Raw genomic sequence first — 144,179 nt, 5'->3', positions numbered from 1 at the left:
ACACTACAAAGAGTGCAGGGGCCAGGCGTATGTAAGGCACAGAGTGCAAGGGCCATTCGTTCGTAAGACACAAAGTATAGAATTGAAAACTGAAAAGTGTTTGCTTTTCCTAGTCTAAATTGCTATGGTATGTTTGCAGCTGACTGCCATCTCCAACCAAAAACTGAAACACTGCTATCTGCTTTGCTTATGTGTCTTTAATAATTGCTGGTATGTTATTTTTGCTTAACAGTCTGTAGACCTGTCCACATTACAATGCTTTATTATCTCCCTTGTCTTACCCAAAATTATGGCCCGTTTAATTTTAGTGCTCTCTTGCTAGTCTGTTTCTGAAGTAAGAATTTTGCCCTGTTAACCAGCCAAGCTTTATTACCTCCTGATTTCTAATTGAAATCCACCCACACTCCACCCCTATAAGTATAAATATAAGCTTCTTTTGCGGGAAGCATTTGCAGGGGGCACATTTGCAACTGGGGCCCTTTCTCAAAGTGGGGCTATTTCTATAAGTGGGAGCACTTCTGACTCTGCACTTCAGTGAATGCACAAAGCAAATGAACACAAGAAAATACTTTGAAAAACACCAGACAGACATCAGGTGACCTTGTTTACCCCTTCAGCTCTTTACCCTTGTACCATGCACTCTCTACCACTCCTTTTGACCGCTATGTCCTCTATCCTTAAACTATCTCTCCTTCACCCCTCCCCCCCCAGCATATATATCACCCTCACTTCTATCCTCTCCTTATTACTGCACCCACCAACTCCTGCTAATTCTAAATCCACACACACTAAAAATCTCCAAGACCCTCAGCGATGTCACTTCAAATAAATCCCACTCCCATATTACCCCCTTCACTCTCCTGCTTCTCCTAACCTCTGGAGATATATCCCCAAACCTCGGGCCTCCATCACTTAACTGTACCCCATGCACCCATCACCCTGAATCCTCTGGCAACAGCCACAATCAACACAATTTAGTTCCCATTTCTATTCTTCCCAACCAGACTCCCTTTCTCTTGTACCCTTTGGAACTTCCGCTCTGTCTGCAACAAACTCGCCTCTCTCCATGACCTCTTTATTGCCAACTCATTTAATTTACTCACCATTACCGAAACCTGGCTCCATGAATCCAACATTGCGTCTTCTGCTGCCCTACCCCATGGTGGTCTTCTCTGGACTCACTCCCCCAGATCCAGTGGACGTAAGGGAGGAGGTGTTGATATCCTTCTAGACCTACATAGCACCTTTCAGGTACTACACCCACCTCCCTCTCTGTCACTCTCCTCTTTTGAAGCACACTGTATTTGTCTTTTCACTCCAGTTTTTCTAAGGATAGCTGTGATCTACAAGCCCCCTGGACCAGTATCAACCTTTCTTGATAACTTCTCTGCCTGGCTACCCTACTTTCTTTCTTCTGAAATCCCTGCAATCATTCTCAAGACTTCAACATCCCTATTAATACTAACACTCCTAACACTTCCAAACTTCTCAGCCTAACATCCTTCTTTGACCTGAAGCAGTAGATACATGCTCCCACTCACTCCAAAAGCAATACCCTTGACCTCGTTTTCTCTCACCTTTGCACTCCATGCAACCTCTCTAACTATCCATTTCCTCTCTCTGATCACCACTCTGATCTCTGACCACTCTGATCTCCATCTCCAGCCTCCACCCGAACAACTCCTCCCCAGCTGGGCTGACCCTGGGTATTTAAAGAGGCCTGCCCCCTGCCAATCCAAGTTAGGGATTGGTTAGGGCTCCTCAAAATACCCCAGGTAGCTCCTCCTCCCTTTCCACAAGATTCTAGAACATTCTGGAAAGAAGGGGGAGGTCCTGGTGATGCTGCCTGTGAGTCACCCAGCTCTGCCTGAGTCACTCCCAACCCAGATCAAAATAAACAGGCCTGGCTGCCAGCTAGTCCTGCAATTTACCTACACTAAAAAAACAAAAAAAATGACTACCACTTCTAACACAATAGAGGGTGCTACAGTAACATATGGCAAAGTGTGCAGAGCACAGTGGACAGGAATATGTGACACAAAGCATAGTATTCAAAGTATGGTTGACAGGAAAGTATAATCTACACTGTACATTACATATTCCTGACTGCTAAACTTGTATGTAATGCCATATATTCCATACTACTGACTTGGGTTGCACCAATACTAGTATCGGTGCCGATACCGAGTATTTGCACACGTATTGGTACTTATGCAAATGCACCGATACCCGAAACTGATATTTTCAGGCTGGGCTCTTTCAGCTGTGAGTGGGTCTCCCCTGTTGACAGCTAAAGTGTTAGAGAAGTCCGGTAATTGGAGCTGTGAAAAAAAAAAAAAGCAGATGGCAATGTTTGTTAACAACATTGCTCAGCTGCTGAAACACTAAAATAAAAAGAAACATTGTTTCTTTTTTTTGTATCTTTCTATTTCTTGATCTGCAGATCAAAGGGATGATATAATGTTCCTCTGTTTAACCACTTATTAACCCTTAATTTACTCTAATCAGCCTTAATTAACTCCCTATTCTCCTCCATTTAATTATTATTTTCCTGTTTTTTTGTTTTTGTTCACGTCTATTTTATAAACGATAAACAATTAAAACTTTTTTTATTTGCTTTATTAGTGAATATTTTTTCACACATATATTAACATATATTTACACATTTCACATTGAGAAAGCACAAAATTCAAAACAAAAATCAATTTATTTTGTTTGTAAATAACTTTTCAATGCTTTGTACCATTGCTGACAGCTGAAGTGAAAACAAAACAGTTGCGGTAGGTATTGTAATTGGTATTGGCGAGTACAAAAAAATAAAATATCGGTACTCGTTGTAAAAAAAATGGTATCGGTGCATACCTACTACTGACACTTGTACTCTGTCTATCAGACACCCCACAAGTGAAAATTTCTCTCTACCCCACCCCAGATCATATATTTTAACCCCCGGAGAACTATTTTTCAAATAATTATCTTTTCCTTCCTTTCCCCCAGAAGATAAAACCCCCTTAGCAAAAAATCCCCCTCACGCACCTTCCCTCCCCTTAGCAAAAATCTTCCCACTCACTTTTCCCCAGCAAAAACCCCACCTCAAGTAAAATTCTCACCCATAGTAAAAAATATTCCTTCCTATTTCTGCTTCTTCAAGCAAAAATCCACCCTATAAAACAAATTCCCCTGCACACATCTGCCTGCAAAAATGTGACCCCCAGAAAAAAATGCTCAATTACCCAGCCCATCATACCCACAAGCAAAAATTCCATGCTCAGAACACAAATCCATCTTCTAGTACAAATTCCCCCTCCCTGAACTCACCAGACCTCAGGTGCTGTGGTGCCTGCCAGAATGAGGGGAAGTCCTCCTAAATTTCCCTTAGTGTCATATAAAATGTCAGAGCCAAGGAGGAACTTAGGAGTGCTTTTCTCTGGGCTGCACCTCTGACAAGCAGGGGATGGGAAATGAGCTGGCCACTAAAGCCTGGTACCGTATATACTCGAGTATAAGCCGAGATTTTCAGCCTCTTTTTTGAGGCTGAAAGTGCCCCCCTCGGCTTATACTCGAGTCATCGCTGTCTGCCCGCTCGATCAGCGTGTCGAGCAGACAGACAGCGGCCATTCTGATTCAAAAGCCGCGCCTCCGGCTCCCCCTTCGCCTGTGATAGGCGGAACACTGAATTTCCCAGCAGCCTGTGTTCCGCCTATCACGGACTTCGTATCATCCTCGTACTACGGACGAGGATGATACGACGTCTGTGATAGGCGGAACACAGGCTGCTGGGAAATTCAGTGTTCCGCCTATCACAGGCGAAGGCGGCGGCGCAGCTTTTGAATTTTACAATGGCCGCCGACGAACGAAGAGGGCACGGGACGGAGGCAAGGCACAGGACGGCACGGCACGGGACGGGACGGGACGGGACCGGAGGCAAGGCATGGCGGCGAGGCACGGCGGCGAGGCACGGAGGCAAGGAGGCTCGGCACGGGACGGAGGCTCGGGACAAAGGCTCAGGACACAGGTAGGCTGGACACACACACACACACACACACACACACACACACACACACACACACACACACACACACACACACAGGGATGGATGGATGGATGGAGACACACACACACAGGGATGGATGGACGGACACACAGGGATGGACGGACACACAGGGATGGACGGACACACAGGGATGGACGGACACACACACAGGGATGGACAGGCATGTCTTACCCTCGGCTTATACACGAGTCAATAAGTTTGCCAGTTTTTTTGGGGGTAAATTGGGGGCCTCGGCTTATATTCGGGTCGGCCTATACTCGAGTATATACGGTACTCACTAACAGTTTTCTTTCCGTTCAACCCAATGGGAGATGCTGTACTAATTATCCAATGCTAGTACAGCAATCTCCCCCGCTGAGCGATTGTGTTCTGACAGGGGGACTCCCCCACGCCAGAACACACCAATCAGCGCTTTCAGCCATTGGCCAGATGCCGATCGGCAGATCTTTTTGGGTCATGCCCCTCTTTTTTGGCCAGCTTCTGTCGAACCGAAATGTTGACCGCTTTCTATTGAACCCACTGATGGCGCCTGACATTTGGCCCATGTGTATGGCCCTTTAGGAAGTGACTGCAATGAAAAAAAGTGCGGGTTCTCGTGGTATAAGGTGGGTGTCTGGCAAAAAATAATTACACTCTATTTCTGTTTTGATAACAAGTGTAGAATGATCACCAGGATTATCAAGGATAATTCTCCCTATTGGGCAAACTAAAAAAAGTTTGGCTTTAATTACCCTTTAACAAATGATTTCTTAAAGCGGGGTTCCACCCTAAAGTGGAGCTTCCGCTCATTGGAACCCTCCCCCCCTCCGGCGCCACAATTGGCACCTTTCAGGGGGGAGGGGGGTGCAGGTACCTGTACAGTACAGGTATCTGCACCCACTTCCAGCATAGATATCCGCAGAATCTGCGGATATTTACGCCCCTTTCCACAGGTCCCCCGCTGTCTGCTGGGAAACACATGGATCCCAGAGACAGCGGGGACCATGCTTATTGCGCAGCGCGACTCGTGCATGCGCAGTAGGGAACCGTGAAATGAAGCCGCAAGGCTCCACTTCCTGATTCCCATACCCAAGATGGCGGCGGCAGCACCCAAGAGACAATCGAGAGATTGGCTTCAGGTGCCGACATCGCGGGCGCGCTGGGCAGGTAAGTGTCCTTATTTTAAAAGTCAGCAGCTGCGGTATTTGTAGCTGCTGGCTTTTAAAAAAAAAAAAAAACGGTGGAACTCCCGCTTTAACTGTATTTTTTATGAGATAGCATTGTGTTGTTTTTTTTTTTTTTATTATTATTATTACTGCATTTCAATTTAAATAAACATAAAGGTGAACAATTGCATGGATGGATATTATATGTAGTTTGATATTAATATAAATAAGATGAATACTTAGGGATGGAGAAATCATTTAAGGTAGGTAAAGCAGAACTACAGACAAAATTAACAAGATACCGAGACTCAGGACCGCATCGCTGTATGCAGGAGGAGGTTACTTGCCTTCTCCCCTGGATCCAGCGATGTCCCCCCGCTGTACGAGCGGCTCATCCTCCGCTGCATCACCGAGCCGATCTCCGTTCCCTGCAAGCGTTGCGACGCACGGGGACGGAGATCGGCGCCAAATTCAAAAAGTAAAACACACAGTATACAGACACATGGGCGTCCGCAGAACTTTTTTCAGGTGGGGGCATAATTTTAGGGTCACCCATGCGCCGCCCCTTTTCAACAATGTCATTATCACATTATCATGGTCAGAGACTGCAGACATAGTACAGTACCTAGGATAAGTAGTGGATAATGGCCGACAGACCCTCTACCAGACCCAGCGAAACTACGGCAGTGATCCATCCAGCTGGACGATTGCTCACTCTGGGTTCCCCAGGGGCGACTCTGGTCAGTAGTGTAGTATGTCTGTACCCTGACAGTGGCTCAGTCTTTTTCTCTCTGGCGGTGCTGGGCAGTGTGCCTCCCTCTGGTGGCGCTGGAAAGCATGGCTCTCTGGTGGCACGGGGCAGTGTAGCTCTCTCTGGCTTCTGCCCAGCACACTCCTCGTTCTTTGTCCTGTAGCACTCTCTCCCTTACCTTTTTTCCAGGCTGCAGTCTCTCAATCTCTCTCTTGATCGAGCTGTAGCCCCCTCCCTTTAGAAAATGGGGCTGCCAATCTTTGGGACTACATGTCCCATGATGCTCTCCTCTCCTAGTCTCCTTTGATTGGCCCTCAGTTGTGGCCAATAGGGAAGAAACGGATTGGGTAGGAAGCTGGACGGGGAACCTGGTGAGAGCCGTTGTCTCTTCTCCCTGACAGGAGAAAGGGAGGGTGACCGGGGGAAACCTGATAGCCCGCAGCTCACCTTTCTCCTGTCACAGCGCCGCTGAGTTCTCTGCTGGACTGAGCAGGGAAAAGAGCCCGCAGTCACACTACACTGATGGGGGGGATTGACAGAACCTTGATGATATCACCCTAATAGTGATGGAACTGTGCTGAATTTAAGATCTGATCCCTGATTCCAGGGGGGGGCACTTGACCCCCCTTGCCCCTACCTGCGGACGCCCATGTACATACAGTATAATGCAGGGGCGGACTGACCATTGGGCCACTCGGGCACTGCCCGAGGGCCCCATACCACTAGGGGGCCCCATCAGGGTTGCCAGCCTCAGTAAAACCAGGGACAGTATGTAAAAATTTGTGTTTTTTTTACATCTGTCTCTGAAATGTCACTTACCGACATCCTTTTGGTCTAAAAATCCCGAGATTATAGCTGCCCCACCTCTCCAGTACTTTCTCAGCCAATAGAAACATGTCTGTGTATACTGTGTGATTGTATACTGTGTGTGTTTGTGTATATTGTGTGGCCCCATAATCTCTGATTGTCTGGGGGCCCCATAATCTCCTATTGCCCGGGGGCCCCATGAGTTCTCAGTCCGCCCCTGGTATAATGTAATCTTACAGATTACATTACTGTATGTAATTATTTCACATCCCCTTTGTCCCTAGTGGTCTGCCCAGTGCTCTGCATGTAATTTTATATTATAAAAACTGTTCTTTCTGCCTGGAAACTGGAGATTGTCTATAGCAACCAAAACTGTCCCTTTACATCAAAAATGATTTTAGACCAGCTAGAAAACAGCGATAATAAATTGGAATCATTCGCAGAATTGAGGGATAGCGATTTGTGGGGAGATCCGTCATCAAATACTGAAAAGTAATGACAGTGACAATTCTGCAACTGAGCAAATTTCTGTGTTTTTGATTTGATTACATTATTGAATGTTTTTTTTTATTATTATTATATTATTATTTGGTATAATTATTTATAGTTATTTATATTATAATTTATGATTTCATTTTTCAAACTTTATCATACCCGGGATGTCTGCTGGACTCTGGTTGTACTGCTTTCAGCACCTAAAATCCGAAATAATCATACCGCCAGAGAGGTTAATCAATACCAAGCTACGTTAATGTGTGTGTCATGTGATGATGCTTTAATAGTGCTTACATATAATTACTCATGGTAAACCTAAGTAAAACTCTTATAACAAAGCATTTGGGTAACTAGGTGGAATTTTTTCTGATTGGTTGCTCAGTGCTCTGTATTCTACACTAAATAGCTTCGTGAAACAACGTTGGAAGTTTTTTTTTTTTCAGAATTCTTAGCAAAGTGCACTTTAACCAACTTGACTAAGACTCTTTATCAGCAGTGATTTGTAAGATATCTACTTACCCACTTGCTGTATTGATATTTTTAATAATTTAAAGTGATTTTTCATTGTCACACTTCATACATTTTCAATGTTATCACTGGTAGGCAGAGACGGGTCTGACTCACAATATTTACTTCGAAAGGACTGCACTGGTAATACTCTTACATTCGCTTGCAACCTACTTTGTAATTAGTACCTTGTACACGTAAACTTTTGGCTTGTGCCCTTCAGTCTGAGATCAGGAGTCTGTCCCAGCCAATTTGTTCTGTTGAGTAGCCTTACACAAAGCCATCTCTTCCTCAAAGACTGCAGGAAAGGGACAACGTGGACAACTGGTGGGTCTGGAAAAGTGAGAACTGTGGACCAAAAACATGTAGCTTTTGTTGGATGCTGCACAAGCTCTATAGCAGGGGTAGGCAACCTTTTGAGCATGCCGATTTTATAACAAAAAAAGTCAACTCCAGTACTGAGGAATTAACATCCTGCACTTTGACGCTTCGGATCAGCCCCAATTCATGCAACTCGACACCTCAGATCACTGTCCCCCCTGCAAATCTGTTTCACCCCTGTAACATCCTGTACATCTGCCCCACCACCAGGGGCGGACTGACCATTCAGGTACTTGGGCACTGCCCAAGGGCCCCATGCCACTAAGGGGCCCCATCAGGGTTTTCAGCCTCAATAAAACCAAGGACAGTATGTAAAAATCTGTGTTTTTTTTTAAAAATCCCAAGATTATAGCTGCCCCGCCTCTCCATAGTTTCATAGTTAATTAGGTTGAATAAAGACACCAGTCCATCCAGTTCAACCTGAGTGAGTGTCTACAATTGTCCCTTTCCCTGTATGTTGCTACACCCACATTGGTCCCTATCCTCAAGGAGCCCACAATCCAAGGTCCCCATTCATATACTAGGGCCAATTTTGGACAGAAGCCAGAAGCCAATTAACCTACCTGCATGTCTTTGGATTGTGGGAGGAAACCGGAGTACCCGGAGGAAACCCACGCAGGCACAGGGAGAACATGCAAAATCCAGGCAGGTAGTGTCGTGGTTTGAACCAGCAACCTTCTTACTGCTAGGTGAGAGTGCTAACCACTACACCACTGTGCTCTCCAGTACCTTTTCAGTGTGTGTATTTGTATTCTGTGTGTGTGTATATTGTGTGTCTGTGTGTATACTGTATGTGTGTGTGTATACTGTGTGGCCCCATAATCTATTGCCTGGGGGCCCCATAATCTTCTATTGCCTGGGGCCCCATAATCTTCTCCTATTGCCCAGGAGCCCCATAATCTCCAATGCCCAGGGGCCCCATGAGTTTTCAGTCCGCCCATGCCCACCACTGTACTACCCTGCATATCTGCCCCACCACTGTGCCCCCCTGTACATCTGCCCCACCACTGAAACACCTTGCTCATCTGCCCCACCACTGTAACCTCCCTTACATCTGCCCCACCACTGTACCACCCTGCTCATCTGCCCCACCAATGTACCCCCTTTCTCATCTGCACCAGCACTATAACCCCCTGCACATCTGCACCAGCACTATAACCCCCTGCACATCTGTCCCAGCACTGTAACCCCCTGCACATCTTCCCCAGCACATTAACTCCCTGCACATCTGCCCCACCACTGTACCTCCCTGCTCTTCTGCCCCACCACTGTAACCCCCTGCTAATCTGCCCCATTAATGTACCCCCTTTTCTCATCTGCCCCACCACTGTACCTCCCTGCACATTTGCTCCACCGCCGTATCCCCATGCTCTTCTATCTCACTACTGAATCACCTTCTCATATGTCCTAACACTGAACCCATCTGCTCATCTGCCCCACCACTGTAACCCACTTTCTCATCTGCTCCACCAATGTACCTCCTGCATATTTGTCTCACATCTGTTCCCCCCTGCTCTCCTGGCCCACCTCTGTTCCCCCTGCTCTTCTGCTCCACCACTGTAACCCCCTGCTCATCTGTCTCACCAATACACCCCCTTAACATCTGTCCCACTGCTATACCCCCCGCTTCACCTGCCCCAAAATTAAACCTCCTGCTCATCTGGCCCAACACTGAACCCCCCTGCTCATCTGGCCCAACACTGAACCCCCTGCTCATCTGGTCCAACACGAAACCCCCTACTCATCTGGCCCAACACTGAACCCCCCCTGCTCATCTGCCCCAACACTGTACCCCCTGCTCATCTGCCCCAACACTGTACCCCCTGCTCATCTGCCCCAACACTGTACCCCCCTGCTCTTCTGTCCCACTGCTGTACCCTCCTCCCATATCTCCCACTACTGTACCCTCCTGCTCATCTGTCTCACCTCTGAACCCCTCCTGCTCCCCATTCTCTGTGGCACTCGTGCTGTCGGGCCTCCGGAGAAGCATTTCTCTGCCCTCTCTAGGATCCCAGGAGTCATTGGTAACACACACTATGTCATTCGGCTAAGAAATCCAAGCAGGAAGAAGAAAGGGAATGCATGTAGAGATCTTAAAAAAAAAAACATTTTACTGACCAATAGCAGGGGAAAGGATTCCAATGTTGTTATAGTGTTATAGTGTTAAAGCAGGGGAAAGGATTCCAATCACAGCAATTCTACAAATAGGCGGAAGTTCCACTTTAATGTCACTGGTGATGTCAGTGGCAATTAGTCAGTTCTCCCCAGCTTCTGTTAATGTCAGATTGCCAGCCGTTCTATGGCAGTCCCATTATAAGTCGTTGATTGCTACCATTAGTAGAATAAAAAAAATAAACCATAGTTATAACTATAACTGCGCTATAACTTTCACACACACCAATCAATATACACTTATTGGGATTTTGTAGCAGAATACATTTTGGCCAAAATGTATAAAGAAAAACGATTTGTGTAAAATATTTTTATTGGATATGTTTTATAGCAAAGAGTAAATAAATATTGTTTTTTTTAAACATTTTTAGTCCTTTTTCATTTATATATTAAAAAAAAACAAAAAAAAACAGTGCTGATGAAATAGCATTAAAAGAAAACTATTTGTGTTAAAAAAAGATATAAAATTTGTTTGGGTACAGCGTTGCATGACCACGTAATTGCCAGGTAAAATAGTGCAGTGCCGATAGCAAAAAATAGCCTGGTGAAATCATTCAGAGCTGAAGTGGTTAAGAAAGGAAAAAAATAACCCTTTTTTTTTAGGTACAACAGTGATAAAAGGCAAAAACACAATGGGATCACTGAAATGAAACCTATACACACTTATGTTGAGGGGGACTTGGATATAGCAAACCATTTACTATACCATATTACCATTTGCATTCGACACAGTTCCCCATAAACGTTTACTGTACAAAGTAAGATCCATTGGCATGGACCATAGGGTGAGTACATGGATTGAAAACTGGCTACAAGGGCGAGTTCAGGGGGTGGTGATAAATGGCAGTACTTGCAATGGTCAGAGGTGGGTAGTGGGGTCCCCCAGGGTTCTGTGCTGGGACCAATCCTATTTATTTTGTTCATAAATGACCTGGAGAAAAGTTCAATCTCTGTATTTGCGGGCGATACTAAGCTAAGCAGAGCAATAACTTCTCTGCAGGATGTGAAAATTTTGCAAAAAGTTCTGAACAAATGAATGGGGTGGGTAACTACATGGCAAATGAGGTTTAATGTAGAAAAATGTAAAGTAATGCATTTGGGTGCCAAAAATAGGAATGCAATCTATACACTGGGGGGAGAACCTCTGGGGGAATCTGCGATGGAAAAGGACCTGGGGGGTCCTAGTAGATGATAGACTCAGCAATGGCATGCAATGCTAAGCTGCTGCTAACAAAGCAAACAGAATATTGGCATTAAAAAGGGGATAAATTCCAGAGATAAAACGCTAATAATCCCGCTCTACAAGACTCTAGTCCAGCTGCACCTAGAGTATGCTGTTCAGTTCTGGGCACCAGACCTCAGGAAGGATGTACTGGACATGGAGCGAGTACAAAGAAGGGCAACTAAGCTAATAAAGGGTCTGGAGGATATTAATTATGAGGAAAGGTTGCGAGCACTGAACTTATTCTCTCCGGAGAAGAGACGCTTGAGAGGGGATATTATCTCAATTTATAAATACCGTACTGGTGACCCCACAATAGGGATAAAAATTTTTCGCGGAAGGGAGTTTAATAAGACACATGGCCATTCATTAAAATTAGAAGAAAAGAGGTTTAACCTTAAACTACGTAGAGGGTTCTTTACTGTAAAAGCGGCAAGGATGTGGAATTCCCTTCCACAGGCGGGGGGCATTGATAGTTTCAAAAAAATATTAGATAAGCACCTAAACGACCGCAACATACAGGGATATACAATGTAATACTGACATAATCACACACATAGGTTGGACTTGATGGACTTGTGTCTTTTTTCAACCTTACTTCTATGTAACTATGTAACTATTTAAACAATAACTTCTATTCAGTTTTCTCAGAAATAAATTGCAATAACAAGTTGGGGGATCATATTGGTTCTGTTGATGACTGTTCATTTTCAGAATTTAAAGCTTAATAAAGCAATAGGTCTTGATGGTATTCGCCCCAGAGTTCTTAGAGAACTTTGAGGTATAGTTGTTGGGCCATAAGGGATCTTTTTAACCAATCTCTTCAGGGGGAATTTCCCTGTGACTGGCGGACAGCTAATATTGTGTCTACAGTATCCACAAGAAGGGCAACAAGGTAGAAGCTAGCAATTACAGGCCAGCGAGTATAACATCTGTTAACCACTTGGGATCCGCGCTATTGCCGAATGACGGCATTAGCGCGGACCTAGATTGCCGGGACTACGTCTATTGACTGAGGGGCGCGCGCGGCGCGCTCTGTGATCGGCGAGTCGGTGAGACTCGCCTGATCACCGATCCGTGTAAGGGGTCGATCCCGACCCCTTATCACGTGATCAGCTGTCAGCCAATGACAGCTGATCATGTGATAAAACGGAGCCGGTAATCGGCTAGTATTCCTCCTCGCGCTGACAGCGCGAGGAGAAAAAAAAAAAGCCGATCGCCGGCGGCCGTGTTCGGGACATCAGTCCCGATCACGGCCAGCAATTCAAGCGGACACCTGCCCCCTGCCAGTGCCCACCTGCCACCCGCAGTGCCATCCTGAAATAAAGTAAGTGCCCCCCTGTCAGTGCCACCCAGCAGTGCCCATAGTGCCCACAGTGCCACCCAGCAGTGCCCACAGTGCCACCCAGCAGTGCCCACAGTGCCACCCACAGTGCCACCCAGCAGTGCCACCCACAGTGCCACCCAAAATCTGCCTCAAAGGTGCTGCACCCCAGTGCCGCCCATCAGTGCCCAGCAGTGCCGCCCATCAGTGCCCAGCAGTGCCGCCCATCAGTGCCCAGCAGTGCCACCTATCAGAGCCACCTATCAGTGCCACCTATCAGTGCCCATCAGTCCCATCTATCTGTGGTACCTATCAGTGCCCATCCGTGCCACCCATCCGTGCCACTTATCCGTGCCACCCATCCGTGCCATCTTATCTGTGCCCATCTTTGCCCATCAGTGCCGCCTTATCTGTGCCCATCGGTGCCGCCTTATCTGTGCCTATTAGTGCCGCCTTAACTATGCCTATCAGTGCCCACCAGTGCAGCCTATCAGTGCCCACCAATGCAGCCCATCAGTGCCCACCAATGCAGCCCATCAGTGCCCACCAATGCAGCCTATCAGTGCCGCCTAATCAGCGCACTTCAATGAAGGAGAAAAATGACCCGTTTGCAAAATTTTATAACAAACTATTAAAACATGATTTTTTTTTTTTGCATCTTTTTTTGTTTGTTTAGCAAAAAATAAAACTCCGAGCTGTAACTAAATACCACCAAAAGAAAGCTCTATTTGTGGGAAAAAAATGATAAAAATTTCATTTGGGTACAGTGTTGTATGACCGCGTAATTGTCACTCAAAGTGCATCAGCGCTGAAAGCTGAAAATTGGTCTGGGACTGAGGGGGGTTTAAGTGCCCAGTAAGCAAGTGGTTAAACATCTGTTAACATCTGAAGGATCATTGATAACCTAAAAACACAAAATTTGCTGGACCCAAAGCAGCATGGCTTTCCATTAATGTTTTGGACCAGGGTGGTGCTGTGGAGATAGCCTGATTTGATTTCAATAAAGCATTCTATACAGCTCCACATAATGATCTAATCAAAAAGTTGAAGCTAGGACTTAACCCTTGGGTGGTTCTGTAGATATGCTGTTGGCTAAAGGATAGAGTGAGGTTGTAAATGGTTTTCATTCGTAACAGAGACCAGTTACTAGTAAAGTAGTGAACTAGGCTCTGTAATAGGTCTTGTTCTATTTAATCTATATGTAAGTGATAGAATTAAAGATATGGTGGGTAAGGCATGTCTTTTTACTGATGACATAAAGATGTGCAATAGGGTTGATATCTCTGGAGATGTCTAACATGGAACATAATTTGGCATTGCTTGAAGATTCCTCAAATTGGTGGAAACTGCAGTTCAATGTTTGTAAATGTTAAAAATGCACATAGGAAAAAAGAATCCCTCAATAGAGTAGAATATTGGGGACATAGTGTAGGCCAGCAGCACTACAGAGTAAATAGATTTGGGAGTACCTATTCAGAGAATTACAAAATGAGCAGTGTGGCCGTGCAGTGGGAAAAGCAAATAGAATTCTACGCTGCATCACTAGAGGTATCACCAGCAGGAGGAAGGAGGTACCGATTCCTCTATTTATAGATTGTATTGACCCCTAACTTCTACACTGTGCTAGTTTTGTACTCCTTTACACACTCATGTCTCCTGCATACTGTGCATTACACACTCACACCTTCCTGCATTTTGTGCATGACATTCCTGTCCCATGCATTCTGTGCATAGCACTCGTGTCCCCTGCCTTCTGTGCATAACATTCCTGCCCCCTGCATTCTGTGCATTTCACACTACTATCCCCTGTATTCTGTGCATTGCATACTCCTGGACCCTGTTCTCTATGTGTCATGTACTCCTAAACCTGGCACTGATTACAGCACTCTGTGTTTTACCTACTCCTGATCCTTGAACATATTGCATTACAATCCCGGGACCCCTGGACTCTGTGTTTATATATTCCTAAAACAAACACTGACTGCACCGCTCTGTTCATTACATAATCCTGACCCTTTCACTCTGTGAATTGCTCACCCCTGATCCCTGCACTATACCTTACAGACTCCTGTATTATGTACAGTATATTATATTGGACATGACATACTTCTCACCAATGTTTTCATTGTCTGAACAGTTGCTGGCTGCTGGCTATTTTAATGAAGTTCTTCTTTAAGGTAGGCTAAGATAAAGTGTTAGCTCTCTGTCTATAGTCAATGTGTGCAAAACCATATGTAATGGGAGCTGTTTTTGTTAATGATTGTGCTGAGATTAGTTCTTACTGAATTTTATTATTCATGTATATGTGGAGCTAAAAGAAATTTCTAGAACAATGACAATGCTTATGTAGCACTACCCCCTAGGCCTGCAAGATAAAGAATTGGAGTTAAACACAGTTATGCCCTCTGGATAGAGTGGTTTTGGTGTCGTTGTGATGGATCTTCTGCTGGCTATGTTGGGGCCATTTAAGAACATTGTCAAGCAAGGTATTGAGGATTTCCCAATGAATTGGGTGTTGCAGCAATACATCAAGGAGGTTGAGCCTAATGAAAGAGAAGACTCTTTTGATAAAGATGGATACTTAGAAGAGGCAGGCCCAATTGCCAAGATGTGCACAGTGATAATATTTATATGTAATGGTGGGCACAGTTGTAATAGTCAGGTGTAATGATGGGCGCGACTGCAGTAGTTAAACAGAAGCGTGAGCATGTCAGCACTGTGGGGTACAGAACAGACAACAGGATTGTGTTAGGCACTGTCTAAAACAGCATGAGCAATTCACACAGCAGCAGGAAATTTCTTCTTCATTAATCCTCTGATGGTGGTTGGTTAGATGAATGGTTGGGGTACCTCTTTCCTGTAGTTGGCCGATGATAGCAGCAGGATCCTCAGCGGATCGGTTCAATGGATCACAGTAAGCATCTTAGCCCTTGTACACACGGTCAGAGATTCCGAGGGAATGTGTCCGATCGGACCGTTTTGTTGGATATTCCGACTGTGTGTGGTCTACATCGGACCGTTTCCGTCGGAGTATCCGACGGACCCAGTTTTCCAACTTGTTGGTAAAATTTTCCGACAAAATGCTCCGATCGGACATACTCAGATCATGTGTAGAGAATTCCAATTGAACAAAGTGCCACGCATGCTCAGATCAAATTCCTACACCAAAGCTATTGGCTACTAGTGTGAACGTAGTCCCGTCGTAACGAAATAACGTCATTACAGTGGATTTTCCGAAAACTTTGTCCGACTGTGTGTATACAACAGTTTCGGACAAAATCCGTCGGACAAAATCTGACGGATTTGGTTGTCGGAATCTCCGACCGTGTGTACAAGGGCTTAGAGTGAGCCCTGGAATGGCTGATCATGCAGCAAACTCTATCCAGGTCAGCTTCCTGGCTCTTAAGAACAAGTTTCCAGCAAACTCAAAATAGGAACCTCTTGACAAACACAACATAGCGCAGCACTTTTTCCTCTTCCTACTCCGGTTGGTGCACTCCCCAACTGCACCGCTCTTTCCTGGCTTTCCTTTTTATGTGACCCCTCCTGCTTTTAGGTGTACATGGGTATTGTAGTTTCTTCCCAGTGATGGTTGTGGCTCGGATTCTCCTCTAGACTACATCTCCCCGAGCGCTCCAGCATTAAGTCAGTCAGTAGCTAAACAAGGCAAAGCTTTTACTGGAAGGAAAAGAGTTTTTCAGTTAGTAACAATACCCTGTGTTACACTTGCATCATATTTATGTCCTCTTTTTTGCCACTACAACTACACATCTCTTAATATTGTGCCAAAGGTACATTTTGCTCCAGCGGTTCTATTTTTGTTAGTTCCAGTAACTGTTGTAACAGTTTGGCAGATTTTGTATGTTTTGGGGCTTGACTTGGGAGCTGTGCACATAAAGTAGGCATTAGACCAGTGATTCCCAGGTAGGTTAAGAACACAGCACAGGGTGGGGTGGTGACACCGACTTCATAAACCAGGCTAATAAAACCTAACCAGCTTCTGTGTGTCAATCAATTAAAGCCTCTTATGGGTAGATCTGCGATTTATATGAACTCTCTTTCCTCTATCTAGGTAAATAGACGAGAGGAGTGGGTGGGTGGGGGCTGGCCTATTTGTAGAGTGGGAGGGAGAATCATCGTTTGCAGACTTTTAAATTGGTATTTACACATACAGAGCCGTAGAATATAAGCCAGGTCACCGTCCTACGAGACACACACACACACACTATGCCAGCCATGAGATGCTCCATGCAGCTCAGCTTCTATATACTTCTCTCTCTATTCTTCATTTGTCACTCCCATGTAGTGGAATGGACATACCAAGGTAAGACCTATGTGAGAATAACGCAAATAAGTCTGTAACTTTTTGTTGGGTTCTTTCTATATCATTTATAGGGTAACTATGAAAAATCATAACCTTGTTATTCTATAGTGTATTGATGTTTAACATTGTATTTATACTGTCTAATGATAATGAGTAAACCGATATGTTATTATAGTATGGGATTGACAAAAAGCATTAATTCTTAATTGTCAGATCTGTCAAATGGGATTGCATAGAACAGAAAAGAGTAGCATATACTAGGACTCATATACCAAGTTTGTATTAAATTGTTTTCAATATTAATAACACATATTGATCAATTGTCCTTTCTAATTTTTCCATTTATGTTTTACTGCTTTTGCTTTTTAACAGATGTCTTAGCCCCTGTACACATGGTCGGAGATTTCGACAACCAAATCCATCGGATTTTGTCCGTCGGATCTTGTCCGAAACTGTTGCATACACACGGTCGGACTAAGTTGTCGATAAATCCGATCATTCAGAACGTGATGACGTAATTTCGTTACGATGGGACTACGTTCAGGCTAGTAGCCAATAGCTTTGATGTAGGAATTTGATCTGAGCATGCGTGGCACTTGGTCCGATCAAAATTCTCTACACATGATCGGAGTATGTCCGATCGAACCAGTTGGTCGGGAAATATTTCCAACATGTTGGAAAATTGGGTCCGACGGATATTCCGACGGAATCAGTCCGATGCATACCACACACAGTCGGATTATCCAACGATACGGTCCGATAGGACACATTCCGACGGATTCTCCGACCGTGTGTACAAGGGCTTACTGTTATATAGAGGATTTTGAGGTATCTGGCCATACCCTATTAACATTAACCTGCATCTTTGGGTGATCATGCTTTTGTGCCTTTCCAATGAAAAAAAAATAGTTGCCAGCATAAGTTTAAATCTCTGTTTATCTCAGCGGTGAGAAAGCCTGTTCCTGTTGAGTCTCTCTTCGCTTGCTGGATCTAAAACTGATCTCACACACAGATCACACACATTGATTTTATGTCTTATTTGGAGCCAATTAAACTTTTTGGAAATATTAATTTCAGTGAATATACTTTCGATCGTACACTTGTTTGTTAATATCATTACATTCAATCCAGTGAAAATGATTGTCCACAATAAGTGTCTAATTCAATTGAGTTATATTTTTTTAAACCGGGTACATTTTTTGTAGTGCACTAACAAACCAGTGACTAGTATGGTTTAGTCACCTTCCCTCGCTTCTCCTCCTCCCAACCACAAAAAAAATAAAAAAAAATAAAAAAAATACAAAAACTATAACGATATGTAACTTCTCGGAAACATACATTAGCCTTCATTTGTTGTCCATTGATTAGTAAACACGGTATATTATATATATTGACAGGATATGCTCCTATTCCTTTAGCAACTGTCATATAAAAAAATATATATCTGTGAGAGCAGATGTAGCACAACAACAAAGAAGCTATGAAGAGGTCTATCACCCCAACTAGTGCAGACAACCCAAGGGGTGCCAGGAAGTAACAAACAAAAGAGGTCAAGCTATTTTGGGATAGTAGTCTATTAGTAATTAATGAGAGTGGGGTAGACCAGGGACTTTTAGTCAATCCCTCCACAGTTTTTGAAATTTAGCTGGACAACCCCTTTTATGGCAGAATACAATAGCTCATTGGTAGCTATTCCCCCATCCACATCGAAACACTGTCCTGTGTACTGGTGACCACACCATGAGCAGAATCAACACGTCATCCATTAAGCTACGCAGGTACAATTTAGGATCTAGAAGAAATCTGGTGTGAAAAAACATGTTAACCATGCTCAATACATCTGACCAGAAGTGAAAAAAAAGTGTTGGGCATCTCCAGAGATTTTATAGAATTTTTTTTCAAATTCTTTATTTATAAAATTTAACAAAAGTCACAGATGTATCAGTAGAAATTGGCAGATTGTGTATTTTATAAGTATCCACTTACATATTTTTACAGGTCATTGTTATTGCCAAGGCTCTATAGCTAGATATAGGTCAGATTTATCATCACAGGGCATTGTAGTTATATATCATACGTGTAAGGTGTAACCAATATAGAAGGATTGGGGAGGAGAGTGCAAGTCCCGTTTCACACTGGCTGACCGATCAGGTCCGTCTGTCAGTTTTTCAGGCCGACCTGATTGGACCCTCCAGTTTCTTCTGTGGATGTCAGCGGACGAAAATCCTAAAATTTGGGTTGTCCCCAGAAAAGTAATAGAGGGGAAATCTTCCAGTGGGGACACTAATTCTGGTGACCTGGGGGTCCCCAAGGAATTCCCTTCATTTGCAGGGATTTCCTCTGACTTTCTGTTTGGTTATGGGACAGAAAGTGAAGGGAATAGCAAAAAAAAAAAAAAAATCTGACAGGGATTATAATGCTCCCTTATTCTATTCAAAATGGAAAAAAGTTTTGCCTATAGTTCTTCTTTAAGGCAAAGGAACCTAAAAAAGAAAACAACTGCAGCCAACATACCTAAGAATTGTTAAGCTGAAATATGATAAATGTTTGTTTTTGGGTTTAAAGGATAAGTTCACCTTTGTAGAAAAAATAATAAACACAGAGAAAAAAATGTGCATTTATGAACTTTTCCTGAAGAAGTCTGGAAAGCATTGCACCCACAATCAGTAGATCACAGGTGTAATGTGGGCTCTTGTACAGGCTATCTGTTTGAAAGAGGGAGGACATGTCAATGTACTACGAGAGCACTCATCAGCACCCCCCCCCCCCAAAAACCATAGAAACTACAAGTCCATCTGCCATCTGGAATATGGTACTTGTAGTTTATTGATTCACAAGGATCTGTGAATAAATGAATAGTACAACTGTGTGGGCAGAGCCCTGCATGGCCACGCTGTTTTCAAAAAGTGACAGCGGGGGCGTTGAGAAGAACCCCTTTCCATTGTCAAAGGGAGGGGGGATTTGGAGGAAAGGGGGCAGGAGCAGGAACTTGTTAGATGTTTTATAAAACACACCTCCAGTGCTCAGAGTTCTGCCAAAGTCTGAATATGGAACAGACCATAATTGGCAATAGATGGACATTTGTCTGGATGCTGTCTGTGAGTATGCTCAGTTGATCCCTCTCCAGACTTAGAAATCAAGTGGACAACTATAAAGAAAACACACAGGAGGGTGTAAATGCCTAGTGCATTATCAAAGATTTATTGTGTTGAAATGTAAATTATGACAAAATGGATACTCACAAAAGTTGAACGTATAAGAGTCTTACAAACCATAAGACACTATCCAGTGCAGGAATCTCGTGACTTGATAAGCAATACCATGATGCTGACATGTTTTTGCTGAAATGTGGAAATTTCTAAAAATGAACTGAAAGGTTGGAGTAAAATGGCAGGAGTAGTAATCAGTGGGCACTATTACAGTCTACCAGGCAACTAGATAACATGTCAGGCAAGTTAGTAAGACTAAACAGAAGGAAAAAACAATATGGTTCACTAAAGAGGTAAGGAAAAAATAGCATATAGAAAATTCAAGGAAACAGGAGGTGTAGCTGACAGAGAGGAGTATAAAAATAGACAAAAGGAGGCCAAACACATTATCAGTGTTCAAGAGAAAGGGGAAATTGAAGAAAAGGGACTGGAGGGCAACCAACCCCGGGACTTTTTTGACGGCACCAGATATACTTAAACCATAGGTAAAATCATTGAAATTTTTATTTCGTGTACAAAAAACATTTTTTCAAACAGACTAGACAATTACATCCATTTAACATACAAAGTACAAAGTGCAGATATACAGAAGTTGGTATATGAGCCTACAAGACTCCATCAGTTACCACATTCACATATGACTTAGACTGCATTGTTTCTTTCCTACATGTTTCGCTCTTCAGAGCTTCCTCAGGACAATTGCAGCATACAGCAATCAATAAAAAACAGAAATTATACAAAAAAAATTATTTTAATACAAATACACAATTTTTTGTACACACAGAGAACCCCAAAAGGGGCATGAGAGGTGTCCACCTAGGTTGACACATCTGATTCAATCATTCTAGTGGTGGATTCACTCAAGTCCAACAAATTGGTTCAAGAGTAGCGAAACCATCACCCTTAAGGAGTTAAAACATAAGGACATAATTTACGTATCAATGTTGGATAAACAGATAAGTTATTAGAAAGGGAACAATTAAACCATTCTCATGAATGGCATCCCCAGATTCAGTACATAAAGTATATAGTATAATTCTCCTTTATGGAGATTGCAGACAGGGTTGTGAGGAATCAAACTCAAAATAAAAAATAAAAAATAAAATAAAATGAAAAATGAAATAAACTGGACTAAAAAATATACACAATGCTGGGACAAACAAAAAAAAAAAAACATCTTACCCCATATATCTGGTAAATTAATTTGATTATCTGTCGTTGTTTTCACATATTATATATATCAATTGGTGCTTAAATGAGGACAAATAGTCTTCTCCTCTTTTATCATCAGGCAAGCGGACCACGATGAAAGCCCCTTTAGGGATCCCCCCTTCCTACCCCCAAAGGATCTGCAGAGGCACGAGAAACATATATAAGATATATCTAGGCCATTTGAATATACTTACCAAATGGCACAATCAATGTTATAAACGTACCTGGTAATACCAAAACAGTAACTACGTTTACGACGTTTACGTTTATAACATTGATTGTGCCATTTGGTAAGTATATTCAAATGGCCTAGATATATCTTATATATGTTTCTCGTGCCTCTGCAGATCCTTTGGGGGTAGGAAGGGGGGATCCCTAAAGGGGCTTTCATCGTGGTCCGCTTGCCTGATGATAAAAGAGGAGAAGACTATTTGTCCTCATTTAAGCACCAATTGATATATATAATATGTGAAAACAACGACAGATAATCAAATTAATTTACCAGATATATGGGGTAAGATGTTTTTTTTTTTTTTTTGTCTCAGCATTGCGTATATTTTTTAGTCCAGTTTATTTCATTTTTCATTTTATTTTATTTTTTATTTTTTATTTTAAGTTTGATTCCTCACAACCCTGTCTGCAATCTCCATAAAGGAGAATTATACTATATACTTTATGTACTGAATCTGGGGATGCCATTCATGAGAATGGTTTAATTGTTCCCTTTCTAATAACTTATCTGTTTATCCAACATTGATACGTAAATTATGTTCTTATGTTTTAACTCCTTAAGGGTGATGGTTTCGCTACTCTTGAACCAATTTGTTGGACTTGAGTGAATCCACTACTAGAATGATTGAATCAGATATGTCAACCTAGGTGGACACCTCTCATGCCCCTTTTGGGGTTCTCTGTGTGTACAAAAAATTGTGTATTTGTATTAAAATAATTTTTTTTTTATAATTTCAGTTTTTTATTGAGTGCTGTATGCTGCAATTGTCCTGAGGAAGCTCTGAAGAGCGAAACATGTAGGAAAGAAACAATGCAGTCTAAGTCATATGTGAATGTGGTAACTGATGGAGTCTTGTAGGCTCATATACCAACTTCTGTATATCTGCACTTTGTACTTTGTATGTTAAATGGATGTAATTGTCTAGTCTGTTTGAAAAAATGTTTTTTGTACACGAAATAAAAATTTCAATGATTTTACCTATGGTTTAAGTATATCTGGTGCTGTCAAAAAAGTCCCGGGGTTGGTTGCCCTCCAGTCCCTTTTCTTCAATTTCCCCTTTCTCTTGAACACTGATAATGTGTTTGGCCTCCTTTTGTCTATTTTTATACTCCTCTCTGTCAGCTACACCTCCTGTTTCCTTGAATTTTCTATATGCTATTTTTTCCTTACCTCTTTAGTGAACCATATTGTTTTTTCCTTCTGTTTAGTCTTACTAACTTGCCTGACATGTTATCTAGTTGCCTGGTAGACTGTAATAGTGCCCACTGATTACTACTCCTGCCATTTTACTCCAACCTTTCAGTTCATTTTTAGAAATTTCCACATTTCAGCAAAAACATGTCAGCATCATGGTATTGCTTATCAAGTCACGAGATTCCTGCACTGGACTCTTGAATAATCTTTAACTGGGATGTGGCACCTTTTTCAACATATAGATAAATATGACCACTAGCCTTTGTCTATATATATCTTCTGTCTACATTATCAGTGTTGCCAAAGCACAGAAAGAGGAGGGAATTGCTAAGACTATTAAGAAAGGAGATAAAACCTTTTTCAGGTACACTAGTAATAAAAGTAAATAACACAATGGGATCACTAAATTAAAACTAGGTACAACACATATGTTGAGGGATTACTTCTGTTCAGTCTTCTCAGAAATAAATTGTACTAATGATAACAAGTTGGAGAATCATATTGGTTCTAGTAGTGACAATTAATTTCAGGATTTCTGGAGACAGAGGTAGCAGAGGAACTGGCTTGATTAAAGCTAAAAAAAAAGCAATGGGTTCTGATGGTATTCATCCCAGAGTTCTAAGAGAACTTCACAATATAGTTGTTGGACCATCAATGACTCGACTGCCAAACAGCTAATATTGTACCTATCCACAAGAAGGATAGCAAGGTAGAAGCTGGCAATTACAGGCCAGTGAGTTTAACATCAATTGTAGTCAAGTTAATGGAATCACTCCTGAAAAGAAGGATCATTGATCACCTAACATACATAGCTTGCTGTTCCCTAAGCAACATGGCTTTACTGAGGGCAGATCATGTCAGACTTATCTGATTGATTTTTTTTACTATATTACGAGTGTATTGGATTCGGCTGGTACTGCGGACATAGCATTTCTTGATTTCAGCAAGGCATTTGATGCAGTTCCACATAATGATCTAATACAAAAGTTGTACAAACTAGGACTTAACCCTTGGGTGGTTCAGTGGATATGCAGTTGGCTAAAGGATAGATACCAGAGTGTGGTTGTAAATGGCGTTCACTCAGAACAGAGAGCAGTCACTAGTAGTGTACCACAATGCTCCGTATTGGGTCCTGTTCTATTTAACCTATATGTAAGTGATAGAACTAAAGATTTGTTGGGCAAGGTATGTCTTTTTGCTGAAGACACAAATGTGTGTAATAGGGTTGATATGCCCGGAGGTGTCTGTAACATGGAACATGATTTGGCATTGCTGGAAGATTGGTCAAAGCAGTGGAGACTGCAGTTCAATATTTCTAATGTAAAATAACGCACCTAGAGAACTCTCTCTGAGAGAGTATAACAATTGGGGGTACAGTGTTTGCCAGCACTACAGATGATTGTAAAATAAGCAATCAGTATGAACAGGCAGTAGGAAAAGTGAAACGAATACTAGGATGCATCACCAGCAGGAGAAAGAAGGTCCTGATTCACCTGTATAGATCTTTAGTGAGACCTCATTTAGAATACTGTGTCCAGTTCTGGAGACCTCACTTACAGAAAAATATTGATAAGATAGAATGAGTCCAGAGACGGGTAACAAAAATGCTGAAAGTTGTGGGAGAGTGACTTCAGGAACTTAATATGTACAGTCTGTAAGAAAAAGAAGGGAAAGGGGAGACATGACTGAAACCTTCACATACATCAAGGGGGTGAATAAGGTTCAGGAAGGCAGTCTTTTCAATATTTAACCAAAATCAAGAACACACGGACAAGACCTCAAACTAAATGGAAGAAAGTTCAAAACAACTCTTAAGGCCCGTACACACGGTCGGACTTTTTGACAACAAACATGCAAATTAGCTGTTTTGGAGCAACATCCGACTGTGTGTACGCTCCATCGGACAAACTTTTTCTGTTTTCATCGGACTTTTGTTGGCTCTGCGAACGGACAAACTTTTTGACAACAGAAGTCCGATGGAGCAAAGTCCTACCGTGTGTATGCAAAAGCATCGGACTTTTGTACAAGGTACAAACACGCATGCTCAGAACCATTGCAAACGATCAGACTACAATACAGAAGTTGACCAAAGGTGGCGCTGGAGTCATTGAACGTCCTCTTTTGAAGCGGCGTCAGTACGTTGTGACGTCACCACGTTCGTGTTTGTTGTCAAAAAGTCCGACCGTGTGTATGCAATACAAACTTGTGGACAACACACTTTGTACAAAAGTCCACGGAAAAGTTTGTACAAGTCCGACCGTGTGTATGGGGCTTTTGAAAGTATTATTTTATTGAAAGGGTAGTTGCTGATTGGAATAAACTACCAACAGAGGTAATGAAACAATCAACAGTAAATGGCTTCAAACTTGCTTGCGATAAACATAGATCTATAGTCAGAAAACAATGTTAATGAAAAAAACCCCCAAAAAATACCAAAAAAAACCCCAATTAATAAATAAATAAAATGGTCAGACTCAATGGACTACTCAGTCTTTTTCTGCCGTCGCTTTTCTATTTCTTTGTTTTAGAGGTGTACCACCTTCCTCAGAGCTAAGCTGACCAGCACAAACATATGACCATAATATATACTCCACTAATCACTATAGCACCTTCCTGTGGGCACTTACCTCATGGAGGCAGACAGCTTTTACAGTAGAATAGTACAGTAGTTCAGCTATTTATCATAATATAATTTTTTTTTTTTATCCAAAGAAAGGTTTATTGAAGTAAACATATGCATAATCATAATATAATTTAATTTAACATACACAGGTTATGATTCTAATTAACTGTATATTTTATAATCCTTTGACAGAAGGAGAGGTGGATGAAGCAAACTGGCCAAAAAAGTATGTGCTATGTGGAGAAAAACACCAATCTCCCATTGACATCCAAAAAAAGAAAGTTGTGCACAACAGTGAAATGTCCTTATTTGAACTTGAAGGGTATGATGGGCCACTGCATGGAGATTTCCCAATCACCAATAATGGTCATTCAGGTAAGTCAGCAACTAAAGTTCACCAAAGGAACTCAAACAGGATTATCCACTGAGACAACGAGCAGTGTGCAGAGTATAGCAATTATGAGCAGACAATCTCTATATACTGTATATCTATGTAGAACACATTCAATATACAGCCTCCCCAGAGCTATTGCACCTTGTGCTCAACTTTGGTCAAATTCCGAATAGACGGGCACTGCCTTCACCCTGGTGAATTTTTATCTTGGGCACATTCAACATTAGGCACATGCAGCAGCTAATTGATATGATTTTGACCAGAGAACAGAAGCTTCTACTTTGTATAGTGTATATGTCAGGACTCAGTCTTTAACAACCGATATTGCATATTTGTGACAGACACCTGAAACCACACCCTTTCCTTGTCCCTGAAAAATATTGACTAAAATTTCGCATGATGGTGACCCCCCAAATCCTTTGCCAAAGTCATCTGATCCTGCCAAAATTGTAAGCAGCGGACAACAAAACTCTTACTATTTGTTTAAAAGGAACACTATTTGCTTAAAAGGTACAATGATGGCAAAGTACAAGCGGTTTTGTTTTTAACCAGCCAAATATATATTTTAAGGGCTTGCATGATAACGCCACCCAAAGTAAAACATTGACTAAAAGGATTAAGCTGTCAGTGTGATTTTTTTAAAATAGTTCATAAATATAGTATATATGCACTAAATTCAATATCACAGAATACATTCATGTATAGTATTCCTATAAACTTTTTGAAAAAAAAAGTAACAAAAAGGGTGCTTGGCATGCAATTCTGATCCCGTCAATTGTCTACAACGCTTTGGTATAGTGTAGCTAAAAATGTCAGTACATACCCATGTGCAGTGGGCAGGCATGGCTTTGTGGGTATTAGCATGAACTCTAAATACAACATTTAGGTTATATCTGGCTATTAATAGGTAAGTGTTCCAAATGCCCAGGGATGCCACTTCAATGACACATGCTTCTGATGCTTTGTATTCTCTCTATGAGTGTAATCATCACTTGTATTTAGTATTTTAAAAAGACAGCTGTTCAACCTCGATTAAAATAATAGCTGTCAGTAGACATGTGTGAGTGAGTTTTCTACGAATCGAAAATTCATACAGATTTCCATAAATTCGTACATTCGGGAGGATCCGAAATACGAATTTCTATGTTTCCAAATTTTGTACGAAAGACAACATTTCGTTTACAAATTTTGGATCCAAATTCCATTACAACGGAAACGTGACTGGTGTTTTGTTGAACAATCAGGCCGCGTACACACGCGGGGACTGTTCGCCCAACTTTGTCCGTCAAACAGTTTCGGCAAACAGTCCGCTCAAACTTAGCATGGACGGACATGGCCACACACGACGGACGAACAGTTTGCTGAAACCGTGCGCGATGACGTGAACGGCACGTACGACGGGACGAAAAATACGACGTCCTATACACTGCATTATAACTTTCGGCGTGAAAATCCTTTCTGAGCATGCGCGGAACTTTGTTTGACGAACAAGCCTACACACGAGCGGACTGTTCGCTGAAACAAGGTTTCAGCGGACAGTTTTTCGGAAATTCCGAAAAACCTTGTCCGTCAAACTGTCCGCTGAAACTGTCCGCTGAAAGCCCACACACGAGCGGACTGTCCGCCCAAACACTGTTCAGCGGACAAAGTTGGGCGAACAGTCCGCCCGTGTGTACGCGGCCTCAGAGGTTTTCTTCTGCTGCTGAGTGAGGGTTGGGAAAATGACCTTTTTTAATATGGGAGTGGGAGACTGGTACTGGTAGTCGATGGGAGATTCAGAATCAGACAAAATAAGAATGTTTGTTAATTACGATTATTCGTTATGATAAAGTTAAAAAACCCAGGAAGTCAGCACAGCACAGGGATGGTGGAAGCCCTCATAATGATAAATTCATCATAACGAACATTCGTAATTGTCACGAAAAGTTAACATACGAATCCGAATTGAATTTCGGACACAAGTTACGAAATGTGAATTAATTCAAATACAAAATGTAATGAAGCAAAACAAATTTATTGACGGTGCACATGTCTAGCTGTCAGGGGTGGTAATGTGTTCAGAGAGCAAACTTAATGGTGACTCTACATGATTTTAATTTGGAGTGTTCAGTATTCATAGAGACAGGTCTGCTTACATACTTTCTTTACCAGATCAATGACAAGAGTTAATAAATTCTGGCAATACTATTTTTATAACTTTCTGTTAACTGCTGAGTTGACTTTGGTGTTGAACCAGTTTTCTAAAATTATTGTACAAACATGCATGGTCTCAATTCACAAATGTGCCTACTTATGCCTCTGGAGAGAGAATTGCATATTAGCAGAAAATGTTGAAGATGCCTGCTGAGGTTGGGCATCTTCCTTGGTCTAGACATTTACAAATTGCCTAAAGAAATAGAGAAAATTTGTAAATGCCTAGACCAAAGAAGATGCTGAACCTCAGCAGGCATCTTCCTTGGTTTAGGTATTTACACATTTTCTCTATTTCTGTTGGCAACATTTACATGCACCTTTGGCAGCTAAAGGCAACATTGTTTCTCCTGCTCTTTGAGACTTAAAGGGGTTGTAAAGGTTCGATTTTTATTTTCTAAATAGGTTCCTTTAAGCTAGTGCATTGTTGGTTCACTTACCTTTTCCTTCGATTTCCCTTATAAATGTTTTTTTTCTTTGTTTTCTTTGTCTGAATTTCTCACTAAGCTGTTCAGTAAGCTGTTCTGGCTGACTAACCACCAGCTCGGATGATGGTGAGAAGTTTACTGAGGAGAAACAGTAAGTGAGATATTCAGACAAAGAAAAAAAACATTTAGAAGGGAAATCGAAGGAAAAGGTAAGTGAACCAACAATGCACTAGCTTAGAGGAACTAATGTAGAAAATAAAAAACAAACTTTTATAACCCCTTTAAAGCGGGAGTCCACCGTTTTTTTTTTCAAAAGCTAGCATCTACAAATACTGCAGCTGCTGACTTTTAAAATGACACTTACCCGCCCAGCGCGCCCGCGATGTTGGCACCCGAAGCTGATCTCTTGATCGTCTCTCGGGTGCTGCGGCCCCCATCTTGGGTATGGGAATCAGGAAGTGGAGCCTTGCGGCTTCATTTCCCGGTTCCCTACTGCGCATGCGCGAGTCACGCTGCGCAATAAGGATGGTCCCCGCTGTCTCTGGGATCCGTGTGTTTCCCAGCAGGCAGCGGGGGACCTTCGGAAACGGGCGTAGATTCTGCGGAAAGGAGCGTAGCTTCTGCAGAATCTACGCGGGAAGTGGGTGCAGATACCTGTACTGTACAGGTACCTGCACCCCCCTCCCCCCTGAAAGGTGCCAATTGTGGCGCCGGAGGGGGGGAGGGTTCCAATGTGCGGAAGCTCCACTTTATGGTGAGCCTCCGCTTTAAGGGCGTGTGCTTGCCTCTTTATACATGAAATAAATGTTTTTGACACAGGAGTAAGTTTAATGGGGCCTAAAAGGATTTCTTATGCAGCCTTACCCTAAGACACACCTGCCAAGAGAAAAGAAAGGAGGCAATGAAGAGATTTCTCAAGGGTGGCTCCAAATAACAATTTAACAGTTTAACTTTATTGCATACTTTTTTTTAAACTTAATTTGTTGAAAAAAATACACACACAAATTACATCTGTCAAGCCAATACAGAGGCGACGTACTGTCCAACAAACAGCTTATACAAAGAGATTTGACACAGCACTGGAGTATTAAAGCCTGTAAATTCCATACATACGGAATTAACAAATAGGTACAATAATGTATATGCACAATCAGAGAAATCAAACAGGAAGGAAAAAGCTTCCATTAAACAAGTAACATAGGAAAGAAAAGTAAAAAAAAAAAAGAGTAAGCAATTGGATGTAAGAATACCGCACTCAAGTATGTTTTTAGACTGTGTGTGTCCACGCAGGCACCCATCACCACTAATGCCGTGTACACACGATCGGACTATCCGGTGGACTTGGTCCGGTGGACCTGAGTCCACTGGACAATCCAGCCATGTGTGGGCTCCGCCTGACTTTCTCTTCCCAAAAGTCCAGCGGACTTAGAAAGAAGTCTTCACTCAAAATCATCCGCCGAACTCGGCAGTCCAGCGGACAATCCACCCGTCTGTGTGCTAGTCCGGCAGACTTTTACAATGAACAGACTTGCCCACATATGGAGTAAAGTCCGTTCATTTTTAACGTGGCTCCAGGTAGACGGAACTAGCGAAGGAAGTCAATGTCGCTGTCTCCATCGGCGAGATTGACACCTCGCTAGCCCCGTCACCTGGTATGGATTTAAAGGGGAACTCTTAGGCCGCGTACACACGGGCGGACTGTCTGCCCAACTTAGTCCGCCGAAACACATTTCAGCGGACAGTCCGCTCGTGTGTGGGCTTCAGCGGACTTTTTCAGCGGACAGTCTGGCGGACTATGTCTTTCGGAATGTTGGAAAGACTGTCTGTCGGACTCGCATTTCAGCAGACAGTCCGCCCGTGTGTGTGCCAGTCCGCCCTACTTTTGAAATGAGCGGACTTTTCCCACCCGGAGAAAAAGTCCGCTCATTTCGAGCGGGTATCCAGGTAGGCGGGGCCCGCGACGGAGACGTCACTGGCCCCGCCGCCTGGTATGGACTTAAAGGCGAACCCCAACGCCAAAAAAAATCGGCGTGGGGGTCCCCCCAAGTCCACAACAGACCCTTGTCTGAGCACGCTACCCGGCCGGCCAGGAAAGGGGGGTGAGCGAGCACCCCCCCTCCTGAGCCGTACCAGGCCGCGTGCCCTTAACATGGGGGGGTGCCTTGGGGAAGGGGGGGCCGCGCGGCCCCCCCACCCCAAAGCACCTTGTCCCCATGTTGATGAGGACAAGGGCCTCTTCCCGACAACCCTGGCCGTTGGTTGTCGGGGTCTGCGGGCGGGGGGCTTATCGGAATCCGGGAGCCCCCTTTAAAAAGGGGGCCCCCGGATACCGGCCCCCCACCCTATGTGAATGAGTATGGGGTACAATGTACCCCTACCCATTCACCTGTGAAAAAATGTACAAAAAAACACAACACAGGGTTAAAATATTTTATTGCACAGCTCCAGGGGTCTTCCGTCTTCGGGGGTCTTCTCGCCGGACTCCTCCGCTATCTTCTTGTAGCTCTTTTGCTAGCGGAGGAGTCCGGCTTTCTTCCTCGCCGCCGGCCTCTTCTCCCGACTTCGGGGGTCTTGTCCCCCTCTTTGGTTCTTCTGCCGGGCCACCGTGCCTTCTTATAGCTCTTTTACAGGCGGTGGCCCGGTCTTCTGTCGCCGCCGTCGCCGCCGTCGCCTTCCGTTCTTCTTCTTCTTCTTCTTCTTCTTCTCCAGGAGATGTTGCCTCGACGATCTCTCCGGCCGGAATGCCAGAGCCGCGCTGCGCGGCCACTTATATAGTGACAATGGGGCGGTGTCACATGGCTTTATGTCACATGGGTTGGTCACATGGGTTAATGTCACATGGGGACTATGACATCGTAAGGGGCGGGGTCACCATGTGACCAACCCATGTGACATAAAGCCATGTGACACCGCCCCATTGTCACTATATAAGTGGCCGCGCAGCGCGGCTCTGGCATTCCGGCCGGAGAGATCGTCGAGGCAACATCTCCTGGAGAAGAAGAAGAAGAAGAAGAAGAACGGAAGGCGACGGCGGCGACAGAAGACCGGGTAAACCGGTAAAAGAGCTATAAGAAGGCGCGGTGGCCCGGCAGAAGAACCGAAGAGGGGGACAAGACCCTCGAAGTCGGGAGTAGAGGCCGGCGACGCGGAAGAAAGCCGGACTCCTCCGCTAGCAAAAGAGCTACAAGAAGATAGCGGAGGAGTCCGGCGAGAAGACCCCCGAAGACGGAAGACCCCCGGAGCTGTGCAATAAAATATTTTAACCCTGTGTTGTGTTTTTTTTGTACTTTTTTTCACAGGTGAATGGGTAGGGGTACATTGTACCCCATACTCATTCACATAGGGTGGGGGGCCGGTATCCGGGGGCCCCCTTATTAAAGGGGGCTCCCAGATTCCGATAAGCCCCCCGCCCGCAGACCCCGACAACCAACGGCCAGGGTTGTCGGGAAGAGGCCCTTGTCCTCATCAACATGTGGACAAGGTGCTTTGGGGTGGGGGGGGGGCGCGCGGTCCCCCCTTCCCCAAGGCACCCCCCCATGTTGAGGGCACGCGACCTGGTACGGCTCGCCCCCCTTTCCTGGCCGGCCGGGTAGCGTGCTCGGACAAGGGTCTGTTGTGGACTTGGGGGGGACCCCACGCCGATTTTTTTCGGCGTTGGGGTTCCCCTTTAAGTCCATTCCAGGCGGCGGGGCCAGCGACGTCTCCTTCGCGGGCCCCGCCTACCTGGAGACGCGCTCGAAATGAGCGGACTTTCCTCCGCGTGTGTGGGCGAGTCCGTTCATTTCAAAAGTAGGGCGGATTGTATGGCGGACTTAGTCCGCCGTATTAGTCCGCTCAAAAAGTGCCGTGTGTGGGCAAGTCCGTTCATTCGAAAGTATGATGGACTGTCCGTCGGATTGTCTGACGGACTAAGTTGGCCAGACAGTCCGCCACGTGTGTACGCGGCCTTATGCTGAAAAAACGGCGTGGAGGTCCCCCCAAAGTCCATACCAGACCCTTATCCGAGCACGCAGCACGGCTGGTCAAGAAAGGGGGTGGGGACGAGCGAGCACCCCTCCTCCTGAGCCCCCAGATTCCGGTCCCCACCCTATGTGAATGAGTATGGGGTACGATGTACCCCACCCATTCACCTGGGGGAAAAAATTGTTAAACCCACACACGATCGAATTGTCCGGCGGCTTCGTTCCGTCAGACCTAGTCTGTCGAAAAGTCCGGTTGTGTGTACGCGGCATTAGTTTGCATATCTCATACCTGTTGAGCAGCTGGGAAAGCTGATAATCACTGTATTAGTCAGCATTACTACAATGAATTCTACCATGTTTCCCTGAAAATAAGCACCGGTAGAGCTTGCCATGCAATGTGCTGTCTTCCCAGTGGTTGCAAAATGCCGGAATCCCCTCTATGGATCTCATAATGCAAAAGGTTTGTGTTTCTACAATGAAACCCTGCAAATACCTTCTTTCATGGCCTGCCTGAGCTGTCTTCCACCGCTTCAAGCACTGCAGAGGGAGTAGGGGGCGAGATCCCCCTCTGACACCCGGGAGAAGAGGAGGGCTGAGCCCTGCTCGGCGCTTCAATGGCCCGCCTGAGCCATCTTCCACGGCTACGATTAGTGCAGAGGGAGGGGGGTCGACATCCCCTGCTGACACCCAGGAGAAGTGCCCTGCTTGGCACTTCCATGGCCCACCCCGAGCTGTCTTTCCTGCTCTGAGCAATGCAGGGAGGAGGGCCAAGATTCCCCACTGACAGCTGAGAGGAGATCGGCTGAGCGCCAAGCCACGCCGCACAAACATATACTAGTGCAGGAGAGTGGACTGTAGTATTGCACAACCAACTTAAACTAGAGCTTATTTTATTAAAATCCCACTAGGCCTTATTATCAGGGTAGGCCTTTTTTTGTGGAAACACGGTATGATGTTTCTTCTCCTGATGGGGTTCTGTGTAAGTAGCTTTTCCTCTGCACAGTGTCCACAGGTGGTCGCTTGCTTGGCACTGCCACCATTCGCAGAATGCATTGCATCTTTTTCAATGCATACAAGGCATTCTCTGATTGGACAATGTGAAGAGGAAAGGCAATAATTATACAAATATAATTTTGTCCAATCAGAGAATGCCATGTATTCTTAAAAAAAAAATACAAAGCATTTCTATGAAAGATAGCAGTGGCAACCTGGGGACATACTGTGGTCAGTGTGCAGAGGGGAAGCTGCCCGCACAAAGAATGCTGCTATTACTGTGGTAACAGAGACCTCAACAGTGATTGTTATCTTCTCAAGCAGTTCATCAAGTGTGTCAAGCTGGACCAATGTACAAGTGTGCAATAAAGATAATTTCTAAAGTTCAGTTTTAACCCCTTCACTCCGACTGTACGCAAATATTTTGGCTCCACTGGACTGGGCTTTTTTCAATGGTGCTGCATATTTGCGTATCTCCCTTTGTGCTGAGAGTGCGCAGCACGGCAAGCTCCCAGCACAGAGATCATGGTCTCCCCCCGAGAGTCACAGGCCCCGTTCTAACGATCAGGAATCAGATTGTCCATTTCTGGGTTACCTGATTGCTATGATAGTCTCTGATTGGCTATCACAGTGATCAGTCACTGTGAGGCCCGCTTCCGTGTTTTCTGTCTCTGTGAATGGACGAGACAGATACACTGTATCTTTCTCTGTCTTTGCAGAGATAGAAAAAAAAAAAAGTATGTGAAGAATTTTTTTTTTAAATACCTAGGTCAGCCCCAGGGTTAGTGTTTGGGTCAAGGTCAAAGGTCAGTATTTTTGGACAGGATTTATTTATTTTTTTAAATTAGTATCAGTGTCGGTGTGTTTTAGGTACGCAAAATGCACACTATTGTTTCTGGACTGTACTATGGGTACAAACAACAACTAACATACACATATATGGTGTCACTGTCATCGTCAGGAGCAGGAGAATTTATTTGGGGTTATTCTTTGATGGTAGGTTATGGTAGCTTCAGGAAAAAAGAAGATATCATTTTAACATATTACCATTTACCACCAAATAAAAGCCCAGTTTGTTCTAAAAAAAACTAAGTATACTCTACCTGGATGCACAAAGTCGTTATGATGATATATATGGTTTTACTAACACATGTCAAAGTTGCAAAGTTGGGCTTAGGCATTAAGATCTGTTTTACCCTTAGGGAACAAAGGGGTTATCAGCAAAGACTGTACGTGATAAGGTTGTGTTTTTCGTTTCAGTGCAGATACAACTACCATCGTCAATGAAAATTAAGAAAGGGCTCCCCCATGTGTACACTGCAGTACAGATGCACCTACACTGGGGTGGTCTTGACCTGGAAACTAGCGGCTCGGAGCATACTATTGATGGAATGAGGTACATGGCAGAGGTGAGTGCTACATATCATTCTTCATGTATGTCATGCAATTCATGATAATGGATTAACACTAATGCTGCCTCACTTGTCATTGCAGCTGCACATTGTGCACTATAACTCAGAGTTATATAGTACCTTTGATGAGGCCGTAGATAAGCCTAATGGCCTTGCTGTGCTTGCATTTCTCTACGAGGTAAGTTATATTAAAACTGGGGAAAGGAAACTTTTCTACCTAAATTAAAAACCTACCCATAGTGGTCAATCAGATTCCTTATTTTTTTCCAAAGAGTGAAGCATGAAACCTAATTGGTCTTTTCAGGCAAGTTCTGTACAAAAGTTACGTTATTGTTTCTCAGAGTGGTACATTTTTAGTTATCTAAAAAATACACATTGGCTAAAAAAATATTTGTATGCAATTAAAAGATGCAATCAAATAAGTGGATGTGTACTAGCTACATAAAGGGTACAGAATAAAATACATATAAGCAAATATATAACCCATGTTACTACAATCTTTCTATAAACTAAACAGCAAAAAGTGTTGAGAAAATATACAAAAGAAAACAATTTAGAATCTATAAGGGCCGGTTCACACAGCGAGGCGCGGCGAGGCGTCTCCGACTTGCCTCGCCGCGACCTGCGGGGACCTCAGCGGCGACTTGCAGAGGACTTCTGTATAGAAGTCAATGCAAGTCGCCCCCGAAGTCGCCCAGAAGTAGTACAGGAACCTTTTTTCTGAGTCGGAGCGACTCGAGTCGCTCCTCTCAGAACGGTTCCATTGTACAGAACGGGGGCGACTTGCGGGAGCGAGGCGAGGCGAGTCGTGTCGCCTCGCATCGCCTCGCTGTGTGAACCGGCCCTTAGTGCTTTAAAAAATCATTGTTTATTTTAGAAATATTTGCTGTAAGAGTAAAGGAAGGTACTAAATGTCATTTTGTATGGTTACAGGATGTAAATGTAGTAGACACATTTTGGTGATTGGGCCGTATCTGAGTTTTCACTAAAAAACACTACTAAAATCGTTATTTTATAAAGTCATGCAATATTTTAGTAGTGAAAGCTTGTGGTAATTTACTGTCAGCGGTAGCTGGCATCCTTACCACAAGCTGTCACTAGTTTGTTGCTATGCTGCCGGCATCCTTAACCTCTTCAGCCCCGGACCATTTTGCTGGCCAAAGACCAGACCACTATTTGCGATTCGGCACTGCGTTGCTTTAACTGACAATTGCACGGTCATGCGACATGGCTCCTAAACAAAATTGATGTCCTTTTTTTTCCCACAGATAGAGCTTTCTTTAGGTGGTATTAGATCACTCCTGCGGTTTTTATTTTTTGCGCTATAAACAAAAATAGAGCGACAATTTTGAAAAAACTAATTTTTTTTTACTTTTTGTTATAATAAATATCCCCCAAAAATATATAAAAAAAAATTTTTTCCCTCAGTTTAGACGGATACGTATTCTTCTACATATTTTTGGTAAAAAAAATCTCAATAAGCGATTATTGATTGGTTTGTGCAAAAGTTATAGCGTTTACAAAATAGGGGATAGTTTTATGGCATTTTTATTAATCATTTTTTTTTACTAGTAATGGCGGCGATCAGCGATTTTTATTGTGACTGAAACATTATGGCGGACACATCGGATATTTTTGACACATTTTTGGGACCATTGTCATTTATACAGCAATCACTGCTATACAAATGCAGTGATTCCTGTGTAAATGACACTGGCAGTGAAGGGGTTAACCAGTGGGTGGCAGTGTAGGGGTTAAGTGTTCCTAGGGGTGTGTAACTAACTGTTGGGGGCTGGGCTTTCATTTAGTGAACACTGATCTCTGCTCCAATCACATGGAGCAGAGATCAGCATCACTTGTTCAGCTGCCCCGTGAGACGATTGCGGGTATGCTCGCGGCGATCGAGTCCGCGGGACCCGCGACCAGACTCACGGGGTCCCGACCAGTAGCGATGGCAGGGTGGCATTAAAGATTGGACGTACCTGTACGCCAATATGCCTGCCCATGCCATTCTGCTGGCGTACAACGGCGTGCGCTGGTCGGGAACTGGTTAACAACTAGTAACTGTCATGGTTGTTAACCACTTACAGAACGCCCGCCGTCATTATACATCGGCTGTTTGAAGAGGGATGTCATTGTTATGGCAGCAGCTAGCTACCATAACCCTGGTATCCTCTTCTTCAGCAGGCAGGTGGCTTTCAGATAAAAGTTGTCTCTGTGGCACCTTCAAGACAGCCCCCCCCCCCTCCTGCTGCGCTCCGGGAGCGGCGGAGGTGATCGCCTCTGCTCCCGTGTGTGGTATGGAGATGAGTGAGGGGAAGATGGCCCCCACCCGTGTCCAGACCATTACAGGGCAGAAGTGACGACTAAACATTACTAAACGTTACTTCCACCCATAGCTCTTAAAGAGACTTTTTTTTTTTTTGCATTTCAGTCTAAATATGAGATCTGAGGTCTTTTTGACCCCAGATCTCATATTTAAGAGGTCCTGTCATGCTTTGATGTTTACATCCCTTGTAATAGGAAATAAGTGACACAATTTTTTTAAAAGAACAGTGCAAAAATAAAAATTAAAAGGTAAAATTCATTCAAATTTTTTTTTTTCATTTTAAACGTGCGATGTCTCACTGGGCTTGCATGCAGAAGCGAATGCACACCTGAGTAGTGGGCGCATATGAAAACGGTGTTCAAACCACACATGTGAGGTATTGCTGTGATCGGTAGAGCGAGATCAATAATTCTAGCCCTAGACCTCCTCTGAAACTCAAAACATGCAACCTGTAGAATTTTTTAAACGTCGTATATGGAGATTTTTAAGGGTAAAAGTTTGTTGCCATTCCACGAGTGGGTGCAACTTTGACGCGTGACATGTTGGGTATCAATTTACTCAGCGTAACATTATCTTTCACAATATAAAAAGAAATTGGGCTAACTTTACTGTTGTCTTATTTTTTAATTCAAACAAATGTATTTTTTCCCAAAAAAAGTGCGCTTGTAAGACCCCTGTGCAAATGACCGCCATTTTATTCTCTAGTGTGTTAGAAAAAAATATATAATGTTTGGGGGTTCTAAGTAATTTTCTAGCAAAAAAAAAAGATTTTAACTTGTAAACAACAAGTTTAAAAATAGGCCTGGTCTTAAAGTTGTTAAGGAGTGGGTGGCTGCCATATCCATAACAATTGATTAGTCATCAGCTGTCAGCAGAGTTCCCCGCTGAATTACCAGCAATAAAAATTTAAGTGACGCTAAGCCTAAAAACGTTTTTTTATCTTAATGTATTACTTGCATTAAGATAAAAAACGTTTTCAGTTTCCCTGTGCCCCCCCCCCCCCCCCCAGCATATTTTCATACGTCCATGAGCATGAGGCCTTAAGCTCCATACACATGATGAGATTATCAGACAAATGATCGTCCGATTTTTTTTTTTCATACTAGTCTCAAAAGTGAAAGAGGTTACTAACGAAAATTCTCATGAGACGGAATAAAAATTTGGAAGTGATGTAATGTGTTTAAGTGGATTTGTATTGTATTTTCATGTGACAACTGTATTGATTAAATGAAAAATGAAAATCGTACAATCTGGTATGATACGTGAAAAATTGTCGTGCCTGTCCCATTGGATTATTTAACATGCATTGTCATGATTGGCTCTCGAAAGCTGTGTACTAACGATCAGATTATCATACGATCCATTTGAATTTATTTTTAATTCAATCTTATTTTTATTGAGATATAGAAGCAAGATAGGAGGGGGAAAAAAAAAATACAGAATATTCCAACATATTCGTTTTACATTGTTACATAAACATAAAAAAGAAACCACAGAGAAATCCACTGTACTACAGTGGTGTCGAACTGTCACGAGGTTAAAGTGTTTGTTTTGAGCTTCGGTTTAGGTAGTATGGTAAGAGAGCCTGTAGTCCTACCATGATTAGTCTAAGTTAAAGTGGGTGTGTGTGCACCACTATCCTCTCAGCGGGTGTTGCCCACTCATTACAGGTAGACTAAGGCTATTGTGTTCATTCTGACAACGTTCACTCTGGGGGGGGAAGCTCTGTATGTGCCACCATGCTGGTCTAATGAGACTAGAGGTCATAACTTAAGTAATCGGGTATTACTGCAACTTGTATAGGGGAGGGAAGAAAGGGGGAAGAGAGTGAGGAAAGAGGGGTCAGGACAGTAAAGAGCGTAGGGATCAAAAGATATACATTCCACATGATCACACAGGTGTATTGGTAGAGTCCTCTGTGGCCCATGAGATAAACTCTGAGGAATATCGAAACATCGACCATGAGGTCCAGGTCTTAGAGAATTGTTCCTCCCTACCCGTTTCCTGCGACAACATTCTTTCCAAAGTTTTAATTCGGTCCACTTCAATTGCCCAATCCCCCAGGGAAGGCATGCTCGTTGACTTCCAATGTCTGGGCAACACCGTTCTAGCAGCTGCCAAAAAGTGACGCAGAACGTCTTTCTTGACTAACTTAAGCGGTCCCGGGAGCAGAGATAGCAGAGCCATCTCAGGAGAGGGTGCGATGGAGGTCGCCATAAGTTTGCAGTACAAATCAAGGATCTTTTGCCAGAACTTCCTCGCAGGGGGGCATGCCCACCAAATGTGAAGTAAGGTTCCTTTAGATGACAAGCAACGCCAGCAAGTATCCGGAAGTGTCGAGTTGATTCGGTGCAAAGTCGAAGGGCATCTGTACCAGCGGGTCAACAGCTTGAACCCCTTTTCTTGAGAATTGGAGGCTATGGACATTTTGTGGGTCAGTATAAAGCACTTTTGCCAGTCTACAGGCGTTGAATTTATTTTTGTACGATTTTCTGATCATGTGTACAGGGGCATTAGAGTGTTGTATTTTATACAACTTTTACTAATCAGCATTTTTTTTTCTTTCATTTCTAGGATGGCCACTTTGAAAACACATACTATAGTGAAGTCATTTCCAAACTTGCTACAATTCGCTTTGCAGGTACTAATTGCTTTTGTGCAGTTGCTCTTATTTGACGGATAATGCCGCGTACACACAAGCGGAATGTCCGACAGAAAAAGTCTGTCTCATCTGACTTTTTTTTCCAAAAATTTTGATGGACCTAGAAATAGAACATGTTCTAAATATTTCCGACACAACCAATTCCTATCGGGAAAACCGCTTGTCTGTATGCTGTTCCGACGGACCAAAAACGACGTATGCTGTGAAGCAAGTACGAGACAGAAGCTCTTGGCTACTGGCTATTGAACTTCCTTTTTCTAGTCACGTTGTATGTGCTGTACGTTACCGCGTTCTTGGCGATCAGACTTTGGTGTGATCGTGTGTACGCAAGATAGTTTCCACGGAAATTTGTCGGAACTCCGTCGGAAAAACCTTAAGCCCCTGTACACACGGTCGGAGATTTCGACAACCAAATCCGTCGGATTTTGTCCGTCGGATCTTGTCCGAAACTGTTGCATACACACGGTCGGACTAAGTTGGCGAAAAATCCGATCATTCAGAACGTGATGGCGTAATTTCGTTACGATGGGACTACGTTCAGGCTAGTAGCCAATAGCTTTGATGTAGGAATTTGATCTGAGCATGCGTGGCACTTGGTCTGATCAAAATTCTCTACACATGATCGGAGTATGTCCGATCGAACCAGTTGGTCGGGAAATATTTCCAACAAGTTGGAAAATTGGGTCCGACGGATATTCAGACGGAATCAGTCCGATGCATACCACACACAGTCGGATTATCCGAAGACACGGTCCAATAGGACACATTTCGACGGATTCTCCGACCGTGTGTACAAGGGCTAAGGCCGCGTACACACGCGCGGACTGTTTGCCCAACCTTGTTCGTCAAACAGTTTCGGCAAACAGTCCGCTCAAAATTTGCATGAGCGGACTGTTTCAGCGAACTGTTTGCCAAACAGTCCGCTCAACTTTTGAAATGAACGGACTCGCCCACGTAAGGAGGAGGCAAATCCGCCCATTTCGAGCGCGTGTACAGGTAGGCGGGGCCCGCGAGGGAGACGTCGCGGGCTCCGCCGCCTGGAATGGGCTTAAAGGGGAACCCCAACGCCGAAAAAAATCGGCGTGGGGGTTCCCCCAAAGTCCACACCAGACCCTTGTCCGAGCACGCTACCCGGCCGGCCAGGAAAGGGGGGCGAGCGAGCGCGCCCCCCCTCCTGAGCCGTACCAGGCCGCGTGCCCTCAACATGGGGGGTGCCTTGGGGAAGGGGGGCCGCGCGGCCCCCCCACCCCAAAGCACCTTGTCCCCATGTTGATGAGGACAAGGGCCTCTTCCCGACAACCCTGGCCGTTGGTTGTCAGGGTCTGCGGGCGGGGGGCTTATCGGAATCCGGGAGCCCCCTTTCAGAAGGGGGCCCCCGGATACCGGCCCCGGATACCCCTACCCATTCACCTGTGAAATAAAGTACAAAAAAAAAACACAACACAGGGAAAAAATATTTTATTGCACAGCTCCGGGGGTCTTCCGTCTTCGGGGGTCTTCTCGCCGGACTCCTCCGCTATCTGTGTGTAGCTCTTTTGCTAGCGGAGGAGTCCGGCTTTCTTCCTCCCCGCCGCCGGCCTCTTCTCCCGACTTCGGGGGTCTTGTCCCCCTCTTCGGTTCTTCTGCCGGGCCACCGCGCCTTCTTGTAGCTCTTTTACAGGCGGTGGCCCGGTCTTCTGTCGCCGCTGTCGCCGCTGTCGTCGCCGGTTGGGCGAACAGTCCGCCCGTGTGTACGCGGCCTCAGAGTTTATTCTGATGGGAAAACTGGTCGTGTGTACAGGGCTTTAGTGTACATATGCTTTTTGCCTCCTTCCTGCTTCAAATACATACATGCATGCTGTTCCACTTTAACATCATAACAAGCCCACCAAGAATTACATTTTGGATTTTCTTGAAGCAAATTACAACTCCCAAGCAAATACAATAATTTTTTCAAGGATTTTTGCAATGTACAGTATCTCACAAAAGTGTGTACACCCCTCACATTTTTGTAAATATTTTATTATATCTTTTCAAATGACAACACTGAAGAAAATACACTTTGCTACAATGTAAAGTAGTGATTGTATAGCTTGTATAACAGTGTAAATTTGCTGTCCCATCAAAATAACTCAACACACAGCCATTAATGTCTAAACCGCTGGCAACAAAAGTGAGAACACCCCTAAGTGAAAAGGTCAAAATCTGTTCTCTTGGGAGTAAAAAACGCTCATATAGAGCAATTTTTGTACCGAGTCTAGACGAGATTAGGATAGCTTTATGTTTTTTCTGCCGGTGAGCTCCAATCAGGATCATGAATCAAAAGGTTTTTTTTCCTGCCTCTAAACATTAAGCTCAAAGTATGCCTCTAATCGTTCTAATGTGCATGGACACATAGGATAACATAGTTCTACAGGCAGAACACAAAACTCCTGTAGAAGCAATGTCTTTTAAGCCAGTGTGCATGGAGCCTTAAAGAGGAAGTAAACCCTGATGAGTTTACTTCCTCTGATTCCCTGCAAAGGCAAAGCATAATGGACTACTATCCATCGCATAGTAGTCCATTATGTGTCACTTACCTGACACAGGAGCCAGCGAAGTCACCGCTGTCCCCTGTAGTCCGGCGCATCCATCTTCCTGGTGGGGTCTCGCTGCTCCGAAGGCTGTCATACGGTGAAGCCGCAATGACGTCACTCCCGCGTATGCGCATGGGAGCCGACACGCGCGGCATCTTCGCCGTTGACGATGCCGCGCTCAGTGCGCCTGCGCACCGCTGTCTACGGCGCATGCGCCGTACACAGCAGTGCCTGTCTTTCGGCAAATATCTCCTAAACCGTGTAGGTTTAGGAGATATTTCTTGGACCTACAGGTAAGCCTTAATCTAGGCTTACCTGTAGGTCAAAGTGTGTTGTAAGGGTTTACAACCACTTTAAAGTGTATGCTACCCCAACATTTTTATTCCTGCATGCCTGTGTTACCATGTACTTGTATGAAAAAGTATCCTTTCAGTGGTGGTCCATCCATTAGGGGAGCAGGGGCACCGCCCCGCTAATCCATGCGCCCGGCCCCTATTCTACATGCAGGGTGCCAGACACATGGATTCCAATTACATTTTTTTAGAAGCACATGATTACAGCCTGGAGCTTTGATTGGCTTCAAAACGGGTGGGCTCGGGGTGCAGAGCATTGCGCCCCGATCCCACCCAGTTGTGTGACATTAGTGACTGGCCAATCAGGAAGCGGGTCCTGAGACCCGATTGGCCAGGAGTCCTAAGACCCAATTGCCGTTGAGTCCTAACTACTGACTGGCCAGGAGGAGAAGTGACCACTGGTATTCAGGAGGAGATACAGGGGGAGAAGCCTCCACCTGGAAATGGCATTGCTTTCTTTGTGTGAAATACCTGGTGATCCTGCCCCCCCATACAGGTCTATGGGAATAAAAAAGGGTCATCAATTGCAGGTCAATTTCACCTGTTAGGGCTTTTTTTTCACACTGGGCAGTAACCAGCATTTTGCCATTGGACTTAACTGGACAGTATGAACCTTATTGCATTCTGAATGATACAGCTGTTTTGATGCAGTTTTTTTCTTGTGTTCAGGCCAAGTGACCACGGTAAAAACTCTTGATCCCCTGGCAATGCTTCCTGAAAACTTGGAGAACTTCTATCGTTACCAGGGTTCTCTGACGACTCCTCCCTGTACAGAGAATGTGCTGTGGACTGTGTTTGACACAAAAGTGATTCTGTCTCAAAACCAGGTAAAATTCCCACACTGGCAGACTAAATCATCACAGGAACGGGCCAAGAAGAGAATTTGTCTGTGCCCATTTAGGGCAAACTGGCAGGCTTTCTTGAAAGAACAACTCCCCACCTGCTGGTAGTCCTCTCCTGCCACTCCATTGCTCCATCAGAGACTGCTGTAATTACTTAGTGCCCCTAGGTATGTGGTAGCATGTGACATCCATTGCAGTGACACATGAAGAAGGAAAGAAGACTTTAACCCTGTATATAGCAGAAGCTCAGAGTTTTCACAAAGTCGGGACTCCAACGGAGGAATGGAGTGGCAGAAGACCGCAGGAAAAATTTATATTTGTGGGTGAGAGACTGTACCTTGAACCAAAACTTTTCATTTACTCTGAATGGGCAAAATAGCCTCCTTAAATATGCCACTCTTTAGGCCCCATACATTCTCTATTATATCTTAAGGGTAGTTGGATAGTGCCTGCACATCCAACATCCATCTAATGCCTATGCCAGTTTTTCTCAATCTTTTTACTATAGGGAAGCTTTTGAAATAATTTTCAGGTCTAAAAAGTATTATATTAACAGCTCTTGGTGCATCCGTGAAGCCTACCTAATATATTTAATTTGCTCTATTATTTGGGAGGTGTGTGCCTGGGGGACCATTGGAGTGGTTTTGCTTCAGATTCAGGTCTATGTCTCACCGAAAACACACATAATCTGGGAACCTAGGACCTGGATACAGATTGGGGGCCTTTGTGCCCAAATCAGCAGAGTTGGATTTTCCTGCTCATTATTTTGAGTTTCCCCAAAGAAAGACTGAAACCAAATATACAGTGCATATATACAGTATAACATGCATATATATGACATTATTTCTTGTATAGGTAATCTAAGTACAATATATTCTGCAGATCAAGCTGCTGGAAAACACTCTGTTGGATTGGCACAATAAAACCTTACGTAATGATTATCGCCATGCTCAGCCTCTCAATGACCGCGTTGTACAGTCATCCTTCCATGTAAAAATGCCAAAAGGTAAGTACAGCATTAGTAAATAAAGTCCTGGAGTGTAATGCTTCATAAAGACTATAAGACAGTTCAGGTTATTGCGGATGGAATGGATATATCATATTTTATAAATTAGGTGTATGAATCCTGATCCGCTCAGGTAGTTAATTGGGTTGAAGCAATTCTTTGTTATGATATTTCTTTTTACTTTTCTGACCATGATTATTCCTGCACATCTTCAGGTGACGTATGTCAGCGTGAGATCAGCACTAAATTGACGCTGATTGAGACTGAACTTCTAGATGTGAAGAAACGGGTGGCAACTGATCCTCTGAAGGGCCGATCAGGCAAGTGATCATGTAGTGTATGCCTAAAACAAGGACTTGGGGGATTTATAAAATAATAAAAACAATAAATTTAGTTCTCTATTTCTCTATCTATCTATCTATCTATCTATCTATCTATCTATCTATCTATCTATCTATCTGTCTATCTGTCTATCTATTCATCTAGGAATAGCATTTTATTGTCTTTGCCTAACCTCTGCTGCAAGAACCATGAGTGCCATTATAGATTTTTGGATTTGTATGGATATTGTCAGGTCACCTTGAGGCGAGGTGATAGGTGCACACCGTAGGGATCAGGAGTGCACCGCAAGGTTGTGGACCCTACGGCTGACTGCTGCAGACGGGGGACAGATCCCACTGGGGTTAGAGGGTAAGATTCCCTGGGGCGCGGAGTCTAAGAGCCAGCAGGTATTCACCACTGCCTCTGGTGGTGAGGATGGCTGCAACTGGCTCCAGGTCGTGACCCCCAGGGTCCCCTAGCTCACACCCACAGTAGGCAACAGGAGGATAGGGATGGTGAGGGACAAAGCCAAGGTCGGGGCCACGAGCAGACAAGAATAGTCGGGTACACGCCAAAAGGTCAGGATCACAGGCAAACAAGGATAGTCAAGACACGCCAAAGTCAGTAACGGAAAACAGTAGCAGAGCACACGGCAGGAAACAGGAAGCTAACACACAAAGGAATACACAATGGTTGATCAGCCCTGATGGCCTGCAGTGCACAGGTTAATATAGGGCTCCCTGATAGGGCCTGGGGTAGAGCCATGCTTAGAGGAGAGGTTATAAAAACCACCAGGTGGAAGTGTCTGGCCTCTTAGTCTGAAGACATGAGGGGAGGTAAGCAAACACAGGAAGATCACTGCATAACCATGACAGATATCTCCTTACAGGTGAGCACCTGGGCACTTACCTTACAAATAGAGAGTGGAGACCACCATTTGGGCATCTGTATACAAATACAGTAAACATACAAATGCAACTGAAACTAAATTCAACTGTATGAAAACTCCAGTGCCACTACCCAACCTCTTCAGGGTTGATAAAGAAATAACTAACTCTAGCTCTCCATACCTCTCAGGGGATTAATATATACTAAAATACCTGCATTTCCATGTTCTGTGTACTGTAGGAGAGATCTACATACAGATATAGTGAATGCAGGTTCCTGGGTTTAGTAACACTCTAATGCGTACACACAAAATCCAAAGGGAAATGTTCGATGGGAGCTTGTTGTTGGAAATTCCGACTGTGTGTAGGCTCCATCAGACATTTTCCATCAGAATTTCCAACAAACAAAATTTGAGATCTGGTTCTCAAATTTTCCAACAACAAAATCCGTTGTTGGAAATGCCGATCGCATGTACACAATTTCAATTTGTTGTCGGAATGTGCGATCGTGTGTACGTGGCATAAGTGTGTGAGGCACCTACAGACAATGCTGCCTAAGGCTTCTTGCAAGGAAAATCTTGTCCATTGGCTATTGTATTCTAGTGGACGTGTCTGTGGTACGCCTTTCCAAATTTCTACAATGGCTTTGATGAGAAGGTCTTTCTGTTAGGGATGTACTGACAGTCATAAATATCTGCTCAGTGCATCACTGGCTAATGTTTATCTTTTTAAAAAAAAAAATCTCATTCCATTACATCTTGAATTGTCTATTCCTCCTCCAGGTGCTTCTGCTGTTCAGTTTTATCCATCTTTCCACTTTTCCAAGAAGTACCCAGCTTGTTATGTTGAAATCCAGCTATCAAAACCTCTCCAGCTGACCAAATTCACGCTCTGCTCGTGGATAAAAACCAAACCCGAAGCCACGCAAAAAGTATTTTCCTACTCCACTACAAACTCTGAAAACGAGCTTATCCTGAGTGTAGGGTCTGATGTTAGGCTGTGGGTGGGAGGTACACTGGTTGACTTTAATATACACCATACAACTGAAGACTGGGTGCATTACTGTTTGCGCTGGGACTCAGAAACAGGAAGAACAGAGCTCTTTGCAAGTGGCCTCCGAGGCAAGGAGAAGATTGCCCAGAAAGGGTACACAGTGAAGCCAGGAGGGGTGGCTCTTCTAGCAAAGGAACGCTTTGATCTTATGGGAATATATAACAATGGTTTCTACGGAAAGTTAAGTCATCTCCATCTTTGGAGTCATCTACTGAGTGCTGAAGAGATAATGTCTTTAAGCAAGTGTCAAACTTCCAGTCTTAAAGGGGATATCATATCCTGGGGAGAGACTACCATGATCATAGCAGGAGGGGTGATTCTTGAGCCAGATAACAGCTGTTGGTAAACAAGCCTTTTATAACCTAGAAACATTTCCAGAAGCTGATTTTAAGTCCCATCATCTGTACCTGACGGAGCATAAATACTGCTTTCAACCCTGAACCCTTGGTAATCGGGTCTGTCATCTCCCTGTCCCTAATATGCACTTGAGACAGAGAAAGTCTAGGTCCATGACATAGTAGCATGTGAAAAAAATACAGCATATCCATACCATGACTCCTAGCTAGCCTACAGTTGGGACTAAGTAGAATAAAGCCTCTGCATAACTATTAAGGATTTTGCAGGCTGGCCAATTCAAAATGCAATTTTTGCCTTATCAAGCATTATATATTGTGCACAGTTATGTACTTGGCCTGTTTGATGGCCCCAATCTACTTTTAGTGCAGTTTTCTTTTCTAAACAGTCTGTTGTAATGTTGGCCACAGACATGTCTATTTTTTTAGCCAAAGCAAAGAAACCTTTAATATTTTGCCATTCTGCAAACAATCTTGGTCACAGGGAATGCTGTGTTATCTTGCTGACTTAAATGATAAGCCTGTATTCAGTGTTTACTGTTAAATACCTATATGCAACAGACAGGCCTTCATATGAGATTTCCGTGACCATGAAACTATATATTACTACCACACCTAATTTCAATTTGCAAACAGCATGTGAAAACTGATATGTAGTTTTAAAGTACAGTCTTTACTTTCATTAGATCATGACTAGTGTATAACATATGTGACTTCCTCCCCTTTTCCAATCTTTACCACTGCTACGCCCCTTACCTTTTTGATACCCCAGAAACTGAGACCACACCAATCTGGAGTAAAACATGGCCGTAGCAGCCAATTATCTTTATTATAAAATTATTCAAAATAATTAACATAAATAACATAAATTAACAAATCTAAACTCAGGTATTAAGGCACTTCCTCCATTGAACTCCTCCCATTGGTCTGTGCTAGGATAAACCCACCAACCACCATCATAAAAACTTCCGGCACTGCGGTACCCAACTCTAATAGACCTCAAGCTGACAAACTAGCTCAGAGGCCAAACACTGACCGCAGTGCACCTGATACCAACTTCAGCTAAAACCACTGTTAGCTGTATCACCACCAACGGGTACTATACCACCGATAGGTCCCGCACTCATCGATCACTGGGGTAAATCCTTCATCCGCACAGACCAACAACATGCCGCTGCCATGACAACTCAATACTGGAAAATAAAGCAAACACGTTAATAAAAACAACATCCCCCCCAAAGCTAAGGGAGGGAGGGTCGGAAGCTCGCTCTACTCGGCAGACTGAGGAGGGGAGGAGCCGCCCCCCCCTGCACATTACCTCTGCTCCTCCCCTCCCAGTCCGATCACAGCACCGCCCTCTCCTGTGTCCTACATCCCAGTTAACCCTGTCATGCCGCCCTGCGCTCATGCTGTCTGCTTTTTATGCTCCGGGCTTCCTTTTCAAGGATGCTTTAAATTGAGCAACTGAAAAGTATGCACTTTTCACCAGCAGGAAAAGTTTAGTCTGATATATGGTATATGTGGATCCAATGAGACTGTGAGAAGTTTGTGCCAGTAGAATCACAGTAAAGTTTTATTGGCTACATAAATAACAGCCTATAATTATTGCAACCAGTGAACGTTTATTGTGCTAATACCTGCATAATCTTCTGATGCTCTCATTGGATCTATGTACAACCTAACCTAGTGCCCCCCATCCTGTTGGGTAACCCTTCGGGCAGGCACCCATTTTTGGTGAACAAGATTCAGCATGGAGCATTACTCATTATTGCATGTGTGAATTGTCATTTATACTTTTGGTTACTGTCATACGTTGATAACACAAGTACAGTGGGGCAAAAAAGTATTTAGTCAGCTACCAATTGTGCAAGTTCTCCCATTTAAAAAGATGAGAGAGACCTGTAATTGTCATCATAGGTATACCTCAACTATGAGAGACAAAATGTGGAAACAAATCCAGACAATCACATTGTCTGATTTTTGAAAGAATTTATTTGCAAATTATGGTGGAAAATAAGTATTTGGTCAATATCAAAAGTTAATCTCAATACTTTGTTATATATCCTTTGTTGGCAATGACAGGGGTCAAACGTTTTCTGTAATGCCCCGTACACACGAGCGGACTATCTGGCAGACTTGGTTCGGCAGACCAGAGTCCTCCGGACAATCCGCCGGACAATCCGCGGACTTGGAAAGAAGTTTTGACTGTGTTTTTTCGGAGTAGGGTTTCCCCTTTAAGTCCATACCAGGTGACGGGGCCAGCGACGTGTCAATCTCACCACCGAAGGTGGCAACATTCACTTTCTTTGCTAGTCCCGTCTACCTGGAGCCGTGTTCAAAATGAATGGACTTTCCTCTGTGTGTGGGCAAGTCCGTTCATTTCAAAAGTCTGGCCATAGTCCGGCAGTTTGTCCGCCTCACCTAGTCCGTCGGAAAAGTCCGGTGTGTGGGCAGGTCCGCTCGTTCGGAAAGTCTTGCGGACACCAGATAGTCCAATCGCGTGTATGCGTCATAAGTCTTCACAAGGTTGTCACACACTGTTGCTGGTATGTTGGCCCATTCCTCCATGCAGGTCTCCTCTAGAGGAGTGATGTTCTGGGGCTGTCGCTGGGCAACACGAACTTTCAACTCCCTCCTAAGGTTCTCTCTCATCTTTTTAAGTGGGAGAACTTGCACAATTGGTGGCTGACTAAATACTTTTTTTGCCCCACTGTAAATAACAATGAACACTCTGCTCCACATCAAAACGAAAAAAAAAAAAAAGACAAGAAAGGGGAATACGAATGAATGGGATTATGGCTGCTGCAGTTTTCAAAATGTATCTAACGTCCACATTTGTGAACCCTATAAATGTGTATATAGACTGTGCTGCCAAAATATGAATCAAGATTACTAAACAGTTTATTACATATAAAAGTGTAAAAAACTATTTAAAAAAAAATGAACAGCACCAAAAAATAAAATAAATGTCCAATGTATCAATAATTCCCATTCAAATAATAGTTGCTTAAAAAACAAAAGGTGCCCTGTGTTCTGAGGCAGTGTTAATCAGCCAATATATAACATCCCATCCCTGGAACGCAAGCCAGCTTCTGGTTTCGGGGCAGCAGTGCCCATCTTAATAAGTGCTATATGTACCTGGTGCCAATCCCTAGGCACATATACTTTACATGTGAGTGAGGTGTAATTATAAGGTTTTATATGGTTTATTAAAGTTGGCTGCTTTGCGCAATGAACTTTTTTCCCAAACCAAAAAAAGCGCAGTGGGACCTATCAAGCAATAGAAAGTCTATCCATTGTGGTGATTGGACATCCATATGGGGACACCTGGAGCACCTGGAAGTGGTCACTTGTTTATCTGTTACTAGTGATACCAGCATCTATTCATTTACCTTTTTCTTTTTAAGCAACTATTTTTTGAATGGGACTTACTGATACATTGGACTTTAGTTGTATTTTTTTGGTGCTGTTCATTTATTTACTTTTTTGCACTTTTATATGTGGTAAACTGTTTAGTAATCTTGATTCACATTTTTGGCAGCACAGTCTATATACACATTTATAGAGCATACTTAAAATAGACCTATAACCGGACTGGCCAAATTAGAATCAATTCATTATTCCTGTTGAGAAATAACTTTTGGGCACCTTAAGATTTCCATGGGCACACTAGGAACTCACCTTGTATTTGCAAGCTTTACATGTGGTTCCTGGGCTTGCCTTCATTTAATATCATTATTAACAGACATTTAGTTTTGACCTCAATACCCTCTCCACTTCTTTTGTCAGCTGACCTTCTGTAATACTTATAATCTGTCCATTATAATGATTTAGGCCCTTTTCACGTGGATGCCTTTCTCTCCATCAGGACAGAAAAGAAATGGATGTCATATATGTCATATGCATTTCTGTTATATTTTTGTCTCTATCATTTGGTGGAGAAAAAATAGACCCATTCCTATAGAAATTCTTATGGGCAGCCAGATATAAGTGGATGCGCATTTGCATATATCTGCCCACATCTGACCATTAGCAGATCTGCATACAAACTTTTTGCATTTGGTCCAACTAACCTAAACAGACCTGGATGTAAATGGGCACACATCTGCCTACATCTGGCTGCTTATAGGGATACATTTCAGTCATTGTTAATCTGCCTACTGATTGGTCAAAAATGTTCTATTGGAATGCCTGTATTAAAGAGGCCTTAGGCTTAATTTTTCTATTGCAGGTATTTTTTGAGGCTTCTTTAATTGGGCCCTTATTATCCTTTAGGGCCCCTGTGCAGCTGTAGAGGTCGCACAGTCAGTATGTCCACCCCTGCTATTTCGAATACAATTCTCCTATGGTCATGTACACCACTGTTTTCTGATATATCTATTTATTTAAAAAAATTCAATATTTTTTATTGTTTATCAAAAAACACCATAAATATCAATAAATAGGTTAAAGTAGCATTAGGCCCCTTTCACACGGGGCTAATCTGCTCCACGGATTTCACCAGCTCAGCGGGAGAGCTCAGCGCCGCACAGTCATCTGGGACCTGTCCGAGCCAGCAGATGACAGTTCCTTCTCCACTCACTGTATAGGGATGGACCTGTCAGAGCCCCGCTGTCCTCTATGGGATATCGGAAGAAAACAGATCTGCCTATCCATTTTCATCCAATCCCATCCAATCTGATCCGCTGGACAGATGGTGAACGCATCGCCATAGGTCTGTGTTGAGCGGATCTTATCGGATAGGATGGCAGGCGGGTGTCAGCGGACACATCTCCGCTGACATCTGCCCGTCCATACGAGTGGATGGGTGGCAGCTTGGATACGCCTGAAAAACTGAAAGGCGGATCCGAGCGGGCCGATCATGTGAAAGGGGTCTTAAACCCTCAGTGTTTGCAACTTGACATATTAAACTCAATAAAGTCAACATTCCTCAGTAAGCAATTTGTTAAAATTCTTACCCCAGCACATGCATTTTACAACATATACAACAACATATTTTTGGTTAAAAATAATCACAATAAGCATTTATTGATTCGTTTTTCGCAAAAGTTATAGCATATACAAAATAGGGGATAGAGTTATGGACTTTCATATATTTTTTGTGTTTTGACTGGTAATGGCTAAGAGCTGCAATTTTTAGCGGGATTGCGAGATTGCAGCGGACAAATCTGACCCCAAGTGACACTTTTTGGGGACCAGTGACCTTATTACAGTGATCAGTGCTAAAAAAAAATGCACTGATCAATGTATAAAGTACACTGACGGGTAAAGGGTTAACACTAGGGGACGATCAAGGGGTTAACTGTATTCCCTGGGTGTGTTCTAACTTTGTGGGGGATGGGTTCACTGGGACAACACAGAGATCTCTGTTCCTGATCACTAGGAACAGCAGATCTCCATGTTGTCCCCTGTCAGAACAGGGATCCGCCTTGTTTATATAGGCAGCTCCCTGTTCTACCTCACTGTAACATGTTCATGCACGCCCACAGTATCTATTGTATGAAATGTTGTACAGGTACATCGTTTTGCACAATAGAGCTGACTTGCCACAGTATATGTTCTGTGGCTGTTCGGCAAGTGGTTAAAAAACTGATATTTTTCAGGGCACTATATTTTTCACCATCTGTAATAAAAACATCAAAGATGACTCTAAATATGCCTATATCAAAAACACACAGTTAAACATATACTATATTGGCAAAAGTATTGTGACACCTGCCTTTTACATGCACATGAACTTTTTTTGGCATCCCAGTCTTAGTCCGTAGGGTTTAATATTGAGTTGGCCCACCCGTTGCAGCTATAACAGCGCCAACCCTTCTGGGAAGCCTGTCCACAAGGTTTAGGAGTGTGTCTATGGAGATGTTTGACAATTCTTCCAGAAGCGCATTTGTGAGGTCAGGCACTGATGTTGGACAAGAAGGCCTGGCTCTCTGTCTGCGCTCTAATTCATCCCAAAGGTATTCTATTGGGTTGAGGTCAGGCCAGTCAAGTTCCTCCACCCCAAACTCGCTCATCCATGTCTTTATGGACCTTGATTTGTGCACTGGTCCAAATAATTTTGTGGAGGGGGGGATTATGGTGGGGGGGTTGTTTTTCCAGGGTTGGGCTTGGCCCCTTAGTTGCAGTGAAGGGAACTCTTAAGGCGTCAGCATACCAAGACATTTTGAACAATTTCATGTTTTGCAACTTTGCAGGAACAGTTTGGGGATGGCCCCCTCACATTCCAACATGCCTGCACAACAGTGAATGAACAAGGTCCATAAAGACATGGATGAGTGAGTTTGGGGTGGAGGAACTTGACTGGCCTGCAAAGAGTACTGACCACAACCCAATAGAACACCATTGGGATAAATTAGAGCAGAGACTATGAGCCAGACCTTCTCTTCATAGGCATTTTTTTTTCTTTCATCTGGAGGAGGGGAGGTAGGGCTTTCTCAGCTACACACACCCTCCTGTCTGTTCACCTGAAGTAAGGGCAGATGGGTTTGAGGAAGTAAATGCTACATGAATTATTTACCCTTACTTAAGAGTGCTGTTGCTAGGAGTGCTAGTGGGGTGTTTTTCCAAAAAATTCTTGTTTCTCGTGTTTTCAGTTTGTGGCACTCAGATACAGTGTAGTTCTGCTTAATTTGCCTTCTTGGCACACCTTGGTGCTGGAATAAAATAAATTCTTGTGCGCATACGTGGGAGTTACGTCTTTTTGGCCTGGACAATTAAGATAGCCAAAGATATAGGCATATTTGGAGTCACATCTGTGGTTGTAGTTTTTACTCAATTGGTTGTAAACTCTGTTACACCACTTGTACCTACAGGTAAGACTGTAATAAGGCTTACCTGTAGGTACTGTAAATATCTCCTAAATTTGCACAGTTTAGGAGATATTCACTATATATGCTGCTGCCAATGTCATCAGTGCATGCGCACTGAAGAAATAGCCCGCTGGTGCTGTTTTTTCAGGGCCAGTGCCGTGAACGACTCCGGTCAATAACAGCGCCGGAGCCCGCGAACCTGGAAGTAACTCCGGTGGAAGATGTTGGCCTTGTACTCAGTGTGGCGGTTTACAACCAGTGTGGCGGTTTACAACCTCTTTAAGATATTTGATTATTGATACAAATATAGATGCAGAAAAATATAGTACCTTAAAGCAATATTAAACCTAAAAACAAAAATGTATTATATTGCAGCTTACCAATTCTTAAATATGGTATCAGCATTCGTTTTTCTTTTTTACCTTCATTTTCCGCTGGTAATCTGACCAGTAAATCTGTTATTTTTAAGCTTCCCTTAACAAGCCAAACGGTTGAGACAAACCATTTAACACTGACAGGGGTCCTTTCAATGGTTAGCATTTGCAAAAGAAAAAAGTAAGTTGCTGTAACTGAAAATAAAGGGAAAAAAAGCCTAAAAAAAGAAAAAGTATTGCAAGCCACTACATGTAAGGGCTGGTATACTGCAATAAATTCCTTTTTTGTTTTGGGGTTTAAGGCCGGGTTCACACTGCTGCGATGCGGGAACGCCGCGAATCCGCAGCGTTTTCCCGCATCGCATTACTCCCGCCGGCAGTTCACACTGCCCTATGCGAACGGCTGGGAGTGTCAATGATATGTTAATGACACCCCCAGATCCGTCCGCATATCGCAGTGCGATCTGCCGACTCGCACAGGAATCGGATCGCATGGTGTGAACACCCATGCGATTCGATTCTGTTGCGGACCAAAAAAAGGGTCCCGTGCGAGTTTGCTGCGGGAGCGATGTGAATTCAGCCATACTATCTGTATGGCTGAACTCGCATCGCTACGGAGATCGGATGTGATTAGCACTGCAGTGCGGTGCGAATCACATCCGGATCTCCCCCCGCAGCAGTGTGAACCCGGCCTAATACTACTGTAACCAATTTATTGAGCTTTATGGTGTTATATTAAACTATTTAGAAAATATAGAATGTTTATAAATGTATATCAGAGAACATCAGTGCTGCTTTTCCTTTTTCTTTTGAAATATATATATATTTAGAGCGAGTACACACCAATATTAGTGGGGAATCTGTATATGATATACAGTAGAATAGCCAAATTGTTTACATTTTTTATATTTAGCCCTTTGAATATGCAATTTTATGTAATATACCTTACATTTATAAATGATCAGATTAACCACACAAATTTTTATGCAATTTATTTCTGCAAAACCAGTGAATTCTGTACATTTGTAACCCCTAGCTGCAAAGTATTAATCGCAGCACTATATATGTTTTGTTAATAATACACAACATTTTTTTTTTTTTTTTTTTTTCTAAATGTGTCTCTCTTTGTAACATATTTCAGGATATACTTAGTCTTGAGCTTATGTGATAAAACAAGAAAAAGTGATGATATGAAAAGTGTGCCAAAATGATTACATATTTATTAATTTAGAGCTTCCAGAACAGTGAATGATGAATTCTGATTGGTGGCAGTGGTTTGCTCTGTTCTTTGCTCCTTGCCTTATTGATTAAGCTTGTATGGCTGTTATTCAATGATATTTGATCAGTATTTAAACTGGATCTCTGCTTTTTACCAGTAATAAAAAAAAAGATAAATAAAAAATAAATTTGGTCAGATGTTTGGCTGTGATTTTATGTCTACAGTATTAGACATTGTAGACATAGCTACTCCATCCATAGCTGATACATACAATGGGGCAAGATGAATGTATGATGCAAAAAGGGGTAGATTTAAAAAGTAGGATATGTAGCTTTTACCAAACATTGGTGGTGAATCAATCACTGTCATATAAAACATGTGGACCTGGAAGATTCACTTGCAGCAATTGTTTGGTGAATTTCAGATTCACTGCTTTATCGTCATAACCCATATTATTATTTTTGCACTCTACTGGAAAATAGCACTTTACCGCCCAGGATCTGACATTCACAGTGATACTGAGAACTAAAAATAAGGATCCTTCAAGGTGCAAAACCCTGCTAATGCCAGTTATAAATATGTCTATAAATATATAAATAAACCCCTATACATCTGAAACTGCAAAAAGGGGAGGTGGGGGGGGGGGGGGAAGGATTAGAGTGGGAGCACTCGGTATTCATATTATCAAAAAAGCATAATAAAAACCTTGTTTGGGCTCAACCGACTCCAATGACATAAAGGGCATAGAGAAAAGGAAGTACACAGCCCACTGTGCAAGTGCAAAAAGTCAAAAAAGTTTATATCAAAAACACATAAATGGAATAGCCAGTGATAAAAACTGAATCATTCTCAAAGTGTCAATCATGCTGTGATAAAAACTCCACCATTCTTGCCCCTATAGTGACAGTAATAAATATATATATAGCGAGGAATGTGAAAGTACAATATCTTCAATCCTGAGCAGCAATAATAACTTGAAACAGAAATTGCATGCATGTGAATAGGATGTGGAGCTTAACTGGCTCCCAACGGGAAATGGATCCTTGTAAGATCAGACCTGGATCCTGGGAAAGAGGCGCGCTGGCATATTGTGGTGAGTGTTGTTAATACCTTGATGTATCCAGAAAGGGGAGGGGAGGGGGGATTTCTGAGATATGAAAAGGGGAAGGGACCAGGGCCGTTTTAAGGTAGGGCAAAAGGGGCAGCTGCCCTGGGCCCTGTCATTGTTGTGGGGCCCATATCAACTGCCTTATACTTGCCAACTATCCTGGTTTGAATTCCTTCGCCCGTTAAGGTTTTATTCCTGTGCTGTGTCCCAATACCTCAGTGTGAAGTGCTGCTACTAATACTGCCCAGCTCTGCCCTATTGTTGTGTACAGATGGCTCACCTGCAGACCCTGTGTTTACATGTAAATTACCAGAATTCATATTTCAATAGCAGCTGCATTCATATGTAAATAGCGGCGGCATTGATATGTATATCATGCCCTCCTGGGGTCATATCCACAGTAATCTCTAGCAACCAATCAACAATCAGAAATCATGTGCTGTAACCTCTAGCAACTAACCAGTGATCTGTAATGTGTTCTGTAACCTCTAGAAACCAGTCAGTGAGCAGTAATGATACACTGCAACCTCTGGCAACCAATCGCAATAGCTGCCTGATCTGATTCATTAAACTGATTTTGAGTCTAGCTGCTATTTATTGTATGTCTCAGAGCAGGTGAAGAGCGAAACTGCATGGGGGGGGGGCCAAGAAAAGTTTTGCCCAGGGTCCAATCAATATTAAAGACGGCCCTGGAAGGGACAACATCCTGGGTCAACAGTAGTCTAGAGGAGGTATATGGGATTGAAAGATACAGTCACAGTATGTATGTGGCATGAATCTCCAGAGATTTGAATGCAAAACAATGTCCTGTAACCTCCCTCTCTCTGTTGAAAACCATATTTTGATATCTGATATCCATGAGCAAGTGTTCATATCCTCCAGTCACAGGAGCAAGGTGGACAAGGAAACAAGAGCGCTTTTTTTCATTCACAGTGATAGCTTACATGTGTGGGATGATCGCTGTTTGCATGCGACCAAAGCATGCATTCGCCTTTGCGCACGAGCATGGGAGGACAGGAGCACTTCACATTTTACTTTTTTTTTTATTATAAATTTTACAAAAATATATATATTTTTACACTGTTGCTTTAATTTTTTATGTAAACATCCTTGTGACTGCAATAGGCATGTGACAAGTCCTCTTTATGGAAAGATCTGATATCTTTAAGACCCCAAATCCCTCCTCTGCACAGTGATCAGTGTTTTTGAATTTTTTAAAAAATTGTGCTGTTTGTTTCCAAGTAAACCGGAACTGATATCATGCCATTGCTTCTTGGTTATTATTGAAAACAGCCAATCAAAGCCCATCCTGGCTGGGCTAGTCGCTCGGGTCTACAAGAGAGCTGACCGCTGGCTCTAAAAAATGATACTGGGGTGATGCCTGTAGTGGAAGGCATCTTCCTGGTATAACCACAGAAAAATCCAGCGATTTACGTGTACTTCGCTGGGCGGGAAGTGGTTAAAATTCCAGTCCAAACCACCACCAGGCACTACAAGCCAATATCTTCCTCTAACTCTGATAAATGTTTTGTTTAACCCAGCACGCAGATGTGTGTACTCGGCTTTCGGGGGTTATACTGGGATGATGCCCGCAGCTGCAGGCATCATCCCGCTACTGTTGTTTAGAGCGGGTGATCGGCTTTCCGAGGATAACAACCGATGTGGCTAAAAGCCGCTTGGTTGTTATCCCGGAGGAGCGGGAGGGGATGCCCCCCTCCCGCCGCCTTTTGCCGCTCTTCCTGGGCCCCTCGGTGGCACCGGAGAGCCGATCAACGATCCGGCTCTTCCGGTGGCTAGTGACAGAGTGGGACGAAGCCGGAAACAGCTTTGTTCCAGTCACCTTGATGTAAACATGGAAGTGACGTCACAACGTCACTTCCTGTTTACTTGGCTGCCAATGGTGCCGGATTTTAAAAAATATGCAGTATTCAGACACACCGTTTTCGGTGATCTGAATACATTGAAGTGCAAAGGAGGGATTGGGGGTCTTTTAGACCCCCAATCCCTCCATAAAGAGTACCTGTCACCACCTATTACTGTCAAAAGGGATGTCTACCTTCCATGTGACAGCATTAAAAGTTATCTTTTTTTTTTAATACAATTTAATAATATAAAAATAAATAAAATAAATAATAAAAAAAAAATTTCAAACTGCCCCTGTCACCGCAAGCTCGCTCAGCAAAGAAAACGTATACGGAAGTCACACCCGCATATGAAAAATGTGAGGTATCCCTACGATCATCAGAGCGAGAGCAATAATTCTAGCACTAGACCTCCTTTGTAACTCTAACCTGGTAACCATAAAAAAAATTTAAGCGTCGCCTATGGAGATTTTTAGGTACCAAAGTTTGTCGCCATTCCACGAGTGCGTGCAATTATAAAGTGTGACAAGTTTGGTATCTATTTACTCTGCATAACATCATTTTTCACATTATACAAAAAAACTGGGATAACTATACTGTTTTGTTTTTTTTCAATTCATCAAAGTGTCCCTTTTCCCCAAAAAATGAAAACACTGCTGCACAAATACCGTGTGACATAAAATATTGCAACAATCACCATTTTATTGTCTAGATTCTATGATAAAAATATATATACTGTTTGGGCGTTCTAAGTAATTTACTAGCAAAAAATAGGGATTTCATATAAGCTGTAACACATTAAGAAAACTCAAAAGTAATTTTAGTGTTAAATTTTCAGCTTTCATTAAAATAATACCTGGTGCAGTGTTAATTTCATTGACGAAAATATTTTCGTCAGCTGTATGTTTTCAGTGATTGCATAATTTGCATATTCATGGTTCACATATCTAAGATATGGAAGGGGTATGTCAAAAGCTTTCATAATTTTTGCCTCCAAAGGGTGTCCTTCAGCAGGGGAACACTACTAAAATTGCTGGATTATGGTGCAGTGGTATCTCTGCAGTACAGGGCTGAAGAGTAGCATGCAGGTGATGTGTGAACTGGCTCCATTGAAAGTCGGTCATTGGGAGTTATTTACGGAAGCCAAATCCACTTTGCACTACAAGTGCAAACTACAAAAGTGCACTTGAAATTGCACTGAAAGTGCACTTGGAAGTAAAGTCGCTGTAGATCCTAGGGGGACATGCAAGGAAAATAAAAAAAAGCATTTTAGCTTGCACATCATTGGGTGATAAAATCAGCAGAGCTTCCCCTTGTTTCATATCTACTCCTCAGATTTACAGTGACTGCACTTCCAAGTGCACTTTCAGTGCAATTTCAAGTGCACATTGCACTTGTAGTCACTTGTAGTGCAAAGTGGTTTTGCCTTTCGGAAATAACCCCCACAGTCTCCTTTCATCCAATCACATAAGTGTGAACCCAGCCTAAATCCTTTGCTTTTGGAATTGTGGTGAAAGTGACCACAATGCTTAAAGTGTATGTAAACCCTCACATATACCCAGTGAAGTGAACAGTCTCAGATGATAGACAGGGATGAAACAAATACGTTTTACATGTATATCTGCTTTCTTCATCTATATATACTCTTTATAAAGTGTACATCATGTTGGGAGATTTTCTCTTCTTGGTTAGCACCGCAGTGAAGCCTGGGCATACAGCCAAGACAGCTGATTGGAGGAAAGGCACACACCCCCTCTCCTCATAGGTGGACACTTTTAGCTCTGTTTCTTGAATCATTCAGGGCTCTGCTAATCTATTTATAGCATCCTCCCCAACACAAAACTCGGGCTACTTTTATCATATGTGACGGAGAACTTGTCAGGCTAATAACAGAAGAACGGAGCAAGAGAATGCTATGGGACACAGTGCTTTGAAAAGAGATAACAAAGCACTGCAGATATATGTACCCAACTCAAATTTCATGAATTGGGTTTACATCCACTTTAAGCCACAGAGCCATGTTTTTCATATATTGCACTTCTGATGAACAACCAATCAAAAAAAAAAGGCTGCAAGCAAGTTGGATAAACCACTCTGTAAAGTCAGAATCAATCTATGCTATAAAAAAGAGGTTCTTGATGCACAGTTGTCTACTGTACAGTGACATAAAGACATGATCTGCATATCTCTGCTCATTATCCTAAAATGAGAAATTAGCCCTTAATTTTTAGGAATTGTGTTGAAAACTCTTTTGTTTTAAGGCACAAATAGTCAAAATGATATTAGTAACAAATCGGAGCCACAAAAATGAATGCTTGAAAGATATGAGTTACTTTTTTATTTAATGTTACAAATCCACAGAGTGCGAAATAAGGAAATAGTATATTAAATAAGGTACACTAGATCCCTTACAATACAAAAAAACTTCCTATGCTTGTGTATAATTAAAGAGCAGACTCACACAGCAATAAATGGGTGCAAATGGCCTAAATAATGGACACAGCTGACATTGTTACAGATGTGCCAAATAAAATTCACAATGGACACTATTGCAAAAAGGCAAGTGTACCTCAAGGGCCCATATGCCCTGCTACAGAAAAAGGAAAATGTTGTCTACCTTCATTAAACACACATTAGCAAGATGTGACTGATGCAATAAATAGAGGGCATCAGGTACATAGATTTCATCATAGCGAACACTTTGTTTTGCATGGCAACAGATACTGTATGTCATCATGGTTGCGCCATTGATTTTTATACAATATCTGCTGTCGTGCATAAATATAGCTGGCTAGGCATGACAGACTGTACTGAAAACCCTGTAGATCAGTAGGATTTCTTATGCCGCATCTTAACTAAGCAAATGGCTACAGAGAGTCCTCAGCGCAAACATTTGGTCACAGTGCACTTTTAATGACACCATCTTCTTCTATCGGTATGCTCTTGGATGTTGGTGATGTTAGGTCTTCAAATTCCCTGGAGTCTGTTTTTTCTTCAAGTCCATTTCTCTTTGCCATTAGTTGACTGATTTCGAGGAAGGTCTTGCCTTTGGTTTCGGGAACAATAAAGTATATAAAGAGGAAACTGGCAAGGCAGATGGCAGCAAAGAGAATGAAACTGTATGGGCCTAATCCACTCTGCAACAGAAAGAAATATCACATAAAAAGAAAGTCTCCATACGATAATAGAGATTTTTCTCTAATGACAATCACAAGTACCACTACCCATTGTTTAGTAGTAAAACATTACAGGCTTTCAAATATTGACCTATGCCTTTAGACTCTCACATAAGTGTTTGATCAATAAACAGTTATTTTCACTGGAAAAAACTGTTGAGCCTATTAAAAAAATCCAGAAGTTTGGCCAAATGTATATTTATTTTTGTTGTGTCAAATAGACATTTTCCAGGGAAACCCTCAAATCCATAATTGTTTGTTTATTTGTCATTATGTCTTTGGCCAGTTTCAGCATCCAATAAATGATGAACATGCTCTTACCATAAGGAATTGAAATATGAGCCCTACGGTGAAGTTTGATAACCAGTGAACACTTCCAGCTACCATAAAGGCTGCAGGACGGGAAGCCTGGCGAAACATCTCAGTTGTAATCACATATGGGATGGAACCTATTGGGCAAGAAGAAATTGCAATTTATACTACATATCACAGATACACTAAACTTCAGTTCCTGAAGTGTAACATTGGTAGCTTTTGATAAGCATGATGCCATACCCCTAGCCATTGCTTAGAACAACTCACCCCAAAACCCTAACACTAACCAACACACCTTGAGAGCCTGTGTCAATGGACTTTTGGTCACTTCGAATTGCATTCCCATAAATGTCTATGGGAATAAAAAGACACACTTGAAGCAGGTCAAAAGGAGGTCAATTGCTGGTTAAATTGGTGGCAAACCGCAGTTAATGGAAAAATAAAATCCCCTGCAAGGTAATGTCATAATGTGCTAGTATGCATCGCATGCTAGCACATTATGAGAGACTTACCTTAGAGCGAAGCCCTCCAGCGCCACGCTGACACCACTGCGAGGGCTGACACCTTTCCCCAGCCCTCCTTCCGGGTGCGTGTCCTCCTGCTACATAAGTGGCCCCCGGGGGGGCGATTACATCACTCCCGCGTATGTGCGCGGGAGCCGGCATTTACGGCATGGGCTCTGAAGATCCGGCACTGTATGCTTGACCTTCAGAGCCCATGTGCCGCTGACATCACTGGCTGCATGCACTCTGAATATCTAGTAAACTGTGCATGTTTAGGAAATATTCACAGTACCTACAGGTAAGCCTTGCTATAGACTTGCCTGTATGCAGGGCTGGACTTACCATTGGGCTTGACTGGGCTCAAGCCCATGGGCCCTGCCCAATAGGGGGCCCCGCAAAGATACATAGCCGATTGTACTTGGCTCCACTATGCTCACAGTCACGCCCGGTCCCGCCCTATGATGGACATAATGGGGCTGGGCGTGACTGAGCCGAGCCGAGTACACTCAGCTACTGCTGGCTTTGCTCAGGACAGAGAGGACCCTTAGCCGCAGAGAGGACCCAAGAGAACCCGAGAGCTGCTGAGATACACAGGACTCTGTATCTTAGCGGCGCCATTTTTAAACTTCAAGACTGCAATAACAAGGCTGCAAATGACACTGGGGCAAGGCAGCAAATGACAAGGCTGCAGATGGACACTGATAAGGCTGCATTGATGGGCATTTAAATGTAAGTTTTTTTCTTTAAAATTTTCTCCTAAACTTGGAGTGCGTGTTATACGCAGATAAATATGGTAACATATAGAAGGTAGGGCCAAAAGTGACTCAAGCCCAGGGGCCCCCACCACCCTAAGTCCTGCCCTGCCTGTATGTACAAGTGTTAGAACAGAGTTTACTACCACTTTAAATGTTCCCAGTCAATGAATTTGAAATGTAGCTGTAGCCCTAACACTAACCAACATAATAACCCTGCCTGTAAACATCTCTCTTGCATAAGGATCCACTCAGCCGAAGACCAATCTTCTGGTGCTGAATCATACTGTCAGTCAGTGGCGTTGGGAGGGGGGGAAGACTGGGGCTAAAGCCCAGAGTAGGCTCCCAAAAATCCCTGGGTCTCGGTCTTAACAATGACAATTATTAGCCCAGAGTCCCAAGGTCTGGCGTTGGCTCGATAACTTTGGACTATTGGCCACCTGCCGCTGGGCTGCCTCTGAAGGGGGGGGGGGGGCGAATGTTGCTGGTTTACAGAGCACAGATCTTCATCTTCCACTTACCTGATGTGGTCAAGTGACATGCGAAGTCCTTCTGGACTGACTGAGCCCCTATGATGGACATCACACTGGTCCAATTCTGGGACATGTGACGTCCATTATAGGAGCTGAGCCAGTCCAGGAAGCGGGACTTAGTTTGACACTGCATGTGCTGGGTAAGTAGAAGATCCCTGGGGGGCCCTTTCTGTGTAAACTGGCGTTGGTCAGCTCTCCTTTCCTGATGCCTGGGGCTGGGCACTATTTTCTGATCAGGTTGCATTGATGGGCACAGCTAGGTAAGGCTGAGCTGATGGGATGGGGCCAGGCACTGAAGAGGCTGCAGTGAACATCAGTGAACCCTTAGCAGTGCCCATCAATGCAGCCTCACCATTGCTCATCAACGCAGCCTCACCAATGCCGCATTGGTGAGGCTGCACTGATGGGTACTAGTGAGGCTGAGCTGATGGGCACTGATCAGGCTGCCTTGATGGGCACTGGTGACGCTGCATTGATGGGCACTGATCAGGCTGCATTGATGGCCACTGATCAGGCTGCATTGATGGGCACTGATCAGGCTCCATTGATGGGCACTGGTAAGCCAAGAAGCAAGCAGCAAGTGAGCCTACCCCCCCCCCCCATTATACCAGTTTGGGCTGGATTTAGTTTAAAATGTGTGTGTGTGTCTGTGTGGGGGGGGGGGGGGTTATCAAATTTACCTTCGGGCTGAAGCACCTGGTCTTTTTCCCCATCTAGCAACATCCCTGCTGTCACTAAAATTCTAGCACTAGAATGTCAGACCTCATCACTGATAGTTCTATAATGACTATTATATTTCTCTCAAGCTTTGTACTTCCTTAAAGTAGGACTATAGGCAAAACTTTTTTTTTCGGATAGCGTAAGGGAGGGTAAGGGACTGCTTCACCCAGCTGTGGATAGGAATTGTCTGAAGCATTGATGCTCCATCCCACTGTGTCAGAAATTCGTTTTGTAACACTCTCATGTGCCATTGGGACCACTGGATCATTGGAAGAGTTGGATCCTGAATTAGAGCCTAAAATGCTCATACAAACTCTGGCTGACAGATACCTCGCTGTTATTAGTTTTTGCATCTTCTGGATTAGTGCAACCACCTTTTCTTGAGGAAGCTGTACCTTGTTCAACTTCATATTCAGTTCTTCCCCCATGAATATCATATTTTGCGTGGCCTGGAGGTTTCTCTTCTCCCAATTGATTAAACAGCCGAAGCTCTGAAGAGTAGTGACCAGTATTCTCTGGTGGTAGGAGTAAGATTTCCCAACTTTCTGATAGAAACAGAATGTCTAGATAATGGTGTATCCTTAATCCCTTTTCTCTCAGGAATGCGATTACGGGTAGAAAAACATCTCAGTGTCTGCTATACCCCTCTGCCAATCTCTCCATTGGCTGCCATTCAGCCAACTGATTAAATTCAAGATACTCATTATTCCTTACAAAGCCATCCACAACCTGGCCCCCAGCTACATCACTAACCTAGTCTCAAAATACCAACCTAATCATTCTCTTCGCTCCTCCCAAGACCTCCTGCTCTCAAACTCCCTTGTCACCTCTTCCCATGCTCACCTTCAGGACTTCTCCAGAGCCTCTCCCATCCTCTGGAATGCTCTACTCCAATCTGTTAAATTTTCTCCTACTTTATCCACTTTCAGACGATTCCTGAAAACTCATCTATTCAGAGAAGCCTATCTGGCCCCCACCTAACAACTGTAAATTTATCTTCTCCATCAGCACATTCCCCACAGTTAATACCTCTTGTATCTCTTGACCTTCCCTCTTAGATTGTAAGCTCTAAGGAGCAGGGCCCTCTGATTCCTACTGTATTAAAGTATATTTTATTTGTACTCGAGTTGTAAAGTGCTGTGTAAACTGTTGGCGCTATATAAATCCTGTATAATAATAATAATAATAATAATCTTCTAACTCCTCAATGAAAGTAAAGGACTCTTTTTTTTACATTGGGGAGGTATTTTCAAACCTTCCGGTGTACTTCCTTAGCTTCCTCCCAACCTATGGCCTCCTTAACTGACTTAGCAAAAGGCCAGACTAAGGTAAAGTCCAATCCGGCTGATACTTCCGGATCGTCATTTTCAGAAGAAGATTCTAGTTCTATGGTATGAAGAGGAGCTGCAGATGATGTACTTGGAACTGCCCTGTCTGTTTTAGATGCTGATGTCTCCAGTATTTATTGCCATACTGATGCCCTGATGAGGTCAGTAACCTCTCTGGCGTCTGATTCCTTTTCTTTAGTGGCCTCATTGAAGCATGTATGGAAAGCTAATTTTTCTGGCAAAGCTGGAGCACCACACACCCAGCAAGCATTTGCTGCAGGGCGGGTGTGATAACTCCTATTGCGATGGGGTGAGGATGACCACCTATGGCGTTAGAGACTATGACGAGAGTGGCAATGACCGGCTTCTCCTAGACCTTCTGTGGCTTGAGGCTTGGCTTGATTGGTCCTTATGCCTGGAGGTTACGGATCTTGACCTGGTAGGGCTGCCAGAAATCGCAGCATTAGTGGTTATGCTCTAGAGAGATCATAGCAGGAGAAAGAACCTGGTAGATAGAAAAAACGCCAGTCTCCTGTGCCCCAGAAACATCCAGAGAGAACTGACAGGAAAGCTAGCTATTAAAATCCACCGCTGCCGTTGTGGCAGAAGTGACATCACCGCGTATGCGCTGAAGCATTCCGCCAGTGGCATCTTGGACAGGGACAAAGATGAATACCGGCTACATAACTTCCTCCTGCGCATAATGCTGCGATAGACGCAGCACCCATGTTTGCCCTGATCCAACTGGCTGTGGGACTACAAGTCTCAGGAAAGCTCACAAACAGAAAAAAGAAAAACAACATTCGTTTAAAAGGGAAGGTAGGAGACCACTGCGATATATAAAGCTTCTTTAAAGCTTGTAAAATGACAGAACATTTTCAATTGCCTCCCCGGGTCCAGCAGATTGGGACTCCCTCCATGTAGCTCCTTTAGAGACTGTACAGGAGAGACTTCCATCCAGGAGAGACTGAGCCTGCTGAGGCGAATGTGGTAAGAGGTGAACGATGTCCATCCAATCTTGTCAGGTGAGGATAAAAAAAGAGAATAAAGCAGGGTGTCTCGCTTTCAATTTTATAGTTAACCAATCCTGTCAGGTTGTGGGGGCGGAGTCACAACCCGGTGCGTGCTGCCATGATGCATCAGAAAATTCACTTTGCAGAGAAAACCCACCTGATTATTTGCAAGTAAAATTAAAAAGACAGCATTTTGGCTTGCACATAATGGGATGATAAAAGTCAGCAGTGCTTCAACTCATTCACCAAGTTCTGGGGGAAATTCCCTATTTGCTCTTAGTAAATTAACCCCATTGCCGCCCTGCAACTTCTACCAATGGACAAAAAAGAACTCTGTTCAGTGATGATAAATTGAACCCAGACATCATGTCCAATAAAGTGGAATAAAATATAAATAATAATAAAACACTGGCAGATAGAGGGTCTCTTCAATCATAAAGTCCTGTTAATGTCTTTTGGCCCCTTTCACACAGACAATCCTATCAGGTCCTGTCAGTTTTTCAGGCGGACCTTATTGGACTCTCCAGTCTCTTCTATGGAGCAGCGTATTTGAGCGGACATGTCTGCTGACACCCACCGCTAACCAATCCGATCCTGTCCATTAGAAACAGACGGATGGTCGTCCTATTCCCCATCCGTCTGGCGGATTGGATAGAAACAGACAGGCGGTCTGTTTCCATCCATAGAGGAGAGCAGGACTATGTCTGTGTCCACTCTGGATAGTGGAGTGGACACGGACCTCTCATCCACCTGCTCAGTGGGTATCAGTGGAGAGTTTCCCTGCTGAGCAAGCAGATTACACTTCACGGAGGTGTCCGTGTGATAGGGGCCTTTGTCATAAACTCTTCTACCTGTCTGTCAGTGTTTGTGTACACCGAGCTGCTTGTTTGTGTACAGTACATGTGCAGCTCAGCGTACATGTACAGCACACCACTGTGTTCCCCGATGATATGACTCCCATGCACCGGAGGGATGTCATAGCAGCTGCACACTAGCACATTATGGCATAAAGCTCCTGAGGCCATTTTGTTCCTGCAGAGCTTTAAAGTGGATGCAAACCCACTCTCATTCTTTCTAAACTATTGCCATAGTGGTTATCTAGAAGGATATACATGCCTCCTGCATGTATCCTTACCTGTCAAATATCTTCCCTCTGTCTGTTATGAGACCCGAAAAACTGCAGATTCTGTGGTGGGTCTGTTGTCCGGAGCTCGGTGGGTGGAGTCGTGATGTCAGTAGACTCCTCACCCATCTCTACACTCCCCTTGTCAACATGAATTTTCTCCTGTGTATTTCTTACACTGAACTTCTGCTATGATCACTAACATCCAGTCAAAACCCAGAAAAGTCACCAGATGACTTCAGCATGCCCAATCATGCTGAAGTGTTGAGCAACCAATCCTGGGAGAGCTGGAGAAGAAAGGAGGAGGGGATGAGACTTACACATAATGCCTCTCTAAGGCTTGTGCATATGATATGTAAATCACCTGTCACTGACTGGTAGTTCTCTGTCTGTCCATTTTTTATCTCACTGAAAAAAGATAAGAGATTTCCTCAGAGCTGGATTAAATCTTTGTGGCAAGACTACGCACAGATGATATGAAATACTATACTGTACAAGTTGCAAGCCTTAATTAAAAAACACATTTTCGTGTTTACATCTACTTTAATGTGCTTGAATGTTGTGCTTACTTACTTAACTAGTCCCAATCATGTTATACTCACTTGGTCCAATGGCATGGCCGATGACATAGACAATCACACAGGCTATGCTTAGGTATGGCATCCAATGTACAGTGGTCTAAAAAGCAAATAGGGTCAACATTTATATACACCTATATTTTTTACATTTTAACATACTATTTATATATTACAGGTACTTACAGTATATAGTGCCGTCAATTTAAACAGCACTTTACATATATATTATACATTCACATCAGTCCCTGCCCCAAGGAGCTAAGGTCCCAAACTCACATTCATACAGGCACATACTAGGGCCAATTTAGACAGGAGCCAATTAAATTAGTGTGTAGTCCTTACAAAATAACTTTTTAAATTTTCTATTTATTTTTTAAGTATTTGTTGCAGGTTTGAGCAAGGCAACTTCAACTTTTCCTATACATATAAGATATAAAATTAAAAACAAGAGCTAAGCGGGACTTTAAATGAAGTACGGGGTCTTTTATTGAAAAAAAAGGAGAAATATTGTTATGCGATTATATGATGCGACAAAATTACATGTATATTAAAGAGTTGCACAGACAGACACATTATTAACATTGACATTTTGTTTTATATAATCTTACTGACCAATACAGAGTAGGTTATAAAAGCGCACCTCCATTATATACATAAGACAACCAAATATGGAAATAAATTAAACAAATAATACAATGTAGGCAACAACTTTGAATCTATGACTTCTTGGTTGTTGCAGTGGATTAGTAAAGAAAAAAACAACATAGTTGATGCAATTTTTCAAGAATTGATGCTAGTTGAAATTGGGGTACCAAAATACACGGCGATTATTGGCTCTACGCGTTTCGCGGCTTACTACCGCTCGTCAGGAGCAAGCTCGTGATTGGTCTGAAAATACAGAGTAGTGGTAAATTAATGTTTGCAATGATGGAACATGGGGAGATTGAAATACCCCTACCTAGTGGTCACTTACACATAGCCATGCAGTCAAAAGTGCAGCGCCGAAAGCCTAGGCACCCAAAGCGATGATACGGGAGTTGAGGAGGCCCATCCAAGGGCGAGGAGGCCCACAGAATGCACACACAGGCAACCACCGGGACAACAAGGGCGTTTAGTAAGTGAAAACGAATATAGAAATATAAAACTGAGCCTAATGGGTGAAAAAATGCATGGTAAGAACTACAGATAATCTGAGAATTGTGAAAGAAAAATGCGTTGAAAAAAGAAAATGTTGGGGTGGATGTGTGATGAGTGTAGGAGAGGGTTAGCATGGGAAAGGGGGGAAGGGGGGAAGAGGGCGGAAGAGAAAGGGGAAGGAGGGGGAAAGTGGCTGTGTATGACATGACCCAGTCTGAATACCAGGTGACGGAGTGAGTAGTGACAGAAAAAAGTAAAGAAAGAGGGACATATGGATTGATTGTGCAAAAATACCTTGTGTGTGGAAAAAACGCGAAAACAAGGGGTGACAGTGTATGGTAGGTGAATAGCCCCAGTTGTTCCGGGTCCCGCCTGCCGCCGCCAACCATGGATACAGCCAAACCGCCGTCTGGGGGCCCCCAGCGTCACACACTCAAGGACACCAAATGGAAGAGTGAGCAATGCCAGACCCGGGATATATACACACTCCGAGTCAGCGTCCACACCCACACTCCAGGTGAAATGAGGATGTAAATCAACCTAGCCTGAAAGGCGGCACCCATAACAGTGATGCCGTACAAACGGTGGTGAAAGTGTGACGCCAATACGCAGTGGGTGAACGCGCCCCGCCTCCCAGCCAAGAGAAAAAAAGGAAAAAAAAAAATAAATAAAAAAATCTTGGATGAGGAGGGCGGAGGGCGTCCCCCAGTGCGCATCGCAACTCCCGATCATGACAAAAAGGAATGCAGCGATGCAGACGACACCAACACCACCCGACTGCATAGGTGCGTCAAGGACCGAATAGTGCAAAAAAAAAAAAAAAAAAAAAAAATTTTTTTTTTTTTTTTTTTCTTTTTTCTTTTTAAAAAAGATTTTGGAAAAAACAATAGAAGCTGCTAAATCTAAAACAATGATGAATAATAAGATACTTTAAACAATATGGTCCAAAAAAAAACAAATAAACATTGGCTTAAGTATACAAGACACCCGTCTTCCATCCCTTATATCAATAGTAACATGATGGGAAAAGGGGAGGGGGAAATTTTGGGACTTTAAATGAGGTCATAGCCTCCATCCCTATCAGATATAAGATATAAAATTAAAAACAAGAGCTAAGCGGGACTTTAAATGAAGTACGGGGTCTTTTATTGAAAAAAAAGGAGAAATATTGTTATGCGATTATATGATGCGACAAAATTACATGTATATTAAAGAGGTGCACAGACAGACACATTATTAACATTGACATTTTGTTTTATATAATCTTACTGACCAATACAGAGTAGGTTATAAAAGCGCACCTCCATTATATACATAAGACAACCAAATATGGAAATAAATTAAACAAATAATACAATGTAGGCAACAACTTTGAATCTATGACTTCTTGGTTGTTGCAGTGGATTAGTAAAGAAAAAAACAACATAGTTGATGCAATTTTTCAAGAATTGATGCTAGTTGAAATTGGGGTACCAAAATACACGGCGATTATTGGCTCTACGCGTTTCGCGGCTTACTACCGCTCGTCAGGAGCAAGCTCGTGATTGGTCTGAAAATACAGAGTAGTGGTAAATTAATGTTTGCAATGATGGAACATGGGGAGATTGAAATACCCCTACCTAGTGGTCACTTACACATAGCCATGCAGTCAAAAGTGCAGCGCCGAAAGCCTAGGCACCCAAAGCGATGATACGGGAGTTGAGGAGGCCCATCCAAGGGCGAGGAGGCCCACAGAATGCACACACAGGCAACCACCGGGACAACAAGGGCGTTTAGTAAGTGAAAACGAATATAGAAATATAAAACTGAGCCTAATGGGTGAAAAAATGCATGGTAAGAACTACAGATAATCTGAGAATTGTGAAAGAAAAATGCGTTGAAAAAAGAAAATGTTGGGGTGGATGTGTGATGAGTGTAGGAGAGGGTTAGCATGGGAAAGGGGGGAAGGGGGGAAGAGGGCGGAAGAGAAAGGGGAAGGAGGGGGAAAGTGGCTGTGTATGACATGACCCAGTCTGAATACCAGGTGACGGAGTGAGTAGTGACAGAAAAAAGTAAAGAAAGAGGGACATATGGATTGATTGTGCAAAAATACCTTGTGTGTGGAAAAAACGCGAAAACAAGGGGTGACAGTGTATGGTAGGTGAATAGCCCCAGTTGTTCCGGGTCCCGCCTGCCGCCGCCAACCATGGATACAGCCAAACCGCCGTCTGGGGGCCCCCAGCGTCACACACTCAAGGACACCAAATGGAAGAGTGAGCAATGCCAGACCCGGGATATATACACACTCCGAGTCAGCGTCCACACCCACACTCCAGGTGAAATGAGGATGTAAATCAACCTAGCCTGAAAGGCGGCACCCATAACAGTGATGCCGTACAAACGGTGGTGAAAGTGTGACGCCGATACGCAGTGGGTGAACGCGCCCCGCCTCCCAGCCAAGAGAAAAAAAGGAAAAAAATAAATAAATAAAAAAATCTTGGATGAGGAGGGCGGAGGGCGTCCCCCAGTGCGCATCGCAACTCCCGATCATGACAAAAAGGAATGCAGCGATGCAGACGACACCAACACCACCCGACTGCATAGGTGCGTCAAGGACCGAATAGTGCAAAAAAAAAAAAAAAAAAAAAAAAAAAATTTTTTTTTTTTTTTTTCTTTTTTCTTTTTAAAAAAGATTTTGGAAAAAACAATAGAAGCTACTAGCTCCCCTTTCTCTTCCGCCCTCTTCCCCCCTTCCCCCCTTTCCCATGCTAACCCTCTCCTACACTCATCACACATCCACCCCAACATTTTCTTTTTTCAACGCATTTTTCTTTCACAATTCTCAGATTATCTGTAGTTCTTACCATGCATTTTTTCACCCATTAGGCTCAGTTTTATATTTCTATATTCGTTTTCACTTACTAAACGCCCTTGTTGTCCCGGTGGTTGCCTGTGTGTGCATTCTGTGGGCCTCCTCGCCCTTGGATGGGCCTCCTCAACTCCCGTATCATCGCTTTGGGTGCCTAGGCTTTCGGCGCTGCACTTTTGACTGCATGGCTATGTGTAAGTGACCACTAGGTAGGGGTATTTCAATCTCCCCATGTTCCATCATTGCAAACATTAATTTACCACTACTCTGTATTTTCAGACCAATCACGAGCTTGCTCCTGACGAGCGGTAGTAAGCCGCGAAACGCGTAGAGCCAATAATCGCCGTGTATTTTGGTACCCCAATTTCAACTAGCATCAATTCTTGAAAAATTGCATCAACTATGTTGTTTTTTTCTTTACTAATCCACTGCAACAACCAAGAAGTCATAGATTCAAAGTTGTTGCCTACATTGTATTATTTGTTTAATTTATTTCCATATTTGGTTGTCTTATGTATATAATGGAGGTGCGCTTTTATAACCTACTCTGTATTGGTCAGTAAGATTATATAAAACAAAATGTCAATGTTAATAATGTGTCTGTCTGTGCACCTCTTTAATATACATGTAATTTTGTCGCATCATATAATCGCATAACAATATTTCTCCTTTTTTTTCAATAAAAGACCCCGTACTTCATTTAAAGTCCCGCTTAGCTCTTGTTTTTAATTTTATATCTTATATCTGATAGGGATGGAGGCTATGACCTCATTTAAAGTCCCAAAATTTCCCCCTCCCCTTTTCCCATCATGTTACTATTTTCCTATACATAGTTAGAAATCTTTAAAAAAAATCTGATTCTCATGCATCCATGTGAGCTAAGGACCTTACTTTCCATGCTTGCGTAGAGGGCAGGGATTGGTATTAATGTAAAATATCTGTAAAGCACTGTGAAAATATAGGTTTAAAATAAATATATTCTGATTGAGGTATATTGGTTAATGCTAGAGCTGCACGATTCTGGATAAAATGAGATTTTTTTTGCTTAGAATAAAGATCACGATTCTCGGGATAACATCATCTTTCACATTATACAAAAAAAATGGGCTAACTTTACTGATTGGGTTTTTTTGTTTATCAATTGAAGTGTATTTTTTTTCCAAAAAATTGCATTTGAAAGACCGCTGTGCAAAAACAGTTTGACCTAAAATATTGCAACAACCACCATTTTATTCTCTAGGGTCTCTGCTAAAAAATATATATATATAATGTTTGGGGGTTCTAAGTAACTTTCTAGCAACAAATACAGATTTTAACTTGTAAGCAACAAATGTCAGAAAAAGGCTTAGTCTTTAAGTGGTTAAACTAACCTCATTTACAGACCGAAGTTCATCCCTTTGATCTAAAAGAACCAAATTATTAATTGTTTCTTTTTATCTCTCAGTGCTGAGCAATGTTGCCATAAAATTGTCAGGATGTCTTTTTTTTTCCTTTTTTTTTGACAGCTGTCAGCTGTGAGCAGAGAACAGCTCTGCACTGAATCGTAGAAATGCCGGATTAAGATTGTGAGGGGGGTTGAATCGTAATTTTTCTTTTTTTAACGATTAATCCTGCAACTCTAGTTAGTGTTTTTGAGCATTTCTAAGCATCTTGCATATTTTAACAATTAAGGTGATACTATAGTCTAATTTTTTTTCTTTAACCACTTTCAGACCGGACCATTTTGCTGGTCAAAGACCAGACCACTTTTTGCGATTCGGCACTGTTTAACTGACAATTGCGCGGTCCTGTGACGTGGCTCCCAAACAAAATTGACGTCCTTTTTTTCCCACAAATAGAGCTTTCTTTTGGTGGTATTTGATCACCCCTGCGGTTTTTATTTTTTGCGCTATAAACAAAAATAGAGCGACAATTTTGAAAAAAACTCATTATTTTTTACTTTTTGTTATAATAAATATCCCCCAAAAATATATAAAAAAACATTTTTTCCCTCAGTTCAGGCCGATACGTATTCTTCTACATATTTTTGGTAAAAAAATTGCAATAAGCGATTATTGATTGGTTTGCGCAAAAGTTATAGCATTTACAAAATAGGGATAGTTTTATAGCATTTTTATTAATAATTTTTTATTATTTTTTTTTACTAGTAATGGCGGCGATCAGCGATTTTTATTGTGACTGCGACATTGTGGGGGACCCATCGGACATTTTTGACACATTTTTGGGACCATTGTCATTTATACAGTAATCACTGCTATATAAATGCAGTGATTCCTGTGTAAATGACACTGGCAGTGAAGGGGTTAACCAGCGGATGGCAGTGTAGGGGTTAAGTGTTCCTAGGGGTGTGTAACTAACTGTGGGGGGGTTGGGCTTTCATTTAGTGAACACTGATCTCTGCTCCAATCACATGGAGCAGAGATCAGCGTCACTAGTTGCTAGGCAGAATGGAGAAATGCTGTTTACAACGGCATTTCTTCATTCGGCCGCTCCGTGAGATGATCGCGGGGATGTCCGCGGTGATCGAGTCCGCGGGTCCCGCGACCGGACTCACGGGGGTCCCGACCAGCGCGGAAGCGCGCCGCCGGCGGCGCGCTCCCGATGGCAGGGCGGCAAATTTAAAGGGACATACATGTATGCCCATTTGCCTGCCCGTGCCATTCTGTCGACGTACATCGGCGTGCGCTGGTCGGCAACTGGTTAAAAATAACAAACATGTTATACCTACCTGCCCCGTGCAGAGGTTTTGCATAGAGCAGCCCAGACAGATCCTCTTCTTTTCAGGTCCCCCTTCGGTGCTTCTGGCGACCTCCCTCCTCTCGAGTGCCGAGCTACAGCTCCATGTGTCCATTCAGACACAGGGCCGTGGTTAAGCCTAGCCCCCTCTCTCTCCTAATTGGCTAACTGCCTTTTATTGACAGCAGTGGGAGTCAATGGTGCCACTGCTGTGTCTCAGCCAATCAGGCTGGGGAGTCCCAGACACCCGAGGCACTCGTGCACATCGCTGGATAGAGATGGGGATCAGGTAAGTATTAGAGGGGCTAAATGGGGGCTACTACACAAAGAAGGCTTTTTATCTTAATGCATTGAATGCATTAAGATAAAAAGCCTTCTGACTTTACAACCACTTTAAGGGGATTGTTTTTTTTTCTTACGCTTCTAATTGCTGCCACTTTAAAGCTGAGATTTCACCCTGAGAGTGGTCCAAATCTGCAATTTGCCTATAATTTTTACCATCATTTAATGCGTTGTGTTATCACTTTAAAGTGGAATTTCTCTGCTCCTATCCTAAATTTCTGGAAAAGGCTGGGTAATTTGGTCCTTCCACCTTACAATGTCACTTATCTATCCAGAATGTCAGAGCCTCTCTGAATTAAAAATTCTATGATATATAAATTCTATCATTCTGAACTATGAAAAAAGGGTCTGTGAAAAGAAACTGGTTATATTTTTTAGATAGGCCAAAATACATTGTTAATGTTTTCCAGTATTAGAAATACATAACAGGGAAAATAACTTTGCAGCTTAAAATGTTTGTTCTGCAAGCAAGTTGCATAGCAGTCAATTAAAGTCATGGATTCTCGGAACTGAGAACAATGAAAAGGTTTACTCCACAAACAAGACCCAGCAGTTTATTACTGGTTGTACACAAAGGCTGTAGTACAGCTGGCCTTGCCTTGTTTAGGCAATGAGAAATCAAGTGTTATTTGACCACTTGTATAGTGTATAATCTATGCATTGTTTCACATGTGGACAAAGATATTAACAAGCTGAGCAGATAAACAAGAGAAACATTCAACAAACAAAATAAAATGCCCGAAAACTCTAAAAATGACAATGGAACTGTTCTATATTTTAATATTATTAAAATACAATAATTCAATCTTTTGGACTCTTGCAAGTTGCGCTGTTACACATGAGAATTTATATAATCTCCTTTAACTATTGTTTATTTGACTGTTTATTTGACTTTTGTATAATTGGTTAATATGCTGCCATCTTGTGGTTATTTTGATTATAGCACTGTCCTTTTCTGTTTATTATCTGTGTCCGCACACCCACCTCCTAATGCATTTGCTGTGCCTGCTTCCCTGTTTTGTGAGGAAGAGATGGGCACTTATGTATAGGTCTCATGCCATCTTCTCACATCTGGGAACACATTACCATGTTTTGACCTGCAGATATCATCTTTCAATCATCTGCCACATTTTGTTGTCTGGTAAGTTCAAGCTTTCTGATAAAGATTGTCCTCTGTGATTATATCTGCTTATACAGGCCAGGCATAGAGGTCTCAGCAAGGGATACATCACTATTATAACAGTTGGAGTCAGAATACAAGTCATAAGGTTCAGATATAATGACACTGTTTTGATAGTGTATGTAAGGGCATAATGACCTAGAATTGCAATGTTGATTCAGATAAAATTACCAAGTACATGTTTTCCCTGTAATCATCACAATAAGAAAATTTGTATTTCATAACTGATACATTACCAGGAGCAAAATGGGAGTAGTTTAAATTGTATACAAAATATTTTAGGAAGTATAATTAATATTTCAAGATGGATCGTTGTATAAATAAATCCATCCCCGTAGCAAAGAGTTCATGCTTAGTTACTACTGTACAGTAAAAATTAAACATCACTAATAATACCACCAATACCACCAAACATCACTAATAATACCACCAAACCCCCACAGGGAGATATCCATACATCATCTAAATAAAAAAAACATGCAATGCAATCCAAGATCTAACAAATCAATTTTATTCCCAAAACCTAACATAGGTGTTTCTAGTCTCATAGTGCCATCTAGTGGTCAAGTAAGTTATTGATTATGCAAGGGCATGGTAATCAATAATACAATCCTCCAATTGGAAGTGAGTAAACATCAACAACTACACCCTCTGGGAGGGCCCCTAGGTTAGATGGTTTTTGAGTATATACTGTATATAAGGAGCTCAGAAGGAGACAGGACTGACATCGTCCACCATCACACATCACTAGACACACATCTTCCATCTTGAAAAAGCTTAAGGCCCTATCCTTTTAGCCCAAGCAATCCATTTCACCTACTTGGAGGGTAACTTACAGTGTGCTATAATTTAAAGATTTTTTGCTGTTTAATATTCCAATTTTCAATTGATTTTGCTGGGTAATTTGATATTTTCCTCAAGATAACATAACCTCTAGGGTTAGGCACCTTTCACACTGGTGGAGTCCACCAGTGGCTCCACCTGCTCAGCTGGGAATTTCTCTGCTAATCCCTGCTGAGAGTAGGCAGGTGACAGGTCTCTATAGCTGTTGGATATAAATGGATCCTCTGATTCAATATGCCAGATCCATCTGTTTTTAGCAGACAGGATAGGATCAGACTCAGCAGGTGTCAATGGACACATGTCCGTTGACATCAGCCGTGCCATAGAGAGCAATAGATGGTCTGATCGAGTGCTCCTGAAATACTAACAGGCGGACTTTATCGCTTTTATGTAAAATATGTAAAAAAATGAAACAAAATGTATGTTTGCATAAGAGAGGGAGGGGGGGAGGCAGAGCAGCACAACATTATATTTAGTGCAAAGGATCCTCCCTGCCCTATCTCACCATTAGGTTTCACCATTTTGTCCCTTGTACAGAATATAGAAGGTGAAGCCTGGCAGTCAATAAGTGCGCATATCAATGACATCTCTGCCTGCCCTTGCTGTAACTGTCATTTGTCACTGCTCTCTGTATGGCAGTAGGCATACATTATCATCTAGAAGGATAGTTAGAGATGGACATGTGGTTTTAGCCATGGGCGTAGCATAAGGGGTTGCATGGGGTCACAGTTGCAACCCCGCCCCTAGCTTCAGGGGACCACTGCAACCTCTCTATCATATTATCATATCCTCCACAAAATCCAGCTCCGATCTGCCCTAGGTCCCCAAAGCCACACTTCAGTACTGGGCTTCTACTTTGCCTTCCACAGTCCAGACCCCCTCCCCATTGGCTGGGGAGAAGCTGTGAGCCATTTCCTGAATGGAGAGGAGCATGAAGTGAGAACAGCCCCTGATGGGGAAGTGTCTGTGTGCTGGCAACATGGAATAGTAACCGAGCTCAGCGAGGCAAGAGGAGGAGATTGCTATACTGTAGCCACAATGGGACCGATGTCACTAGTGAGGTATGACACTGCTCAGTGTCTCCTAGTCATGAGCTCGGATTCTCTGTACCCCTCTACTAGGGGATGTCTACTTACCCCATTTCCCTGATAACTGGGGAAAAGACACACACTTCCGGGAGGTGACCTTCTCCCAACACTGACAGAAAAACCTTCAGCAATTGCTAAAACAAATCCCTTAACACCTTCTCGGGAGGCCCCTAAAGGGCTGCAGGCTCCAGATTTTGTGTCACATGGCTTTGCCCACCCAGATCTATGCTATGCCTGGCTGATGAGCTCCTTTCCCATTACAACACTCTATACTGTTCCTCCTCCGTAGGGCTGAAATCACATTCCTTTACAACCCAGCCAGTTAGCCATGATCTGCACAGGGTTTATCTGCCTACTGCAATTACACTGCCATTCTGACCAGAGAATTTCACAGGTCAGAAGGGCAACATAAAAGCCAGATACACCCTGTGAAGACTGACAAACTGTGTGTAAAGGAATGTGATTTCAGCCCTGTGTAGTGTGTGTCTGTGTGTGTGTGTGTGTGTGTGTGTGGGGGGGGGGGGGGGGGTGGCTGTATGCAGTGCTGGTATGGGAAAGGAGCTCTGCCAAGTGACCTGCCTGGGGTCCCTGTCCTCTAAATCCCCAGCAGTGATCCCCGTCCTCTGATTCTCCAGTGGTAATCCCTGTCTTCTGATGTAAAGAGGAACTTCTGGGAATCTTGCCATGCGGTGGATGTATCTGCATGCACGTTGGAAGTAGTGGGGGGGGGGGGGGGGGGGCTCAGGTCAACTTTTGCATCAGGGCCCACAAGCTTCAAGCTACACCTCTGGTTTTAGCTATTGACTATAAGTCAGTTTTTGCAGAACAGGATGCAGGCTTGGTGAAGGAACATGTTGAAACAGCTAATGAAGTAGCAAAGTTCGCTGATCTGAGATCCTGTGAGTTAGGCTCCATGCACACTGGGAGCAGAAAAAAAAGTCCAGAGTTTTAGCATAAAAAACGCAAATTGAGAGCATATCGAACAACGTTTAGGTGAGTTTATGAGAGTTTATGAGCATTTGTGTTTACAGGCATTTTTTGCACTTAACAACACTCCCCTCTGCAAAAGTTAACTCCCAAATAAAGAAAAAAAAATTAAACTTGATGTTCACGAGACGAGAGAGAACAGGAGTTTAGGATGGATTGACGTTTTTAAAGCTCCTAGGCCGCGTACACACGGGCGGACTGTTCGCCCAACTTTGTCCGCTGAACAGTGTTTGGGCGGACAGTCCGCTCGTGTGTGGGCTTTCAGCGGACAATTTCAGCGGACAGTTGGACGGACAAGGTTTTTCGGAATTTCCGAAAAACTGTCCGCTGAAACCTTGTTTCAGCGAACAGCCCGCTCGTGTGTAGGCTTGTTCGTCAAACAAAGTTGCGCGCATGCTCAGAAAGGATTTTCACGCCGAAAGCTATAATGCAGTGTATAGGACGTCGTATTTTTCGTCCCGTCGTACGTGCTGTTCACGTCATCGCGCACGGTTTCAGCAAACTGTTCGTTCGTCGTGTGTGGGCATGTCCGTCCATGCTAATTTTGAGCGGACTGTTTGCTGAAACTGTTGGACGGACAAAGTTGGGCGAACAGTCCGCGCGTGTGTACGCGGCCCTAAACTTCTCCAGAAAAGCTCTGAACGTCCCTGTCAGAAAATACCTGTAGTCATCATAATATGCAAAGACCCATTGAATACAATAGAAGTGTTTCTACAGGCAGGTGAAAAAAACGTCAAACGCCTGTAGAATCATCGTTTTTTTTTTTTTGCCAGTGTGCATGGAGCCTTAGGGTTAGATACATAAGCAACCATTTATAGTGATTTGGAAATTTACTTAAAGATCAGTTCAGTGTTCAAGAATTGATATTCAGTGCATAGTCTTTAAAAAGCCACAGTATTCCTACCTGATAAACCAGAGCAATAGTTAACACTACACAAGCAATGCAACATGTCCCGAAGCCTATAAGCAGTAACAGTCGTCTACCCCACGAATCCACAATGACGACCTGCAACCACAGAGTAAAGACAAGACACAATTATATTATTATTAAAGAATATAATACAGATGAAAATTAGAAATCATGTTACAGAAAATATATATCTATTTCTTATAAAAGCCTATGCAAAATTGTATGGATGTAGAAACACAAGCTTAAAATGAAACTATAGACAAAAATTTAATTTTTGATTTTGAAGATAGTTGTACTTTACGATAATAAGACACATGGGGGGTGATTTACTAAGAAGAAGGCACTGCACCAGTTCATACATTAATTGGTGCACCGGAAAAGTCATTAATTGAACGTGCAAAACATTGAGGAGCAAATAACGATAATAAATACCCGTATATGTAAATTGCAACTGGCGCTAGGTAGAAAAACTGAGGTTTTTTTATTGATAATAGCGCACGCCCAATACAATTGGTTAATTGCACCTCATTGGATGTGTCTTGTTAGGCAATTAGTAGGTGTACTCAGTTAATTAAATCTTTCAGTAAATTACAAAGAACAGAGAAGTGTTTCTACACCCAATAAATTACTATTTTCAGGGTGACCATACACTGTACTCAGTTAGATCTTAAATACATTAGATTTAGTGCAAGAGCCTGTTTTATTTCCTATAACAAGTGCATCCTCCTATTACCTATTTTGTTTAAAAATCGAGTTGTACAGAGATTGGCCAATCAGATTGCATAGTGCATGACCATCTTAAATGCCAAATTTGGAATTTAGATGTGCCATGACCCACTTGTATTTTCCTAACGATATTTCCTGGGCATTACACAAGGCACAAGAAAAAACACTTTTTTTCAAGACATGCTAGAATGATCAGGAATCTTCAAACTACGGCTCTCCAGCTGTTGCGGAACTACACATCACATGAGGCATTGTAAAGCTCTGACATTCACAGACATGACTAGACATGATGGGAATTGTAGTTCCTGAACAACCGGAGGGCCATAGTTTGAAGTCTCCTGTGCTAGACCAGTATTATGCCTCCAAAATTGGGAGTGTGGCATCTATCCAACTCACTGCTGGTGGACAAAAGAACCTACATCTGTAGATATATATATATATATATATATATATATATATATATATATATACACATACATATATATATACATATATACACACACTGAAGCAGGAAGCAATATACCTTGGCCCGGAAGTGAATCTGTACACAGGAAGTAGGTGTGTGTTTTGAGGCCAAATCATTTAGACATACACACATGACACACACAAACACCATTCCCATGTAAAAATAAATCAAAAATGATCTCAATTTGCAAATAAGAATCATCTCTTCCTCAGAGAACAATGAGTGGGGCGTGGTGGTGGGAAGAAATTAGCAGCAGTACAAGCCACTTCCTGAAGGGGAGTGAAGTCATTCCTATGTGCTAGCCACCTCTTCCGGGAACCAGATATGCACCAGGGGTACATACCTCCGCGCACACAGCAATTGTGCATGTCACATACACAGCGGTCACGCATCTAGATGCATTTGGTGCATTTAGCTGTAGGAACCCAATTTTTATGGAAATTAATAGTAAAGCAGATGCATATTTCCAGGAATGGACTAACAAATGTTTCTAGTGAAAGGCAACTGCTGTTTTCTATTAAACAAGGTCTTAGGAACTTAGGAATGTGTCTTTGCAAAGTTAAACTAAATTAAATCCTTTCTTATTTTTGCTTGGGGATAGAGTGCAGAGGGATTCGAAGTCTTGCCAGTTTTTGGGGATGTCTGAACCCCCGATAGGGTGAAGACACCTCCCAAATTTTGCCAGTTTCTTCTTCAAATTTATTCACTTCCTGTCACATAGCCAAACAGGAAGTGAGGGTAAAACCCTACCTGTGTCACACAGGTCAATCTAAATAGTTTTCCCATTAGGTAAATTGTGCTCTACCATTTTGCTGTGTACACCCCAAATTATTAAGTATCTTGGACTTGGGGTTTATTTAGTAAAGGCAAATCCACTTTGCACTACAAGTGTAAGGCTGACCTGCGGTCAGCCTGTATTTGTAGGAGGAGTCAGGCTGCATAAAGCCTGCCCTCCTTTGCCTCCTCCCCTCGTGGTCATAGGCTGTTGTGTCTTCGTCTGATCGTTTCCGGGTCAGCCATCGCGCCACTTCCGGTTTCAACTAACTGAGCAGCAGCATGGGAGGCTGCAGGGGTCATGTCTAAGGGCTCGCGGTTCCGGATGCCTCCCGTCCTGCTCTAGTGTCCACCCGCCAGCTCCTCTCTCCCCATATAGTTCCAGCCCGCCCTCTTCTCCTGGTGTTCACACTGGGGGGGTGTTTCAGCCCCCACCAGCTCTGCTCATTGGCAGTGGTCTCGGCCGCCCACTTCTCCCGGTGTGGGGGGGTGTTCGACTCCTCCGTCTCCATTGGGGGGCGCCTCATCCGCCCACTCGCTTGTTCAACTGCCTATCAGCGCCTGTCTCCATGAGGGAGCCGCTTCTCCCGCCCGCCTCCTTCTCCCGTTGTTTCTGCCGGGGGGAGGATTCGGCCACCGGCTTCTCCCTGTGTTTCTGCCAGGGGAGGGGGGGTTCGACTGCCTATCAGCGCCTGTCCCCTCGAGGGAGCTGCTTCTCCCACCCACCTCCTTCTCCTGGTGTTCTGGGGGGGGGGGGGATTTGGCCGCCAGTGGCTCCTCTGTCGCCCGTCTACTTCTCTCTGTGTTTCTGCTGGGGGAGGGGGGTTCAGCTGCCTGACGGCTCCTCAGATGTATGTGTTCTATATTTTGATGGCCACGGTCAGTCGCGTCTTCTGGGGCTGGGGCATATTCCTAGCAGTTCGGTGGGTGGTTGCAGATCTGGCGGCAGTTTGGAGGGGGATTCGGACTTGGATTTTGTTTGGCAGCGTGGGAAGGGCATCCACCCGCCCCTCTCACTCCTCCCGGTGCTCACGCTGGGCATCAGAGAGGAGGTATTTGTGTTTCTTATGCAGTTCACGGTTCTCACGCAGTTTTCGGTTTCTCATACAGTTCACAGTTTCTCGGGCAGTTTGCGTTTCTTATGCAATTTACGGTTCTCATGTTGTTTATGTCTCATGCAATTTACGTCGATCATGCAATTTGTGGTTCTCATGCTGTTTACACCTCTCATGCAATTTATGGTTTCTCATGCAATTTTTACGGTTTCTAATGCAATTTTACGTTTCTCATGCAATTTTATGGTTCTTATGCGATTTACGATTTCTCATGCAATGTACGATTTCTCATGCAATTTATGTTTTTTATGCTATTTACGGTTTTCATGCAGTTGACATTTTTCATGAAATTTACAGTTTCTCATACAATTTACGTTTAGCATGCAATTTACGGTTTTTATGCGATTTACGGTTTTTCATGCAGTTGACGTTCTTCTATGCAATTCATGGTTCTTACGCAATTTACGCTTCTCATGCTGTTTTCGGTTTCTCATGCGGTTTTCGTTTTCTCATGCATTCATGGTTCCTCGTGCAGTCACGGTTTCTCATGCAGTTTACAGTTTCTAATGCTATCTACGGTTTCTCATGCAGGTGACGTTTTTCATGCAATTTTCGGTTCCCATACTATTTTCGGTTCTCATACATTTCATGTGTCTTATGCAATTCATGGTTTGTCATGCTGTTGACGTTTTTTCATGCAATTTACGGTTCTGACACAATTTACGCTTCTCATGCAATTTACGGTTTCTGATGCAACTTTATGGTTCTCATGCAATTTTTCACTTCTCATGCCAATTCATGTGTTTCCCATGTTTCTTTCGTTTCTCATGTTGCGTTTCTCATGTAAATTTCCCATGCTTCTTACATTTTCCCATGTGTCTTGGCGTTTTCCCATGTTTCTTACTTTTTTTTCCAGTTTTATGTCATATGCTTTTTCATATCATTGCCTTTCGTTCACTGCATATTCTGTTAGCTGGTGCTGAGGTTTAGTCTTTAATTGATTGTCGTCCCACAATCTTCTCGCCTGTAGTCCATACGTCATACGTGCCCCTTCACCATTACACCTTTACTACCACCCACCATGGTCTGTGGGTACCTTAGCCCCGAGTGTTCGTTTTTAATTTCCTGTCTTGGCGCTGCAGGTTGCTCGGGGTCACTTCTGTATACACTAGGGTGGTGTTGTCATTAGGTTCACTTTCATGCGCTGTTGGTCCTGTCATTTCTGCACCCACATCCTTATACTTGTCAGATACCAGGGGTATTGCTATGTTATGGGCTGGTTGTCTGTTATGTTCTCTGGTCGGTTCACATATCTGGGTTGTCTATGTTCTTCCACTGCAGGTTACACATCAGACTGAGGTGTTCGTTTTTAATTGGCTTGTTCGGTGGCAAGTCTCCTCGTCTGTTCTTACGCTGCTCACATATTTTGTACAAACTCACGTTTCTCATGCAGTTAGTTTCTCATGCGATTTAAGTTTCTCTAGTTTTTTTCCCAGGTTTCTCTAGTTTTTTCCCAGGTTTTTCTGTTTTTTTTTCCCCAGGTTTCTCGTGTTTTTTGCCAGGTTTCTCTCGTTGTTTATCAATTCACGTTCTCGTGCTACCGGCGTTTCTTATGCAGGTGGCGTTTTTTCTTGCAGCCTCGGTTCTTATGCTGCTCACGTTTGATCAGCTCGCGCTACTCATGTTTCTCGTTCAGTTACGTTTCCTTCACGCAGCTTACATTCTTGTCATAGGTTTCTTAGTCTGCTCATGTTTCTCTCACAAGTTATGTTCCTGAGCCAGTTGTGTGTCATTTCCACACTACCTTTAATTTCCTAGATGCGTCCAGCCAGGAATTGCGCAATGGTATGAAACGATTGGTAAGTCAGCCTATTGCAGCTCCAGCAGCTTCTACTGGCTCAGGTTTTTTTTTTAGGGGATTCCAGAACCCTCTTGGGGCCTAGGCCGGTATCAGTAGGCCTAAGTCTCGGACGCAGGTGCCGGCATCACACCTTCTCTTCAGTTCCAGTTTTGTGATGCATTGGGTTTCCTTTTGGCTGGCGCAGCAGGCCTGATCATTAGGTTTTATTTTGAATACCAGGAAGGCTCATGACACTGCTTGGCATGTTTTCCAGGCTTTCCGGTCAAGGTTTTCTAGTCCTGATGGTTAACATCCAGTTCCTATTTGCTTTTCTGTTTTTTTATTTTTTGTTTGCCTCTTCTAGCTCGTATCGGCCCACAGCACTTTCAGGGCGTATCGAGCTGAGTCTCAGATTTTCATGTTGTGAGAAGACCTCCTCGGGTTTTCTTATTTTCTTCACACTCTATTTAAGCCATCGACAGGGAACTAGAAGAGCAGACCTCCTGCTGTGCTCAGCAGACTTTCCATTGTGGGTCATATTTTTCATGACATATCTTACGTGCTCTAAGGTCTCCTTTTACATTGGTTACCAGCTTGGTGCTCAAGGTGGCGCTATAGCTGGCCTTTTGCGGTTCCCGAGGCCAAGGGAGTTGCGTTACTGGCCCAGGGTCTCGCTTACTTTTGGCCAATCAACTGGTTTGACACCCCAGTTTTCTGTTTACATTAGCATGACACTGCAATTGGGAGGTGTGACTGTCAACAGGTTCTGGCAAGGCGTGGTGTGCGGTGTTTGTCAGTGCCACATCTGTCAAACCCAGGGATGGTCCACTGTTTGCCTTGTCCTATCGCTCCTCTATCCGCAGCTCAAGGCATACTTCATTGATGGCCTTTTTTGGGCCAGTCGGGGTCTTGTCCTTTAAGCCTACTTTGGCTATTCATTCAGGATAGGAGTAGCTTCTGTGGCTTTGCGCCAGGGGCCCCCAGCACTTATTTGGTGTATTTTCAAGATACCACAAACAGTTGTCAATTTTGGCAGGTTGTACGTTAATTCAATGTGCAATTAATCTGGTTGTTAAGCTTTCATCCTACTGTGTTTATTTTTTGCCCCCTTTTAGGCATACTGACCACGTGACCCTGGCACACTTCAGGTCTTTGTTCTCTGTTGCTATTTGTTCCTTTCCTATATTATCCACAGATTGACTCTGAGTACAAGTGTAAGGCTGACCGCAGGTCAGCCTGTATTTGTAGGAGGAGTCAGGCTGCATAAAGCCTTCCCCCCTTTTTCTCCCACCCACCCATTCCCTTTTCTTTCATTTCATTTCATACTTGGGTGTGCCCCCTTTTAGGCATACTGACCACGTGACCCCAGAACACTTCAGGTCTTTGTTCTCTGTTGCTTTGTTCCTTTCCTATACTATCCACAGGCTGACTCTGAGTACAAGTGCACTTGGAAGTGCAGTTGCTGGAGATCTGAGGGAGACATGCAAGGAAAATTAAAAAAAAGCATCTTTGCTTCTACATGATTGGATGATAAAATCACCAGTGCTTCCCCTCAGATTTACAGCGAGTACATTTGTATTGCATTTAATAAACCACAAAATACCTATTGTATAATTTGGGGTGTACACAACAAACATAGGGACACTAGTTAGATTGACCTGTGTGTCCCCAAGACATTGGTAGGTTTTACCCTCACTTCCTGTTTGGCTATCAGAAAAGGGACGCAAAGCCCAACCTAAAAAAGACAAGCAGGGGTTCTTAGGCCGCGTAAACACGCGGGGACTGTTCGCTCAACAGTTTCAGCGGACAGTCTGCTGAACAAAGTTTTTCGGAAATTCCGAAAAACTGTCCGCTGAAACTCTGTTTCAGCGAACAGTCCCCTCGTGTGTAGGCTTGTTCGTCAAACTAAGTTCCGCGCATGCTCAGAAAGGATTTACACGCCGAAGTTTGCATTGCAGTGTATAGGACGTCGTATTTTTCGTCCCGTCGTACGTGCCGTTCACGTCATCGCGCACGGTTTCAGCGGACTGTTCGTTCGTCGTGTGTGGGCAAGTCCGTCCATGCTAATTTTGAGCGGACTGTCCGCTGAAACTGTTTGACGGACAAAGTTGAGCGAACAGTCCTCGCGTGTGTACGCGGCCTAACACTCACTTGGTTTCCCCTTAAATGCCCAAAATAAGAATAGAATTGAGTCTTGAGTCTTGAGCTAGATTTTAGCTCAGGGCTCTAAATCAGTGGTTCTCAAACCTGTCCTCAAGTACCCCCAACAGGCCATGTTTGCAGGTTGACCTACATCTTGCACTGGTGCTTTAAATCAGAGTCAATGGCTTTGTTTTTCAAACAGCTATTTCAGCTAAGATAAATTCCCAAAACATGTCCTGTTGGGGGTACTTGAGGACTGAGGCAGAGAACCACTGCGCTAAAATGTTAAATTGAATACTTAGCTCTCTGTAATTTTCCTTATCTGGTGCCTATCCATGGCAGAATATGCATGCATATGTTACCATGAAGGCACCAGGAAAGTAGCTTTTATACAAATCACACCTTTTTTTGTTTTGCCATGCCAATCAGCCTAGTTAAGCTGCAGCTGGGAAATCTGTTGCATGAAAATTGTTTTGGGGGCAGTGTGTAAAATGCATTACGATTAAGCATGCATCTGCAAAACACATTTTTGACAAAACACATAAAACCCAAAAATTTGCTACAAATTTTATTAGTCAACAAAACAGGACTTGGAAAAGAAACACATGTATGTTAATTTGAGACACTGAATATGGTTTTCAGGTCTGACCATTTTGAAGAGAAAATGAACACACACACGCCCAGAAAAATCCCTGAGCATGCCCAGAACAACCAAAATACAGCTAGCACAAACTAAGCCCCCCCCTGTCCAAAATTAAGCACATCATCCAGCATGCTACAAAATTACAGACACTCCCGGTCCAGGGGGGGCAAACAAAGAGCCTAACATGGGCAAAAGTTATACAACAAATACCATTGCAGTCTATGGGAACTGGCTTGTTAATTTTGTGAGTCCCCACTTGGCTGGCTTATATTCTAGTTATTGGCCTTAAAATGGGTATGGGGTCCCACCCCTAGGGACATATATCAATCTCACCAATTTGGACAACCCCAAAGAACAAAACAAGGAGAAGTGCCTTTAAAAATACAAAATTGCTTAACAGCTAGTAACTTGGGGGGGGTCTTACTCTGTCTGTTAAGTGGTGCATCTGTAGCATGTATCCAAAATTCTGCTTCAAACGTGTACGGCTTCAGAGAAAACATAGAAATCTATGTTGCAGCTGCAATATTTTAACACAAAACAAAAAATAGCTCCCCCCCCATACTTACAATGCCATTTGGATCTGTTAAGGCTTACAATGAGAACCCCAATGTGAAAAATCCCACCCCAAACGAAAAAAATATTTTGCCCCTCCCACTCACTAACAAACCCCTAGCCAAACACACAGCAAGCCAGTCCATGAAAGGGGGGTGGATGCATAGGGGCAGGAGGGGCTCGGCACCCCAAAAGTCAACCACCTTCTTCCCATATTCAGGGGGACAAGTGCAACGCTGTATCCTGGCCTAGGCTGACAAGGCCCAGGACTAGGGCAGCACTTTGCAGGGGGGCAGCACGGAAAGAGTCCCTGCTGGCTTGCGCTGTTAGTGTAGCGTCAATCTTATGGGGCGGACTGGGCTGAGAGGCAAATAAGTCTAGCACCAACATAAAATGGCCGCACTGCTTTCGGTATGTGGGCGTCCGGCATTCCGCAACTGTGGGGGGGGGGGGGGGGGAGTGCGCCATTTCTAATTTTGACTGTCCTATCATCCTGGACCACAAACCTTCCTCACTGTGCTATATGTTTTCTGCTGCACTGTTGACATGGTTATATCTTCTTAGTCCTCTCCATAAAATTATCAGAAATTTGTGCTTAAAGTAGAACTATAGGAAACATTTTTTTTTTTCACTTTGGAAAGAGTAAGGGAGGGTTATAGCCCCTGTCAGTTTATTTTTTACCTTTCCTGTCCCATTGCAGAGATTTCCCTTCACTTCCTGCCACATGGCCCAAGAAGAAGTGAGAGGAAATCTATGCAAATAGAACTAGTGTCCCTACTCAAAAATTTCAGGATGGGTCTTAGACAGCAAGGGGTGTGGCCTTGACAGGAAGGGGTGGGCCATATTTAAATTATGGGGGGGGCACGAGTTTAGTCAGGCCTAGGGCAGCACAAAACCTAAATACACTACTGGACAAGGGCCTCTTCCACACAACCCTAGCCTGGGGTTGTGGGGGGCTGCAGACAGGGGATGTTTGATTTTGTAAGGGTTAGTAGGGTTAAATTGAAATTTTTTCTCCACTGCAGAAAATTTAAAGGAGCAGGCTGTAAAAATTTTCTAGAAGGAACAACTTTCTAATGGTGTACATGGTTTATGTTTGGGAAAGTCCATGCCTCTCAAAATGGAATGCAAAAAGCAAACAACATTTCAAAGTTGTTTCGAACAACATTTATCAGTTCATCAAATATGCTGTGAATTTTTGCGCAAATGTTTGAACGAGTCTTCATGTGAACATTTGTTTGAAAATCTACTAGTGTATGGCCAACTTTAGAAAGCCTCAGACAATTTAAGATGCTTGGTAAAGCACACAGAGATTTTCAGCTTATTGAAAATGGTTCAGGTGATCAGCTCTTGATCCTTCATTCCTTTATAAGGAAGAAGGAAGGAACAAAGAACCACCTAAAGTATGTACCGCTTACATCATCAGCTGAATATCGTGGTGAGCAGGATAAATCTGCTCACCTATGAGCATTAACCAACCACAAAACTCACCGCACCCAGTGTCATTAGAACATTGACAGATCCAGTTGCTACTGTGACATACTGAACGGTGTCATCTGCCACTCCAGCTGCTCCGTATATACTGTCTGCATAGTAATATACCTGAAAGGAAACAAAATTCAAGTTAGTAAATGTGAAATATACTGGAGGAGTATCTGTACTAACAGATTGAAGTACAGTTTCTTTCCCAGAGCTGTACTGTCCATTACGCCATCATATACAAGTTCCCAAAAATGTTAGCACACTATTTAACTTTGAAATATATGCATTAATTTTAATACATTTGTATTATGCACCTGAGCTAATGCTTACACTTTATTGGTATGTAATATATGTATGTACAGTATGTATGTGCATTGGCGTATACTTGTGTGTGTGTATATATATATATATATATATATATATATATATATATACACAGCATCTCACAATAGTGAGTACACCCCTCACATTTTTGTAAATATTTTATTATATCTTTTCATGTGACAACACTGAAGAAATGGCACTTTGCTATAATGTAAACTAGTGAGTGTACAGCTTGTAAAACAGTGTACATTTGCTGTCCCCCTCAAAATAACTCAACGCACAGCCATTAAAATCGAAACCACTGGCAACAAAAGTGAGTACACCCCTAAGGGAAAATGTCCAAATTGGGCACAATATATATGTATCGCTAACCCCGAGGGCACCGCCGGTTGACATGGATCCTTTGAGGCTGGCCGCGAACTTCCCAATAACCTCAGCCTCTCTGACACACCTGGCTGAATATGCTATTTTATAGAAATCAGATCATATAATAAAGGTAAAATCTGTATATTGAGGCCTATTGAAATTTAACAAAGTAACAAGAAAGCGATGATGTAAAGAAGATTCAAATTACACGGATTATTGTACACCTGACGTAACAGAGCAATTGACAACACAGAGCTCAACATTTTACTAGACTTTCAGGTCAGCTTAACCACTTGCTGACCGCCCACAGTATATATACATCATTACTTTGACGTTTAATATCAGGCTTAAAGAGGAGGGCCAGTTAAAAAAAAAAAAAAAAAAGTCAGCAGCTGCAAACACTGCAGCTGCTGACTTAATAAACACACTTACCTGTCCAGGGCGCCCGCGATGTCGGCCGCCCGAGGCCGACCCGTCCCTCGGCTCTCGGGTCCCGGCGCCGCCATTCCCTCTAAGGGAAACAGGCAGCGGAGCCTTATGGCTTCACTGCCCGTTTCCTACTGCGCATGCGCGAGTCCCGCAGCTACTGCGCATGCGCGAGTCCCGCAGCGCTTTCTGAATGGGACGCGCTGTGTTCTGGAACACACAGTTCCCAGAACACAGCGCGACCCATTACCCAGAAGACGCCGCGACGAAGACAGAAGATCTCCGCGGAGGAGGAAGAGGAAGATTAGGATAAAGTGCCTAGCAACAGGCATTTCTGGTAAGTAAAAAAAAATTTTTTTTTCATTTTATTTTTTTTCGATTTTTTTGTCATTTTTAACATTGTTTGGTTTTCAGGGTGGCCCTCCACTTTAAGGCAGCAGCTAGCTGGAGGAACTGGAATCCAGCCCCCAGCTTAAGGTTAATGAACAAGTAATAATCTCTGACTCTAATAGTGAGAGTGGACAGAATATGGTGCCTGACTTAGAAGTCAGGAAAGAGGATTTTTGTAGGGAAAAACTAAGAGAGTCCACACTCAATAGAGCCAGAGAAAATGTTAAAATGATTGATGGCAAATCTGTTGAACCTAATGTAGGGGTGTCGTTTCTCTACATGGCTCTTAAAAATTACTTGCTGTATTAAGTGGTAAAGCAAGGGGGGGAGGAGGAAGAGCAACTAGTGGTTCCCCCTATGGATGGTATTAGATTTAGCCCATGGTCATATAATGGGTGAACACCTGGGTATAGAGAAAACTTGGTTACATGCAGATGTCAATAAATATTGTGAGTCATGTGCAGAGTGTCAGTATGCTGCCCCATTTTCACAGTCTGGCACCGTTACCGATAATCGAAGTGTCTTTTCAAAGAATTGGCATGGATCTGGTGGGACCAGAAGTCTGCCCAGGGTCGTCAGCACATACTGGTAACATTGGACTATGCCACACAGTATCCTGAAGCCATTCCCTTGTGTAATACCTCATCTAAGACTATGTGCAGGTATTTAGTCGTGTGGGTATTCCAAAATAGGTATTAACAGATCAAGGCACACCATTTATGTCCCAAGTCACTAAAGAATTGTGCAAGTTGTTCAAAATCTCCCATCTTCATACCTTTGTCTACAGGGCTCAAGTCCTGCAGGAACGCATGGGAACGGAGTTCCTGTACTTTTTCCACAACAGGAACTCAGTTCCTGTTAGCAGCTGTGTCCTGCAAGACTCTGAAGTATGTGAGCTGTGTGGTATGTGCTACACCAGCAGCCGACAACACAGCTCTCAATAGTAAGTGCCGCACACCTGACCATTCAGGCATTGCCAGTGGGGGGCCCCATGACAGCTTCCTCTTCGATCTACCTGTCAATCACAGCTGGCTGATGGGTAGATCCAGTCCCTGCTGCTAAGAGATTGTATTTAGTCAGACCTCTCATGATAAGCTCCTCCCTGCCGGCCCCTCCCGATTTTCTGTCTCCTCACCCCCCCTGATCAAGCATCAGATCAACAAAACTGAGGCGGTTCAAAAGTGGCCCCAACCTATAAATACAAAACAAGTTCATGCATTTCTTGGGATCACAGGGTTCTACAGATGTTTTATACCCAATTTTGCCACCATTGCAGCCCCACTGACAGATCTGAAGAAGGGTAGAGGGTCGGTCATGATTAAGTGGAATCCTGAGGCAGAGAAGGCATTTCAAATGTTGAAGCAGGCTCTTTGTGCACAACCTGTGCTTGTGACCCCAGATTTCACAAAGGAGTTTGTGGTACAGACAGACGCCTCTGATGTGGGACTGGGTCCCAAATCAGAGATGGGGAGGAGCACCCAGCGGTCTACCTGAGCAGAAAGCTCAACAGACATGAGAAAATCTATGCCATTGTTGAGAAGGAATGTTTAGCTGTCAAATGGGCCTTAGCTGCCCTGAAATATTACCTGTTCGGGAGACCATTCAAATTAGTCACTGATTATGCCCCTCTTAAAGTGGTTTTAAACCTTGTTACACCACTTTTTACCTATAATAAGGCTTACATGTAGGTACTGGAAATATCTCCCAAACCTGCACGGTTCAGGAGATATTTACCATATATGCTTACAACGACGTCATTGGCGAACCGAAGAAAGGGCACAATCGTGCAGTTTCTATAGGGCCCATGCCGTGAGCGGCTGCTCTCACGCGCATGCGCGGGAGTGATGTAAGGAGATTCGGGTCAGTAACAGAGCCAAAGTCCATGGCCCCAGAAGGAAGAGGGGTGAAGATGGATGCGGCCACAAGCGGGGACATCGTGGGCTTCGTTTGCAGGTAAGTGCAACATAATGGGCTAGTATGTGATGCATACTAGCCCATTATGCTTTTACCTTGTAGGGGAAAAAGAGGAATTAAAACCCATCAGGGTTTACTTCTTCTTTAAATGGATGTATGATAACAAAGGGAAAAACAGTTGGGTGAAAGGGTGGTTCCTTCCCCTTCAAATTTTTAAGTTAACAGTGTAGCATAGAGCTGGGCAACTCCAGAATGATGCAGATGCCCTTTCCCATGCGCATTGTCTGGTTGGGACAGTTGCCTGAGGGGGAGGGGGGGGGGGTGACATTATGAAAGGCAAGGACGTTTCACCTCACATGCGTTCATTTTCAGAGAACTAAGGTAGAATCCAGTCTGGGTTTTACCAGCCACCTTGGCAGGGTTGGTTCAAGACCAGATTTTGTAGTCCACTTTTGTCCACCAGCAGGTTGTATAAATAAAGCAGGACTGGGGCAAAGAATTGCTCTTGGCCTGGGACTCAGGATGCCAAAAACCTGAGAGAGCTGCTTATGTGAAGTTTGCTTTGTGAGAGAAAACGTTTGCATTATCTTTGTTTTGTCGGTGACTGGGAGAAGCCCTTCACCTGTGAGCTAGGAACATGCAATGTTTAGTTAGTCACTGCATGGCAAAAAATTTTTTTCTGTTTTTGTTTGTTTTACTTTCATGCAACCTTTTAAAATAAAACTGGGTACAAGTCAGCTTTTAAGAAAACCTGCTGTTTGGACTACCTTTTTTACCCAGGAAAGGTGCTGGGAAAAAGCCATGACAATATATACATAACCTGTGACAATATATATGCATATAGCTATTGAGGGTTTATATACTATATATATATATATATATATATATATATATATATATATATATATATATATATATATATATCGTCCAAGTGCATAAGGGGCATTTATGCTAGGCCTAAGGCTGCCTGAAGGACACTGTTGGAGCCTAAGTGGTTTGAATGAGAAACAGGAGGTGGTATATGGGCAAGTTAAGTAGACAAGTGGCAGCCCTTTAGTTGTTTCTTCTGCCGGCTATCGTTAAGGCCCTATCGTTAAGGCCCTTTAAGGACTGGAGCAGTTTAGAACTGTTTAATGAGCCTGCATCCAGTTGAGGCGCACAAGGGGACTTATAAAGTTTTTGGCTCAAAAGTAAGGTGGTTGAGAGAACAGGGATGGAATAAAGTCAAGTCAGGTACAAGAACAGTCAGTGAAGCAATGTTAACTTAAAGCGGAGCTCCACCCTAAAGTGGAACTTCCGCTTATTGGAACCCTCCCCCCCTCCGATGCCACAATTGGCACCTTTCAGGGGGGAGGGGGGTGCAAATACCTATATAAAGGGAAGGGGGGTTAGATTGCGCTATGGACCGCTTAATTTAAGTGGTATTGGATTTATGCTGTAGGAAATGTATAAATTATAAAAAAATTTATAAAATATATAATATGGGAAATTAAGTAAGAGCAGCCTCTATTTATTTCCACCTTGGCAGGTGGAAAGATACTAAAAAAGGGGTGTAGAGGAATAGACCTGGTGCTATACCCTTTCCTGCTGGAAATCTGTACGTTAGGATTCTATGGTATATAATTTCCAGCTCCGGATGACGTCTGAGTGACGAAACGCGTAGGGCGTGGCCAGACGACGTACACCTCTAGCACAAACCAGGAAGCTGAGCGGGACTTTTAAACCTGCCTAAAGCTGTAAGGCGGCGTACACACGCGGGGACTGTCTGCCGAAACTAAGTTCGTCAAACAGTCCGCTCAAACTTTTGAATGAACGAACACGCCCACACACGGCACTTTTTGAGCGGACAAATACGGCAAACTTTGTTCGTCGTACTAAGTCCGCGCAACTTTTGAAATGAACGGACTCGCCCACACACGAGGCAACAGTCCGCTCATTTCGAGCGCGTGTGCAGGTAGGCGGGGCCCGCGAAGGAGACGTCGCGGGCTCCGCCGCCTGGAATGGACTTAAAGGGGAACCCCAACGCCGAAAAAAATCGGCGTGGGGGTCCCCCCAAAGTCCACAACAGACCCTTGTCCGAGCACGCTACCCGGCCGGCCAGGAAAGGGGGGCGAGCGCGCCCCCCCTCCTGAGCCGTACCAGGCCGCGTGCCCTCAACATGGGGGGTGCCTTGGGGAAGGGGGGCCGCGCGGCCCCCCCACCCCAAAGCACCTTGTCCCCATGTTGATGAGGACAAGGGCCTCTTCCCGACAACCCTGGCCGTTGGTTGTCGGGGTCTGCGGGCGGGGGGCTTATCGGAATCCGGGAGCCCCCTTTAATAAGGGGGCCCCCGGATACCGGCCCCCCACCCTATGTGAATGAGTATGGGGTACAATGTACCCCTACCCATTCACCTGTAAAATAAAAGTACCCAAAAAAACACAACACACAAGGGTTAAAATAGTTTATTGCACAGCTCCGGGGGTCTTCTTCCGTCTTCGGGGGTCTTCTCGCCGGACTCCTCCGCTATCTTCTTGTAGCTCTTTTGCTAGCGGAGGAGTCCGGCTTTCTTCCTCCCCGCCGCCGGCCTCTTCTTCGGGGGTCTTGTCCCCCTCTTCGGTTCTTCTGCCGGGCCACCGCGCCTTCTTATAGCTCTTTTGCAGGCGGTGGCCCGGTCTTCTGTCGCCGCCGCCTTCCGTTCTTGTTCTTCTTCTTGTTCTTCTTGTTCTTCTCCAGGAGATGTTGACACATCGCTCTCTCCGGCCGGAATGCCAGAGCCGCGCTGAGCGGCCACTTATATAGTGACAATGGGGCGGTGTCACATGGTATATGTCACATATGTCAGAGCCGCGCGGCCCCCCCTTCCCCAAGGCACCCCCCATGTTGAGGGCACGCGGCCTGGTACGGCTCAGGAGGGGGGGCGCGCTCGCCCCCCTTTCCTGGCCGGCCGGGTAGCGTGCTCGGACAAGGGTCTGTTGTGGACTTTGGGGGGACCCCCACGCCGATTTTTTTCGGCGTTGGGGTTCCCCTTTAAGTCCATTCCAGGCGGCGGAGCCCGCGACGTCTCCGTCGCGGGCCCCGCCTACCTGCACACGCGCTCGAAATGAGCGGACTTCCCTCCGAGCGGGAACAGTTTGCTCATTTCGAAAGTAGCCTACACACGGGCGGACTGTTCGCTCAAACCAAGTTTCAGAATTTCCGAAAAACTTTGTTCGTCAAACTGTCCGCTGAAACTGTCCGCTGAAGCCCCACACACGAGCGGACTGTCCGCTGAAACACTGTTCAGCGGACAAAGTTGAGCCAACAGTCCGCCCGTGTGTACGCGGCCTAACACAACCGCAATAGCATTATCTATGTTTGTAAGTAGTTTTAACCTATCTTTTCAAATAAATATGAACTTTTAAAACGTTATCACGCTATGGATATACCTTTCTTTTGACATACACAACGTGGTACACTACACTCACGGAAAAACGAGAGACCCCCAGCATTGTATCTGAAGCAAGCCAGAGAGCGACACAATAGCTGATATTGTGAAGGTCGATCCACCCCGGATGGGGTACTTTTTCCGGTGAGAGCATATTATAGATGTAACCACTGAACACGGGAAACATTATTGGAATCATCACCCCCCCTCCACTTCCCTCACGCACGGAAGACTCCGCCACTCACTAGAGACTATTCACAATTTAAATGCATATGGTTCACTGTGAATGTTAACCTTATTACTGTTTTTTGGTCTGCACTGCATTACTGTTTTTGGTCTGCACTGCACACGTTTATTCTATTTACAGTGTACTAGCTATCACGCTATTCTATTTTTGATTATACTCAACATGACACTTTTCGCAAAATACTTGATAGACTAAGCACAGTCACTATATTTAAAGGCAAGTCCAAGCCATCACTTCTCGTTCTAATTTTTATTTTATCTTCCTATTCACTTTTTTTCCTATTTATTTTTTCTATGAATGACAGTATATAGATTGTGGCACATGTAATTTATTTGCACTTGCACTTTATTTATTTAATAATAATAACATATTGGTAGAACTATTTATGGTAAATATTTGCTACTTAGTGGTTTTCATTGTTTTCATTATATTCACTATTCTCATTTAATTGCCAGCACGCTGGAAATTATATACCATAGAATCCTAACGTACAGATTTCCAGCAGGAAAGGGTATAGCGCCAGGTCTATTCCTCTACACCCCTTTTCAAATACCTATATAGTACAGGTATTTTATTTGCACCCACTTCCGGCATAGATAACTGCAGAATCTGCGGGTATTTACGCCACTTCCTGCGGGGCCCCCGCTGTCTGCTGGGAAACACACGAATCCCAGAGACAGCGGGGACCATCCTTATTGCGCAGCGCGACTTACGCATGCGCAGTAGGGAACTGGGAAGTGAAGCTGCAAGGCTTCACGTCCTGATTCCCACATCCAAGATGGCGGCGGCAGCACCCGAGAGCCGATCGAGAGACCGGCTTCGGGTGCCGACATCGCGGGCACGCTGGGCGGGTAAGTGTCCTTATTTTAAAAGTCAGTAGCTGCAGTATTTGTAGCTGCTGACTTTTAAAAACAAAAAACGGTGGAACTCCAGCTTATTGGAACCCTCCCCCCTCCGATGCCACAATTGGCACCTTTCAGGGGGGAGGGGGGTGCAAATACCTATATAGTACAGGTATTTTATTTGCACCCACTTCCGGCATAGATATCTGCAGAATCTGCGGGTATTTACGCCACTTCCTGCGGGGCCCCCGCTGTCTGCTGGGAAACACACGGATCCCAGAGACAGCGGGGACCATCCTTATTGCGCAGCGCGACGCACGCATGCACAGTAGGGAACTGGGAAGTGAAGCTGCAAGGCTTCACGTGCTGATTCCCACATCCAAGATGGCGGCGGCAGCACCCGAGAGCCGATCGAGAGATCGGCTTCGGGTGCCGACATCGCGGGCACGCTGGGCGGGTAAGTGTCCTTATTTTAAAAGTCAGTAGCTGCAGTATTTGTAGCTGCTGACTTTTAAAAACAAAAAACGGCGGAACTCCTGCTTTAAATATAACTAAAGGCAAAACTTTTTTTTCATTTTGGTCAGAGTGGAGATGGATTAGAACATTTGTCACATTTTATTTCTGTCTGTTCAGGTTCACCCACTCTATCTGTCCTGTTTAACGTTATCATCGAAAATTCAAGTAAAAAAAAATCCCAAATTTTGGGTTGTCCCCAGAAAAGTAATAGAGGGTAAATTTTCCAATGGAGACACTAGTTCTGGTGACCTAGGGGGTCCCTGAAAGATTCATTTAATTTGAGGGGATTTCCTCTTGCGTTCTGTTTTTGGCTATAGGACAGGAAGTCAACGTAAATCTCCCTAATGGGACAAAGATGACAAAAATATAACCCTACTTTACTTTATCTAACAGCACTGTGTATGGTGGTGAGCGGTCACTCTCTCTCTTTGACCGCTATGCAGCGATGAGGTAGATGGCGCAGTTTGGTATAGGCATTCCCTGGGCTGGGATGCTGACCAACTGGATGCACTGCCACAGAGGTCTACACTCTTCTCATCCCGGTGTCAACTGCCCCAAGATTTCCCAGGCCATCTCATGCCACTCCCCCTCGAGTCTTATGGCTCCCTGGGAGCTGTAGTCTTCTTCCTGCTTTCTACAGTACAATCGCTCATCCCCATGACTACACATCCCAGAATACCACTCATGCTTGTGTCTTTCCTTTGGGTTTAACATCAGCCAGTTGACAGAGAAAAGGGGGCGGGGGGGGGACCAGAGTCAGTGAGCAGACATGACTGAGGCCCACAGCTCATAGCTGCTTCAAACATTGAGTAGGAACAAAGATACCAGCACCTGGCTACTTACAGTGGTGTGAAAAAGTGTTTGCCCCCTTCCTCATTTCCTGTTCCTTTGCATGTTTGTCACACTTAAGTGTTTCGGAACATCAAACCAATTTAAACAATAGTCAAGGACAACACAAGTAAACACAAAATGCAATTTATAAATGAAGGTGTTTATTATTAAAGGTGAAAAAAAATCCAAACCATCATGGCCCTGTGTGAAAAAGTGATTGCCCCCTAAACCTAATAACTGGTTGGGCCACCCTTAGCAGCAACAACTGCAACCAAGCGTTTGCGATAACGTGCAATGAGGCTTTTACAGTGTCCTGAAGGAATTTTGGCCCACTCATCTTTGCAGAATTGTCCTAATTCAGTTACATTAGAGGGTTTTCGAGCATGAACGGCCTTTTTAAGGTCATACCACAACATCTCAATAGGATTCAGGTCAGGACTTTGGCTAGGCCACTCCAAAGTCTTCATTTTGTTTTTCTTCAGCCATTCGGTGGTGGACTTGCTGGTGTGTTTAGGATCATTGTCCTGCTGCAGAACCCAAGTTCGTTTCAGCTTGAGTACACGAACAGATGGTCGGACATTCTCCTTCAGGATCTCTTGGTAGACAGCAGAATTCATAGTTCCTTTTATCACGGCAAGTCTTCCAGGTCCTGAAGCAGCAAAACAGCCCCAGACCATCACACTACCACCACCATATTTTACTGTTGGTATAATGTTCTTTTTCTGAAATGCAGTGTTCCTTCTATGCCAGATATACTTGGACACACACCTTCCAAAGAGTTCCACTTTTGTCTCATCGGTCCACAGAATGTTGTCCCAAAAGTCTTGGGGATCATCAAGATGTGTTGTGGAGAAATTGAGACGAGCTTTGATGTTCTTTTTGCTCAGCAGTGGTTTTCTCCTTGGAACTCTGCCATGCAGGCCATTTTTGCCCAGTCTTTTCCTGATGGTGGAGGCATGAACGCTGACCTTAACTGAGGCAAGTGAGGCCTGCAGTTCCTTGGACTTTGTTGTGGGGTCTTTTGTGACCTCTTGGATGAGTCGTCGCTGCGCTCTTGGGGTAATTTTGGGTGGCCGGCCACTCCTGGGAAGGTTCACCACTGTTCCATGTCTTCGCCATTTGTGGATAATGGCTCTCACTGTGGTTCGCTGGATTCCCAAAGCTTTGGAAATGGCTTTATAACCCTTTCCAGACTGATAGATCTCAATTACTTTCTTTCTCAATTGTTCCTGAATTTCTTTGGGTCTCGGCATGATGTGTAGCTTTTAAGGATCTTCTGGTGGACCTTACTGTGTCAAGCAGCTCCTATTTAAGTGATGCCTTGATTGTGAACAGGTGTGGCAATAATCAGGCCTGGGTGTGGCTAGAGAAATTGGACTCAGGTGTGGACAACCACAGTTATAGTATGTTTTAACAAGGGGGGCAATCACTTTTTCACACAGGGCCATGATGGTTTGGATTTTTTTTCACCTTTAATAATAAACACCTTCATTTACAAATTGCATTTTGTGTTTACTTGTGTTGTCCTTGACTATTGTTTAAATTGGTTTGATGTTCCGAAACACTTAAGTGTGACAAACATGCAAAGGAACAGGAAATGAGGAAGGGGGCAAACACTTTTTCACACCACTGTATATGCAGTGGCAAGAAAATTTAAAATGTGAACCCCATTGAAATGAACTGGTTTTCTGCAGTAATTTGCCATAAACTGTGACCTTATCAAAACAATAGACACATACAATATCCTTACCCCTTGATCAGCTTCTTAATAGCACTCAGACAAATCGAATTCTTTATTGAATCCATTAGTGGTTGTAAAGGCAGACAATTTTTTACCTTAATGCATTTTCTGTATTAATGTAAAACACCTTCTGTGAAATTGAGATGTATTGGTATTTGGATGCCATGATGATATAACTGAAAGGGTCATAAACGATAGCTAGAAATGTGCAAAATCTGATTTTATCTTTGAGAGCTATATTGTGTTCTGGTTTATGTTTCAATGTTTTTATTAAAGGTTTTACAAACAAAGAGAAAAGTACACTTGGTCATAACTGTCAAACATTGTAATATAGTAATATATGTGGTATAGTAAGCAGACAAGTTTAGGTAAAGAATATGAGCTGATCAAGGGGTAAGGAGTGCCTTCCCCCATGCCGGGACACCCCATCTGGGAGCAAGCTGCATCCGGGGGGGGGGGGCAACACCACCCACCCCTATATTTCTTTTATTTGATTTTCCAATGATTTTTGTTGAAATTTTCTGATAAGTCGAATGGTATGAGTACGAACATTGTTCAACCTACATGACCAAACACACAAGTTGCCCCGAAACAAGAACATAATACCGGTCAAGAGTGATAACAAGCCCGAAAGAAAACGCCTCCCGAAGAAAAAATAAAGGAGTGTCTATACTGACCCCTGAAAAGTGTTCTGGTTTTTATGTGACAGTTTTGCCAAGCTTATAAAGCCGGCCATATTTGGATCAAAATTCAGTTGGTTCAGCAGAGACCAGAAACATTTTTTAGTCCATGTATGTGCAGGCTCGTTGTTCACAAGTGGACTTGTGTACAACCAATCTGTCGGATATTTCCCGAACAATCAGTGCCAACGGCTATAGCCAGCAACACTGATCACTGTATTTTGATGGCTCCCCACTGTCAGAATACAAAAGCACAGCTAGAAGGATTCCTCCATCCACCTCAAATGTGTGGATGGGTGAATCGGATCATTTGTTTTCATTCAACCCGTTGGTTGTGTTGGCTGCTTAAGACAAAAAACAATACGTGTAAGAAGCTTTGATAGTAGGAATTGGCTAAAATGATCAGATTGCAAGAAAAGTTGTAGATTCTCCATCACTCACGGCATTGATTCCTGACAACTGCTGCCCCATATTCAATACAATGATAGAGATGAGCTGCCAACGCAGTGGACGGAATGAGCACAAGTTCTTGACTGACAGGCGCCCCTCGGCCTTTTCTGACTGATCCTCTTGGTACATTTCCTGGATTTCGCTATCGACATCTTCCCAACCTCTCAATCGCTTTAAGGCTTTGTGAAAAATAAAGAAGGTACAGAACTTCAGCTTAATGAGTAAACACCCCTCCCTATAATGCAAAGGGTAAAACAAATCCTAATGTTTGAACCTGCTTTTGCAACATGTGTAAGTATAACTTAGAAATATACATATATTTGCAACTACCAAGTGTATTCCGGTGAATTGTAATAACATTTTTTATTTAGGACAAATTGGGCCTTTGTGTGGTGGCATATGCTATTTGTATATCTCCCAATTTTGTATTGTTACAGTAGGGAAAATTATTTGATCCACTGCAGATTTTGTAAGTTTGCCCACTTACAAAAAAATTAAGGGTTTATATCTTTTTTTTAATCATAGGTGTATTTTAAATGATAAGGACAGAATATCAATCAAAAATCCAGAAAAAAACCCACATAAAACAAATGTTATAAATTAATTTACAGTTCAGTGAGTAGTGACCAGGTTTGCATACATCTCAGGAGGGATTTTGATCCACTCTTCTTTACAGATCTTCTCTAAATCCATAAGTTTTCTTGCCTGTCGCTTGGCAACTCAAAGTTTCAGCTCCCTCCATAAATTTTCTATAGGATTAAGGTCTGGAGACTGGCTAGGCCGATCTATGACCTTAATGTGCTTCTTCTTGAGCCACTCCTTTGTTGCCTTGGCGGTATGTTTTGGGTCATTGTCATTCTGAAAGACCCATCAATGACCCATCTTCAGTGTTCTGGTTGAGGCAAGAAGGTTCTCATCCAAGATTTTTCAATACATGCCCCATCCATTGGCCCTTCAATGCTTCAAAGTCGGTCTGTACCTTATGCAGAGAAACGGCCCCAAAGCGTAATGTTTTCACCTCCGTGCTTGACTGTAGGGATGGCGTTCTTAAGGTCATAGTCAGCATTTTTCTTCCTCCAAACACGGCGAGTCCCCCTCCTCAAGAAGGCACAGTAATGCCAATGAACATCTAAATGATTCAGAGAAGTATTGGGAAAAAGTGCTGTGGTCAGACGGGACTAAAATTGAGCTCTTTGGCATTAACTCGACTCACCATGTTTGGAGGAAGAAAAATGCTGACTATGATCCTAAGAACACCATCCCCACAGTATAGCAAGCAGATGGAAATGTGAGGCTTTGGGGCTGTTTCTCTGCTAATCATACAGTCTGCCTTTACCACATTGAGGGACCAATGGATGGGGCCATGTATTGTAAAATCTTGGCCTTCTTCCCTCAACCAGAACACTGAAGATGGGTTATGAATGGGTCTTCCAGCATGATAATGACCCAATACATACCACCAAGGCAACAAAGGAGTGGCTCAAGAAGAAGCACATTAAGGTCATGGAGTAGCCTAGCCAGACCTTAATCCTATAGAACATTTATGGAAAGAGCTGAAACTTCGAGTTGCCAAGCGACAGCCAAGAAATCTTACAGATTTAGAGAAGATCTGTAAAGAAGAGTGGACCAAAATACCTCCTGAGATGTATGAAAACCTGTTTACCAACTACAAGAAACCTCTTAACTCTGTGGTTGCCAACAAGGGTTACTCAATCAAGTACAAAGTCATGTTTTGCTTGGGGATCAAATACTTATTTTACTCACTGAACTACAACTTAATTTATGTAATTTGTTTTATGTGTTTTTTTTCTGGATTTTTGGTTGATATTCTTTCTCTATCATTTAAAATGTACTTCCGAAAAAAAATCATAGACCCTTAATTTCTTGTAAGTCGTCAAACTTATAAAATCTGCAGGGGAGCAAATATTTATCTCCCCCACTGTAAATGGGGACTGGCCCAAAGTAGCAAAACCTATAATTTTTTAAAATTTTAACCATGTGAACAATTTATTTCCATTTTCATGATTTTCCTTCCAAAAAACAAACTAAAATAAATTCTCCTGACTCCTTACTTCTGACATGCATAAGGATACCACATACTGTATATGTGCATTATTTGTTATTTTTGCCCGTAGCAGGGCCCAGAGGAAATATTACACATTTGACTTTATTTGTCCTACCTAAACACACTAAGCCCTTGTACACACGGTCGGAGATTCCGATGGAATGTGTCCTATCGGACTGTTTTGTCGGATAATCCGACTGTGTGTGGTATGCATCGGACTGTTTCCATCTGAATATCCGTCGGACCCAATTTTCCAACTTGTTGGAAATAATTTCCGACAAACTGGTCCGATCATGTGTAGAGAATTCCGATCGGACAAAGTGCCACGCATGCTCAGATCAAATTCCTACACCAAAGCTATTGGCTACTAGCCTGAACGTAGTCCCGTCGTAACGAAATAACGTAATCACGGTCTGAACGATCGGATTTTCCGACAACTTGGTCCGACCGTGTGTATACAACAGTTTCGGACACAATGCGTCGGACAAAATTGGTCAGACAAAATCCAACGGATTTGGTTGGCAGAATGTCCGACCGTGTGTACAAGGGCTAAGACTAAACTAGATTAAGCCTTGATCTATCTTTATTTTTATTTTTTTTTGTTAAACAGACTTTTTTTTCTTCAGACTTCTCTTCTAGTGAGGAGAGACATATGCAATGCATTTTTTACTCAGATGAACAAGATACAGGTGTGGGTTCTGAATATAGTAATCACTGGCTAACTATAACAATGATCACCTGAGTGGGAACCAGTCCTTCTGTTGGTCCAAGGCCAGAAACTGTCGGTGACAGCTCAGTCTCCCTGCGGGAGGAGCTCAGTGAAGTACTTACCCACTACGAAAAAATGCTGATGCGGCATATATCTGGCTCCACAAAAAAAAGCCACTTTCCTTGACATTGCATATACAGATGTGCTCATAAGTTTACATACCCTGGCAGAATTTATGAGTTCTTGGCCATGTTTCAGAGAATATGAATGATAACACAAAAACATTTCTTTCTCTCGTGGCTAGTGTTTGGCTGAAGCCATTTATTAGCAATCAACTCTGTTTACTCTTTTTAAATCATAATGGCAACAGAAACTATCCAAATGACCCTGATCAAAAGTTGACATATCTTGGTGATTTTGGCCTGATGACACACACAAGTTGACACAAAGGGGTTTGAATGGCTATTAAAGGTAACCAACCTCACCTGTGATCTGTTTGCTTGTAATTAGTGTGTGTGTATAAAAGGTCAATGCATTTCTGACAAAATGTGTCAAAATTGGCTAACTTGTCCACCATAATGTCGCAGTCACAATAAAAATTGCTGATCGCCACCATTACTAGTAGAAAAAAAATGTATTAATAAAAATGCCATAAAACTATCCCCTATTTTATAGACGCTGTAACTTTTGCGCAAACCAATCAATAAACACTTATTGCGTTTTTTTTTACCAAAAATATGTAGAATACGTATCAGCCTAAACTGAGGAAACATTTTTTTTTTTAGATATTTTTGGGGGATATTTATTTTAGCAAAAAGTAAAAAATAATGCATTTTTTTCAAAATTGTCGCTCTATTTTTGTTTATAGCGCAAAAAATAAAAACCGCAGAGGTGATCAAATACCACCAAAAGAAAGCTCTATTTGTGGAGAAAAAGGAAGTCAATTTTGTGTGGGAGCCACGTCACATGACCGCTCAATTGTCAGTTAAAGCGAAGCAGTGCCGAATCGCAAAAAGGGGCTTGGTCCTTTAGCTGCAAAATGGTCCGGGGCTTAAGTGGTTAACTAACACATTCTGACACTGATAGACTTGGTCAGCTAAGCTTTACAAAATTTTTTTGCCATGAAAGGGTTTATACATTTTTTTACCTTAGCCAACACTTACCATTTCTGGCTTTTTCCTCATTGCCCTTGTGCAACAGTGTGTATCTTGGACTTTCAGGAAAAAAGGGCAGTAAAATAAGCTCTAGTACAGCAGGAATTCCGGTGAGAGCCAGCAGTATGGGCCAACCTATGTGGATTGGGAGCATGAAAATCGTGAGTACAAAGTAGTAAACTAAATGTATAAATATATATATTTATATCATATATATATCAGCCAAAACATTATGACCACTGACAGGTAAAGTGAATAACATATACAGTATATGTATATACAGTTTTACATACAAACATATACAGTATCTCGCAAAAGTGAGTACACCCCTCACATTTTTGTAATTATTTTATTATATCTTTTCATGTGACAACACTGAAGAAATGACACTTGTCTACAATGTAAAGTAGTGAGTGTGCAGCTTGTATAACAGTGTAAATTTGCTGTCTCCTCAAAATAACTCAACACACAGCCATTAATGTCTAAACCGCTGGCAACAAAAGTGAGTACACCCCTAAGTGAAAATGTCCAAATTGGGCCCAATTAGCCATTTTCCCTCCCTGGTGTCACATTAGTGTTACGAGGTCTGAGGTGTGTTACTTGTGGAGCAGGTGTGTTAAATTTGGTGTTATCGCTCTCACATTCTCATACTGGTCACTGGAATTTCAACATGGCACATCATGGCAATGAACTCTCTGAGGATCTGAAAGAAAAGAATTGTTGCTCTACATAAAGATGGCCTAGGCTATAAGAAGATTGCCAAGACCCTGAAACTGAGCTGCAGCATGGTGACCAAGACTATACAGTGGTTTAACCGGACAGGTTCCACTCAGAACAGGCCTCACCATGGTCAACCAAAAAAGTTGAGTGCACGTGCTCAGCGTCGTATCCAGAGGTTGTCTTTGGGAAATAGATGTATGAGTGCTGGCAGCATTGCTGCAGAGGTTGAAGGGGTGGGGGGTCGGCCTGTCAGTGCTCAGACCATACGCCGCAGACTGTATCAAATTGGTCTTCCTCCAGAAGGAAGCCTCCTCTAAAGATGATGCACAAGAAAGGCCGCAGTTTGCTGAAGACAAGCAGACTAAGGACATGGATTACTGGAACCATGTGCTGTGGTCTGATGAGACCAAGATAAACTTATTTGGTTCAGATGGTGTCAAGCGTGAGTGGCGGCAACCAGGCGAGGAGTACAAAGACAAGTGAGTTTTGCCTACAGTCAAGCATGGTGGTGGGAGTGTCATGGTCTGGGGCTGCATGAGTGCTGCCAGCACTGGGGAGCTACAATTCATTGAGGGAACCATGAATGACAACATGTACTGTGACATACTGATGCAGAGCATGATCCCCTCCCTTCAGAGACTGGGCCGCAGGGCAGTATAACAATATGATAATGACCACAAACACACCTCCAAGATGATCACTGCCTTGCTAAAGAAGCTGAGGGTAAAGGTGATGACCTGGCCAAGCATGTCTCCAGACCTAAACCCTATTGAGCATCTGTGGGGCATCCTCAAACTGAAGGTGGAGGAGCACAAGGTCTCTAACATCCACCAGCTCTGTGATGTTATCATGGAGGAGTGTACGAGGACTCCAGTGGCAACCTATGAAGCAGCTCTGGTGAACTCCATGCCCAAGAGGGTTAAGGCAGTGCTGGAAAATAATGGTGTTTACACATAATATTGACAATTTGGACCCAATTTGGACATTTTCACTTAGGTGTGTACTCACTTTTGTTGCCAGGGGTTTAGACATTAATGGCTGTGCTCCACCCCCAACTCTGACTGTTTCCTCTCAGTTCTCTCTGGCATGCCTCTCCAGTCCTCCCGAATGCAAATGACACTCACCAGCCCTCCTGGCTGCAACCGGTGGTTCCTTCTGGAAGACTTGCCTCAGTATTAGCTCCTGCTGTCCTCTGACTCTGTTCCTTCATGCTTTCTTGAAGGACTCTGCCCTGCACCTGAGTCCCAGGCCCAAGGTCACCCCCCCCCTCCTCAGACTGGGGAGCTCCCTCAAAGGCCCCGACAGCCTAGTACTCCATCTCCAGTTCTTCCACCCGACAATTCCTCCCCAGCTGGGCTGACCCTGGGTATTTCAAGGAGGCCTACCCCCTGCCAATCTGGGGATTGGTCAGGGCTCCCTGAGACACCCCAGACAGCTCAACTTCTCTTCCCTTCCTCCTCTTCTAGAATCCGCCAGAAGGAAGAGGGAGGTGACAGTGCAGAGATGCTGTCTGTGAGTCACAGCTGCTACTCTGAGCCACTCCCAGGCCACACAGATCAAAACAAACAGGTCTACCTTGTAGCTAGGCCTGCCTAAATTTACCTATACTACAAAAGTCCTAACTTTTAGCACCAACCTAGGTAGAAGGTGCTACACTTGTTTATTGCCTGATGCCAAGGACAGCATCTGTTAAAGTTAGGAGGAGTGTAAGCAGGTGTAGGTTATCCTTCCCTCACAGGTCACGCTATTACAGCAGCTGCTATGCAGAGATGATGGAGGAGGAGATTAACTCTTGTCCCTCTGAAGCCTCCGTAGACCTCATCAGGGGAGCAGCAATCTAAATTGGATGCTGTAGCACTGATTGACCTTGGTGGCCATCTTTAGAGAAGGCAGTGCTAATAACTTGCACTATCCCACTGCAGTTGGCACACATTTGTAAAGTGGCTAGGTCAGGGACAGGAACCCGCTGGTGAGTGACAATGTTTCGGTGGAGGAGGGACAGTGCAGGGACCTTATGCCTGAGCTGTTACCTTAGTAGATCTCTTTTCTTCTGCCTCTTGGGGTGCCTACCAGTCTACCAAACACCAACTACCGGTCTACCAAACACCAACTACCGGTCACCTCCTTTGTCAGATGCTGTTGGGTATTGCAAACCTGCTAGCGTGTCTTCTACAGTATTGAAACTGTGCACTACGAGTCCTTCTGTAAGGTACTTTCATTGGGTTTGAGTTTGATATTCAGGCCCTGTTACCACCTTGATGAAACATTAAGTTAATATATTGTGCTGCATTCCTTGGCCTCCATGTGCATTTACTCCACTTTGGGTGCCAAACATCTGGCTCCTCTTACATGCACTTACTGTAAATAAATCTTTCTTAACTCATAGTAACATTCTACTCCATTAGCAAATAACTGTATAGCCCCTTGTTCTTCTTGTTCTTTGTACTGTCCTTGGGATGAACATATCTCATTCTTGGTAAATTTGTAAAGTTCTTGACATACTGCAAACATTTCCATTTATTTTATTAGTTTAGTTGCCTGCCTAATATAACTCTTTGTTGACTAGTAGGGCTGATTTCTGAGAAAGTTTGGATTCTTTACTGTATGTAGTATTACAAATATTACAATAATATACCTTTTGTATTTCCAAGGATGAATCGGATCCCGAAAATCTGTGCAATAAGAATACCAATGGTAATCAACAGCTGAGGCATCACTCCGATACCGCCTCGAAGATTTTTAGGAGACATTTCTCCGAGGTACATGGGGACAACATTGGAACATAAACCTGGACAAAAATCAGTACAAAGTAATTATGTTATAGTAATGAAATGATTGTTAGTGTAAAGTAAATATGTGTATGCAAATATTATTAGCCTAAGTCTCATTTATTCTATAGCAGCACCTGACTGCCAATGTTTACTGTAACATTACCATCTGCATGTGTAGTTTGGTATCACCAATATGTTTTTAGATGTATACAGTATTTAAACTGTAAATTAACTGTATCTGAGCACCACAAATTTAAAATGCTATTTCATTCCTTTTTCATATTCAAAGCAAACTCACCCATCCATCTATGTCATAATGCAACATTTACTTCCTAGAATCCATCTGCTCCTAGCTCAAGCACAGGAGGGAGTGCTTAGCTGAGCTAAGAATAAAAATGGCCATGAAACTTCTGGGATATATGACATAATTTTGTCCTGGGCCAGGAACCAGTGAACAAGTGATTGTAAAGGAAACATTTTTATAAAAATAAAATGTCATACTTACCTGCTTTATGCAGTGGTTTTACGCAGAGCAGCCCGAACCTCCTCTTCTCAGGTCCCCCGTCAGTGCTCTAGGCTCTTCTCCCTTGCAGAGTGCGCGTAAAGCATGCTGCTTGCTGTGGAGGCACTAATGCATGCTCGCTCCCAAATCAGTGGTCTGTGTCTACAAGACACAGAGAGTGTAGCTTAGCCCTGCCCCTAAACTCCCACCTCGCTGGCTGTGATTGACAGCAGTGGAAGCCAATGGCTCCCACTGCTGCATCTCAGCCAGTCAGGAGGGAGAGACCCGGGAAAGCCTTGGGTCAGGTACAAATTGCTGGATCAAGATCGGGCTTAGGTAAGAAATATGGGGTCTGAGAGACACCTGCACACTGAAGGTTTTTTTATATTCATGCATAGAATGGATCAAGGTAAAAACCTTCAGCTGTTACAATCACTTTAAAACAAGTAAAATATATCATCCTATCTATCTAATAAAGTTAGTAGCATAAGTAGGGCCAGGACAAGGGGTGGGCAGGAGGGTGGCTGCCCTGGGCACTGCATCATCAAATGAGGTGGGGGGCACCACAAGGAGATTGAGGGGGGAGAAGATTTGTGTTGGGAGTAGGAATTTGGGGGCAGCAGGCAGTAAGAGTTGTTAAATGACGGTAAATTTGGGGGTGCGTACTAGGAGTGGCAATTCAGGGGGATATGTATTGGAAGGGGGATGGGAGAAGAGGATTTGAGCTAGGATGGTCGATTTGGGCAGTTTGTGCTAGAAGAGGTGATATGGTTGAGGGAGAAGGGGATTTCTTCTAGGAGATTTTTTTTTTGGGGGGAGGTTAATGCTAGTGGGGATGATGAGGGGGTGTTTGTGCTAGGAGGGGGTTGGGTTAGGATGTTTGTGCTAGGAGCGGGATTTAGAGTAGGGAGTGAGAGAATGTTCACTCGGAGGGTTTATTCAAGGGGTTTGTTGTGCTTGGAGGGGTCATGGGGGTGGGGGGAATTTGTGCTGGGGGTATTTGGGGGATGGAAGGGGCAGAGATTTGTGCTGAAAAGGGTTATTTCAGCAGGGGGGCACATTTATACTGGGAGGAGGGGACATTTAATTAATGCAGATTATTGCCCAATTGTTTTTGGGCTGGAAGGATTTTTGCTGACACATAATGCTCATACTTCTTTTGGGGTGGGGGCATAGTTTGGCATGTATGCCATGGGCTTTAAGTGACCTTGTCCCGACACTGAGCATAAGGAACAGTTAAGGCTGATTGAGATTGTTTAGTTCCACTTTATCATACTTAAAGCGGCGTTCCAGTAGTTTTTGTGTTTATTAAAAGTCAAAAAGTGTAGTTGCTGACTTAATAAATACACACTTAACCACGATCCAGCAATGCAGCCCCCTGAACCCTCAGTTCTCTTCCTCGCTTCTCCCTGGCGCCGGCATCACAAGTGTGGGCACCTGGCTGTGACAGCTTGCGACTTCACAGCCGGGTGCACACTGTGCATGCGTGAGTCGCACTGCACCTCCGTAGTGGTCGGGCAATCTTCTGGAACCTATAATGTGTCCCAGAAGATTGCAGGGAGGGAGGGGGAGTGGAGAACTTCAGCTTGAGTCACCTAGGTGGCCCGAGCAGAAATTGGAGCTGGGTACCTGTCAAAACTAGGCACCCCCCCAAAAAATGACATGCCAAATGTGGCATGTAAGGGGGTGAGGAATGCTTAAAGCAGAATTTCCACTTTTGGGTGGAACTCCGTTTTAAGCTTTATAGTAGCTAGTCAGTTGTGACTTCAGTAGCTATACAGTAAATGTGAAGCATAGGTTATCAGAACGATTTGCAGCTCATGGAGTATATTAAAGTATTAGTGAATGGTGTGCAAAAAGGATGTTAGATTGTGAATACTTGAATAGGCATTTTTCATACTGTATATATTTGTGTGTGTATATATATTCCTGCGAAAATATGGTAAGAATATTTTCTACAGCATACTTTATACAGTAGTGCTTGAAGGTTCTTGTTCTCTCCAAATAAAATGTTCATAATGCTGTGAAACAAGCTCCCAACGCCTCAATACCATCTTATTTATTTCAAGATGCACACCCAGACAGAATCTTTTTTACATTTCAGAGTAATTCATGAAGGCGTGATCAGGTCACTCAGGACCACTAAAGGATATTTCCTTATGAAGTTACTTTTATTAAAGAAGAAGTAAACCCTGGTGTTTTTTTCTTCCTTTCTTCTTCTCTGCAAAGTAAAGGCATAATATGTTGGTATGCATCGCATGCCAGCACATTATGTGACATCTTCACCCATCTTCCATCCGGGGCCATGGACTCTGGCTGTGTCACTGGCCAGGGCCAAGTGATATCACGGCACATGCTCCTGAAGAAACGGCACAGGTGGCCGTTCCTTCAGAGCGCATGCACCAATGACATCATCGGCACAGTATACAGTAAATATCTCCTAAATGTGGGCCATTTAGGAGATATTTACAGTACCTATAGGTAAGCCTTATTCTAGGCTGACCAATAGGTACAACTTACACACGGAGGTTTACAGCCTCTTTAAATGTGTCAAATACAAACAAAGTTGTCCGAAATGTAACATAGGCTGGGCTTTCCCCCTTATGTCTACACTAAAAACTTCACTATAACCTAATAGCATAACAAGTAAACTGTTATGTGTAATTTGTTTAGTTGAAATTTAAACAAATTTTTCAATATTCAGAAATTCAGATGTATCCAAACTTCCAAATCACAACAGGAACAAATTTAAAGCGGTTCTTCACCCTAAAGGGGAAGTTCCGCTAATCTGATCCCTCCCCCCCTCCGGTGCCACAATCGGCACCTTTCAGGGGGGAGGGGAGTGCAGTTACCTGGATAATCCAGGTAACTGCACCCACTTCCGGCCAGACCGCCGCAGACCCCCGCAGACGCCCCGTCCCCCCCGTTGTGTTCTGGGAAACACACAGTTCCCAGAGACACAGCGGGGGACCATAAGAGATGCGCAGCGCGACTCGCACATGCGCAGTAGGGAACCGGGCAGTGAAGCTGTAATGCTTCACTTCCCGATTCCCTGACAGAGGATGGCGGCGGGGGCATCAGCGAGATGAGCGATCGCTCGTCACCTGCCGCCGACATCGCTGGACCCTGGGACAGGTAAGTGTGATTTTATTAAAAGTCAGCAGCTGCAATATTAGTAGCTGCTGGCTTTTAATATTTTTTATTTTAGGCGCAGAACCGCTTTAAACAAATCTGAGATTTTCTTGTGAAAAAAAAAAACAAAAAACAAATCTGAGATAAATTATACTGAAATTAAATTTTGTCTGAATTCAAATTGAATTTGAAAACAATTTGAAAATGTAAACATATTGCTAATTAGTACTGATTTCCTTCCAAAACTGTTTAAAGCGGAGGTCCACCCTAAAGTGGACCTTCCGCTCATCGGAACCCTCCCCCCCTCCGGTGCCACAATCGGCACCTTTCAGGGGGGAGGGGGGTGCAGTTACCTGGATAATCCAGGTAACTGCACCCACTTCCGGGATAGCTCTCTGCGGAAAGGGGCGTAACTTACGCCCCTTTCCGCAAGTGCCCGCCCCTTCCCGCAAGTGCCCCGCTGCCTGCTGGGAAACACACAGATCCCGGAGGCAGCGGGGACCGTCCTCATTGCGCAGCGCGGCTCGCGCATGCGCAGTAGGGAACCGGGAAATGAAGCCGAAAGGCTCCATTTCCTGATTCCCATACCCAAGATGGCAGCGGCAGCACTCGAGTGTCGATCTAGAGATCGGCTTCGGGTGCCGACATCGCGGGCGCGCTGGACAGGTAAGTGTCACTATTTTAAAAGTCAGCAGCTGCAGTATTTGTAGCTGCTGGCTTTTAAAAAAAAAAAAAACGCGGAGTCCCGGTGGACTCCCGCTTTAAGGGTGTCAGGGCTGGGCTCAGCCCTTCCTTCTCTGTGCTGGCCGTTCAGCTGTCGGCTAATTGCCAGCTCCTATCTCTCTCCACAGTTACCCAGCTGTTGTTGTTTCTGCTCATCAGTCTTGCCTACTTAAACCCGTCCAGCTCACTTCATCTCTGCCTTCGCCACGGTCACGTCACAAGAAACCATCTCCTGCATTCCTGTTTAAAGGCTGACTCCTTATCCTGCTTGCTGTTCCCCTACTTGGATCCCTGAACTCTGGCTTGGCTGATTACCCGATCTGGTTACTGAACTCTGGCTTGGCTGACTACCCGATCCGCTTACTATACTCTGGCTATGCTTTGACCCTTACTCTATTTACCTTTTTAATTTTATTAATAAACAAGTGTGATTTTACTGTACTACGGTCTCGGTCTGGTTCATGGTTTCTGACAAAGGGTACCTAAAAGAATTGATGCTGTTTTGAATCCAAAGGGTATTCAAATATTGGGTAATTTTGAAGAGAGACAGCGCACACGGTGGGGAACTCCCAGTCCAATTTGCAAGATCCCCTCTTTCAGGTGCTCAGGCTGTGTCATTAGTACAGTGACAGTGCACTGGTTCCCACAAAGTGTAAAAAGTGTCAGTTAGTGTCTGAATGTCCGCTGCAATATCGTAGTCCCCCATTACTAGTCCGTTGATTGCCACCATTACTAGTATAGAAAACAATACTAGAGTACTGTGTTACTCTAGTATTGTTTCCCACTTTTATTTATTTTTGTCCCTCGCAATGACTGTAATATACTCATATCATATAGCGCTGCTCATATTATTATTATTATTATATGCGATTTATGTAGCGCCAACAGTTTGCGCAACGCTTTACAACATGAGGGCAGACAGTACACTTACAATACAAATCAATACAGGAGGGATCAGAGGGCCCTGCTCGTTAGAGCTTACAATCTAGAAACCATTAGTGCTTATAATTTTATTCCACATGTCCCATAATGGACAATAGGGATGAGCTCGGTGTTCGACTCGAACGCATGTTCAACTCGAACATCGGCCATTCGTCTGTTCGGCGAATTCAGAACTTTGTTCGCACCAAATTCGTATGGCACGAATGGCCCACAATGCACTACGCCATCGAAGTGCATTGCTGGCTCATGATTGGCCAAGCATGCACTGTGACCCCGCATGCTTGGTCAATCACAGCACCAGCAGCGCGGAGAGCCAGAATTTGCCACAGGCAGGATGCCTGTGGCCAATTATAGCTCAGGGGGTTTAGTACATGCCCCACACTATATAAGGCCGCCTTGTGTAGTGTGTTCCGGCATGCAGGGAAAGAGCAAGATAGGCAGGAACAGTGTTCCTTTCTCAGACATCTGCAGGAGTTAAAGTGGGTGTTGTGTGCCTCCAGCACAGTATACACCTGTATCAACCCTTTTATGCTGGTGTTCTCTAATACAGGCATCTGCAGGAGTTAGTGGGTGTTGTGTGCCTCCAGCACAGTATACACCTGAAGATACCCCTTATTGCTGGTGTTGTCTGTTGCATATCTTGCATATTAGCCTTTAAAATTAGCACTTCTGATTTCGAACGTTCGAGTCCCATAGACTATAATAGGGTTCGAAAGTTCATACAAATTTTTGGTCCGTTCAAAGGTTCTGGTGCAAACCGAATCGGAGGTTGTTCGGCTCATCCCTAGTGGACAATAATATCCAATTTTTGAGATGTGTGTGTATTTATGTATGTGTACATGTTTTTTGCCCATGTGCATTTGTTTGTGTGCATATGGTCACGTATGTGCATATACATTACATATATACATAAAAAGCGAGTGACGTGCTATCAAGGTGCTATGCTCCACCTGACTGCAATGATATTAGCTAATTGTGTTGCACATCACTCTTGCTGTTTTTGCATCATGTCCTTGCATCAGTTTGCCTTGTATGTCAGTCTTCTTTTTTTATGTTATTTTATAAGCTCAGTGCTTCCCTTTGTCCGGCTCATGTCCGCCAATAGTTCCGCCCAAAGTCCACCCACAGACCATAAGAAGCTCTGCTTCTAGTAACCTTTAGCCATTGCTTGAAGAAACATGACTCATGTTGATGACCACTTCCGGTTTGCTGTCCACGCTGGTTGTTGGTCCCTTCCAGTTGAAGTCACTTCCTGGATTCGGCTTCCATGCTGTCTTAGACAGCCTAGCTGTCTTCCCAATATCCAGGCGAGTTGTGGCTTCCATCTGCCGGTCATTTCAGAATATGCTACCAAAGAAATACACCTCTGGATATCCCTGAGACTCCTTGGGACTACCAGAATGCCGGACCACCTGCCATATTACTAATATGATGTGCTTCTAAACCTCCACCCTTTTGTAAGTGTTTTTAACCCTTTTGGGAATATAAAGATTTACTTCTGTACTTAGAGGCGCCTTTTTTTTTTTTCATTTTTTTTTCTTTTCAGAAAGGATGTAATGGAAATGGAGCGAGTACAGAGAAGGGCAACACAGCTAATAAAGGGTCTGGAGGATATAAGTTACGAAGAAAGGTTGAGAGCAATGAATATATTCTCTCTGGAGAGGAGACGCTTGAGAGGGGATATGATTTCAATTTACAAATACTGTACTGGTAACCCCACAATAGGGATAAAACTTTTTTGCAGAAGAGAGTTTAACAAGACACGTGGCCACTCATTAAAATGAGAAAAAAAAAGGTTTAACCTTAAACTATGTAGAGGGTTCTTTACTGTAAGAGTGGCAAGGATGTGGAATTCCCTTCCACAGGCGGTGGTCTCAGCAGGGAGCATCGATAGTTTAAAAAAACTATTAGATAAGCACCTGAACGACCACAACATACAGGGATATACAATGTAATACTGACATATAATCACACACATAGGTTGGACTTGATGGACTTGTGTCTTTTTTCAACCTCACCTACTATGTAACTATGGGGGTTATTTACGAAAGGCAAATCTACTTTGCACTGCAAGTGCAAACTACAAGTGCAAAGTGCACTTGAAATTGCACTGAAAGTGCACTTGGAAGTTCAGTCGCTGCAGATCTGAGGGGTAGATCTGAAATGAATGGAAGCTCTGCTGATTTTATTATCCAATCATGTGTAAGCTAAAATGCTGTTTTTTATTTTCCTTACATGTCCCCCTCGGATCTACAGCGACTTTACTTCCAAGTGCACTTTCAGTGCAATTTAAAGTGCACTTTGCACTTGTAGTTTGCACTTGTAGTGCACAGGGGATTTGCCTTTTGTAAATAACCCCCTATATGTAGTGCCATCTAATTTTCATATTTGATTCATGTATGGTAGAAAAATTTTAATCATATCAAAAAAGAAAAAACAAAATGAAAAGGCAACAAATTATGAAAAGGAAGCATTCTAACATAACGAATGTAACTAAACAAAAAGTTTTAACTTAAATCCATGTGAAATTAACTAAACACGTTTTCGTTCTGCACATGTCTAATACCATGTCAGACCATGCAGGAGTATATTTCCTCAATCAGATATTTGAAAAGGACCATGTTAAAATACAATTCCATGTAATATCGTTAACACCTAGATTATTGGTGTATTTTGATAGATATAATCAAAGTAACTTTATAACTAAATATCCTGTGATTTCTGGGTACCACCTATTTTTTCTCTGTATAATTCATGTACTATTGCATCCCAAAAGATAAAGCCTATAATGTAACCATGATTTTATACTTTATGGTTCTCTAGTGTTGATTTCCTACCTGCACAGATTCCTATTATCAGACGGCATGCAATGATGATCTCAAAAGATTTGGCCAGGACGCTGGTGCCCATTAAAATAGCAGGGACAATGGAAAATATGTTGTTGAACAGCAAGGTTCCCTTCCTAAGACAACCAGAGACAATGTTCAGAAGGACTTTTAATTCCCATGGTATATTAAAATGCATTGGCTTTTGTAAATTTCATAATGAGTATTTCCTCTACACCAGGGATATGCAATTAACGGACCTCCAGCAGTTGCAGAACTACAAGTCCCATGAGGCATAGCAAGACACTGACAGCCACAAGCATGACACCCAGAGGCAGAGGCATGATGGGACTTGTAGTTTTACAACAGCTGGAGGTCCGCTAATTGCATATCCCTGCTCTACACCATGCATACTCAATTATTTTTAATGAAAGAGACACATCAATTTTTTTCCTGACAGTTTTACAGTGTTTTACATTGTCTTTACTATGTACAATAATCAGATCACTTCAATTCTTATGATTGGCTTTCATTTCGTAGTTAACACTTTGAACAATCAAAGAACAAAACCAGCCCACACATTCTCCCCAAGTATCATCAAAGTGTATACAAAGCAATTAAAGAGGAAGTAAACCCTGATGGGTTTACTTCCTCTTTTTTTCCCTGCAAAGGTAAAGCATAATGGACTACTATGCATCGCATAGTAGCTCATTATGTGTCACTTACCTGACACAGGAGCCAGCGAAGTCGCCGCTGATCCCTGTAGTCCGCCGCATCCATCTTGCTGGTGGCGTCTCGCAGCTCCGACCAATGACAGCGGCGAAGCCGCGATGACGTCACCCCTGCGCATGCGCACGGGAGTCGCGTCTCGCAGCTCCGCCGCTGCCATTCGGCGAAGCCGCGATGACGTCACTCCCGCGCATGCGCACGGGAGTCGACAAATTAGGCAAATCCATTCTTGGACTTGCCGCATTTAGTGCGCCTGCGCGCTGCTGTCTACGGCGCATGCGCCGTAGACAGCGGTGCCCATTTTCGGGAAAATATCTCCTAAACCATATAGGTTTAGGAGATATTGCTTGGACCTACAGGTAAGCCTTAATCTAGGCTTACCTGTAGGTCAAAGTGGTTTGAAGGGGTTTACTTCCTCTTTAACCTTTTTTCACATTTTATAAACAACTCTCAGTTCCATTATATTTTCTTCCTTGTCTGCAGGCACCTCTCTTACCAGGGCTTTCAAATATTCCATTCATATTCTCTGATAAAACCTAAAATCTCATTTGCTGCTGACTGGTGTCCTCCAATTTACATGTGACTTCTTGCATTGTCTTTTTAAGGAGGAGCTACACCTTTAAAAAAAATATTAAAAGCCAGCAGCTACAAATACTGCAGCTGCTGACTTTTAATAAATGGACACTTACAGTGGTGTGAAAAAGTGTTTGCCCCCTTCCTCATTTCCTGTTCCTTTGCATGTTTGTCACACTTAAGTGTTTCGGAACATCAAACCAATTTAAACAATAGTCAAGGACAACACAAGTAAACACAAAATACAATTTGTAAATGAAGGTGTTTATTATTAAAGGTGAAAAAAAATCCAAACCATCATGGCCCTGTGTGAAAAAGTGATTGCCCCCTAAACCTAATAACTGGTTGGGCCACCCTTAGCAGCAACAACTGCAACCAAGCGTTTGCGATAACGTGCAATGAGGCTTTTACAGAGTCCTGGAGGAATTTTGGCCCACTCATCTTTGCAGAATTGTCCTAATTCAGTTACATTAGAGGGTTTTCTAGCATGAACGGCCTTTTTAAGGTCATACCACAACATCTCAATAGGATTCAGGTCAGGACTTTGGCTAGGCCACTCCAAATACTTCATTTTGTTTTTCTTCAGCCATTCGGTGGTGGACTTGCTGGTGTATTTAGGATCATTGTCCTGCTGCAGAACCCAAGTTCGTTTCAGCTTGAGTACACGAACAGATGGTCGGACATTCTCCTTCAGGATCTCTTGGTAGACAGCAGAATTCATATTTCCTTTTATCACGGCAAGTCTTCCAGGTCCTGAAGCAGCAAAACAGCCCCAGACCATCACACTACCACCACCATATTTTACTGTTGGTATAATGTTCTTTTTATGAAATGCAGTGTTCCTTCTACGCCAGATATACTTGGACACACACCTTCCAAAGAGTTCCACTTTTGTCTCATCGGTCCACAGAATGTTGTCCCAAAAGTCTTGGGGATCATCAAGATGTGTTGTGGAGAAATTGAGACGAGCTTTGATGTTCTTTTTGCTCAGCAGTGGTTTTCTCCTTGGAACTCTGCCATGCAGACCATTTTTGCCCAGTCTTTTCCTGATGGTGGAGGCATGAACGCTGACCTTAACTGAGGCAAGTGAGGCCTGCAGTTCCTTGGACGTTGTTGTGGGGTCTTTTGTGACCTCTTGGATGAGTCGTCGCTGCGCTCTTGGGTTAATTTTGGGCGGCCGGCCACTCCTGGGAAGAGTCACCACTGTTCCATGTCTTCGCCATTTATGGATATTGGCTCTCACTGTGGTTCGCTGGATTCCCAAAGCTTTGGAAATGGCTTTATAACCCTTTCCAGACTGATAGATCTCAATTACTTTCTTTCTCAATTGTTCCTGAATTTCTTTGGGTCTCGGCATGATGTGTAGCTTTTAAGGATCTTCTGGTGGACCTTACTGTGTCAAGCAGCTCCTATTTAAGTGATGCCTTGATTGTGAACAGGTGTGGCAATAATCAGGCCTGGGTGTGGCTAGAGAAATTGAACTCAGGTGTGGACAACCACAGTTATAGTATGTTTTAACAAGGGGGGGCAATCACTTTTTCACACAGGGCCATGATGGTTTGGATTTTTTTTCACCTTTAATAATAAACACCTTCATTTACAAATTGCATTTTGTGTTTACTTGTGTTGTCCTTGACTATTGTTTAAATTGGTTTGATGTTCCGAAACACTTAAGTGTGACAAACATGCAAAGGAACAGGAAATGAGGAAGGGGGCAAACACTTTTTCACACCACTGTACCTGTCCCAGGGTCCAGCGATGTCGGCGGCAGATGACAAGCAATCGCTCAGCTCTCAGCTGCCCCCGCCGCCACCCTCTGTCAGGGAATCGGGAAGTGAAGCATTGCAGCTTCACTGCCCGGTTCCCTACTGCGCATGCGCGAGTCGCGCTGCGCTTCTCCACTGGTCCCCGCTGTGTCCTGGGAACTGTGTGTTTCCCAGAAACACAACGGGGGGGGGGGGGGGGGGCATCTGCGGCTAGCTTGTCCAGGAAGTGGGTGCAGATACCTGGATTATACAGGTATCTGCACCCCCCTTCCCCCCCGAAAGGTGCCAATTGTGGCACCGGAGGGGGGAGGGATCAGATGAGTGGAACTTCCACTTCAGGGTGGAGGTTCGCTTTAAATAATCCCTGATATACTGAGGCACATTTTAATAGACAAGGACATCTCTTACAATTGGTGATGTCCTTGGGTGTGTTGGGACTATGATCTGAACATGAGTGAGTCCACCAGGAAGCTGTCACGTGACGTGTACAGGCCAATCAACCTCAGCCAGAACATTCCCAGCCTGTAGCCACACGTAAACAAGGGGCATTACAGTATATATGAATAGCTGTTGGGTGAGGAATGCCCCAGCTGTGGATGTTTGGCCTGCAAAGGGAACAGCTTCTTGGCAGGGTCACACACATAGGTTCTCATCCAAGTCTGAACACACCATAGCTCATCACTGCCTTCAAGTGAATGCAATTTGGGCAATGGAAAATTACTGCATAGTGACGTTCTAATCAAACGCAGATCAGTCCAACATAATCGGTAGATAGTCCTTAAAACCACATAAGGACCAGGCCTCTTTTTCAGACTCTGTGTTTACATGTTTAAAACAGTTTTTTTTGCTAGAAAATTACTTAGAACCCCCAAACATTTTATATATTTTTTTTCTAACACCCTAGAGAATAAAATGGCGGTCATTGCAATACTTTTATTTGCGCAGCGGTCTTACAAGCACACTTTTTTGGGAAAAAATTCACTTTTTTGAATAAAAAAATAAGACGACAGTAAAATTAGCCCAATTTTTTTTATATTGTGAAAAATAATGTTACGCCGAGTAAATTATTACCCAACATGTCACGCTTCAAAATTTCTCGTGGAATGGCGTCAAACTTTTAGCCTCAAAAATCTCCATAAGCGACATTTAAAAAATTCTACAGGTTGCATTTTTTGCGTTACAGAGGATTCTAGGGCTAGAATTATTGCTCTCGCTCTACCGATTGCGGCGATACCTCACATGTGTGGTTTGACTGCAGTTTTCATATGCGGGTGCTACTCACGTATGCGCTCGCTTCTGCGTGGAAGCTCATCGGGGGGTTTTTAAAAACCTTTTTTTTTTTCCCTATTTATTTTAATTGATTTTATTTATTTTTACACTATTTAAAAAAAAAAAATGGATCACTTTTATTCCTATTACGAGGAATGTAAACATCCCTTGTAATAGAAAAAAAGCATGACAGGTCCTCTTAAATATGAGATCTGGGGTCAAAAAGTCCTCAGATCTCATATTTGGACTTAAATACAAAAAAAAAAAAAAAGTCATTTAAAAAAATGACATTAAAAAAATATACCTTTAAGAGGTATGGGCGGAAGTGACGTTTTGACGTTGCTTCCGCCCTCCTATGGTATAGAGATGAGTGGGGGCCATCTTAGCCTCACTCATCTCTATACCCAGCTAGGAAAAGGACCCGATCGCCTCCGCTGCTACCGACAGCTCCGGTAAGCGGCGGAAGGCACGGGAGGGGGGCGGGGAGGGGTGGCACCTCTCCCGCCACCGATAACGGTGATCTCGTGGCGAACCCGCCACGGAGACCACCGTTATCGTACAGACGACCGGCGGCTGAAGAGATGGATATCTCGGTTGTGGCAGCAGCTGCTGCCGTTACCAAAATACCCCTCTTCAAAAATAGGACGTACATCGTCGTGCGCTGGCCGTTATTTTGTCTGTGGAATGTGACACTTAACAACGAATTTATCATTACAGCAATCAAAAACCCTATATGCAGCTTTGGAATATATTTAGATTTTTGTTAGTTTATAAAGATTCCTTTATTATTATCAATAATAAATATAATTTTTTCATTATTGGAAAGTTGGCACTTTAACCACTTCCCAACCGGCGTACGCCGATGTACGTCGGCAGAATGGCACGGGCAGGCATATTGGCGTACAGGAACGTCCATTTCTATATGCCGCCCTGCCATCGCGCGAGCGCCAACGGTAAACAAACCTCTCCTCATGCTTTCTAGTGAGCCTGTCACTGATCGTCTTTTCCCTGTCTTAGGGAAAGACGATTAGTGACATCACACACCCAGCCATGCTCCCTACAGTAAAAAAACAAACACACACACACACACACACACACACTTAGCCCCTACACTGCCCCCTAGTGGTTAACCCCTCCACTGCCAGTTACATTTTTACAGTAATCAGTGCATTTTTAATTGCACTGATCGCTGTATTAATGCCAATGGTCCCAAAAATGTGTCAAAATTGTCCGACTTGTCCGCCATAATGTCGTAGTCATAATAAAAATTGCTGATCACCACCATTACTAGTAAAAAAAATTTTTTAATAAAAATACCATAAAACTATCCTCTATTTTGTAAACGCTATAAGTTTTGCACAAACCAATTAATACTCGCTTATTGAGATTTTTTTTTTTTTTTTACCAAAAATATGTAGAAGAATACGTATCGGCCTAAACTGAGGGAAAAACTGTTTTTTTAAATATTTTTGGGGGATATTTATTATAACAAAAAGTAAAAAATAATACTTTTTTTTCAAAATTGTCGCTCTATTTTTGTTTATAGCGCAAAAAATAAAAACCGCAGGGGTGATCAAATACCACCAAAAGAAAGCTCTATTTGTGGGGAAAAAAAGGACGTCAATTTTGTTTGGGAACCACGTCGCATGACCGCGCATTTGTCAGTTAAAGCGACGCAGTGCCGAATCTCAAAAAAGTGGTCTGGTCTTAAGCCAGCAAAATGGTCCGGGGCTGAAAGTTGTTAAAAGTATTTGTTGGAACTAATGTTAGGAGATAGCGCAGCGTAGCAATTTTCTATTGTTTTCACGCGGCTTTACAGGAAGTGATCAGTGCTAGGAGCTGTCGATCATTTTGCTCATCTAGTATATTTTGTTTTCTATATATTTTGTCACTTTTAAAACAGCTAGCGCACAAGATCCTCATAGTTTATTTACAATTTTGGCAATGGTTCTGTTTTGTGTCTAGATATCTTTAGAGCAGGGATATGCAATTAGCGGACCTCCAGCTGTTGCAGAACTACAATTCCCATGAAGCATAGCAAGACTCTGACAGCCGCAAGCATGACACCCAGAGGCAGAAGCATGATGGGACTTGTAGTTTTGCAGCAGCTGGAGGTCCGCTAGTTGCATATCCCTGCTTTAGAGCATGATTCTGCACTTACCTCCCAATTTTGTTAACTAGAGGCCCCACCAATAAAGAGCCAAAAAATCCACCCAGTGGGTATAAGGACACGGTAAGAGACCAGAGCGCATCCTCTAAACTTTTAGTATAGGTAGACCCATAGCGACTGCTGTATGTTTCATTGTAAAACGTCTTCATGAACTACAGGGAAAGAAATGATATTATTTATAGGCATGCTAACAGCCAATGATTTGTAAATGCATGAAAGATATATTACTTTGAAGGTGTTAAAATAAATCATAGGCCCAAAGACTGCTTTTATCAAAAATGGCCACTAGGTGATGTTATTGTTCTGTATAATCCTATAGGTTCCACTGCGTTAGAAATGTAGACATTTTCAAAGGAAAGGCTCTAGAGCAGTTATACTGAACTCTAGTTTTCAAGGGCTACTGAATTTATGAGCATCTCCACAGTGGGAGCACATGCATTCTAAGTGCCGGTTCACACAGGAGCGACTTGTCAGGCGACTTAGCCGCCTGACAAGTCGTGCTCCGTTCTGTACTATAGAACCGTTCTAATAGGAGCGACTTAAGTCGCTCTGACTTAGAAAAAGGTTCCTGTACTATTTTTGGGGCGACTTCAGGCGACTTGCATTGACTTCTAAATAGAAGTCGTTTTGCAAGTCGCTGCTGAAGTCGTGTGCAGGTTGCGTCTGTGCGTCGTGCTGCAAGTCGTGTCGCCCTTGTGTGAACCGGCACTAATGGATAGATGAGGGGCAGGTGGGCCTGGAGGTAGCCCAATCCTCCTTAAAGGAACAGGAGCAAACTGGACACCCAGCACGTAGCACAATGGCGGCAAAGGTGCCCAGTGTGGCCCCTGACCATATTTACACGAGTAACAATAAATGGCCCCTGGCCCCACCTATAACTGGCCTTCACAGCAAGGAGCACATGGGAGAGCAAATGCATGAAAGACAAAAACAGGAAATAATTTTTTTTTCGATTTGGCCCAGCGTCGCTTTAACTGACAATTGCGCAGTCATGCGACGCTGCACCCAAACAAAATTGATGTAATTTTTATACCACAAATAGAGCTTTCTTTTGGTGGTATTTGATCACCACTGCAGTTTTTATTTTTTGCGCTTTAAATAAAAAAATTGTGAAAAAAAAACAATATTTTGTACTTTTTGCTATAATAAATATCCACTTTAAAAAAAAAAAAAAAAACAGCTAATTTTTCCTCAGTTTAGGCCGATATGTATAAATTGCAATAAGTGTATATTGATTGGGGTTTGCACAAAAGTTATAGCGTCTAAAAATTGGGGATAGATTTCTAGTATTTTTATTATTATTATTTTTTTTTTACTAGTAATGGCAGCAATCATTATCATGACTGCGACATTCTGGCGAACACATCAGACAATTTTGACATATTTTTGGTACCATTGGCATTTATACAGCGATCAGTGCTATAAAAATGCATTGATTACTGTAAAAATGTCACTGGCAGTGAAGGGGTTAACACTAGGGGGTGGTGAAGGGGTTAACTGGGGGGGGTTCTAACTGAAGGGGGAGGGGACTGACTTGAGGAAGTGACGGATCGTGGTTCTTAGCTAATAGGAACACACGATCTGTCACTCCTCTCAGAACAGAACAGCTATCCTGAGAGCCGGGATCGTGCCAACCTGCCACAGTAAAATGACAGTGGTTGGTCGGCAAGCAGTTAAAATGTGACAGCGCTGAAAGCTGAAATTTGGTCTGGGTAGGAAGTGGTTAAGAATAGTTAATGTTAGGCTTTACTTTAAAGAGGAAGTACGGCCAAAGCTTGTTTATTCGTTCTGCATTCCTGTGACCAGTTTTCAGCAGACAGCGGGCTTAAACTTGCTGTTGGCTGATATCACAGAGCTGGTCTAGGCAAGATAGCGACAATGAAGTCGGGATCTGCCCACATGCCTGGACTGGCCCCGGTTCAGCCTCTCAGCGAGCTGCTGAGAGCCTGAGCCGGCTGCTCCCACCCACTCTGCAGCCCAGCGCTTCGGTGAGCAAAAGGGGGGGGGGCAGATCAGACAGCGGTGATTGGCTGTCATTGGTAACCTTCGTCTGAAAATGCTAGTTGTCCTATTGTAATGCTTACCATCTTCAATATTTGAGACACTCAGAATAAATGTGCAGCAAGTGAAGTCATAACTCCTGATCAGCATTTTAGGTTTAGGAATAAAACCCTAGATATTTTTCTCAGCACAGGTTTTTCTTTAAGTTCTTTATTTCATTTCTTGCAACTGGATAACAGCTAATGTACACTGTCTTTAATTATATGTCTGGGCCCCACTTATATTCTCCTAAATGACATTACACATTATGCAGGAGCAGAACAGGGAATTATTCCATTGCATTGGACAGGCTACATTTTTTCTGCTGCAAATCTACTTCACCATGACTTGTTAAAGAGGTTCGCCAATTTTTTTTTAAAGTCAGAAGCTACAAATACTGTAGCTGCTGACTTTTAAAATATTGACACTTACCTGTCTAGGGTGCCCGTGATGTCGGCACCCAAAGCCGATCTGTCGCTCGGCTCTCGGGTGCTGCCGCTGCCATCCTCGGTAAGGGAATCAGGAAATTAAGCCTTGACGTCACTTCCCGGTTCCCTACTGCGCATGTGCGAGTCGTGCTGCGCAATCTGGATGGTCCCTACTGTCTCTGGCACCTGTTTCCCAACAGACAGCGGGGGGGTGGTTTAGAGGCGTAGACGGGAGTCTATCCCCAGAAGTGGGTGCAAATACAGGTATCTGCACCCCCCTGAAAGGTGCTAAATGTGACACCACATTTAGCGTGGCTACCCGACGATCGTTTCGTCAAAGGTCTGACGTCAGACCTTTGACGAAACAATCGTCGGGTAGCCACGCTCACACCCATTGTGCATCTACGCTCGCATTTTTACTCATGTTGATGAGTCTTTTTATTTTTCTAGCAATCTGTTTGTTTTTAAACGTTATCTGTATCCTTGTGTGACTCGGTTGAGTCATTTTAAGCGCTTAAGTATTCGGTTGAAATAAATCCCGTTCAAACTATATTACACTATTTGGCGCATCTTGTTTTTTATGGTGATACGTCGCTTTGAGGCCTGCTGAGAGGATTTGAAGATCACGTGACATCCGAACGATTGGGTCGTTTTCCGGCATCCTGTATCGAGACGTCTATGTGATTTGTGATCGAATCTGCGCAGTTTGACCTCCCTTAACAGGGGGTCACTGGGGATCTGGTAAGCCTCCATTTATTAGTGATCTATAGAGGTGAAGGGTCCACGTGGTCAAGTATTGTTATTTTTGAACAAATAAGATTAGCTACCTCTGCTTCATATTCACATGGGACATTATTTATATTATTTTGCTGCATTATTTTATTTATGATCATTTGGATTCACAGTTCGTTTTGGATTCTATTGGACACTTGAGTTTCAGAAGCATCCTATATTAATGTTTTTTCACAATATTTGTATATTTGACTTCACAATTTTTTTTGTTTTACATTTATTAGGCCACATTCATATTTAGTGGCCAAGCGCTGCACTTTATTTCTTTTGTTTCTGTTGTGCCCAGTATCCTGGTTATAGTGTTTAGCTGCTGATTTATTTGTTTTTACTAAGCGCAGATTTTTTATTTTATTTTTCTTATCTACAGTTTTAATGTGGTTCTGTTATGTCACCATTCTACATATAAATAGCTTTTAATGAAGTTCTTAGGTACTCACAGGGGTTGGAGAATTTACAGAGGCCACATTGTACCCATACTGAAATGATGACCCGATGGTCGCCACCAGAGTCACCAAGACGAGTGTTGAGGTCAGTTGCTAAAAAAAGAAGGAGCAGCAAATTGTTATCTTTAATAGATATTGGTCATTTTTTTAATACTATTTAAATTGCATTATTAGAATAACATGATATAAATCTACAGGTAACTGTCCACCTGTAAATGACAGTTGATCAAACCATCACTTTCCTGCCCAGAACAGTTATTCTCATCTGTGGTCCTAAAGTACTGTACAATAAACTGTTTCTAAAAATCACATTAATGCCTGTTTATAGCTTGCCATAAATAAACATTTCTAAAGGCACTTTTGTTGTCATTTTTATAGTAGGGGTAAAGTTTCTGTTTGATGACAAAGTCTTCCATACTTATCACATACTGTAGGTCTTCATGTAGCGGCCCTGTGAGGTTCTGAAACATTGCACTTATTTTGGTCACCATCAGGAAAATTATTCCAACTGGTGATCTGTGTATGTACTACTTCACATAGATAGTGCTTGGATCTGGGGGTCATCGGCTCATATTTTAGAGTAGAACATTGCATAATGTAGCAGGGGGACCCTGTGCTACTTGGTAGGGTGGTGGTTTGCGCAAGATTTTGAGAGAAGCATGCACACTGATTATACAGGTGTGTGCTGGCTTTATAAGGGAGTCAGAGTTAAAGCTCAGGACCCTGTCCTCCTGAGGGAGGTCAAAGCGTGTGAAGGAAACCATGTGAGATGCTGCCATGCATCAAGGTCAGGTTGGCACAGAGGAAAGCCGAAGCCAGAGAGGAATTCCATGTGGGACAAGCGTAGCTGGGGAGCTGCAAGGAAAAGATGCAGAGCTAAAGTGAAGCATCTGCGCATACCATTGAGATGTGTTTGATGGTCAGGAAGACCAAGAGGTGTGCGATGGTCAGGAAGACCATGCAGAGGTACTCAGAGCAGTGACGCTGTCACAAGAGAGCCTGGAGGCTGAAGGTTATATTTTGCAGTGATGGTTAGAACCCCCTGAGTGGGAATATATACTGTACGTGTATGAATTTTGACTTACTTTTAATTAAAAGTGGGATGCCATGCCCATAAAATACAGTTTTGGACTGGTGAAACATATTGTAAACGCACCTACTGTTTGAGTTGAATCACTCCAATCTTACAATAAGATTGGCTAGGAGATTGAGGGTGTTATTTACGAAAAGGCAAATCCACTTTGCATTGCAAGTGCACTTGAAAGTGCACTTGGAAGCGCAGTCGCTCTAAATCCAAGGGGTGGATCTGAAATTAGTGGAAGCTCTGCTGATTTTATCATCCAATCATGTGCAAGCTAAAATGCTGTTTGTAGTGCATTTGCACTTGCAGGGCAAATTGGATTTGCCTTTCATAAATAACCCCCTTTGTCTCTTTAGCCAAAAAAAACTAAGAAAATTCCTCTTACTCCTGGGAATTGTTTAATTTATGAACATTGCCTGTGACACATTTGCAGTGCAGTGTACACTACCAATTAATTTCCAATATCAGGAAGACTGCGATAATTGAGCTGGGTGTTCAGATAATGTTACTCCTGTGCGCATGCACAATGGCCAACGAGGAGGGGCACAGTGTCTGTGGATGGAGTGGCAAAAGACAGTGTAAGGCCACTTTGAACAGAGAGGCGAGTCTGTCATAATGTGCACCACTGCAAGGGAGGACTTTTACTTTTTGGGGAGTTGGGCTTTAACCTTTAAAGCGGAGGGCCGGTTATAAAAAAAAAAAAAAAAAGTCAGCAGCTGCAAACACTGCAGCTGCTGACTTAATAAACACACTCACCTGTCCAGGGTGCCCGCGATGTCGGCCGCCCGAGGCCGACCCGTCCCTCGGCTCTCGGGTCCCGGCGCCGCCATCCCTTGTAAGGGAAACAGGCAGCGGAGCCTTATGGCTTCACTGCCCGTTTCCTACTGCGCATGCGCGAGTCCCGCAGCTACTGCGCATGCGCGAGTCCCGCAGCGCTTTCTGAATGGGACGCGCTGTGTTCTGGAACACACAGTTCCCAGAACACAGCGCGACTCATTACCCAGAAGACGCCGCGACGAAGAGAGAAGACAGAAGATCTCCGCGGAGGAGGAAGAGGAAGATTAGGATAAAGTGCCTAGCAACAGGCATTTCTGGTAAGTAAAAAAAAAAATTTTTTTTCATTTTTTTTTTTTTAGATTTTTTGTAATTTTTAACATTTTTTTGTTTTTCAGGGTGGCCCTCCCCTTTAACCTCCCTGGCGGTACGATTATTTCGGATTTTAGGTGCTAAAAGCGGTACCATTATTTTGCATGAAAATTTGGCGTTTTATATTGTAGTCCTGTAATTCTTAGGAATAACTCTCTTAAATCTGTCCAAAACAGAGTCTAGCAGACATCCCGGGTATAATAAAGTTTGAAAAATGAAATCATAAATTATAATAAATAATTATAAATAATTGTACCAAATAATAATATAACAATAATAAAAATTATTCAATAATGTAATCAAATCAAAAACACTGAAATTTGCTCAGTTACAGAATTGTCACTATCATTACTTTTCAATATTTGATGACGGATCTCCCCACAAATCGCTATCCCTCAATTCTGCGAGTGATTCTAATTTATTATCGCTGTTTTCTAGCTGGTCTGAAATAATTTTTAATCTAAAGGGACAGTTTTGGTTGCTATGGACAATCTCCAGTTTCCAGGCATAAAGAACAGTTTTTATAATATAAAACTGCATGCAGGACACTGGACAAACCACTAGGGACAAAGGGGATGTGAAATATTTACATACAGCAATGTAATCTATAAGATTACATTATACTGTATGTATACTCTGTGTTCACTTTTTGAATTTGGCGCTGATCCCCGTCCCCGTGCGTCGCAACGCTCGCAGGGAACGGAGATCGGCAATGTGATAGATCGAGCGAGACACGGCTCACTCGTACAGCGGGGAGACAACGCTGGATCCGAGGGAGAAGGTAAGTAAACCTCCTCCTGGATCCAGCGATGCGGTCCCGAGTCTGGCTCGGGGTTACCGCTTTTGGTATAAAAATTCCACCCCGAGCCAGACTCGGGAATACCGTCAGGGGGGTTAATAAATATTTATTTGCTACACGGGACATGATCCGGGATACGGGAGATACCTCTACTCTTCCTTTTATGAGCCATGTTGCCCTACGCTGATTTGTGGATTACTTTTGGAGCAAGAAGTTTGATATTAAGTGCAATAAGACTGCTGATCATTGTAGGTCTAACAGTCTGGCAAGTTCATTTAGGATACATCTCCACAGAGGTGTTGGTTGAAGATGCGTTACTACAGAAGAGAATTATTATTCATCACTGGATGTATTCTCACATGGACATTTTTTCACTTATTTTAAATAATTGTAGCGGCGGGCTCTTTAAGAGCACTCGCTCTGCGTTTTTTCAAAGTTAAACTTTACCCAAACTACAGTTTGGTTTGGGTCTATTTGCCTAAATTGGACTTCTGTGTCAGTCTGACTGGGCTGTGAGATGTTCAGCCTAGGCACAGGGGGCACTGTATTTTGTGGCGGGCATGGAACTATGGTCTGGTCAGGCGCTTAATTTACAGTCTTTTCGGAGCCAGGTCAATGGGAGTGGCCCTTTTGCTGTGCCCTCTGGGAGAGGGTATTTAAGATACAGACGTCACGTGGTTCGGGGTTCCGGTCCAGTATGATGTGCTGACTATTTGGTCCTGGTCCTCCTGACCAGCCCCCAGGAAGGCTATGGCCTGGGGTGCAGATCCACCCGACTTTGATGCCTCGGGGCTGGCTATCCCAAGGCAAGGAAACCAAAGGAGGATTCTGAGGTTATTGGGTGCCGTCTCCGGTTCGGGAGAGACCCATTGTACTTCAAGCATTCAAGGGGAGGACTCTTTAGAAGAACACCACGCACGGGTTGGTTTTCTTAACAAGAGCCTGGAAGGGCTGAAGTGTCAGAAACCATGAATCAGACCGAGACAGAAGTACAATTAAATCACACTTGTTTATTAAATAAAAAGGTAAATAGAAAAAGCATAGTCAAAGCATAGCCAGAGTCCAGTAACCTGATAGAGTAATCAGCCAGGCCAAAATTCAATAACCAGATCAGGTAATCAGCCAGGCCAGAAGTCAGGGATTCAAGTAGAGCAACAGCAAGCAGGATAAGGAGCCAGAAGGGATGTCAGCAAGCCAGTCTTTAAACAGAACCACAGGAGATATTTTCTTGTGATGTGACCAAGGAGAAGGCAGAGGTGAAGTGAGCTGGACAGCTTTAAGTAGGCAGGTCAGACGAGCATGATCAGGAATAGCTGGTAACTTTGAAGAGAGATGAGAGCTGGCAATTAACTGACAGCTGAGCAGCCAGCCCAGAGAAGGAAGGGCTAAGCCAGCCCTGACATGAAGTTACGGAAAGAATCCAGTCTTGTGTATATCGCCAAGCAGGATGAGAGATCCAGGTATCCTACAAGTGTTCTACAGCTTAGTTTCCCTATGTGTTCTGCAACAACGTCTGTGACAAAGACTCTGTTCCTGAGTAAGCACCTTGTTGGCTGCTAGGCCTTGTGAGAGAGGGACTGTCCAACCTGAGTGTTCATCCAGCTGCGAATGGCTATTCTCTGGATGCAGTCAAAGTAAGCAAGTTCTTTAACGTTTTCTGGACTTTGACATTGAGAGTACCTGAACTACCTTTTCCAACTGTTCAATGGTTTGAGTTTTTGCAAATAAAATCCATTCAAGTGGATCTATTGTCAATCTCAAGTTACTGGGTCATCTACCACGGGACATCCCCTAGACGTGCAACAAGGAGAGCGGAAGGTAACGGTAAGCCCAAAAATAACCAGCAGCTCCTTCGGGGCTTAGTGCTACATAATTTTTGGCATAGATCTTTTCTTCTTGTTTATTTTGCACGATGTAAACTGTGTTTCAATGCAGTTGATTAACACATTTTTTATGTATGTTGTGCTGTACTTTTTGTTTCAACTTCAATTTGTGATCTTATAAGCACAGCAACTGTTTGGGTATATATCATTCTAATTACATATACAAGTGTATATGGAGGTTTTCTCTAAAAATGGCATGTGAATTCATATTGAGCTTTGTGAATAGAAAAGTGGTTGAGAAGACTACATTCGGCAAGAAAAAAACAAAACATTACTGTTTAGAATCAACCAATCAGCATTTTTGTTTCTCTTTGCATTAAGTTACCATATATACTTAAGTATAAGCTGCACATTATTTATGCTGAAAATCCCACTTGGCTTATACTCAAGTGAGGGTCCCATTTAAGAAAAAAAAGTTCAGAAAATGGAGCTGAAAAAGGGGCGGGGGCTGTCCCTCTGGGTGCCGCACATGTATCATCCCGGTGCCCCCATGTCAGTTTCCCCTCCCTCCTGCTCTTCTCAAAAGTGTCATGTGCAGCCTCCCCAGTGCCTGGTAGCGTGATCTCATGCTGTGTGTCAGAGATCTGAATCGCCATGCAGCCACTGTAACAATGTTCTGCCTCCTAGACCACCTCTTGTGATAGACGGCACACTGATCCAATGCTAGGAATCATTGTGCCATAGGAGGTGGGACATTGTTACAGCGGCTGCACAGTGTTTCAGATCCGGCTCTGTCACACAGCGTGACTTTGCATTACAAGGCACTGGTAGGCTGTACCCAATGGGCACTGGTAGGCTGTACAAGATGGGCACTGACAGGCTGTACCTCATGGGCACTGTTAGGATGTACCTGATGGGCACTGGTAGGCTGTACATGATATGCACTGGCAGGCTTCATGTCATGGGCACTGATAGGCTGTACATGATGGGCACTGGTAGGCTGTACATGATGGGCACTGGCAGGCTGCATTTCATGGGCACTGGTAGGATGTATATTATGAGCCCTAACACAGGCTGCTCTATGCAAACAGTCATGTAATCACAAAAACATTTAACCTACTGATGCCCCAATTAATGTAATTTTATTAGTATGTATGTTTATTTTTGAAATGTACCAGTAGATGCTGCATTTCCCACCCTAGGCTTATACTCGAGTCAATATGTTTTCCCATTTTTTTGTGGTAAAATTAGGTGCCTCAGCCTATATTCAGATCGGCCTATACTCGAGTATACACGGTAGTATTTTTCTCATTGTGTTGCTGAACAAAACCAATTAGTATTTCCTTTTAAAAGAACATTTTTTTTACAAACTTTTTATTAGGTACAAATGTTACAAAACGTGATATCATATATTGAGAGAAATACAGAGTAAAGGAATCATCATTGCAGTAAATTATGTTCATATATATACAATGGGTGATCAAATTATTTTAACCAAGTTACCTATCTTACTGTCAGGTTGTTATTGAGAGACATATAATTCAAATATTCCTGAGTGAGTTTTTGGTTATAAAAAATATTTATTCAGGGTTTAAGAGGAGTTCTGCATGAATAAACCAAGGGTTCCATTTTTGTCAAATGTATATTTTGTGTTGTTTAGGGTATGAAACATTCTTTCCATGAGGATGATATTTTTAATTCTTGTTTTCAGTTGGGTTAAAGGTAGTGAGGAAAATTTCCAGTGGTATGCAATAAGCCAGCGAATAGAAACATATATTGTGTGAACCAGGGCGTTGCTAGGTCTACAAAAGATCTGGGGCTAGAGCCCATAGCAGCATAGTAAAGAAAGTCATACACTTGGGCGGACATACACATGTATATACAGTAATATACGTGTGTGTGTGTGTGTATATATCCCCAGAGAACCCCCCTTACATCAGGGTCCCCAAAGAGCCCCCCTTACATCAGGGTCCCCAGAGAGCCCCCTTCTTACATCAGAGCCCCCAGAGAGCATCCCCCTTGCATCAAGGTTCCTAGAGAGCCCCCCACTTACATCAGGGTTCCCAGGGAGCTCCCTTTACATCAGGGTCCTCAGAGAGACTCTCCCTTAAAATCAGGGTACTCAGAGAGCCTCCATCTTTTATCAGGGTCCCCAGTTAGCCCCCAACTTACATCAGGGTCCCCAGAGACCCTCTCTTCCCCTTGGGGACCCCTGCAGAAACTCCCCAGATTGAGGGCTATAGCCCCAAAAACCACCCCCTAGCGACGCCACTGGTGTGATCCAGTCTCATGTGATAGTTAGTCCTATGATAGGGGTGAACAACAGTTGGAGAGAGTGAGGCGCATGTTATTTTCTGAGATTTTAGATGCAAATTTCTCAAGTTCTTTCCATATCTGAGATATCTTCTCACGTTCCCAGAAAATGTTTGAAAATTATCCTATTGAAATACAGCCCCTAAAACATATCTGAGGTACTGAGGGGAAAATGGAGTGGAGTTTTTCTGGTGTGTAATACCATCTTGTGAACAGCTTTATTGCTGTCTCTCTGATTGTAATTGATCTTGTGCATTTGCAATCAAGTAAATTGTTGATACAGTCGGCCCAATTTTCTGAAGATATTGTGATATTACATTCTTGTTCCCATTTAAGCATATAGGGATGTTTGTCTCAACTATCTATATTAATCAGATTTGAATATATTTTGGATATCAGACCTGCAACTCTTGGAGAACTAAAACCTATTTTTTCATAGAATGATAGAATGTAGGTGATATTGTATCTGTTAATTGAAAGTGTGTGTTATAAAAGTTTCTTATTTGGAGGAATCTCCTGAGTTCAGTATTAGGGATCTTATATTTTGTTTTTAGTGATGCGAAAGAGGTAAATGTAGTGTCTTCTCTGAGTGTTTTGAGGGTGGTTAAGTTATTATTGATCCACCATATGAATTCCTCTGTATCTTGGTGCATTGATAGAAATTTGGGATCACCTATAAAAGAAGTGTATGGGGGTGTGGTTGACATCATATAACACTTTTTATAATCTAATTTCCAAAGTTGATAAGAATTTGCAACTAACTGATTAAGAACTGCTAAGGTATAGTTTGAAACTTTGTTGCCCCATAAAAGACCAGCAATAGAATAAGGAAGAATTGATTCTTTCTCAAATTTGACCCATGGGATTTTAGGGTTTTGGATGTGCCATCGGGCTGTTTGGGACCATCTAGCTGCTAGATAATATAACCAAAAATTTGGGAGGTCCAGTCCTTAGCTTTTTTTGTGACTTATGTAATAATGTTTTGGAATCCGTGGGTGCGAATCTGACCATATGAATTTGTTAACATCTGATTGGAATCTAGTAATCATTATCTTATTCAATCTAATCGGAAGTGCGCAAAATAAGTATAGTAGCTTTGGTAGAAGTGACATTTTTTTTTTATAGCCGTTATTCCACCCAAAAATGAAATATTAAATGATTTCCATAATTTCATCATCATTCTTAATTTTTGTAACATGGATGGGAAGTTTTTAGTGGATAGATTATTAATATCTGGGGTGAGATAGATACCTAAGTATGGGAGAGTCTCTGTTGTCCACATGAAATTAAATGAGGGTCGAATATTATCTAGTTGGGACGGGGGTATGTTTGTAGGCATGCCCAGGGCCGTCTTTAATATTGATTGGACCCTGGGCAAACATTTTATTGGGGCCCCCCTCCAGCTAGACTCAAAATTATTTTACTGCAGCAGATCAGGTAGTGATGGTGATTGGCTGCTAGAGGTTACAGCACATCATTTCCACTTGCTGATTGGTTGTAGAGGTTACAAAACATCATTAATGCTCATTAATTGGTTTCTAGAGGTTACTGCAAAGCATTATTGCTGACTGGTTGCTAGAAGTTACTGCACATCATAACCTCTGCATCAAATTGCGAGTGTGGCCAAACTGCACTAGCATTGAGGGGTGCACTATGTACAGAGTGCAGGGTTGAGGGGTGCATTACATAAAGAGTGCAGCATTCAGGAGTACGCTAGGTACAGAGTGCAGGGATGCGCTATTTACAGAGTGCAGGGTTGGGGGGGTGCTAGGTGCAGAGTGCAAGGTTGAGGGGTGGGCTATGTGCAGAATGCTGGGTTTAGGGGAAAAATATGTGCAGAGTGCAGGGTTCAGGTGTAAGCTATGTACAGAGTTCAGGGTTAAGGGGTGTACTACTACCCTCCACTCCAGATTCCAGTACAGAGCTCCACATTTACCCAAGTACAAGGCAAAACTCTCCTCCCTTAAAGCCGCCCCCCCACCATTCTAGTGCAAAGTTTTCCTCTGCCCCAAATGCTACTCACAGGCTCGGCATGTTGTTCTCTGATGTCCGTGTAGCATGCCAGTTCAAGGCAGCTTCCCCTGTGCAGATTCCCTGCCCCCTTCCTTCTCTGCTCTCATAGAGCGTGTGTGTACCAGAATAATCAGAGCAGCCGCCAGGAGAGGAGCGCTGTCACTTGGAAATACACAAGCTGCGCTTGTGTATTTCCAAGGGACATTAGTGAGCAGCCAGCATGCGAAAAGCCAAACTCCAGCAGGCAGCGTGGGGCACAAGAGGCGGGCAGTCCAGGGTCCCCCAACAATGACAGGGCCATGGGCAGATGCCCCTTTTGCCCTGCATTAAAGACGGCCCTGGGCATGCCTAATGATTTTGATACATTTACCGATAGCCCGGAAAGTGAAGAGAAATTTTTCAACGTATTTAATAGGTTTGGTAACATTATGGTAGGTTGTGTGAGGAACAATGTCATGTCATCTGCATACAAACTAAGTTTATATGTAGTATTATTTTATGTGTAACCTTTTATATCTGGGTGCTGTAAAATTGCAGCGGCTAACGGTTTAATAGCAAGGGCGAATAATAAAGGTGAAAGGGGGCATCCTTGCCTACTGCCTTTACCCATCTTGAAAAAGCCTGCGTTACAACCTGGTAATCTTATCCTGGTGGAAGGGTTGTGATAAAGTGCATCAAAGGCATGGATGAATTCTCCATTAAATCCATATTTTTGCAACACTAAATCTAGGTATCTCCATGTTACACTGTTGAATGCCTTTTTAATATCTAGGCTTAATAGGATTATGGGATGTGATTTGATATTAGCGTCTTGAATTATATTCGTTACTAATCTGATGTTGTCTGTGATTTGTCTACCTGGGATAAATCCTGATTGGTATGGGGCTATCAGGGAGGGGATTATCAATGCTAATCTATTGGCTAATAATCTACTAAAAATCTTGAGGTCATTGTTAATTACAGAAATTGGCCTGTAGTTTTGGGGTAATGTATGATCTTTATTTGGTTTCAGGATTAAAGACATGTTAGCTAAAAGCATCTCTTCTGGAAATTGATCTCCTTTCAAAATTTTATTGCATAATTTTGTTAGATTTGGGGTTAAGAGTTGTTGAAATTGTTTATAATAAAATGAAGATAACCCATCTGGACCAGGTGCTTAGCCTCTTTTGAGGCATTTAATAAAGAACACTTTAGTTTTATGCTTTGCATTATATGAATTATTGTTTACTACAAGTTATTATTATGTTTTAGGTATTTTTAGTGCCGGGTTTAATTTTTTGCAGTTAGAATAAGTGTGGGGTGTACTTACCCCCTTCCTCTCCACCTGCTCCTCTTTACTGTCTTCCATATCTGCCATTCTTGCAGGAGCCCCTCAGTCCTCACAATCCACCAGCCAACACTGTCAAAACACAGAATGTCAACAGGCCTTTTTTCTGAACTTTGATCTTGTTATCAAATCAAGAGAAGTTAACCATTTTATGGATATTTTTTTTCTCCATTAAGCACAACTCACTGACAAAACAAGTGATAGCAATGCTGTTATTTATATATCTATAATTATCTATAATGTTATCTATAATATCTATAATGTTTAACCACACTGGATGGTGTTCACTGTTATGTAATCATGAATTTAAAACGCATTATCTAAATGAGTTTGTCTGTTATTCAAGTATTTTAGCAGATTAATAACCAATTCAATGTTTAACCACTTCAGCCCGGGAATATTTGGCTGCTCAATGACCAGGCCATTTTTTGCGAAACGGCACTGCGTCGCTTTAACTAAAAATTGCGCGGTCGCGTGCCGCTGTACCCAACCAAAATTGATGTCCTTTTTTCCCACAAATAGAGCTTTCTTTTGGTGGTATATTATCATCTCTGCGTTTTTATGTTTTGCACTATAAAACAAAAAAAGAGCGATCATTTTTGAAAAAAACACAATATTTTGTACTTTTGCTATAATAAATATCCCCATTTTTTTTTTTAAAGCATATTTTTTCCTCACTTTAGGCTGATATATATTCTACTGCTATCCCGCTTAAAAGAGCCGACATACAGCTACGAGGGCTCGTGGGATCATGCCGACCTGCTGCAGTATAATGACAGTGGCTGGACGGCAAGTGGTTAATAGGACTATAATCTCAGAAGCAGAGTATGAATTCCCTCATGTTATCACTATTGCCACTTGTTTTTCCAGGATGACATAACAGTAAAGTCTGGTTTCTGTTTCAGTTGTTTTTATTGAACATTTTTTGAAGAATAATGAAGAAACATTACAAAGCAGAGCAGCGAACAATTCTCGCTAAGCTCTGTATATTCAACAACATAAATATGTAACAAAAATACTAGGGGGAACGTAAAAGCAAGTAGGATGAACCGACCATGGTGTCCCCTATAAATAGGGAGATCAAACATACAGTGAATAGCTACATCAAAAATGTGTAACCTCTATGAAGAGATCTTCAAAATGAATGAACTCTTAAGCCCCATACACACTATCAGATTTTCTGCAGATTTTTTTTTCCTTTAGATTTTCCAAAACCATGTAGTGGAAGGGCCTGCCTGATTGCATACAAATTGAAACTCCTAAGGTTTGAGCTCATATTATATGGTTTTGGTAAAGCTGAAGGAAAAAATCAGCAGAAAATCTGATAGTGTGTATGGGGCTTTAGCTTATGTTATAAGATTCTAATGCTCTCTCCATTCTCATACAATATTTTTAGTCATTTATGGGTGATACAACTCCCCACTACTGGTAGTTTATTGAACCATAGGTAAGGAGAGCCGAAAGGGGGGGACCGGTCACAGGACCGACCGTGAAAAAAAAAAATTAAGAAAGAAGAAAAAGGTGAATCCGTTCGGTAATCTATCACCAATTATTCCCGGAGTCAACTGGTTTCTTACCATCCTCCCATCGTAAATAGATAAGGTAGATAAGGTTACAATTTTCTTGAAGATACATAGTTTGATACATATATATATATTATCTACCAAAAGTGAGTACACCCCTCACATTTTTGTAAATATTTTCTATCTTTTCATGTGACAACACTGAAGAAATTACACTTTGCTACAATGTAAAGTAGTGAGTGTACAGCTTGTATAACAGTGTAAATTTGCTGTCCCCTCAAAATAACTCAACACGCAGCCTTTAATGTCTAATACGCTGGCAACAAAGGTGAGTACACCCCTAAGTGAAAATGTCCAAACTGGGCCCAAAGTGTCAGTATTTTATGTGGCCACCATTATTTTCCAGCACTGCCTTAACCCTCTTGGGCATGGAATTCACCAGAGCTTCACAGGTTGCCACTGGAGTCCTCACCACTCCTCCATGACGACATCAAGGAGCTGGTGGATGTCAGAGACCTTGTGCTTCCTCACCTTTCATTTGAGGATGCCCCACAGATGCTCAATAGGATTTAGGTCTATAGCAATTTTGGCTGCTAAAAACATGTAGTACAGTATATTATACTGTACAATATATTTGGGTCTGTGTGTGTGCGTCTTGGGACATTTTTGACTGGTTTGTTTAGTAGGGCAATGATTTGATCCTTAGTAGTATTGACCATTGTAACTGAAAACATGAAGGAGTATACAATCAGCCAGAAGTGGCGCACTTTGCAACAAGACCACCATACGTGCATAAACTAACCTATCTGGCCACATTCCCTAAAGCAGGAGACTGACGTGCCCGGATACATTTTCGCAAGATGTTCCGGGATCAAGTACCATCTGGTATGCGCTTTGTAGCCAGCTTTAATCAGAGCAACGTTTAAAATGACTTTGTGAATTTGTGTGCTCCATTTATGCCAGTGCATAGGAGCTAATAGATCCTAGTCTAAATCCCCCTCCCATGCCGTCTGGTAAGTTAAACTAACCAAAGAATTGGAAAATAATTACAGCATGGAAACAACCCCCCCCCCCCCCTCCTGCAAGGAGGCATTGCATGCAAATGAAAATTATCAGTGGGGGGCATTTTCAGGCTTATAAATTTAGATGGAGAGCAAATCCCTCTATTTGGTAAAGTCCCTTATTCAACCATCATCCAAAGCCTTCGTATTGTATACCAGATGGAAATAAGGGTTTGCCAAAAAGGGGAGCCGCAGGTGTATGGTTAGAAAGCAGGAGCCATCTTCTCCTACAACTCATGTCCCACAAATGTATAGAGTGGGAGAGCGTAGGGCACAAAATTGCTTTATGATATCACAAAGGCATTCAGAGTATTAAATCCATTGCAAGTGGAAAGCAAGCTTCAGCCTCTAGGGATACCCAGTCTGACCTATGTCAATGTCTACTGTGGAGTATGCACAATTGGGCTAAGCCACATGGTTTCCTAAAGGCTGGCACTCCCAAACCTCCCACTTTCTTGAGGGCATACATTGTAGCCTGTGCTATCCTGTGACCGTTTGTTCCCCAGATGAATTGGGAATTTTTTTATTGAAATTGTCACGTTGCAATAACGGGGACCTGGATAGTCAAACTTCTGAAATAATATAACAGCCTAGGTAGGAATGTCATCTTTACTGAGGCTATTCTCCTCATTCAAGACAAGTTCACATCAGACCACATCTTCGCGTTCCTCCAAATATTTAGCAAATAAAGTCAGATAGTTTGCCTTATAGAGAGAGGAAATGTTAGGGGTTAGGTGAATTCCTAAGTTGGAAAGAGATGTTTGCAGCCAAAGGAAAGGATATTGATTCTGGATGCTCCTTATTGTCGAATTTGACAAGTTGACATTCTTAGTTTCTGATTTATCCTGATTGACTAGTAGACCCAAGATTTCCTGAAAACAGTCCAAGAAGGACAGTAGATTCGGTAAAGTGGTGTGAGGGGAAGTGATGAATAACAGTAAAGCGCCCATAAATAAAGCGCATTTATCACTCCAACCCTCACTCTCTATCCCCTGAGTATTGGGATTCTGGCTATGGCTATTGCTAAAGGTTTCCATGGCTATAACAAACAAGAAGGTATTAATGACGAGTGTCCAAAAAGATGGGAAATGGATCTGATCTATGGCCGCGCAAAACTATCTGGGCTGTTGTGAACTTTACAGTGACTGGAGCGAGGCTATAAACTTAGGGCCAAACTTTCACCTTTCCAGCACCCGAAAAAGGAAGGGCCAGGAAAGAGAGTCAAATGCTTTGTGAATATCAATAAATAGTAGTATCCCAGTCCTGGCCACCCCCCCCCCCCCCTCCCCCCAAGAGTCTAATATCTATAAAGTGGTATTAAACCTAACAAAAATGTAAAAAATTGCAGCTTATCAATAATTAGATGTGGTGGCTGCAATCGTTTTTTTCTTTTAGGCTTTTTTTTCCCTGTGTTTTCACCTGGTGATCTGGCCAGTAACACGCATCCTGTATTAGAGTGCCCCCACTTTGGATAAAGGAGCGCAAGGGGGCACCTTTAATTTAAAAAAGGAGATACCCCCCATAAAAGCTGGAAACGGCAACGAAATACAAAAATACAATATAATTTATTCAACAAAATATACATATATACAAATATGAATTATCAAACCACTAAAAATTGGTAACAATGATGATGAATTCCCATGGAGGTCCAGACAGCCCGACACGTTTCAGGACATAAAATGCCCCTTCGTCAGGGGAAGTAGTGAGGAAGGAATCACACCAGGACGATCATCATGTAAGTTCACTGCTAGACTGGGGATGGAAATTGCAATGCACACAAACACCACTGATGTCACAAGGACATCTTTGTACCAGGTGGGTCACCAGACATCCACACAAGTCCCATACTAGGGCAGCAAGAAATGGCACACAAATGAGTATACCACTCTATATTCCTTTAAGCTCTCCAGAGTATGTGATCTCAATGGAGACACCGCGGGGAAAACACAGCGGCCAAAGGCATACATAAAAATGTCAGTCTTCAGGCTTTTCCATTTAAGGAATGGATCTTTGAGTGTATTATTTTAGTGATCAGGCATGCACTGAGCCAAAAAATCCCTCTGTGTAGGTCCTCCAGCGTCAGATGCACGTACCCGCCATCCATTACTTTGACAGTCACACATATATATATAAAATCTCCAGAGCTGCAAGGATCCCTGATCAGACCAGAGCAGATTAAAAATAAGTAAGCACATAGATCTTTTTTCTTATACAGGGGAGGCATGATAGATAGGAGAAGTAGGGAAGGAATGCTTTTAATAATAGTTAATTTGGTATTTTTTTCCACTTTAAGGCTACTTTCACACTTAAGTGGTGAGGGCGTCAGTGGTAAAAGCGGTGCTTTACCATAGTTTTAGCTGCGCTTTTTGGCCACTAGCGGGGCGCTCTTAACCCCCACTAGCAGCCGAAGAAGGGGTTAATAGCACCCGTGTAGTGCCGCTGCCGAAGCACTTTTCTTGTGCTTTTGCAGTGCTGCCCATGCATTCCAACGGGTAGGGGCGGTGGAGGAGCAGTTTATACACCACTCCTAAACCGCCCCAAAGATGCTGCTTGCAGGACTTTAACCTCTTGCAAGCGCACCACTCCAGGACAGGAAAGGTGCTTTAAAGTCGCTTTCCAGGTGCAATTTTTAGTGCTAAAATGCC

General features: G+C 43.2%; 2 protein-coding genes across 3 annotated transcripts; one reads left to right on the top strand and one right to left on the bottom strand.

Moving 5' to 3' along the window:
* Nucleotides 1-17,036: 17,036 nt before the first annotated feature.
* Nucleotides 17,037-55,994, top strand: CA6 (carbonic anhydrase 6). The gene is made up of 9 exons (XM_077458057.1): nt 17,037-17,182; nt 25,845-26,027; nt 34,880-35,028; nt 35,114-35,209; nt 39,935-40,001; nt 43,600-43,757; nt 44,655-44,778; nt 44,994-45,098; nt 46,769-55,994. The coding sequence occupies exons 1-9, from the start codon at nt 17,086-17,088 to the stop codon at nt 47,383-47,385; spliced, it is 1,596 nt and encodes a 531-aa protein (XP_077314183.1). The 5' UTR covers nt 17,037-17,085; the 3' UTR covers nt 47,386-55,994.
* Nucleotides 55,995-61,079: 5,085 nt separating this feature from the next.
* Nucleotides 61,080-139,075, bottom strand: LOC143934437 (solute carrier family 2, facilitated glucose transporter member 5-like). 2 transcript variants are annotated; one of them, XM_077458055.1, is made up of 12 exons: nt 138,930-139,075; nt 128,440-128,538; nt 124,734-124,894; nt 118,248-118,372; nt 109,976-110,128; nt 106,630-106,755; nt 102,684-102,871; nt 90,569-90,679; nt 80,874-80,975; nt 68,833-68,908; nt 62,265-62,392; nt 61,080-61,904 (listed from the first exon to the last, which is right to left on the bottom strand). In XM_077458055.1, exons 1-12 carry the CDS (start codon nt 138,975-138,977, stop codon nt 61,665-61,667), a joined length of 1,557 nt encoding a protein of 518 aa, XP_077314181.1. In that variant the 5' UTR covers nt 138,978-139,075; the 3' UTR covers nt 61,080-61,664. The 2 variants fall into 2 exon arrangements, with proteins under 2 accessions (XP_077314181.1, XP_077314182.1); XM_077458056.1 differs by lacking the exons at nt 124,734-124,894; nt 138,930-139,075.
* Between the last annotated feature and the right edge of the window lie 5,104 nt (nt 139,076-144,179).

The sequence above is a fragment of the Lithobates pipiens genome, unplaced genomic scaffold (genome assembly GCF_037356315.1).
Source record: "Lithobates pipiens isolate NorthernLeopardFrog02 unplaced genomic scaffold, aLitPip1_a1.2 Scaffold_27, whole genome shotgun sequence".
NCBI lineage: Eukaryota > Metazoa > Chordata > Amphibia > Anura > Ranidae > Lithobates > Lithobates pipiens.
The sequence above is the reverse complement of the archived record's forward strand: the minus strand, read 5'-3'. Positions and strand labels throughout refer to the sequence as shown.

Coding starts and splice junctions, on each gene's coding strand:
- CA6 (XM_077458057.1), top strand. CDS start 17,086: ATGCCAGCCATGAGATGCTCCATGCAGCTCAGCTTCTATATACTTCTC. Junction 40,002..43,599: donor TGCTACAATTCGCTTTGCAG/GTACTAATTGCT, acceptor TCTTGTGTTCAG/GCCAAGTGACCACGGTAAAA. Junction 43,758..44,654: donor TGATTCTGTCTCAAAACCAG/GTAAAATTCCCA, acceptor TATATTCTGCAG/ATCAAGCTGCTGGAAAACAC.
- LOC143934437 (XM_077458055.1), bottom strand. CDS start 138,977: ATGGCAGATATGGAAGACAGTAAAGAGGAGCAGGTGGAGAGGAAGGGG. Junction 102,872..106,629: donor TGAGGAAAAAGCCAGAAATG/GTAAGTGTTGGC, acceptor TTTTTCACAAAG/CCTTAAAGCGATTGAGAGGT. Junction 62,393..68,832: donor CGGCCATGCCATTGGACCAA/GTGAGTATAACA, acceptor CTTGCCCAATAG/GTTCCATCCCATATGTGATT.